Source organism: Podarcis bocagei (genome assembly GCF_964188305.1).
Source record: "Podarcis bocagei genome assembly, chromosome: 3".
NCBI lineage: Eukaryota > Metazoa > Chordata > Lepidosauria > Squamata > Lacertidae > Podarcis > Podarcis bocagei.
The window spans coordinates 66,200,639-66,322,472 of record NC_138127.1 but is presented as its reverse complement, the minus strand read 5'-3'; the positions used below and the strand labels follow the sequence as shown (position 1 = coordinate 66,322,472).

General features: G+C 42.5%; 4 protein-coding genes and 2 long non-coding RNA genes across 13 annotated transcripts; 2 read left to right on the top strand and 4 right to left on the bottom strand.

Moving 5' to 3' along the window:
* Positions 1-1,985: 1,985 nt before the first annotated feature.
* COX20 (cytochrome c oxidase assembly factor COX20) lies at positions 1,986-7,135 on the bottom strand. The gene is made up of 4 exons (XM_081188161.1): positions 6,980-7,135; positions 4,664-4,778; positions 3,871-3,934; positions 1,986-2,795 (listed from the first exon to the last, which is right to left on the bottom strand). The coding sequence occupies exons 1-4, from the start codon at positions 7,013-7,015 to the stop codon at positions 2,660-2,662; spliced, it is 351 nt and encodes a 116-aa protein (XP_081044287.1). The 5' UTR covers positions 7,016-7,135; the 3' UTR covers positions 1,986-2,659.
* Positions 7,136-7,176: 41 nt separating this feature from the next.
* Positions 7,177-15,055, top strand: LOC308583818. Of its 7 annotated transcripts, none has more exons than XR_014006418.1 (4): positions 7,177-7,267; positions 12,184-12,266; positions 12,808-12,900; positions 14,957-15,055. It is a non-coding gene; the product is annotated as an uncharacterized lncRNA (long non-coding RNA). The 7 variants fall into 7 exon arrangements; XR_014006420.1 differs by lacking the exon at positions 7,177-7,267 and adding an exon at positions 7,361-7,892; XR_014006417.1 differs by lacking the exon at positions 12,808-12,900.
* Positions 10,628-12,184, bottom strand: LOC308583819. Its single transcript, XR_014006424.1, has 2 exons — positions 11,484-12,184; positions 10,628-11,407 (listed from the first exon to the last, which is right to left on the bottom strand). It is a non-coding gene; the product is annotated as an uncharacterized lncRNA (long non-coding RNA).
* Positions 13,134-25,210, bottom strand: DESI2 (desumoylating isopeptidase 2). The gene is made up of 5 exons (XM_081188155.1): positions 25,062-25,210; positions 18,809-18,881; positions 18,209-18,302; positions 17,411-17,552; positions 13,134-16,644 (listed from the first exon to the last, which is right to left on the bottom strand). The coding sequence occupies exons 1-5, from the start codon at positions 25,098-25,100 to the stop codon at positions 16,411-16,413; spliced, it is 582 nt and encodes a 193-aa protein (XP_081044281.1). The 5' UTR covers positions 25,101-25,210; the 3' UTR covers positions 13,134-16,410.
* A 5,002-nt stretch (positions 25,211-30,212) lies between these two features.
* CATSPERE (catsper channel auxiliary subunit epsilon) lies at positions 30,213-84,606 on the bottom strand. Its single transcript, XM_081188163.1, has 22 exons — positions 84,290-84,606; positions 80,225-80,273; positions 79,737-79,810; positions 76,009-76,081; positions 74,055-74,137; positions 73,775-73,799; positions 72,236-72,313; positions 71,537-71,652; positions 69,201-69,690; positions 67,078-67,567; positions 61,450-61,889; positions 60,349-60,407; positions 49,547-49,622; positions 46,532-46,584; positions 44,898-44,942; positions 41,656-41,692; positions 40,952-41,031; positions 40,561-40,660; positions 35,677-35,775; positions 34,786-34,946; positions 33,261-33,314; positions 30,213-30,787 (listed from the first exon to the last, which is right to left on the bottom strand). The coding sequence occupies exons 1-22, from the start codon at positions 84,370-84,372 to the stop codon at positions 30,601-30,603; spliced, it is 2,952 nt and encodes a 983-aa protein (XP_081044289.1). The 5' UTR covers positions 84,373-84,606; the 3' UTR covers positions 30,213-30,600.
* Positions 84,607-84,646: 40 nt separating this feature from the next.
* Positions 84,647-120,167, top strand: ADSS2 (adenylosuccinate synthase 2). 2 transcript variants are annotated; one of them, XM_081188132.1, is made up of 13 exons: positions 84,648-85,008; positions 102,102-102,204; positions 106,837-106,905; positions 107,635-107,685; positions 109,809-109,875; positions 112,616-112,723; positions 112,938-113,019; positions 114,741-114,867; positions 115,175-115,329; positions 116,247-116,371; positions 116,860-116,957; positions 118,394-118,543; positions 119,571-120,167. In XM_081188132.1, the coding sequence occupies exons 1-13, from the start codon at positions 84,835-84,837 to the stop codon at positions 119,621-119,623; spliced, it is 1,362 nt and encodes a 453-aa protein (XP_081044258.1). In that variant the 5' UTR covers positions 84,648-84,834; the 3' UTR covers positions 119,624-120,167. The 2 variants fall into 2 exon arrangements, with proteins under 2 accessions (XP_081044259.1, XP_081044258.1); XM_081188133.1 differs by lacking the exon at positions 112,616-112,723 and having other exon boundaries at positions 84,647-85,008.
* The last annotated feature ends 1,667 nt before the right edge of the window (positions 120,168-121,834 follow it).

Sequence of the window (121,834 nt, the reverse complement as noted above, 5' to 3'; positions counted from 1 at the left end):
TGGGTAGGAAAGGGGTTGGAATCCCAGTTGAATTTGATGAGTAAACTGGTGGGGAGTGTGTGCCTTGAGTGTCTTTCTACACTTCAGGAGTGCATATAGGGTTTGAGTTTATGTGGGAAGATTTATTGGGGTTTTCAGCTAGATCTGTTCGGGAGTAAGTGTGGAATCCGAATCTCATTTACCTGGAAGTAAAATCACCAGTCTAGAGTATGCATTTTGGAACAGTCATAGAATTGGTAGCTTATTGCCAGACTAATGTTTCTGAACCCTTGTTAGTTCCATCCATATAGTGCGCCACTAATGTGCTTTCAGGGAATATAAAATGTGCAGTGGTAACCTTTAAGGCTTTCAGAAAGTTTCAGAAGTTAGTTTTGTAGAAGTGTCACTAAGGTAAGGTATTGCATGTCCTCTGCCTCATTAAAATACAGCTAAGCCAGTGTAATGACTTGGACTTGCATCTGTACTTGGGGACTGCTGGTCTAAATGGCTCTTGCCATGTAATATTTTTACTTTCACCATTCCTAAGATGTTAAGATTTTAGTGTCTGGCTAGAAGAAACTAGTGCACGGCTCTATACAGATAGTACTGTTAACCAAACATGGAAAGATTGTAACTTGCACAGATGAGTCTAATTCTAGGAAAAATAGTGTAAAAGCAAACCATGTGCAGAATGAATGCCTCCATGCTTTCAAATGCACTCCTAGAGTCATGACTTAGTTGTAACTTCGGTTAGAAGTCCACCCCCCCCAAGGTTCACTAAGCCAATATGCTATGACTGAAGAGTCCAGCAATATAGTAACTAAATTTTTTAAAGCAATTAATAAAAAATAATAGTGTTGTACATTGGTTCTTGAATGTGTTGGTACTCGTACATTTTGGCTCCCAAACACTGAAAGCCTGCTAGTGTTAATGGTTTTCAAACATTTTTCGGAAGCCAAACTTCCAACATGGCTTCTGCTTGAGCACAGGAGGCTCCTGCAGCCAATCTGAAGCTGCACCTTGGTTTTCAGATGTTTCAGAAGTCGAACGGACTTCTGGAATGGATTACATTTGAGAACCAAAGTATGACTGTAGTTCATGGTTCCATGGGCCAAACATAATTACCACTTGCAGGAATATTGTATTGGGTAATAAAATTTGTATACCACCCTTCACCCAAAAATCACAGGGCAGTTCACAGCATAAAAATACAAAACGAAAATGGGCCATGGAAAAGAGTGTGTGCTTTTTGCTTGCATTAAAACATCCTATGTTGATGTAGAGATCGCTCTTCTGCATTAGGTCTACGCAGCGCCTCTGGTTAGACTTGTAAGCATATCAAGTTCACTTTCAATTGTTATGCATGCTGTTATCTGTATAACTGTTTTGTGAAAGCCTTATTAGCAATGGCACAGGGTTCTGTAAACCAGACTTTAGGCAGTAAGTTAGCACTAGATACTCATTCATCCAGCTAGGAAAGCCCATCAGAACAAATATCTTTCTGGTTCTGCATTTTCATTCAGGAGCAAAGTACTACAACATCTTACTACATCACCATTACAGTAGCAAGGGATATAAAATGATCGCTTGGATTTATTTACAATCATTTCTACTGAACTTTATTCTTTTTTAAAAGTTCACTTAATGAATATGAAACTCAACCTATACAAGTAATTACCCAGATCACTTGTTGAACTGCTAAAACAGGATACATTTACAAACTCTTAAAGCATAATGGGCTTTGGAAGCTAGGCCTAGATGACAATCCATACAAATAATTTTGCTGCAGGGATTCTCAAAAGCAACAGAGGCAAACAACTTTTTACAACCCCCCCCCCGAAGAGTAGACCTCTACAGCACAAAGAATGGTTAACAGTAAAAACATCGCACAATGCTCTCTTAAGTATATTCCTACTCGCCCACCTAGCTCTTAAATTTATTTTGATTAATTCTACACAATATTGCAAAGAGCACTTGCAATGCTAAACAGAAATACAGGGGCCAAATGTAATTAAGGATGCTTTTATTATTGTACAAGCAGCATACAAAACTGGTAAGCGGTCAAAGGTATGGAAAACAGTACCCACTATTCTCAAACAGTAGACCGAACAGAATTGTTTGCTATTATAATTACCATATATACAATTGGGTAAAGGCTTTGTAAAAGGACAAGGTTTTTTTTTTACATGATTTCAGTGCAGAACACAGTGCAGAACTTTTTCTCTGGAGTAGAAAGAGGGTAATGAGTACTTTCCTAGAATGATTCCCTTCTTTAGCTTAATTTAACGCAAACAGTATTCTAATGAAAGAACATGATGCAAGTGATATATTTTATTGAGGAAAAAGATGCTTGTATGCAACTTTAGATTAGTTGTAACATTATTGAGCAACCTTGCAAACTCAAATTGCTTCCAGCTCAACACTAGTTTAAGACATTCTGAAGAAGTTACAAGCATCACGGTTACCTTGTGCTGCTCTAGAATCCTGGGTTAAACATCAAGTGCCCCTTCCCTAAGGAAAGTAAATCAGATTACATATGCTTCACCCTTGATTTGAAAGTGAGAATAAATGAAAAATACAATTTGGAGCTTCAGGGCAGTCAACTGAACTGTTTCCTAATGCTCGGCAAATGAGCCATGGCTCGTATTGTGCTTAGAAATGTTCACAACCAAGTGCTGTTTCAAGAACGGCTTTCTTCACTTTTCTTTTTCTCTGGATCAAACTGGGTGCTTTCATACAAAATTTTCTTTCTCATCCCTTCTTGAACCATTCGTTGCTGAATCTTTAGTTTTGCATTACTGTATCTACAATAGACCCTCAATAAAGAAAAGGCAACAAATAATGAATGATCCCCATCCTATTTTAAATAAGAATTCCCAGTATTTATTCAGATGGTATAGTATTGAACCAGCCTGTACTTTGAAGAAGAGAGAAATGCTTTACACAACTTTATCTTAAGTAACTGTATTCTGCAAACAAAAATATGGAATAGATGTGCACATAGGGAAAAGTTAAAAAAAGCTTTGTACAAAGGGAACAGGCTTCTGCCTGCACAATAGGACTTCACTTTCCTCACATCCTCTCAATCCACTATATGCACCTTCATTATGCACATTTAGACAACAGGCGAACAAATTCCTCTTCAACCAGGCCTTTGGCTGATGAACATCTTATACCCTTTTAAAAGTGCTGATGCGAGGGAGATTTATTGGTGGTTGGTCTTTTTACTCATTATTATTTGGGGTTTTTAAAAAACTTTTTATGTTGTGAACCACCCTAAGATCTGTGGATGAAGGGCAGTATACAAATTTAATAAAATAACAATGCCCACAAAATCTGCTTGGGAGAGAAGGCACTTGGGGGAGATATGTAGAGTCTGCAGAAAGTAGATGAAGGCAATAATTCCATTGCAGAAACAAGTCCACTCATGCAACATTGGAGTCTGCCATCTCTCAGCTGCATCAGTGAAGATACTGGATGTGAATTTGGATTGTTATACTATACCACCATATTATTTAAAGACCCCTCCCAAGCAATGGACAGCTGGAGTAGGGTGCAGAAGGTGCAAATAAGTCATATTTCCAGGAATATCCTGGTACACTAGTGTGATTACATGTGCTGAGTTGTAGGCAGGGGTGCCAACTTGAGTAAAATATTGGGTGGGCTCAGGTAAGCCCCATGCTGCATAATTATTCATAAGGCATGGCACACATCATTTGAATTGCAATGCCCATCAACTTTAGGGGACCTGGTTCCCTCAACTATTTTAGGGGGTGCGCAAAGGGACATAGGTTCCTAGGAGTTGGCTCCTAGGGTTGTAGGAAGAATCCACCCAAAGCCTATCCGCTCACATCTTCAACACAAGTCTGAGAATTTCAGAAACATACATACCAACATCCTAATGTTGTCAGGATAAAACCTCCCACTCCAAAGTCACAGGATCGTCTCACTCTGCCTAGGCAGAAAAGAAGTTTGTTCGTTTGTAAGTTATGTAGACAACAAAACAATTGGACAAGAAGAAAAGGAACTAACAGAAAAACAACGTAGGAAATATATTTTAGAAGTATTTAGCCAACTATTTCTGAAGATATAGTTGGCTTTGCATAATCTTTATGATACCATGGTTGCACAAACCAATGAGACAACACATAAAACAGAATGAACTACAGAAAATTTTGGGTAATTTGACATATGTACTAACCTCATAAAATTTGACAAAAGGTGAATAAAGGAGGAAGTGCAGCCTGTTGAACAAGACAAAGACTAGATTCTAGAACTACTGGCTGCAAAAGAAAGGAACCCTCTTATAAATCGGTATTGTTATAATGAGGCTATTATTGTTTACCTTTACCTTTAATTGAAACTAATAAAAACTATTATTAAAAAAAGAGAAAGGAACCCTCTTAATTATTCTCAGCTGCTGAGGTATGCTTATGAATACCCCAAGAACTTTAAAGAGCAATTGGTATGCAATGTTTTGGAGACTGATTGTGCTGTATGTACATCTTTGCTGGGAAGGGTTTTTAGAGAGGAAGCAAGCAACACTTTATGTCAGCTGTTGCGCTGTATTAATTGCTGCATGGAGCAAAGTATTACCAGAAGAGAGAATGGAAACAAAGAGAGAATGGAAACAAAGACAATATTACATATAAAAAGAAATATCTGCAGATTTACTTTTACTTACTAGTTGCCAAAAAGTGTCCAAGACCCAAAGTTAGACCACCCAATGAGCCATAGAGCACTGATTCTCGAGCGCAAGGGACATTTCTGACGTCAAGTATTCCCAGTAGCTTAAAAGACTTGAAAGAAATGAAATATATCACATTAAACAATGCATTGGTTATGTACAGAACCTTCTGAAGTGCTGCATTTAGTACAGTAGATGATTCCTGACCCTTTAATAGTGATGTAGAGCAAAAAGAAAAAAACATGTAGTTTTCCCACTGGGCCAAAAGGACAAGAAAAGGACACAACCATTGAAACTAATTTATCTTACAACATTATTCTCCAGTAGCTTTTTAAAGGGGTGGGGTGAAGTTGTTGAAAAGTTATTCTGTTATTCTCATTGTCATTCTCATACCAATGGACAAAGCATGCATCAAATCACCTTGATCTTTTGCAGCTACCATCCACCTGAAGGCAAAATCATTCCCAAAGTGGTATATAAACGGCTATGCTTGATTTTTGTATATATTTTTTTACATTGATATCCCGCCTCTCTCTCTTCATGGTGGCCTCATATACCTTCAGACCATACCTTGGGATACTTGAGTTTGGATAGTGCAGCATGTCCATATTGATCTTGCTGAATTTCTCAGGATTTGACGCACTGATCAGTGACAGTTACAGATAGGTAGCCGTGTTGGTCTGCCATAGTCAAAATAAAAAAATTCCTTCCAGTAGCACCTTAAAGACCAACCAAGTTAGTTCTTGGTATGAGCTTTCGTGTGCATGCACACTTCTTCAGACACACTTCTTCAGGTATCTGAAGAAGTGTGCATGCACACGAAAGCTCATACCAGGAACTAACTTAGTTGGTCTTTAAGGTGCTACTGGAAGGAATTTTTTTATTTTGATCAGTGACACTGAGCCATCCTTCTGAGTTGGAAGGCTCCACATTGCAGTGGTTCCTATCTTTCCTGGAGTTTTGACAGGAGTGAGTGCATGCTGATTCTATTGAATTCTCAACACGATATGATGCAGTGGAAGAAAATCCTATACAAATTTCCACTTTGCATCACCATTTTTAAAAAAATACAAGAGTGCTCTAAATTTGGCATTTTTATTTTACCTGCATTTAGTAAGGGATACGTAACCGGAGGCGAACATAAGTAGAGGTACCACTGCATGGGGGGGGGGCGGGGGAAGAAGTTAATGCTGCAATCCTACAACCAGTTGAAGGCCCGCTGGGGGGGGGCGGCAATAGGAAACTGTGAGCGCTGTTGTACAGCTGGAGAGAAGTTTCCAGGTGAAACAACAATAAGCTGTTGAGGCCCCTTGGAAAATGGAAAGCGCAGAGGTCTCACAAGCAGTGCAGGTCTAAACAAGGCATTTTGGGGTTGTATTGGGAGAGTCGTGGATCTGAAGCTTCCATAAAGACTGCTTTGCCCACCTCCACCCAACATGCTCACAAAATTGGTCTGAACCATTACAATGGGAGGAAAAATTCTTTCCCCCACCTTCCTCTACTCTGGCTGCAGCAAGCTGGCAGGTCTATAGATGCATCTGCTCTAAAGGAAAATATTTTCTTCCAATAGCAAAGGTTCCATTTATAGAACAATCCTATACACGTCTACACAGAAGTAAACCCACTGAGCGCAATGAGGCTTCCTTCCATGTAAGTGTGCATTGGATTGCAGCTAGAAAAGCCTCCACTTGTCTGCCCAAACATTCAGGGTCAGGGCATAAAACAATGGATCAAAATTTCTTTGGAGCTACGGTTGTCATGTCTTCAGTATACCCCTCTGGTTTCCTCGAAGATGAAGGCAGGATTATAAACCATTTTAAATGATTAGTATTTTTGAAAAGAAAAGAAATGCCAGGGATTGCGACAAAGGAACCTGAGTAAACAAAACGAGTATTATGGTCCACTTATGTCCGTGCGACGCGTTATGTGGACTCAGAAATATATCGGGCATTAAGTGGTTTGAAGCGAGGCTCGGTTTCCTAGGGAAGGAACGGTCTATCTGGACGCGACGGTTGAATAGAGCTTCCACGCTCAGAGGCCGTGTACCAGCTGGAAGGGGAGGGCCAACAGAAAAAAAGGCTACCCGGCTACCGGGAGTCCGCTGCTGGGGAGGCAACACTTGGCTCCACGAGCCCTGCGAGCCTCGTCACGTCGAGGCGGTTCGCGCGCTGCTCTGACGGCACAGAAGCCGCTCCCGTTAGAGAAGCCGCAGCCCCTTCCTCCGTCCACACAGCCAACGAACACTAGGGAGGCCATAAGCAGCCACCGCGGAGCTCGCCGGCGGCGCCTTGCCTCCGCTCCCAGCTCATTTACCTTCTCCGCGTCCCCGACCTTTTCCTCGCCCGCCATAACAACCCCGCTTGCCAGGCTCCTCCCGGCCGACCAACCGCCGCAGCTAAACCACAGAGCCCTAAAGCCTGAGTTGCGCAGAGAGGCCTCTCGCGCAGACGAAGGCGGCCGCTCTACCCATCCGTCTCTGCCGTCCGCCCGGGTTTTTTCCTCCCTCCCCCTCCTTTCCCCTGTATGGCCCCTCCTCTATCTCTATGGTGCTCGGAGAGAGAGAGGGCCGGCGCCATTTTAGGTCTGGAGAGGAGATTTCGAGTAAGGAATCCTTTGTTCAGTGAGATGGGTCACGGAGCAGCGCGCGCGCCTGCGCGGGAGCGCGCCGCTTCCCTCCGCTCTCAGCCTCCCCCACCTCCCAACCAGCAGCCTCGCGCGCGCGCTCCCGCGTCCTGCTCCCGCCACGAACGTCGTCGCGTCAGGGTGTTTGATGGCGCCTAATGGCGGGCGGGGCGGGGGGGAGGAGCGCCTCAGGATAAACCAGCAGCAATTAAAGACTAACGAGGGCGGTTGGCGGGCCAGCCACGTTCATGGTGGCAAGGCTGCCGCAAGTGTTTCATAATAAGGCTGGCCAGAAAATTGCGGGGCGTTCTAGCAAGTAAGACGGCTGCTTCTTCTGGAAGAAATCTTCATGTTATATGGACTTTTATTATCGTCTGCGGAAAGGCGGGCATGTGAATTCGAAAAGTTCCGAAACGAAAGCGCGAAACATGGGCGTGATGTGGTGACGAGGGGTGGACTAGGATGACCCAGCTGTAAAGGCCTCGTAGGGATTTCTCTCAGCCTCCCCTCCCTCGCAGTTGTAAATGACAACCCCCGAAGAGCCCAAGTCTGGATGACTCCCTAAAGCAAACCATGGCTTAGCAGCAGCAGAACCACCACCAAGGTCAGAGCAAAGCGCCTCTGATCTTCTATAGCACAGTAACACTTATGACATACGTCCAGGCCCAGGGCCGGATTTAGGTTTGATGAGGCCCATAGCTACTGAAGGTAATGGGACCCTTTATATGTCCAGCTGTCAACAGCAAATTGTCGCTTTTTTGTGTTGAATATATGCTATGTGGTAAATTCTGGACCTTTGTCGTTTAGTTGTGTCCGACTCTTCGTGACCCCATGGACCAGAGCACGCCAGGCACTCACTCCTGTCTTCCACTGCCTCCCGCAGTTTGGTCAAACTCATGCTGGTAGCTTCAAGAACACTGTCCAACCATCTCATCCTCTGTTGTCCCCTTCTGCTTGTGCCCTCCATCTTTCCCAACTTCAAAGTCTTTTCCAGGGAGTCTTCTCATGAGGTGGCCAAAGTATTGGAGCCTCAGCTTCAGGATCTGTCCTCAGGGCTCATTTCCTTAAGAATGGATAGGTTTGATCTTCTTGCAGTCCATGGGACTCTCAAGAGTCTCCTCCAACGCCATAATTCAAAAGCATCAATTCTTCGGCGATCAGCCTTCTTTATGGTCCAGCTCTCACTTCCATACATCACTACTGGGAAAACCATAGCTTTAACTATTCGGACCTTTGTTGGCAAGGTGATGGACCTAATAGGTATTATGGACCTAATAGGTATCTAAAGCCATTTGTACATAACAAAATATGTATTTGATCAAAGTTTTTTCCCCTTTAAATTTTTTGGGAGCCTCCAAGAGAGTGGGGCCCTAAGCTACAGCTTGTTTAGCTTATATAAATCCGTCACTGTCCTGGACTCTATAAAACACATCAGTTACCCACATCTGCCTCCAGACATAAGTGAAAAACACACAGAATCCTTGTGAGACCACAACTACAGAGAAACACAGCAGGCGGTGGTGGTTTTTTTTTACTAGCAAGGCAACAAAATTACTTCACTGCAGGAGATTGGACTGGATGACTCTTGAGGATCCCTTCCAACTCTACCATGTTGTAATTCTATGGAGTACGAGGTAAAAAAAGCCAAGAGGATATAAGCTGAGTAGCGTTATCTATTGGCTAGAGAGAAGCTACCCTTCAATTTAGGAAGGCTCCTAGGGCTGAAGGCAGATGGAAAAAGCCGTTGCCTGTTGGCCAGCACAAAGCCTCTTTCCCTGCACTTTGTGGTCACTTGGGAGTGCTGCAAAGGGATATAATTGATTCTTGCTGTGTTTTGTATTTAAAAACTGCATAGGTTAGTGACTGATGAAAAGGAATCTACAGTGTCAAAATCCAATATGCACAAAAATTATCCCAATAGTTAAAATAGTTTTAATTCTTTGTATTTGCGAATGGAAATAGTTCTACTTAAGAATTATGATGGATTTTTTTTTCTAGGCTTACATCCCCCCCCCCCCGCCTTTCGCCACAGGAAACAAATCCTAAGGCTCATTTCAGTAATCAAAATACAAGTTATGTTAGACACAGAAGTGTAACCAAAAAATAAATACATTTTTCCTTTGATCATCATACATTGATGATTTTTTTCTTAGCAGTTATATAAGATATATTAAACATACTATTAGGCTTTTTACAAGAAAATGTAAAGAGGTTATTTTATTGTATCATACTTCCTATTTTGAATAATTTGGAAAAGCAAGGTAAATTTGTTTACGTGAGTGTGACTGACAGCTGACAGAAAATCAAGGGAATGAGGAGAGAAGGAGTTTACAGTGACTTCCTCACTTTGCTGGTACAGCACTGCCCAGAGATTTAGGGGGAAAGCGCATATTTACAGGGGACTGCCTAAGTTATTTGACTGAAAAGATTTCTGACATTGGTAAGATACAGATTTCAAGTACATACTGTACCCGCAATGAATGAAAAGTTAGTTCCATATGCCATCTGGTGGTTGTCTGTGAAGATGCTGTAGCTTAAAAAAAAATGTAGATCGTCTCTTCATTTTACTCAGGGTGCATCCTGATGACATAATTTTAGAGGTGAGCCTGCTGTGGACCCACATTCATCTACTTTGGGTGGAAGTCTGGTCTTTTTATCTACACTGAACTGAGAGGAAGCTTGTTTTTCCTGTTTGCAGGAATACTGCTTAGTTATTCTTTGACACCTGCAATGTTTCAAATCTCTGTTTTAAATAATTTCAAAGTTCCAAACAATTATGTAATCATGGTTTGCAACAATGGTTGGATAATATTTGGACACATAGTGACTTAAAGTTTAAAAAGGTAAAAATGTGCATTTGTTGTTGTTGTTATATTTGTACCCCGTCCATCTGACTGGGTTGCCCCAGCTATTCTGGGTGGCAAGCATACACGTCAGTGGTGGCTGGTACCCATTGGGACAGGTGGGGTGGATGTCAGAGAAGCCAACAGGAGGTGGAAAGAGCCAATGACAGGCAGTGTCAACTAATGCTTGTAAAGCTGCCCTTCCTCAGGGCAACACTGAGTCTAAATAGAAGGTTTACATGTGGTAGGAATGTTTTAACTATAATGGAAGCTGGCAAATGACGTACTACGAAACTGTAAATGTAACAGGAGGCTGAGTGACTGCTCCTGCAGTCTCTGAACTATCTCCCTCTTCTGATGGCAGTGCCATCCAAGCTGACAGCTTCTCAGGAAGGCAGGAATATGTGAATGGAGCCCCCCAAGTGATTGTGCTACTCAAACCAGCAGCACTGGTCACACTTCAGGCAGCATAGATGCTGGATGCAGAGCTTTCCCCCCACAAACAGCCTTTTGTGTTGGTGGCAAAGCTGACTTCTATGCAAATACCTGTTACGTGATCAGTCTTGATAGTATTTTCAAAGGATATGCTTCCTGTTACTTTGCTGAACTAAATAAGCTCCCACGCTTTTGTGCACTAATCACGTGTTTCATAGCATTTCTCTCAAACTTATTTTAAAGCCAGCCCAGATCATCATCACTTACCCAGTAAATAGGTCCTGTACATTAATAACATTGAAAAGCTGGACAGTTTGTTCTTTTCAATGGGTTTTTAATTTTTTTAGGCATAGAAGTGGGGGGGGGAGAAGAGTAAGGAAAATTCATATAACCTATGTTGTGTCACAGGAAACATCAAATAAATCTAGTGGAATCAGTTCCTGATCTTCATCTATTTCTTCTTTATGTTGGGTTCCCCAGGTGCTCAGCCTCTTAAACAGTCTCCGCAAAGCAGCAAGTTTCCCATTGCTCCAATCTTTCTTGTCTTTTTTATTTTCAAACCTGTTTTTCAATTCCTTGTACTGCTTAAGTTGTTGGTTTTTTCTAAAAAATAGCTTAAAGTACCTGTAGTTATCACTGCTGATGTACCCTTTAGTCTCTGCTTTTGGTTTTTGCATTTTTGGGTTGATGTTTAGCAAAGCCATGAATCTGTCATTCAGTTTCTTGACATTTTCTCTTAGCTGAGGTAGTTTTTCTGACAGTTCTAGCACACTCATATTAATAAATTCCATTATTCTTCAGAAGGCCTTTCTGCTTGATGTTGGTGTTTTCCTTTCAAAGTCTACGGACAGGAAAATCTTATTAATTGTAGATTAAGTCAAAACTTTAATCATTAGGCATCTATGTTTTTTACTAACCTCATAACACTGTTTTGTCTTGTAAACTGAATAGATTTCCATGGATCAGGACAATATATATCTGGCAGTGAAATGCAACTATTTATCCAAGAATTATTTGTATTCTGTTTCTATGAAAGCTGATGACATCACTATTGCTTTAGTGACTTCACAGTAAATGAAAGGCCAGTTCAGAGGTGCTAAAATGTGCTGTGCATGTACCCTCTGCTGCAGGAGACAAGTAACTGTTCCATCTGGTTCAAAAGTTGGTAGTTCCATTCTGTGGTTGAGATCAGACGTTAGGATGACAAAAGGCAACTGGAATATGCAATGCCTTGTTCACTTGAGAGGCAAGGACCCTCACCCATTTCAGATGATCTGGCTTCATCTGCCACTTCCCCCCCTACCATCACATCTTCCTGGCATCTGATGCATCATATAGCTGCCTCTCTATTTAAAGGCAGGGGTTGATTTATTTCTATTCCCATCCTCCTTTTCTGTGTATGAACTGGAGGATCTTTTTATGCCCTCTATTTTACCATGTTCTGCTCTTTTCTAATCATCTTGCTCCTTTCACTCTCTCCAACTGTCACTTATAACTTTCACTCCCCACCCCCCTACAGTTTCTCTTGCATTCTGCATCCTGTTCTCCAAATTTCTACTCTTGTTCTCATTTTTCTCTTGGTTCCTTCTGACTTGCTTTTTGCTTTTAACCTTTCAGGAAAGGAGCAGGAAAGGTCCATCCTTTTTGCCAGAGACCTGCCACTGTATCTTGGAGTTGTATGTTGGACTAGATTCCTTTTGGTATGTTGCATATGGGTCTGTTGTGTTTCAATTGGGAGTTGATAGTTGCCCAATACCATCATGAAAATGTCGTGTCTCTCCCTCCATCTCAAAGTACAGTGGTACCTCGGGTTACGTACGCTTCAGGTTACAGACTCCGCTAACCCAGAAATAGTACCTTGGGTTAAGAACTTTGCTTCAGGATGAGAACAGAAATCAGGCGGTGACAGTGCGGCAGCAGCGGAAAGCCCCATTAGCTAAAGTGGTGCTTCAGGTTAAGAACAGTTTCAGGTTAAGAACGGACCTCTGGAACAAATTAAGTATGTAACCTGAGGTACCACTGTAGAATGCTGAAGAGGCCAGGTGCTTTTGATGAATGTCAGTACTGTACCAGGATGCAATAATTTTTTGGCTTTTCTAGTATTTTCCCACAAAAACATCTTATAGCAAGTTGTTTGTCCAAGAAATTCTTGTTCTTTCCTTTTTTTATTTGATATCTAGATAAGAATAAATTTTGTGAACCTTCTGATAAATGTTATGTTTCTCTTTTTTTGTACATTAGCCATCCTTGTACCCCACATCAGTTCCCATTGCTCTCTTGTCTCTTTTGAAATAGTTTAATTTGAAACTCTCCAGTGATCACCCCTTCATTATGGTATGGCACTGAATATGGATTGTTTTTGAAAGACCTTATAGTTTATATAGTTATGTATTGCTTCTGTTTAATAAAAACCCATTAAAAAGAATATTGTCATGTGGAAAGACTTTGTTCACTCTTGCATGTTAATACTTTTAACCCAAAATATAAAAATAGATTTAATAATGCAATAGTATATAAAGAAGACCAATTGAAATCTAATTAAATTGACAAGAACAGAACACATGTGATTTGTTCTATAAAAAACTTCTCTTTAATAAATGGATGGATTCAAGTTTATAATAGTTTGACATGTCAAAGTAACAAAAGTCAAATTCTCTGACTATTTCATACAAATACTATGCATTACAGTAAACTTATCTTAAGTTACAAAGTGTCAGTGAAAATTCAGTATCTAACTGTCTAAAAGTGAAATTTTTCTTATCAATTGTGATTACAATTCTATTGCATGTTGGAAACCCACTGCATTGTTATAATCAAACCATTATACAGTTTACTGATGCAAACTGACAAAATGTAGCATTTTATTTTTGGCTTCCTGAATAAAGGGTGACATTTTAATAAAAATGGCTTTAGTAAGACAGAACACCAAACAACAGTAATCTATCTTAAAGAAAAATAATCAAGTATTAGGAATTTGACAGATCAGAGAACCCTGAATGTATTTCTACTACCCGTTTGTTTTTGTTGGAAAACCCCCACAGATATCCAGTATTCTCTTAGCTGAGAATAGTGTTATAGTTTTTAAATGCACACTTTGGCCACTGGCAGACAGTGTACTCCCTGCTGAGTAGTAATGCTGGTGAAAGGTAACTTGAACTATTGCTTTGAGAACAGCCTTTGGCAGGGTTGTTTGTTTTAAAGAATCAAGTGGAGACCGAGCATAGCACATGTGGTAAGATATAAGACTACCACCACTTCGTAAGATGTACCAAATTCAAGGTTCAAATGGTAAGTTTGTTCATGGGGCTATGATCATTACTAAATGGCTTAACAGGGAACTCGTATTCAAAATGAACCACCAAATTATTTATTAAAAAATGACTGTACTTACTGTGTCATGTATATCTTTGCATTGCTTGCATGCTATCAATGTGTATGAAAGTATGTGTGTATCATATACAGTGCTGTGAATATGAGCAGAACAAGGCCAATTTTTTTGATAAAAATTTGATGGAGATTAATCTAGTTCCTAATGTTTGTCCAAACAACTATGACAAGCTACAGAATTACCAAAATCCAGCAATCCTATGTAGGCACAACTGCTTCATAAGTCCTCACAAGGGCCTCGACATAGGTGATAATTCCTTAAGTGTCAATAAATATGTTCACCAAATTGCCCCTTCCACTGAAATAAGTTGGGAGGTTTTCAAATAGAGGAATGCTGTGTGCATTTCAGCACACAGACGGCTCTGGATCAGAGCTCATCTTGTTAACATTTGAGCTTCATTAACAGCTTCAGATCCAAGATGGAAAATTCCATTTCCACTTCACCTGCAGTTCAAAGAAATCCTCTCATCTATCCCATTGTCATTCTACTAAGAAATGCTTTATATAATTTGGCAATCGTGAGTAGATTGTCAATCATAAGGGTACAATTCTCAGAATCCTAATCAAAAAGTATAAATTAAAGAACAAAGAGTAGGGTTAAACATGTGGCATCAAAAAAATCTAGCAGTTTAAGCAGATTGTGCTGGCTACTGACAAAACAAGAATGGTTAAAATGCAATCATAATGGCACTGTTAAAGATAATTTAGTTTCTTACTAAAAAAGGTTGGTTAAAATATGGAACATGCTCATTATTTCACATTTTTGAGAATTATTATTGTTTGACTTTTAACAGGATAATGTTGCATACCTGAGTATTGTTTACAACAAAGTCTCCCTCAAATGAGTGTATGTAAAAACTTGAAGTGGTTAGAAAAATATCTAATGCCCTTTTAATTGGAAACAATAGCATTTTTATACCTTCAGTGGGATTGTATTTGTAAAATAATATGCCAGAACATAATGTAAATTTATGAACAAATTAACTAGCCCTCTTTTCTTCAGGTTGTCCAATATGTGCAGCAACAAAATACCTCCCAATTTAGCTGACTGTGTCATCTACTCTGAAGTTTATTCAACAAACCCAGCAATGTAATACCACAAGTAAGAGTTATTTACATATTCTTCACCAGACCTTTGTTTATACATAATTTCCAGTTGGCCTCTTCCCAGTTAAATGCAAGATCCTTAAGGCAGCATGTATAATAAAAATCTAAAACCTATTCCAATTTGCTATTAATTCTACTGTATCCTTCTTCCTGAAGAAGACATGTTAACATTGGGGAAAGATACCAAATAGAATGAATTCCTCTGTTATCTTGATGAATGCAATTTGTCTTTGATAGTTGCTATTAGACTAACATAGTTAAGAAAACTATGTCACTAAAAGAAACATCTGGGTAACTCACCTATAGCTGTCATTGGTTCTGTTGTGAACACAGAAGCTGGAGAAAACCTTTGCATTCCCTGTAATTGTTGAATGTTGCTGATGGAAAACTAAACAAAGCACTTTCCATTTCTCTTCATGTTTCTATTAAGAGACTCTTCTCTTAAGCAGCAGCTTACATTTGGTTAAGTTAGCTGCAAAACTCACACTGCTAAAGTGAGTTCAGTCATGAACCAAATGTTATGTTATCTAATGTTAATGTCTAATTGCATGATTCATCTGTATTCCTCCTATAGTTCTAGGTAATATGAAACAGCACTGTTATTTGATCTTAATGGGGGGAAACTGTTGATGATCAGAATGATATTTTGCATCTCTAAGTCAGACAAAAACATGAGGCAAAAAGGAGGTTGAAATCTGACACCAGAGAGAACACACTCAGCTTTGTAGTAAAATATTAATTCACTCAGCATGAGTGGATAAAAACTGACAGAGAAGTCACAGTTTTAGGAACAGATATTCTCAGATACATACTAAGGTAACCTCCTTGGTTACTAGGACAGATTTCTTTGTATTGACAATTATGTACCCTGTTTACACATAGTATTCATCATTCCCTGCTTCATTATCAGCAACAGTTGGAAGTGAAATATTTTGGCCTGCCCAATTCCAAGGTAGCAACAAACAAAGCTGCTCATTCATCCACTGAGGCTGATGAAGTCATGCAGGCCTAATTGAGCGGATTAAAATTTATCTTTCAATGGCAGGTGTCCCTGTGGGACTTGTAAACAGCAGCACACAATACTGTAAACAGTTTAACTTCTGCTCAGTTAGTCCAGGCTTGCTGATTAGATGAAAATCAAGACAGCAGCTCCACCATAAGTCCTTCCATTTCCCCCATAAACATTTTCCCCACTACACATAAAATCCTGAGTGGAACACCATCATCTTGAGCTGGAGAATCAATTGCATACCAAAGACATTAAAATGGCCACTCTCTGAAGTTCTGTAATAATGTCAGTTACTGACAAGGCTTCCAAAGGCTTCAGTGTAATGGAACTTTGGACTAAACCTATATTTTAGCATGATGTCCAGTTCTTGCCCCTGATGCTGACTTTGGCAAGGAAGCTGAGGCTGCTGCATCTTCTGCTTCTTCCAGTTCTTCCTGAAGCTCTTGGCTTACACTTGACTGAAGAGCTGCAGGTGTAAGCCATTCTTTTGGTAGGCAACTTTGGAGAAAGGGGATACAGGAACTGAAATAGGCAAGGCGATTCACCCAACGAGGAATTTCTTTTCCACAGAGAATCTATATGAAATGCCACAAGTTATCCAGTGCTTTTTAAAGTACATGTCAGTTTCTATACTTGAAATACAGATCACTGAATTGAAATGCCTGTCAATTATAGTACAGTGAATATGAACCCTTCCTGATGTTACCTGTGAGACAGGCAAAACGAATACTAAATCTAATTCTGAGACAACACAGTCCATTCTGAAAATAACAGTATGCTGGGCATCAAAAACTGAACATATTTTTGAATGACCTTTTTTACCCCAACAGTGCAATCCTAGCCATGCCATTTCAGAAGTTCTATTTCAGTTCAATGGGGCTAACTCCCAGGTAAGATAAAGAGTAAGTGTATGACAAATAATTTAGTGACTCATTAATGCTGTTTCAAAAGTTCAAATTATCAAATGAAAATTACAATTATCAGTTTTCTGTATGAGTCATTTATATGTAAGGTATAGCTTTATAAAATGCAGTTTTGTACATTCTTTCCAGTTATATGAATGTAAACAACTGGGGGGAAAGTTAAGGTTTCCAATTGCTTTTGAGAAAGAATGGCTGATTACTCTTACAAGGTCACTCTTTTTCATAACTTGGCCAGCTGGGTTAAAAACCCACAGAGCTTCCTCTCTGGAGGTGGCAGTGAAAAGTGTTGCTGCTACCATTTTATTTCCAGCAAGTCCTTGATGGAAAACACATTAATATTACATATGTAACCTATGTAGCCTACAAGTACTAAAGTGTTTATAAAAGTAATGGCCCAGGCTGAACAAATAATACTTGCCTCTGAAAAAGCTGAAGAAAAGTGATTGCAGTTTTTGTGCATTAAGTGATAGGCATTTCCTTTAAAGTCTTTTCCAAGTTCTTCTATAATTTTTTCTATATCCTCCTCCATGAAGTCAGTACTTCCAAGAACAACAGCTTCTCTAAAATAAAAGAGGGTGGAGGCAGTTGCAGAGAGAGAAAGTTGTTGCAAATCAGACTGGATATGTTTTTATTCCCTGTTTGCTCTTGACAGCATGCACACACCTCCAAAAATTATCGTGTTAAAAATAGAACTTCACTGCTTTTGTCCTCTGGTTGTTTTTGAACTTCATGCCACAAGGCCTCACTACTTTTACACTACCACTTCCTTGCTCTTATCCAAGAGATCTATCTGTAAATCCAGATTTGTGTACATACAAATGTATAATCAATCATTTATTATGCAGTCACAGGCCTGTTAAAATTATTTAGTGCTTTATACTGTATATCACTTTTTTATTACTATAAATATCATCTTTTCCTCCATGGAGCTCAAGGTGGTGTACATGCTCCTCATTCAACAACCCTGTGAGGTAGGTTAGGCTGAGAGATGGTGACTGGCCCAAAGTGAGGATTTGAATTCCAATCTCCCAGGCCATAGTTCAACACTCTAATCATTACATTAAGTTCCATATCTCATATTAAGAGGCAGTGGGTAGATACATTTGGTTGCTCAAAATATACTATTCAAAATTAGCAGGTTGTAGTCAACAGACGTCTGAATCTAAATCACCCAAACATATTTTGGGTTACACCAATAAATGAAAGAACTTCTTACTTGAATTTAAATGTTTCTCCCAAGTCAGATGCATTTCCTGGAGAAATTTCAAATATTCCAGAAAAAGGGTATGGATGTCCACCATAAGCAAATTCTGAAATACAAAATCAGGATTTTATGCACAACTCATTGTAAGTAGGACTTTCACTTCTGGTGATATTATAGACATGCTTTGATCAGCTGTAGGTTAAAACTGAAGTACTGCTACAAAGTAGTTTATATGTACAAATGTCAGTGCTTTATACATTTATATAAAAGTTTACGTTACATTTGGAGAACACTGATTTAAATTCCCATAACAATTACGCTGAGGCCAGTATATGCAGAAACCATGGGAGAGGCATGATCTGATCATTGGCCATGCTGCCTGAGGCTGATGGAAGTTTGAGTTCAACAACATCTGCAGAGCCACAGGTTCCCCAATAATGATCTACACCATGAATAAACAGTCAGAATATTTGTTGCAGAAATAAGATGGTGAAATGTAGGGAGGGAGACACTGCTATTTTCCTCCCTCCCTCCCACCCACCCACGCACTACATGTCCTATGTACATTAGCTGCTTCTTTGCACCAATGTGAGATTAAAGCATGATACATACCTCTGCCATATATCTCTATTCCTGAATGGAATACTCCAATTCCGAGAGAGGAAGTGTATTCATTCATCCAGTACTAAAAAGGAAAATGGGAAACTTAACTGATTGTGATTACGGTTTTCTAATTCACGAGGTCAGCCCTGTACATGGAAAGAGGGGAGAGAATTTTTGCAGATTCCTCTTGCAGCCTCTTTTATTCGCTTAATATGTCCTCTGGAGAGCTGGAGCAGAATTAAAGATGCTGCATGAGGCTACAGTGGTGAGGCTGAATTGGCAAAAAATACCTCCCCTGGCCCTTTAATGAGTGGGAGCCTCAATAGGACCACAGCTCTGAACTGAAAGAACCTTCAGGGTACAAAAGGGCAGCACTGGATTGCATTTGGCAGAAAACTATTATTTTTATTATATTTATATCCCATTTTCCTTCACAGAACCCAAGTTACTGAATATGTGATTTCCAAGCAGCCTCCCATCAAGGCACTGATAAGACCTGGACCTACTTAGGTTCAGCAAGGTGATGGCTTCATGTACCACTGGAAATATCAGCTAATAGCAGAGCTGGACCATTAAATACTAAGTTCATTTCTGGTTCAGCTCAGTAGCAATGCTTAGCTGTTTGATTAAACCTTTACGTCTTCAAGTGTTTGTCTCTTTATTAACATTGCTACACAAAACACAGGCGACTGGACAGACAAAAACAGGGAGGGGATCCTGTCTCGGCAGTACTGTATGGTGCACAAGGTGTCAAAACTGTGTTAAGAAGCCTCTCCTTAAAAATACCTGTGACTGATAAATAACGCTGACATAATGCATGTGTTTGTTTGCAAGGTTACAGAAACTGCACATACTGAACAATAAAACAATAATAAGTACAACTGTAATCCATTCTGAAAAACCCATGGAATTTGTGTTCCACTGAATCTGCAGCCAATCTACTAGAAGAATTACAAGAACTTCACTGAGAGGGGATTAGTTCCCCACTGCCCTGGCACGGTGATTACAAATAATTACCTTCTGTACCTGAATCGAAAGCTTAGTCATGTTGAAGGTATGGACCAAAACAGTCCCTGAAAATATGTCTTTAAATGTATGAAGATTGCAAAACTGAGTATCATGCAGCAAATATAAAGTACAAATGAGACTAGAAGAAACTCAGCAGCATGGGAAATGCAGGGGCAGCAGGGAATTGTGAATAGAAATGTACCCCACAGCTCTTGCCCAGAGTCCAGACCTTCTGCAAATGCCACCACCTTTGCATTATAGTCCTGTTAGGTCTAGTAGTTCCCTCAGACTATCCTACAAACAAGGAAAATTACGTCCTCTGCCATGGACTTAATTTGTAAAAGGGAACTACCGGTATTTGTGGTAATAAAGTGCTTACAGAAAAAATGGTCACCAGGGTGGGATCATGGCAGATGTCTGGCCCCACTGCTTCTTTTGGAAGACTTGAAATTAAGACCACATTAAGAGAAGTCATATAATGTGTGGCGAAAGGGGATACAGGAATTGAAATAGGCAAGGCAATTCACCCAACGAGGAATTTCTTTTCCACAGAGAATTTATATGGGACTGGATGCTTCTAAACTTCTCACAGCAATGCCAGAAGCAAGTGCACAAACCTGACACTCACATGAAACTGCCTATAATGCTAAACCACAATTTTATGTTTGAAAAAGGTCTAAATAGGCAATCAGATTAAATTTTCTCGGTTGCATTTTTGGTGGGTTCTGTTTGCACTGCAACTGTCCCCCCAACCACTAGATCAGGAAACTTCACTGATTGTCTTGGAAATGGTACAGAGTGCCTGCTGAAATAAGTTGGGTATATCCTTTTAAATAGTTTTTTGGATGTGCCCTCTTGGTTAGCTACTCTTCATTTCTGAAAAATATGTGATTTTTATCAGTGGTATTAGTTTAAATCCAGGTACACTTGAGTTGGATAGAAAATAAATTTTAAAAAAGGTTGAACTAGGGATAGAAAAAAACTGATATGTTTTGAGCATATTAGACACAAGAGATTGCATTAGGTGATCTTTGAAAACCTTCCCAAACCAGTCATACTACAAACTGAAAAATAAACAAGTTAGTAGACGTGTGCCTTTTTTTGTTTGCTACAAAGAAATACAACCTCACTCTAGCTTTCTAAGTCTCCCCATAATCAGTCAATATGTCACAGCTGTACCCAAAGGTAATTTACTTGGGAGGTTCTGCTGATCCAGGATACACTGTTCAAAGTTAGGGAATACATTAGGTGTTAGTTTACACTCTGGGGACTTTCACATATTGGGACTTTTACAGAGTCTTTATGCAGTCTTTATGTAATAGCTTTAGGATTCTCAGTTCGCATATACATTTAATTACTTACAGGTTAACAAAAAATAGTGGATAGTAATTTGCCAACAACAAGGGATCAGAGCACTTCTGGCTTTTGTCTCCCAAATGCCATGCACTGAAAGTTATACCTCACACAATGAATTTCACAAAACACATCTCGGTCCACCATCTAGCTAGGCTAGTTCCTTTCTGGGGCTAACCCACAAGGCTGCACTATTACCTAATTGTAGATTATTGTCAAGATTACTAATTAGTCAGAATAGCCACTTTGGAAAGATTGGGACACGAAGAGAACTTAGATGTCCATTGCATCTAATTTCTTGTGAACTAGGCAAAAGTTGCATTATAGAAGGCAATTAAATCACTTTATAATCATACAAACAGCCCTCCAGGAAAGGAGGAAGAAAAATGGATGGAATTAAGCAAAATACAACAGGAAATGGATTACAAGAGCAGCAAGGTTTTCTTGCTTCTGGGAAATAATTCCCATTGTTTTTGAACACGCAAACAAAAAAATGTGCATTCCGTAACATGGAAGCAACCATGGCAGTGAATTTGTTCACTCTGATAGCATGCTCAGGGAAGTAGACAGCTTCCGGAAGAATGCACAAGAATCCAATATATACACCACTACTACATTTGGGTCACAATCACTCTGAAGAATGTAAAAATAATAGATTTGCAAGGCTCCCACAGGAAGATGGCTTTTTTTATCCACCCTCTTGCATTTCAAGTCTGGTGCAACAAGGGTGTATCCATGTGTGTCATGCAGAAGACAACACAGTACCAGGTAGAGGGATGGAACAGGAGAGAGAAGCTGAACTCGGCAGCAGTTTAAGAAGGTAAAGAGGAAATATTCTGGTAGCAATACACAAAACTAAAATAGTGGGGGAGGGGGAGGTAAAAAGCAATGGGATCAGGGGTGCCAACTTGAATAAAATATTTGGGGGGTGGGCAGTTAAGCCATGCCCTATACACTCAATCATATGTCGCAGTGCATGCACACCATTTGAATGGCAATGCCCATCAACTTGAGTGGCCCTAGCCCCCTCAAATATTTTAGGAGGGGGCAAAGTCTTCTCAGCCTCCTACAAATGAGATTAAGCAAAGGGAGGGGAAATTTTATTTATTAATTACAACATTTCACTTCTAAAAGGAATGCAGGGGTTCCTTCTTTTCATCCTCAAAAGAGGATAAGTTAGTTCCGTAGTCACCAATGTGATGCCCATGGGCATCATGGCACCCTGAGATACTTCTCCAGCTGCTGCCAAGACTCCCTGTCCCAATTTTTTGTTTTTAAAAAATCAAAGTTTGGGGCTTCTTTTTTGGTTGCAGGGGCTGCTTGAATGAGTGCAAATAATATGCAAATAAAACATGTCTGTTTTATTTGTTTTGGCACGGGTGTTTAGGTGTTCTAGCTATTTTTATTCTGTGAATTTGTGTGTGTGTGTGTGTGTGTGTTGTGCCCATAACAGTTTCTTAGATTTGCATATGTTCCCTTAGGCCCAAAAACGTTGGTGACGCCTGGGATAGCTGGAGAGATAGCAAACTTTCATGACGTAAATCAGACCCCAAGGCCCACCTGACCCTTCATTTTGTTTTGTCCTTGGGAAGCCCACAAACAAGGACGTGAGCACAAGGACACTCCTCGCTTGTGATCCCCAGCAACTGATATTTAGAGTTGCACTCCCTCCAACCCTGGAGGTAAAAAAAGCCATCATGACTAGCAGTCTTAATCTCCATGAATGGCCTGGGTTATAGCCTGCACTGGGAGAAGGAAAAGCGGAGAGCAAACCAGACAAACCACCCTACCCCACCGCTTCTTCTCTTTGCCACTACTACCAAGTGGCCATTTTATTTTTCTCTGGTTGCCTCCACTAAATAGACCTTTAACCTTATGAATTTTAAGTAGCTCAACATTTTCCTAATATTGGTAGGAGTGACATGGAACTTAAGCATGTGGTGAGTAGCAAGACCTCAAACTGATTTCCCCCCTACAGCAACTATGCTTAAGGATTTAGTAATACAAGTTGAACAGTTTTCATTAAAACTAAGGGTGGAATTCAACGTTACACTATTAAGATTGCTCCATCAATACAAGCCTCATTGTGCTAGCAGGACTCGTTGTGCTGCCTCCTGCTAGCACAAGTTGAATCCAGCCCTAACTTTACAATATAAGTAACTACATATCAGAGCTAACAAACAAACAGCAGGGACAAATGCTCCCAGCCCTTTGTGTTCTGGATTGCTTCCCTATCCAAGCCACTACTTATCAACTTGCACCCTCTGTTCAGCTTCTGAGTCTCATTTGGTCTCCTCCTGGCTTCTGCTGCAGTGCCCTTCTGTGCACTTTAGCACTTTCTCAGTGTTCCAGCTCACTTTAAATGTTCCAGCCCTTTAAGTTTCTGATGCCACAATTTTCTTCTACTTTCAACTAACTACCCTGTTTTCTAGCTATTTTACTTCAGCTCATGGGTGTAGCCAGGGTTTTTGTTAGGGGTCACAGGACTTTGCTTGGGAGGAACAGGACTTTTTGGGGGGGTGAACTGATGTGATTGGTCAGTTAGTTAAGTATTTCTACTGTTTTACTTGATGGGGCAACCCATGTTTCAGCTGCTTGTTAGCCAAGGTATAAAACATTAGGACCAGGTGAATAGCATGTCAATAGACTGTGCACCTATTATCCAATGCCATTCTGGCTAAACTAATTTATTTGAACTTAAACAATAGGGAAAATTTACTCTTTGAGCTGTAGAAATTTGCAGCTAATAAAAACATTCACTCATTCAAAAAACTTTGACAACAACATCAAAGTTGTCCTATCTGTATTTTTTCAAGTTATTTTTAAAAATACACTTATATATTATTTCAAGAAGCTCAAGGGGGTATACATATTTCTCTGCATCCCTCTTTTATCTCCACAACACGTGAGGTAGTTTAGGCAGAGAGATAGTGAACAACTGCCTTCATGGCTGGGTAAGCATTTGAACCTAGGTCTCCTCACTTCTGTTCTGACAGTCAATTCACTCAATTCACACTGGCTTTCTGCAATTCTTAAGAAGCTGTTGTGCAATGCTGAAGAAGTCAGATAACTAGATAGGAATGGTGTGTGTCATTTATGAGCTGGCAAAGTAAAAGATTGCAACACTTTAGCCAAAAGCAACAGGGAATTAAATATCTCCAATGTTTTCCCCACATGATAAACCAGTACAGTACAGTACTATAATTTAGACTTTAAGGCCACCTGACTACACGAGTGCTAACCTGTTTGAAAAGATATTATGTTTCTACTTGTGTCCCGGTCTTGTCATTTGATCTTTTAAGTAGTCCCCCCCCCCCCGCAACCAGCTTAGGTTGTTTGTACATGCAAAAATGGTGGTGTAAGGCTTTAGTCCTCAAGGCAATTCAGAAGAGTGTAAGAAACTTGAGGATTGTGTTCTGGTCAACTCTGATAGATCCTTATTAAAACACTATCGTTCTTTCTTTGTATGCATGGCATTACAAAGATCAACTCAAAGTACCAAAGATGGAGATGGGCACGAATCCAACACCCAAGGAGAGGCAACTGAAAATCCACACACCTGTTGCGATAACTTTGTAGCCCTTAATAATTCCCTCGCTTCCAAATTGTTATTGTACCTTTCCAGGGCAAGAAGGGGATAATGAAAGGAGCATCTAAACCAGCATCCTGCTGTTGCAGCAATGTATTGGGGGGGGGGGAACATGTGAGCGCCGCGGAGCCGCAGAAGGATACTCCTGTGGCGTTTGGGAAAGGAAGGAGCTATGGAGGCTGAGCAGCAGCAGCAGCCCAGGGCGAAAGATGAGAAAGAGAGCCCGGGAAATGTGAGAGAGTTGAACCTGGCGGGGAGTTTCGGGGACAAACGCAGGCAGGCCCCCGACGGCCGGCTCCGTCGCCCACTCACCATGTCGTAGACGTTGAGGATCACCAGCTGGTTCGCCATGCTCCCCTCGCGCGACTCCAGGCGGGGGTCCCTCTCAGGCCTCGGGCGGCGGCCTTGGGGCGCTCTCGGGAGGCCCCCCGGGCGGCCGCCGCCTCCTTGTCCGGCCTCTGGCTGAGGGGCGCGACGGAGCCGCCGGCAGCATGGAGCCGCCTCCGCTGAATGAAAGAGGGGAGCCGGGGCCGCGTCCCCACGAAGCCTCCTCGCCCCGCGCTCGGCAGACGCGAGCCGAGAGCCGCCACCGGCACCCGGGTGGGGCCCAGCGCAGCTCCGCCTCTCTTGTTTGTCTCCGGGCTGCTGCCGCCGCCGCCCGCCCCTACGGGCCACGGGGGACGCGCGAAAGTGACCTTCCCTGAGGAGCGGCTGTTGCGCCGCCCGCGCGCCCCTTCCTCCCCCCTCGGCCAACGGGTTTCGCGAAGGAGCCCTTCCAGCTTGCCCACATCTTCAGCGCCGGGGAGGTGAGGCGCCCAAACTACAACCCCCAGCATGCAGCGCGGCGGGAGGAGGCATGTTTCCCGGCAGGCCAAAGGGAAGAAGCGGGAGCCCTTTCCCCAGTTCTGCCTTCTTCTGGCAGCTGGAATGCGCGAGGGTTCCTCGACCAACGGCCTTCCGAATGTCCGCGCGAAAGTTCGCCTCGTGTGACCCGAGGCGGGGGCAGCTGACTGAGCGCCCTCGCTGCCGCTAGGGAGACGGGTGCGGTGCCCGGTGCGCATGTGAAGGAGCCCCCGCTGCCGCCGCCCTCAGCTGACTGAGGGGCTCAGAAGCCCTTCTGTGGCGGGGGAGCTGCCCCAAGATGAGAGGCTAGCCAGCCAGCTCAGAGCAGGGCGCACGCAGGATTCGAGCCTTTTTGCTTCTTTGTGGGCTTGTGCGCCCGCTGGAATAGGGAGGAGGAGGAGGAGAGGGGGCTCAGGAGCGGGCGTGTACAGCGCCCGATCCTATCTGGAAGCCCCTTTGCAGTGCTTCTGCTAGGAAGGGAGGCAAGCGGGAGAAGAGGAGGGCAACTAGCTGGCGGCAGCAGCAGCAAGGCGACAAGGGAAGGAACTGCCCGAAAGAGCCCAACGGTACAATCCCAACCGTGCTTACTCAGAATTAAGTTACTCTTGAATCTGGTGGGTCTTACTCCCGTGTCAGCGGGGGTTCAAGTGGCCCGCCCCACTTCCTCCCCTTCAGACACACCCTGCAAACCCACTTGCACTCTAGCTATTCCTCTTCCCCTCGCCTCGCAAGCGGCGCTTAACATCATCAATCGCTGGCCTCCTCTCCTTCATGTGCAAAAGGAGGTTCTTTTTAGAACAAATCAGAGACTCCTGTTATGTGCAACCTGGGGAAACTCGGTTTAAGCAAAGGAATTGGCAAACCAGGCTATCAAACGACAGTTCCAAGTTTGTACGTTGGAGAGAACTGTGATTTCTTCCAAAGTGAAAGCAGCAGCTCTTTCTTCTCATCTACAAAGAACAGAAGTAGGGAAAGCACACGACGCTGACAGTTGCTATGCCTAATTCATAGTCAGTTTCACCATAATGAGATTATAATTTGAACAGGACTATAAATTCATTACAGTAGCAGTGTTTTAAACCTATGAACAAATAGATGGTGATCACCACATCCGTGTTATCTGCATAAGGATGCAATTAACATTTCAGGTGTGAAATATGGCTGCTTCCTGTCTGTTACTTTTTCATTCTTTATCTGGGCACAAGCTGTAATCACCATGAGAAAGGTCTGCTGTCCCCTGGCACAACACTCCCCTGACATTGGGAAGACCCAATTGCTTAGTCCCCTAGTACCATCCTTTGCTCCCATACTGCCCAGCAGCAGTTTGTCAGTGCTGCCCAATTAATGTCCCCAAATTACTACAGTGGTGCCCCGCAAGACGAATGCCTCGCAAGACGAAAAACTCGCTAGACGAAAGAGTTTCCCGTTTTGGAGGTGCTTCGCAAAACAAATTTCCTATGGGCTTGCTTCGCAAGACGACAATGCCTTGCGAGTTCCTGCTGGTTTTTCCCCCTCCCCCCTTTTTCTAAGCCGCTAAGCCGCTTATCAGCTGATCCGATCAGCAGATAAGCCGCTAAAAGCCGCTAATAGCGCTAATCCGCTAACCCTTCAATGGGCTTGCTTCGCAAGACGAAAAAACCGCTAGACGAAGAGAATCACAGAACGGATTCTTTTCGTCTTGCGAGGCACCACTGTATTTAGCAACCAACACTGCCTCGTGATCTCTCTGTATCAACCAATGGCAGCGCAGAAACAGAGCACCTGATTGCTGTACTGTACTTGAGTGGGGCTGCTCACTCCCACAGGTTGAAGTGAGAATATATTTCCCAGGATGACTCACAGCCATTTCACAGCACTTTGGAAAACATAATTCCTTCTATATATATGAGCTCATTATATGCAAATAAAGGGATGGGGCCATAAGAATCATAAGTAAACCTTGGAGCGGCCCTTTGGTGCCCTGTCTCCTTTCCTGTTTTGTACATAGCATTTGGGAGCCAAAGAAAAGACAGTCTAGTTTCAAAATCAAGGTCGAAAGACCAATGAGCTGTACAAGAATGCTGCATTTCTCACACTTTTTTTCATTTTTGGTAAATCACTTTCAATGGATTGTTGCACTGATCATTATTAGGTTCCCTTTCAGCTCCCAATTCCATTCAGCCCCGGTGTTCTAATATGGAGTTTTGATATACTGTATACACATATGACGAAATAACTTTATTTTTTCCGCAGCAGAGTTTGAATGGTGTAGGAAATGAATTTGTTTTATATTGATTTGAAGCTTGCAATGTGCTATTTTCAGATGTTTTTTTAAAAAAAAAACAGATATCAAATTTGATTCAGAAGAATGTCAAAAGTGGTGGGGGAGTTTGTTTAGTGGTGGTGAATTCTTGTTTAGGATACAGTATATCTTTCTGAGCATTTTAATGTAAGGAACAACAAACTGTGTTCTTAAAAAAATATTAAACTAGGGAGAAATGGTTGCCCTCCAGATGCTGTTGCATCACAGCTCCCATAATCCCTAACCATTGGTCATGTTAGTTGGGGACCACAGCTCAATGATAGAGCATATATTTTGTGTGGAGAAGGTCCCAGGTTCAATCCACAGCATTTCAAGGCATGGCTGGGAGAGACCCCTGCTTGAAATCCTGCAGAACAGCTGCCAGTCAGTGTAGACAGTACTAAGCTGGTTGGACCAATGATCTGACTTGGTATAAGGCACCTTTCTATGGAGCTGTCAGGAGTTCAGTAACACTTGGGGGGACACAAATGTGAAATGGTCCATCCTCATGTTAAACCACATTTTGCCGTATCCAGTGTTTATTGAATGATGTATCAAGGACCAATGGGGAACTTCAGTGTCACAGCTTGCCCAGTGACTCTTCCTCCCCCTGCCCCTTATTGTGCCATTGACTTCTGATTGGACTGAAACCCATACCAACAGCTCCCCATATGCTAGGTAAAGGTGGCTGGGAGACAAAGAAGTTTATAATGAGCACATATATATAAGGGAAGGGAAATGTGGTGTCCCTCATCTGGGGGCAGGGGAAAGATGCTGAAAGAAATGAGAGAGTGATACAGGGCTATTTTTTTTTTAAAGAATAACAATAAAGTGGTAATAGAAAAGTTGTTATAGAGGGAAGAAGTCAATGCTAAAGGAACAGGGAGGAGGGTTGAAGCAAACAGGCAGCTTGGAGAAGAATAAGGCACAAGTATGACAAGGGATAAAAATACTTGGGGAAACATGAAAGAGAGGAGGAAATATAAAGCAAAATCTTTCTCTACTCCAAATAAGCAAATTTCTGGCTAAAATGGAGAGGCTGAATTTCAACAGCCTTCACAGCCAATGTATGCTCTTAGCATGAATGAAACTGAGCTATGGAACTCCTTGTCATAAGAAAATCTCTGAAGCAAAAAACTTGAGAAATTTCAAAGAGGGATTAGGTATCAGTAGAAAAATGATGCCAGTAATTGTTAACTGATTACGCCAAAGTCTGCCTCCCTCTGCTACAATTTTGTGACTGGTGGGTCTCAGTACAGTGATACCTCGGGTTACATACGCTTCAGGTTACATACCCTTCAGGTTACAAACTCCGCCAACCCAGAAATATTACCTCGGGTTAAGAACAATTCTGGGCCTCATCAATAGGGTTAAGAGCAATTCTGGGCCTCATCAATAGGAGTATAGCATCTAGATCAAGGGAAGTAATAGTGCCACTGTATTCTGCTCTGGTCAGACCTCACCTGGAGTACTGTGTCCAGTTCTGGGCACCACAATTCAAGAAGGACACTGACAAACTGGAACGTGTCCAGAGGAGGGCAACCAAAATGGTCAAAGGCCTGGAAACGATGCCTTATGAGGAACGGCTAAGGGAGCTGGGCATGTTTAGCCTGGAGAAGAGGAGGTTAAGGGGTGATATGATAGCCATGTTCAAATATATAAAAGGATGTCACATAGAGGAGGGAGAAAGGTTGTTTTCTGTTGCTCCAGAGAAGCGGACACGGAGCAATGGAGCCAAACTACAAGAAAGAAGCTTCCACCTAAACATTAGGAAGAACTTCCTGGCAGTAAGAGCTGTTCGACAGTGGAATTTGCTGCCAAGGAGTGTGGTGGAGTCTCCTACTTTGGAGGTCTTTAAGCAGAGGCTTGACAACCATATGTCAGGAGTGCTCTGATGGTGTTTCCTGCTTGGCAGGGGGTTGGACTCGATGGCCCTTGTGGTCTCTTCCAACTCTATGATTCTATGATTCTATGATTCTATGATTCTAACTTTGCTTCAGGATGAGAACAGAAATTGTGCTCCGGCGGCACAGCAGCAGCAGGAAGCACCATTAGCTAAAGTGGTGCTTCAGGTTAAGAACGGACCTCCAGAACGAATTAAGTACTTAACCCGAGGTACCACTGTAATTTTAAGCTATATCAAATTGGAATGGAAGGTAGAGAGTTTGAGAACACGTTTATTGCTTGCTATAAATATTTGTTCACAGACTTTTGTCCTAACACCCAAGCCTGTCACTTATCTACCACCATTATGAATAGTACTATGAACAGTGCTAAGGATTACTGAACATTCACTTACTGTGAAAAACTCTATAAATTGAAAGTGGAGACACTATATGTTCTTTCCATTGTCTGTTTATTTTGTAGCACAATAGAATCTTCAATAAAACAAAATTTTAAAAAAAACAACCAGTGCTAATGATTCAGTTCTTGAGTATCCAGAGGTCATTGTTAACATCTCAGAACCATTCCTGAATAAATATTTTATTTTATTGTTAGAAAATTATTGCACAGAAGGAATGGACCAATTTGGGATAGGGATTTTGAAAAATATAAGATGATCAGCTTTTGAGGGTTTTAGAGAATGTTAGAAAATTGTGTTTAAAAGTATACTTAGTTTGAAACATTACAACATTTGTTTAAAACATTACAGCATTTGTTAAAAACATTACAGTATTGTATGTTCATATACAGTTTAATAAGTACAAGTAATAATTTGTAATTGGGTTACTCATATTTCTTTGCTTCATCTGAAGAAACTGCTGAAATCATCTCTGAATTAAATGACACCACTGGGTCCACAAAATGGAGTGCCCGAAATAATTTCACATACCGATAGTAGCTGAAGGCAAGGACTCCCAAAAAGAAAACAACTATCAGACAAGCCCAACCGGCAATCTTAAGCATGTTTAGGCTAAAATACAAACAAAATGGAACATAAGTGTTTGTGTGTTCATTCAATGAGCAGCTGGATGATGATGATGATAATAATAATAATAATAATAATAATAATAATAATAATCTGGGTGGCTTCCAACAAAATATTAAAAAAATAGAATGCTTTATTGTCACAAGCTCCACTGAATGGAAGGTAATTATTTGTTTAGCTTCCAATACATGTAGAATGTTATTGGAACACCTACACAGAGCTGGGGTGTTATAGCAGCTTGTGCCCCTCTCACCTAAACGTGACACTGCTGTGGCACTCAGCACGCATGCCATATTCAACCCTTCTTCAAGGGGGAAATCGGAACCCATTCCAGGCACTGCTCCAGTGAACCAAACCAACCTGGCACAGCATGGCTAATCTATCCCACAGATTAGCAACTGTGGGTGGGTGGGACTAGGGAGATAGGCAAGAAGGGGTATATATCCCATTATTAAATATCCCAATAATTTATCTCCTAGTCGTTTTCCTTCCAGGGGGAAATATGCAGCTGGCACAAAGACATATAAGAGTAAGCTGCTGTCTGCATCCCCACCAAGGCCATCATGTGCAGCTGGCACAAAGACATATAAGAGTAAGCTGCTGTCTGCATCCCCACCAAGGCCACCATAGCTACAACCACCACTGCAGAAGTCAGAGCAGTGACTCCAATCAAAACCGCAGCAGCAACTGTTGGATTGACATACATGTAATTTTCTCCCCACAAGACTCCGTAGAATGGAACTGAAGAGATTGAAATGCCAGTAATGGAAGCAGGGATTCTGCTACCTGAGTGTTCCTGTTTAGCTCCACCTCAAAAGAACCCATGTCACTCTTATTATGCTCCAAAGGCTGCATTCTGCTGCTGAACAAGACAACTGCCTCTACCATCTGCCTGCATGTCCAATGGGATCTCAAAGCACCTATGTGCACCTGCTGGGATTGTATTATGGCTCCACCTTGTCCTCTGGGCAGAGCCCTAGGTGTCAAGAAACATTTGCCCTGCTTTCAAACAAACTGGCTCAATGATTGCTATTGTTGTTAATTCATGTGTATATCCTGCCTTTCAACCAGTCTGAGGTCCATAGAGATAAAAATGGCAAACACGCTTTGTATTCTGTACAAAGTATTGCTGTGTTCTTTTAAAAGAAAAACCTTGCACTCAAAATGGTGAATTCTGGTAAGGATACAGGAATAAATTCCCTTATCGCAGGTATTAGAAATAATTCCTCTCCCATCCAAATTAATGCTCTATTATTAAAGTTTGCCAAGGATGATGGTAGAAGTTGCAGACTTATTTTGGATTCTTTTGTAAGCTAAATAAGGAAAGTTAGCTGGGGAACAGAGAGATCAGATAGAAGTAGATGCAAAATAAGTAAGAAATCACATTTTTTTCTGAGTCTGTAGTAAGCATATTTCTAGTTGCAGGTGTGAGAGAAAAAAGAATGCTTTAGGGAAGGAAAAAATAAATAAATTCTTGATACCTTTTGAAAGACTTACTAGATTTACAGTGTTGAAGGCTTTTGTGTACAAGAGCCCACATAATCAAACTAATGATGCGCATCTTTAGGTTGCAGATAGAGTAGAAAAATATATAATCAGTAAAGCAAAAATGCAAGTGTGTGATGATTCTATGCAAAGTGAAAGTGCAAATTCAAAACAGCTGTAAGTGGTGATAAATTTGGGTATAAGTGCTAAGAAGATGGCATTGTTGCTAATTCCTGCTGTTTTAAATGATTGCCTACTTACATTAAGCTTTGCATAGAAATATAATTCATTTGCATTTTGTGGCCTTTCAACTCCACCACCTCCATCCCACATTCCCTATGTAGAAACACACATCTGTCATTGGAGGATTCACTTTATGTATCTTTATGTAACTGACAAAAGCTTTTACCACAATATGTCTTAGTCTTCAAGGTGTCACTTTCTGTTGTTTTTAGTAGGGTGGGTATTTTAACACATGGCTGGCATATTGAGAAACATAATTTGCTTGCTTGTTTGAATTTTCAGTGTATTTGTAGTAAAAGTGTGTCATTAATAGCTACTTCTTAGTATCAATACATTAAATGTAGCATGGTCTGTGTGGCTTTTATATGCATAAGGGATCACTTTTTGAGAGCATCTCCACATCAAACATCTAGGGTTGGACCTGAAGATGAAATTGTACATTTTCATAAAACTCCCATAGCTTATGATCTAATTTTCAGAGTCAATTTTTTACACACAGAGAATGTTAACATTCATATTATCAATCTTCCATTGAACTAGAAAAAAATCTGCAAGCCTCTAGGCTTTTTAAGAATGTAGAAAGTAAATACATCTTCCCAGATTTCAGAACATGGAGTTTTTTCAACGGATTTTTACTAATCTTTGTATCAGGATTTTTACCAAACTTTTGTGCAGGAAAAGGAACTAATGCTTGATCTCATGCCAACAAATCAAGGGTACTAATGCCTACCTTTCAATGATGCCATGTGTCCGAACTGCAAAATAAGCTTCATAAGGACAAAAGCTGGAATAAAAAATGAGAGACTAAATATTATTTTTCATAACTGTAAACTACAACAGTCTTATAATGAGAGTGAAACCATCTTATAATTAGAGGGGAACCCCGAAAGGGTCAAATTTTAGACGATTACTGCTTTAGAAAAATCAAGTGTAAGATTCATGACAGTGATGATACTGTGAGAGGAGTGGTGACAGATACATTTGGGCCCTTCAGAGACGGGGCTACTGATACTAGTAGTCCTTGATAGCCTTAACCAACATGAACAGGACGATTCTCCTTCCATATCAGCATGTGTTCTCTGCATGAGTATAAGAAAAAGGGCATGCTACCACAGCCCACACCCCCCAGCACCCTCATTTGTGAGATTGGTTATGTAACTGTTTTTCCATATGTACATATGTACAATCTCATTTGTGAGATTGGTTATGTAACTGATTTCCATATGTACATAAGAAGCTGTAATTGCTGTTGTTTGTACAGAGATTAAATTAGATGAACACACACACTGCATGGGTGTGTGTGAGGTTATTCTACTCTAAGAAAATATTGTGTGTAAAAGAAAGCAGAACTGATAACAAACTATACTTGCAGATTGACTGATTTTGTCTTCCTCCTTGGATACCATCAGTTTAGCCCATGTGCAGAGGCGATATGCCAGGACCCTCCCATAACACAAAATGAGTGAGATTCTGAGTTCTGTGTATCTTATTTTATTTAAATTGTTTTACTGTATTTGTCATCCAATAACTAAAGTTTTCTGGGTGATATTCAGCACACTGAACTGAAAATCTGCTATGTTATTGTGTTCCTAAGTAACAGTTAGATGTCATCTCTGCTATTGACCTGTTGTATAATGTACACCATATATGACACTCAATATTAGTTCTATATACTCAAAGAAGACCCATTGAAACTATTTAACTACCGGTATTTAATTGAAACTATTGGACTATTTAAGTAACTTAAGACCACTGATTTCAATGGATCTACTTTGAATACGAGTTCAGTATCGTCCCAAACACTTAGGAATTAACTTAATTACAAATTTATAAACATGTTCCATTCAGGTATAATTATATTCAACAAAAGAGGTTTAAAGACTGTCTCAAGGCAAATCTAAAAAAATGTAGTATAAACACCAACAAATGGGAAACACTGGCCTGCGAGCGCTCCAACTGGAGAACAGCCTTTACCAAATGTGTCATGGGCTTTGAAGACACTCGAACTCAGGATGCAAGGGGAAAGGTGTTAAGAGGAAGGCACACTTGGCAAATCCACACCGTGATCAACTCCTGCCCGGAAACCAATGTCCCCACTGTGGAAGGACGTGTGGATCCAAGATTGGCCTCCACAGTCACGGACTCATTGTTAAAACCGTGTTTATGGAAGACAATCTTACTTGGCAACGAGTGATCACCAAAGAAGAAGAAAGAAGATATTTAACCATACAGCTGCTAATTATGTTAAAGCTAACCTGTAGTTTGGATCCATTATCTTCAATCTGAACAAGAATATGCCAGCATAGTCCTGAGGCCAAATGATAGAGTTGATGCCAGAATGGTTCATGAGTTCATATTGATTATCTAGTGTTCCTAGAAGTCCAGCACCACCACTCATAAAACAGGATACGTAATTCTGGGTGGGGAAATGTAATTAATTTACCATAAGACAAACATCCATAATACGTGAGGAATATGGTAAGTACAAATAATATACCTGCTTTATGTCCTAAAGTGTTTCCATAATAAATAAGTAGCTGATTCCATAGTTGTTGGGTTGGAAAAAATAATTAGGTACAGCTTAAGACACTATAGTTTTCAAAGTATTGGCAAATCATGCAATTCAGAACATCAGCAAAGCTGGTGGGTAGGAGGCAGACCAAAGATGGAAGATCCAAAATATCTAAAGCTCTGCTTGGGACACACAAACAGGGTGGATAGAAGGGTGGAAGTCCCTTTCTGGCCATTTTTGAGAGGGTGGGGTAACATTACAATTTCCCACCTATTGTTTCCATGGGGTATATTTTGTTCTGTTTGGCGTGTGTAAGAAGAAGGGGACTCATGCCCCCTTTTTACCTCTACTGATATCTGTAAGATAAGGGCTACATATGTTTCTACAGGGCTGATAGGTGCCTTACAAGGTCAGATTTCCTGTTTCAAGGTACGGCACCACCTGCTGCCTTTGGAGAAGGAGATCCAAAACATCATATAGCTCTAGAGATGCACTGCCAGTGATTGTGCCCTAAGTATTATTGCATTGCCTCTTGAATATTAATTTGTGTGTCCTGATCAATATTCATAGGCAAAATACCATGAGAGCTTCAGAATTCATATTATTAATTTCCTTATTATATACATTTTCTTACATGTCTCCCCCAATAGCGATCTATAGTATATGCAGTAATGCTTTCTAGATCCTGAGGAACCATTGAAGACATATTTTGTGCTTTGCTCAAACAGCGTACCTGTTCAAAGAATATAAATGCACAAAGTAAAACAGAAATCACATGCACAGTCTCACCCAAAGTCTCAGCTGTACAGCATATTTAAATTTTATCAATCTCTTAAGCCTGATATAGATACTAATGAAACTGGAAAATATAAAAGTTTAAAGCATTGTAACACAAATACAACCCTTCATAGATTTCAGTCCATCCTGTTTTGCCTCCTGACACCTTGTCAACCTTACTGGGATCTCAGGTAAGGTCATGTCCAGCATTCGGAAGCCTTATATGGTCTCGTGGAGGCTCTCACAAGAGCTTGCCAGAAGCCACCACCGCATCTACTTGCTTCTCTGGTAGTGTGTGCGCGTGGACACACAGATGTATTCCTTGCATTCCACTGCCTGTTTGGACTTATGTCTGCCGGATCCAATGGACACTGCCTCCAAAACCTTTGGGCAGCAATTAAGGCACTGGCCCAGGCTAGGAATCTGTGGTGGACTTTGTGGCCCTTAAAAATTCTGACGATTCTGATATTTCTTCCCATGGTAATTGTAAAAATGTAGTGTTGATAAGGTGTCTGGTCTAGAGGTTAGAAGGGTCCATTAGAGTGTGCCGACTTCATAGATCCTTAGAATTCTCGTATTTGGTGTTTTCTCAAATTTGGACAGAGCAGATGTAAATATTACATACGTTAAATGCAATAGCACATACGTTTTGGCCCTCAGTTTAGCATTTATACTCACTACAGATAACTTTTAAGGAGGAAGTGAAGTCAGGAAGCAGGAGGATAACTCGTGAGTGGCAGCTATTTTCACATACTAATTGGAACGAACAAACCAATTTCTGGGCAGGCAGCTTATAGTTTATATCTGTTGGGGTGTACACAGCTGTTCTGTTATTAAAAACCAGGTATTGAATAAATTGTGTGTAGTTCACCATGCTACACAAAAAGGAATTTAATACATTTGGCAGGTTCAGTTGGTTAGAGCATGGTGCTGATAATGCCAAGGTTGCAGGTTCAATCCCCATATGGAACAGCTGCCTATTCCTGCATTGCAGGGGGTTGGACTAGATGATCCTCAGGGTCCCTTCCAACTCTGCAATTCTATGATTCAATTATTTCAGTATTTGTGCCTTGCTTATTAAACATGTTGCTTCTAAAGTTTTGAAGAATTTGCTTTTAAATCAATTTAGCACTGTCAAGAGGGACGCGGGTGGCGCTGTGGGTTAAACCACAGAGCCTAGGACTTGCCGATCAGAAGGTCGGTTGTTTGAATCCCCGCAACGGGGTGAGCTCCCGTTCCTCGGTCCCTGCTCCTGCCAACCTAGCAGTTCGAAAGCACGTCAAAGTGCAAGTAGATAAATAGGTACCACTCCGGAGGGAAGGTAAACGGCGTTTCCGTGCGCTGCTCTGGTTCGCCAGAAGCGGCTTAGTCATGCTGGCCACATGACCCGGAAGCTGTACACCGGCTCCCTCGGCCAATAAAGCGCTGCAACCCCAGCAGTGGCGTAGCGTGGGTTGTCAGCACCCGGGGCAAGGCAAGTAATTTGCGCCCCCTAACCCGTGGATTTTAGCACTCGAGTGCGAGCGCGCCCTCGGATTTTTCCGGTAACACTTGACTTTATAGAATCATAGAATCGTAGAGTCGGAAGGGACCCGATGGTCATCTAGTCCAACCCCCTGTGGTGATGATGATGATACATTTATTATTTATTTATACCCCACCCTCCCCAGCTCAGGGCGGCTAACACCAGTAAAATTACAATAGAAACATAATGGGGGGAGGGACCAATTTAAAATACAGGTTAGAATGCAATTTGAAAAGCAGCCTCATTTTAAAAGTAGCCCACAAATCAAAACTGTAAGGGGAGGGAAGACATAAGGGTCCCACTGAGTCCAAACCAAAGGCCAGGTGGAACAGCTCTGTCTTGCAGGCCCTGAGGAAAGATGCAGGACCACGCAGCTGTCCCGTGCGGGGATCGAACCTGCAACCTTGACATCCCTATTTCCATAGGGTTCGGGTTTCCGAGTGGCTAGGGAAACCAAGCTGGATGGGGAGGGGAAGCCACAAACATGAGTCTGACCAAACTGCGGGAAGCAGTGGAAGACAGGAGTGCTCTGGTCCAGGGGGTCACGAAGAGTCAGACACGACTAAATGACTAAACAACAACAACAACAATAATAATAATGTATGAAGTTACATTGAAAGACCTACATTGGCTCCCTGTACGTTTCTGAGCACAATTCAAAGTGTTGGTGTTGACCTTTAAAGCCCTAAACGGCCTCGGCCCAGTAGACCTGAAGGAGTGTCTCCACCCCCATCATTCTGCCCGGACACTGAGGTCCAGCGCCGAGGGCCTTCTGGCGGTTCCCTCCCTGCAAGAAGTGAGGTTACAGGGAAGCAGGCAGAGGGCCTTCTCAGTAGTGGCACCTGCCCTGTGGAACGCCCTCCCACCAGATGTCAAAGAGAAGAACAACTACCAGACTTTTAGAAGACATCCGAAGGCAGCCCTGTTTAGGGAAGCTTTTAATGTTTGACGTATTAATATTTTTTTGGAAGCCGCCCAGAGTGGCTGGGGAAGCCCAGCCAGATGGGCAGGGTATAAATAATTTATTTTTATTTTTATTAGACACCCCCCAAGCCAAGGAGATAAGTAACTCTACAACTTCAGAAGTCATCTGAAGGGAAGTTTTTTTAAATGTTTCATGTTTTATTATATTTTTATCCAAGGTGACTGGGGCAGCCCAGTCATATGGGAAGGGTATAAATAATAAAATTATTACTATTATTATTATTATGGAATAGGGCGTCTCAATTTTCTTTGATGAAATGTTGCAAGGTATTCCGATTAATGCTTTTTATAGGATATTGGACACTGTGCGAGTTTATGGCTGCCAAGTATTGGCCTGAAAGTAAGCGCAGCCGGTGTCAGGGAACTGCTGGAGGATGGAGCTTGCAAGTGTTAGAATGCAAAACGCGGACAGGTTCAGGCACGCAAGAAGGTGGGGGAAAGGGGAGCCCGGATGGCTCAGTTTAAGAGCACGGCGCTGATAAGGCCAAGGTTGCAGGTTCGATCCCTTGTAGGGGGGCAGCGGCGTATTACTGCATTGCAGCGGGTGGGACTAGATGACCCTCGGCTCCCTTCCAGCTCGACAGACTCTATGAAAGGGCATGGAGCGCGGAAGTTGCATTGCAAGTAGTATGCGGGGGGGGGGCGTGCAAGGGTTGCAGAGAGAGAGAGGGGGGGAGGGAGGGGGAACTGGCCCTCCGCTGGACAACTGACCCGGCCGGGCTCTGTTTCCCAGGGAAGCAGGAAGTTGCAATCCAAAGTTGCAGAAGCGCCCTGCTCCTTCTTCCGCGGAGGGAAACGCTCCTGCGGAGGCGAGAGGCAGCGAGGAGGCGAGGCTTTTGTGAGGTAGGGAGAGGAAAGACGGGGGAGGGAACCCAAGGAGGATTTGCACGAGAGGGAATGAAGGGGAAACGCGCCTCCCACGCGGAGCACTTTTCCCCGGGAAATGCACGGGGTGGGGTCGTGGCTGATCCGTGCTGCGCACTCGCGTCGTGCGGCCCAAAGTGCTGCAGGATCTCCAATGCAAGACCCCCTTTTAAAACCTCCCCCTCCCCCAGCTCTGGAAAAAAAGGGGGAAGGGGATGGCGTCAGGGTGCGGAGGCTGCCCGTGCCCGGCCAGGCGTCGGTGGCGGCGTCAGTGAGTGGAGCGCAGCCGCAGTGGCGGCGGGGGGGGGGGCGCGGGCGCGCCAAGGCGCAAGGCTGGCGGTGGCGGCGGGGAGCCCAGCGGAGGAAGGAACTTGTCCCTTCCCTCTGGACTCGTGCCCCCCGCAGATGTTGCGCCCGGTGCGGCTGGCACCCCTGGCACCCCCCACGCTACGCCACTGAACCCCAGAGTCGGCCACAACTGGACTTAATGGTCAGGGGTCCCTTTACCTTTACTTTAGCACTGTCAAGAGCTGTGTAAAAGACTGATTCAAACAACATCCATTAAAAAACCCTATTGTAAACAAAAATTCATATTTATTAAAAGGATTTATATACCACTTACTATTTCAAAGAGGTTACCGTATTTTTCGCTCTATAGGACATACTTTCCCCCTCCAAAAATGAAGGGGAAATGTGTGTGCGTCCTATGGAGTGAATGCAGGCTTTCGATGAAGCCTGGAGAGCGAGAGGGGTCGTTGCGCACCGGTGCCCTCTCGCTCCCCGGGCTTCAGGCAGCTATCCGCAAACCTTCGGAGCGTTCCCCCAGCCTGCAAGCTCCTGGAGTGGCGGCTAGGCTGCGCAACCTTGCCTCCGCTCCCGGACCTGAAATTTTTTTTCTTTATTTTCCCCCTAAAAACTAGGTGCGCCCTATGGTCCGGTGCGCCCTATGGAGCAAAAAATATGGCATATCACTAAAATAAAAACACAACCTCAAACCAGTTAAACGGCAATATAAAAGCATTCAAAAGTGAATAAAGCAGAAATTTGTAAGATTCAAACATGTAAAAAAGGTTCAATCTTAGATGTCGGGGAAAGCCTGGGCAAAAATATGTCTTCACAATACATCTATCTGAAGCAACTGGTGGTTGCTGTTTCATGAATGGCAGATGGAAGGGCATTTCACAGTTGAGGAGCAACAGCAGAAAATGCTGATTTTGAAGTCATTGCCCCAAGACATTTTATGGGGTGTGTGGTGCCATGAGAATTCCCCCCCCCCAGTTGATCTAAATGATCTTAAGGTCTAAAATTGGGCAGGTGGTCTCTTATTCTTGATTAACCTGAAAGATTAGTGTACAAATGTCTGCTCACCTGTTTTACTGTTGTGTTATAATGGTAGTCATTCCTGCCATTCATCTCCCACAAGATATAATTTGCCTCAACAGTCCCAATCATGTTTTCACGCTCATATCTAGAAAGAACAGAAATACAGTGTCACGTCTCTGTAAAGGACAAAAAAAACCCAAAAACAACAACAACAAAAACCATACTAAGGGTATACACTACTGTAGGCCAGAGTTCTTGCCAATAAGGCAATTTTTAAAAATATGGAACTGGTGGGGAATTGTGGTAATGAAGATAATAGCTGCATTATCACTCTTTTATCTTTCATCTGATTGGGATGTTCAAAGAAAGGGCTTAACGAATAAATATATATAAATACATATTTTCCATGGGTCTATAGTGTTTAAAAGCTGCTTACAAGAGAACAGTAGGACGAAATGGACGTGCGTAATGGACCTCTATTGGGCAACCAAATAGTGCCAAATTGTACTCTTGCTCCTAGGAGAAAAGTAGGTTAACATAAATCTCTCCCTGCCTTCTGTTTGCATCAATAATATACTTAACATATTTATTTATTCACTTTATTAGTTGCTTGGCACTTAAGGAGTCTCCAAGTGACTTACAAAACTTAAAAGCATAAAGCACGGCAGAGAATTAGAAAGAAGTACATTGTATTACAATAAAAGCTATGCAAACACCACAAAACAGCAGAAAAACCTTCAACAGAAAAACGCCATTACAGTTGTACCTTGGTTTTCAAATGCCTTCGTACTCGGACGTTTTGGCTCCCAAACGCTGCAAACCTGGAAGTGACTGTTCCAGTTCGCAAACTATTTTTGGAAGCCGAATGTCCGACGGGGCTTCCGCGGCTTCTGATTGGCTGCAGGAGCTTCCTGCAGCCAATCAGAAGCTACACTTTGGTTTCCAAATGTTTTGGAAGTCAAACGGACTTCCGGAACAGATTCCATTCAACTTCCAAGGTCTGACTGTAATAGCAAAACCATAATAATCTCTCAAATGCTTTGTAGGTATGTTTTTACCTCGTGCCAAAAGCAGGACCTGGTTAGGGAAAGTGTTCCACTAGTGGGAGCTATAACTGAAAATTAAGTGTGTAGTTCTTACCCAGTCTTCTCCCTGTGTTTTGACCCATCGATATTTCCTAATGTGAGGAAAAAATAAAGTTTTTCAATGGTAAGGACAATGTTTTATTTATTTATCTATTTATCTATTTATTTATTTATTTATTTATTAATTATTATTATTATTATTATTATTATTATTATTATACCCCCACCCATCTGTCTGGGTTTACCCAGACACTCTGGGTGGCCCATAGCATATTTTAGAACATAATAAAACATCAAACATTAAAATCTTCCTGATACAGGGCTGCCTTCAGATGTCTTCTGAAAGTCAAATAGTGTTTTATTTCCTTGACATCTGAAGGGAGGATGTTCCACAGGGAGGGTGCCACTGCTGAGAAAGCCCTCTGCCTGGTTCTCTGTATCCTTGCTTCTTGCAGTGAGGGAACCAGCAGAAGACCCTTGGAGGAGGACCTCAGTGTCTGGGCTGAACAACGAGGGAAGGAAATGCTCCTTCAGGTATACTGGGCCAAGGCTTCAAAGATCAGCACCAACACTTGGAATTGTGCTCGGAAGAGTGCTGGGAGCCAATGAAGATCCTTTAGGACTGGTGCTATATGGTCCCGGTGGCCACTCCCAATCACCAGTCTAGCTGCCACATTCTGGATTAATTGTAGTTTCCGGGTCACCTTCAAAGCATAGCAGCAGTCCAAGCAGGAGATAAGCAGAGCATGTACCTCTCTGGTGAGACAGTGTGCAGGCAGGTAGAGTCTCAGCCAGCGTATCAGGTGGAGCTGGTAGACAGCTGCCATGGACATAGAATTGACCTGCAACCCCATGGACAGCTGTGAGTTCAAAATGACTCCCAGGCTGCGCACCTGGTCCTTCAGGGGTACAGTTACCCCATTCAGGACCAGGGAGTCCTTCACACCTGCCCACCTCCTGTCCCCCAAAACAGTACGTCCATCTTGTCAGGATTCAACTTTAATCCGTTAGCCGCCATATATCCTCCAACCGCTTCCAGACACGCACACAGGACCTTAACTGCCTTCACTGGTTCAGATTTGAAGGAGAGGTCAAGCTGGGTACCATCCGCATACTGATGAACACCCAGCCCAAACCCCCTGATAATCTTTCCCAGCAGCTTAATATAGAAGTTATTGCCCATAGTGTGTGATTACGTCTCACACTTTAAATTTTAGAGTCACAACTGCTCCACCATTTTCCTCCTCATTTTTCACTACTAAATAGCTATGCACTCCATTGCAATTCCTGAATACTCAGTCCTCAAAAGGAAGAAGTGAAACGAGAAAATCAGGAGTAAAAATTTAGCAGATTGAGGATGAGAAGGTAAATGGAGCCACTTTCGCTTACTTGACAAACCAGCAACTTCCAGCTCCTTCTCTCCTTGTTCCCCCTGCTCAATTTCAGCTGCTCATCATAAAGTGTTTTGTAACTAAGGACTACTATTTCTGCTTTTGCTTCCCCAGACTCCTTTATCCCAATTCCTTTCCCTTTTGTGTCATGGCCTTTAGATTATAAACCCAAGAGCAGGGTATTTTATGACTGCTCTTTGTAAACCACCCTGGAAACCTTTTTTCACTGGAGAATAATAAAAAAAATCCAACAAACAAACAAACAAACAAGCTATGGAACATGGCTGAGAACAGGCATCCTATAAAATAAAATAGAATTCGTTTTTTAAAGTGCTTTTTCTCTATTGTTTATCATTAAACTTGTAAAATGTTTTCCCTGATAATGACTACCATACCCCCCAACATTTCTCTGTTGAAAATAGGGATGTCCCATTCCATAATGACAATTTTACTATTTATATCCCACACATCTTCTTGGGTTGCCCCAACACCCTGGGAAGCTTCCAACATATAAAAAGAATAATAAAACATTAAACATAAAAAACTTCCCTATACAGGATTGCCTTCAGACAGCTCGGGGGTTGGATAAGTCCATACCCTCCAAAATTTATCCAATGAAAATAGGGACATCCTAAGGAAAAATGGGACATTCTGGGATCAAATCAGATACTGGGATGGCTTCTCTAAATTAGGGATGTCCCTGGAAAATAGGGACACGTGGGGGGTCTGGACTACTTCAACTAGCAAGGCAGAAAATGGCCAGCATGGGTTTTGGCCTGATGCAGAAATGTTTCTATATTTCACAAGACTTTATATTTCACAAGAAGATCTATCCCACTGTTTCTTGAGTTGTCCTATTTACAGTGACTTAAGACACACATAAAATAGCTTCTTCCCAAAACTTGTTTTACACAACTCAATTCAAAACTGAAATCTTAACATTCAACAGTAAAAAGAAAAGAACTGGAAAGATGTCTTTATTTGCCCTTGCAGTGGAACATGTACAGTAAAAGTGGAGTGTTTTAATGAATAATTGTATAAGTCTTGACAACAGATACAGGTATATTGATTCATGGTTCTTGTCATATCTGCCTATGATATACCTATTCAGCTACTGTATTTAAAGTTTTGTTTTCTATTGATGTATTAGTTTTGTTACAGCTTATGCCCCCCCAAAGGGACGTGGGACACTGAGGGTTAAACCACAGAGCCTAGGACTTGCCGAGCAGAAGGTCGGTGGTTCGAATCCCCGCGATGGGGTGAGCTCCCGTTGCTTGGTCCCTGCTCCTGCCAACCTAGCAGTTCGAAAGCACGTCAAAGTGCAAATAGATAAATAGGTACCGCTCCAGCAGGAAGGTAAACGGTGTTTCCATGTGCTGCTCTGGTTTGCCAGAAGCGGCTTAGTCATGCTGGCCACATGACCCGGAAGTTGTACACCGGCTCCCTCGGCCAATAAAGCGAGATGAGCACTGCAACCCCAGAGTTGGCCACGACTGGACCTAATGGTCAGGGGTCCCTTTACCTTTACCTTATGGCCAATAAAATAACATATTTACCTTATTTACACTTTCCATACAGCAAAAGGATATGGTGGAGTATAAATTTAGCAAAAGACTTAGTAGCAAGCTCACTATTGTGTTTTGGGACAGACTAAATGGGTTTGCCAGCAAAGTTAAAATACTGCCTGATTGGATGATCTTTTGGAGGGAGGAATTTTGTATCTGGATTCACTATCTCAGTCTCAGAGATAACCAGCACTATCAGAGTTGGCAGCTCTGATGTATGACAGCATTAAAAAAACAAAAAATTGATGCCTGTACTCTACCACCTACAGAACACTTAAATAAACTGGAATAGCAGTCGAAAACAATTTATTTCCATCCATATTTTATATGAAGTTTCTTACGCGGGTATTTTGAATGTAAAAGTTTGATTGCTACAATTTTTGGGTCTGTGGACACAAAAAAAGAGAAATACAATTATATAAAGATATTTATGATTAAAAGATAAGTTTGAAAATATAGCACAGAATTTATTATGGTCTTTCAACATTTTATATATTATTAATATTCTTATTATTTCATTTATATATAGCTGAATGCCAAAATAGGATTCTAAAGGTTTATGAGGTATAAAACAAATTACACAAACATTAAAATATAAACATCCATAATTAGAATACACAATAAAACAATCAAATTAAAATAACACAGCAATTTAAACAAAGGACTCTGGTCAAGAGTTCAAGAGAATGCCTACATAGACAGAAGCATCTTCTAAAGCTGGAGGAATATCAGTACAAATGCAGTTTCTTGCATTTCAGTAAGGAGTGTACAGTTGGCTTGCAACTTACACAGAGGTAACATTCCAAGGGTTTGTATGCAAAGGCAGGAAGACCCCTGAAACTGCCACCACATGACTATCCCTATCTTACTGGCAGTGGCGGAGGAAGAGGGGTGCGGGGTGTGTGGTCCGCCCCAAGTTTCGTCACTGAGGGTGTGTGTATGACAAAATGAATTGTTGTAAAAAAATTGGGCTCACAAAACTTTTTAGGAGTGACGTGGTGGCTTAGACACCTGCAGGTTCCAACCTGCCTCAAACGGCAGCATGGGACTTGCGTCTGCCTACTGCCTCTCCCTCAGCCACCCTACAGCTGAGGGGGAGGTGGAGGAGAGGCTCCAAGCATTGGAAAGGCTCACCCCGCACCCATGGGTGCAGATCGCCCTGCCCCTGACTGCAGGACACGCCCCCACACCAGGCACTGCTTACTGGGCTCTGGGAAGCATGTGGGAGACCTCTGGAAGGCTGTGGGAGCCTCCAATGAAATCTTGCAGGGCTGTCCAAAATCTTGGGAGCCTCCCACTGCCTTCCAAAGGCCTTGCGTGACTTTCCCAGACCCCAATAAGCAAGGTGAAGGGCTTAAAAACTGTCCCTGCAGCAGGAAAATCCGGCTCAAAAGGCCTAGGATTAATATGAAGGAACTTTAAGTTATCTGAATTTGCTAAAAGTTAGTATTACTTCACAGCAGGCATAATTAATAGATCTCACTGCTACAAGCTGTGGTGAGGTGACAGTGACTGGCTTAGATGACTCTTAAATACAAGACAAGACAAGTTTATGAAAGATAAGTCAATCAACAGCTATGAGCTGAGAGAGCTAACTTGAACCCCCAAGTTTGGAAGCATGGTGCCACTGAACAGCCTTCTCAGAGGGAATACTATTGCTTTCATGCCTCACTTTGGATTTCTGGGAGCAGGATGCTGCAGTTAGATAGACCTTGTTGGTCCTGGTACATAAGTGTTCCTTGCGTTCACAGACAGGTTAATTTATCTCACTCATCTGCCCCCAAAACAGGGTTTCGGAGGTGGCTAAAACTCATAGTGAACCGCAATTAATAAACAAGATAAGAACAGTTATACAATACAGTCAACGTCAAAGAAAACCCTACAGAACCCAATTTGACTATAGTATCTACAATTATTATTTTTTTTGCAATGTAGAACATGGAGGAAGAAGGGAAAAAATAGCATTGTTACTTGCTTTTCAATAACCAGGTCTCGAAATACAGGACAACCAACATTTATGTGCGCTACCTGAAAAGAAGCACATTCTAGTAAGCTGACAGTTTCTGCCATCACACACAATGGCCAAAATATCAGTGGGGGAAAATAATTTCTGTTCAAACTCACACCACTGTAATGGCACTCTGGGGGGGAGAGGGGAGAGAGACAGCACAGATCTAGGTTTAAAAGCTGACATTTGAAAGCCAATTTTTGTGATTTACATGCATGAAGTACAGTATTAAAATATATGTAACAAATAAAATAATGCATTTTTAATGTGCATTCCAATGCACAACATGGCTAGAGAAGTCCCACTGATCACATACTTAACTACTGTCATTAATCTGATTTGAATTGATTTTATAATGAAATGATTTTGGAATGTTGTATCATTTTAATGTTGTTAGCCGCTCTGAGCCCAGCTTCAGCTGGGGAGGGTGGGATATAAATAAAATTTTATTACTACTTATTATTATTATTATCTCCTAAAGAAATCAATGTACAACTTTGGCTAAATTGTGCCTCATTTGGAGGTGTCAAGCAGTTCACTTTCCCAGAAACTACTAACTCTTGGTAGAAAGCAAATTCATAAAATATGGTACTCTGGCTGCAACCCTTAGTATAATTACTTTGGATTAAGTCTCACTGATCACTTCATTTCCAAGTATATGGGGTTAGGCTTGTCTTTAATTTTTCTAACTTTTATTGCAGTTAATGGACCTAAATTAGTTATAGCTATTCATTTCAATGGGTCTACACTGAGTTAAAGTTAAATATAAGACTGAGCCTGGAAAACTGAAACATCTTAAACCTACAATAGCAGGCTATAACGAAGCCTCAAGTGGTGGTTCCCACAGCGCAGCAACCCGGCAAAGGGGGTGCAGTAAGGAAAACCACCGTCACCTCTCCGCTGGGAAGCGCTGAGCAAAGGCGAGTCCCTAGGCAACGAGGCCGATTTGATCGGCACAAGGCATGCAAGCTCCACCCTCCAGTCGTTCTTAGACTCCTTATTGGGTGAGCAACGCAGCCAAGCAACACAGTTGGAACCTCCCTCCTCCCTGGCCGGCAGGGAGGGAGGGAGGGAGGGAGGGAGAGAAGCTGCTTCCTTTGAAATCCAGGAAATTTAAGGGACATCATCAGTAAGGGACAGCAGCAGGACACAGCACTGGGATAAGGGACTTTCCCACCAAATAAGGGACGGTTGACAGTTATGCTTCTTATCTTTTATATTTTTTGATTGTTACATTATGTTATGAATGTATATATGTATGTTATGCTATGTTATTCTGAAGCCTTTGGGCAAAAGGCTGTATAAAAATGTTTCAACAAACAAACAAGCAAACAAACAAACAAACAAACACATTCGTTGATGAGAGTCCTCCTCAACCCTTTATCATATGACGGCAATATTTTTAGACTGACAGTAATTCCAGATGGGCAGTTTATTGAGCATTCGTCTTGATTTTTTTTGCACATAATTTGTTTATAAATGACACTGCCATTTAGTAGTTGGTATCTTGTGTAATTTTTCATCACTTATCTTACCATCAAAAGTCAGAAAGGGGAAAGTTAACAAAAATTGCACTGGTGAGTATATGCTAACAACCACTAGATGGCAATGTCATATATTGTCACAACCACAAAAAGTGTGAACAAATCAGGATAAACTCAATAAGCTCAATAAACAGCTACCTGAAAACAGTGAGTATTTTGATTGTTTTGTTGGACAATCTCTGAAAGTCACAGCAACATCTTGATTTTATTGGACTTCTCAGGGGCTTTTGTACCTGATATCGTTGAAGTATCAGATATTATCAGATATTATACTGCTGGTGACTATCCAAGGCAAACACTTGAGATGGTTTTAATTTTACCTCTCAATATGTACCCAGATAGTGGAGACAGAACTGTGTCTTGTGAGGCTCTTTTTATTTGGTAATGTTTGTCATTTAATATTTATGCAAAACTGTTGGGAGAGAGAATGTGGAATTTAAGAGTTTGATATGATTAATATCATGACATTGCCTAACTTTCTGCTTCATTCTTTCTCTTTATCATCCATTAACCAGAGCATCCTTGGTCCTGAACTCGTTGGTGTCTGAAGGCTACAGTCTGTTGGATAAGGAGAATAAGACTAAAACTGAACCTGGATAAAATGGAACTGATGTTGATAGAGGATCCAAGGAGGCTGGAGCCCTTGCCACTGACTGAGGCATTTCCCTTGATAGAGTATGTATGCAGCCAAATGCTGCTTAGAGTACAGCTGCTCCTGACGATCCAGGTTGTGGCCAGGAGTTTTTTCTATCTAATCTAACCTCTGTCCTGCCGCCCAATATGAATGGCAAAACTGTATACTGAAAAATGGGGACCAGGCGGTCAGCAACCTCTATCAGCTATTATTGTGGTAGCTTTCTAAAACCTCTGGATTCAGGAAGGGCCGCTTCAAGAGGGGCCACACCACCCTGGCTCCTGTCGAGTTCGGCAAGAGCTGGGGCACCATGACGGCAGAAGTAGGGGGGGGGGGGAACGACAGCAATTCCCATTTAAACCTAGGCAGCAAAGCAGGATAGGCTGCCCAGGGGGTGGGGAATAACAAGAATATTTAACAAAATGTGTGGAATGAACATGTGTTCTGTTCAATCAGCCATCCTGTACCTCACAGTATTTTATTCCATCCCTCCTCTCGCTGGGAATGTCTGTAATCCTCCTACACACTTCAAGCAGCAGTATGCGGCTCTGTCCTTATTGGGGTTTTTTTGGGGGGGGGTTCCCCTTAGGATTTCCCCTCTAATGTTGTTTTTTACCCTTCTGCACACCACGTGGTCCTCCAAGCCAACTTTATCTTCAGACATTAAAGATCTCTATCAGGTATTTTTTAAAAAAATGAAAGTTTTTGCAACAGTGTATTTGTTAGTGCTTAAGGTACTATGGTATTCAGTTGTTTTCATCCTTTTTTAAAAAGAAAGATTAGCATCTCATGCTAAAAACTTACCTTGTTGGGAGTCATACATGTTCTTCCAGTGAGGGAAGGTTCCACTTCAATTGTCATAATACCCGTTGAACTAATTCTACAAGGAAGTATCAGCCATAAAACAGGTATATTTAAGACACTTAAAATTAATCATTTATATAATACTTATGTGTTGCTTTCACAACTGATATTTATTTCATTATCTGTTCCCAAAATTCAAATCCACAAACTTAAGTTTTTAAGAGTTCCATCTTATACTTGAGATTCTGGCTGGGGGATTCAGGGTCTGGTGGAAGCACCTCAATACTTTCAGAATTTAACATATATTGCTGGCATGACCGATGTCCTAGTGGAACTCCCACAATCTGCCAACAGAGAACTCTGTCAGTAGAACTGTTCCACAAGCAAAGATACACTGGCAAAGCAGCCAAAACAGGATAGAGATGATGAAAATGAGAGTGGAAGCATGGCTGCCCACTGCAACATGGTGCACGGACACGGCTGGGGGTATGCTAAGGGCCCCCACAAATCTGGTGATGGTGTTTGCTGTCAGTGCAGCCACTTGTATTTATCATTCATTTGACCTTTGAACTAAAAACCCCTTTGCATGAGAATTGTTGTTTCTACATATTGATTTCCTATCTGAAATAATGACCTCAAGCTTTTATAGTAACATCCCAAAAGGGATCCAGTGCTAAGCAACAGGATGAGGGATATCAAGATTTTTAGATCCCATGCCAGGTTTGTACCCAACTTGGGAATCTGTGTGTCAAATTTTGGTTCTTTGTGGGTAAAACTTGGTTCATTTAAGAACTTCAGACTTATGGGTGAGGCCTTCAAGCAAGAGATAGCAGTTTCTGACCCTTAGCTAGCAGGCCCAAGATATACTGCATCTGGTTATTTTGTACCAGTATCCCAAGGACATAAATTGTCATTTACTAATTAAAGTTACATTTTTCCACTGTGCTGTCATAGGGCTCTATCATCCAACCTAGGTTCTGGAAATTTGCAGCTAAGTAGCCTTGTGATTGGCTGAGAAGTGGGATAACAGGCAAAAATATATAAAAGCAATCTACCTTGTAGTCTTCCTTGCCCCAAACTAGCCCCTCTGCTAGCCTCCTGTTTATGCCCATCTTGTATTCTGAGTTTTGGTTGTTGAACTGACTTGTCAAGCCACATCTCTTTGCAAAGTCAGAGCGTGATGATGAAGTATCTTAGCTTAGGCTGTCCGATTTTTTGTTTTTTTTAATGTATTTTCCATTATATTTCTAATTTCTTAATTGACCTCCTAAAATATTTTCTTCCTATTTAGTAACAGGGTTCTTACCACGGTATCATTTTATTATTCTTAAACATATAGGTTCTGCATTTTACTGTGGTTATTTGGAAAACTGCCTTGGTGTAAACCAGTGCCTTAGATCTCTTTGATCATACTTAGCTACCATACAAATGGTTGTTTTTGCTGGAGGCTTCAGACAGCAAAGCATGGTGACTTAGCTCTTGCTCCCTGGAACCTCACAGGGATCCCACAGAGCTACAGGTGTCTCCTGGGCCTGAAGGAAAGGACTCTTAACAGGAATGGTGGCAGCATACAATTTGGGGGATTTGGTTGGACACTGAACCCTATAATCTTTACGTAGTGGCATCAGCTGGACATTAACTATTCAGAGATGTGTACCCTAGCTGAGATACAATTAATTTGGAATTTCTTGAACGTTGTCTGAGCAATATGTTTGGGGTAAATCATTATAGACAAAAGTAAGTGGACAAAAGTTTTTTTTTTAAATACAATCTATGTTTATGTGGCGAGGACAACACCATTCATTGAGTACCTTTTTCCTTTTCTTGTTTGTACACCGGAGAAACTGATCAGTAACCTGATGTGTCTAAGATTGCCCACAGCTTCCTCAAATATTAGATTTCCAAAGTTGGAAATGCAAATAGTTTTAGGCTTTGGATCTTATGCTAGAGCCTAGTTTGCCCAAATAGAAATGGTTTTAAATTGGTGTCCTGGAGAAATACTTTTAAATTACGTATGGTGCCAAGGAAAAACAAAATTCTGCCTTAATAAGTTACATAATTCCAGTATGCAATTTCCCCAGAGTTTTCACATTGTAAACTATGGCTTGGATCCAAAGAATGTGAAACTAGTTCTTGGAGACTAGGCAGACTTTATATCAGCTCCCCGTGCCATGTGGCAGATTGTGTTTCAAACTGAGACAAATTTTAAAAAACAGGCTGTGATGTGTCGCGGAAGAAGCAAGCTGTTCAAAGGGTTTAGTTTTATTAAAAATAAATAAATCTTGCATTAGTGCAAGCCTCTTGCTTTAGGGTGCATGCATACAGGCAAATGTACTAATCTTCACAAAAAGGAAAGAGAATAGTCAAACTCAAATTTATGGGCAGATACTAGAAAAGATTATAAAGAAATCAATCTGTAAGCATCTTGATAACAATTGCAGTGATTAATAGAAGCCAACATAAATCTGTCAAGAATAAATCCTGCCAGACTAATAAACTCATTTTTAAAAATTAGGTTACTAGATTATGGATTTTGGAAATGCTGTGATTTTTATTTCTCTTACTTTCAGAAAAGAATTTGACAAAGGTCTACATATTATTTTGTTTACTAAACTGGTTAAGTGTGGACAAGTGCTCATCAATTATTCCTCATCAACCCAGAGAGAGACTTTGAATGTGCTGCTGCAGGGCTCTAGTCTGGGCCTGGTTTTCTTCAACATTTTCATGTAGATGAAAGGGAGGAGTGAATCATGAAATTTGCCAATGGCACAAAAATCAGAATTGCTACCTAACATCTCAGAATGACCTTGATAGAATGGAAAACTGGGTCAAAAATAGCAAAATGAAACTCAAGAGACATATGCAAATATCTGCATTTTTGCAATACATTTTAAAATTTTCAGGTGAAGGATGTCAGGAAACATGGCTTGGCAGTAGTACAAAGTTATTGGGATTGTAATAAACCATAAGCTGAATGTGAGTCAGCAAAGTGATCCAGCTGTGAGGGGGCTAATGTGATTTTAGGCTGCTTCAATCAAATCATAATGTCCCAGTAATGAGAAGTGGTAGTTCCTCTTTATTCTATACTAGTTAGACCTCACATGAGAGTATTGTGTCCAGTTCTGCACACAACACTTTAAGAGTGATATGGTTTGCTGGGTGAGATGGGAGGCTGTATGCCTGAGCCCTTTCCTAATTCCTGGATCCAGCACAGATTCAATTCCTGAAATAGCCAGGCTAGCTTCCTGGTGGGGTAGTGTCCCTCTAAGTATGAACCATTAAGGCAACAAAGGAAGTGGCTCTGTGCCAGATGACAAATAGATGAGCCCCCTTACTTCAACTCGCTGGTAGTTAGAAAGACAAAAGCCAGAGTCAAAGGTCTGAGTTATGTGAGCTAGAAGCTAGAAGCAAGGCTGCAGGCTGGGCAGCTGGGAGAAGGAGCCATGCCTGATTTCTGCTTGAATCCAAGGCTGTGGCTATGGGGGAAGCAACACCTTCTTGAGCTCAAGTTATATATATGTGTAAATAAACCATATATCATAAAGATACCACAGTCTCCAGTGTCCCTCATTGCAAAGGAAACTGAATCCTGGGTAAGCCTGGAATCTTACACTGCTTGGAGATTAGGGTGGCAATAATATAGACAAATGAGAATGGGGTGATGAAGATGTTAGGTAGTATAGAAAACAAGTCCTATGAGAGAAGGTTGAAGGAACTGGGTATATTTAGCATGCAGAACAGAAAACTGAGAAGGACCTGATAGCACCCTTCAAATACTGGAAGAGCTGTCACCTAGAATATGACAAACACTTCCCTGCTGCTGTAGAAGATAGGACTAGATCTAATGGGCTTAGCTTACTGAAGGGTAGATTGTTGCAAAGACAGAACTAGCTTTAGCCACTAAGGAACAGGAATATAAAAATATGTGAATGCATGGTGATAATTTTGAAAGAGAAGAAAACCAAGTAATTGCACAGAATTTGGGACCAGCTGCTGAAAATATGAGGTTGTCTGAGGAGTAGGGAGAGTTGTAATGAACATTTACAATGCCAGTTGTTGGACATGAAATAGAAAAAGCAGATTTGCAAGGACCTGTGAAAGTTCTGACACAGCAACTTAAAAAAGCAACAGGTTGCTAATAGAAATTTGGAGGGGTGTTGAAGGAACAGCTCCATGCTCAGAAGCCAATTTGTTGAATTGTTGGAGCTTATTTGGATAATGATGATGATATGTGGGAAGAAGAGTGGAAACAAAAGTGTGATAGTAAGGATATTCATTCACATATTTTTGTTGAATGGTTTCTTTAAATGTAAAGGTTCAGCACTGTTCCACTCCATGTGTATGTCTTTAAGGGGCCAGAGCAAGGGCCAGAGCAAAATAACGAGACCCAGCTTTACAGCTGTGAAACATAGCAGGTGCTGCTGAGTTGTACTGATTAAACTGTGTCAGCAATTGGGTAGAGTATATAAGGAGCAGCACCTAGCTCTCCCATTACCATGGGGGCTGGGTTGGTGGTTGGGTCATGTTTGTTGATGTATTTAGTGTAATGTTTGTATTTAGTGTAAATGGAGTTTTTGTTTTTCTTATTAAAACCTTGTTTAAGTTATTTTTGAGTCCCTTTTTAATGCATGGTCTCCCCAGAAAGCTCTCTGCAGCGCTACCATACTGCAAATAGCCAACAATTTTAACAGTACAGGGTGTGTTGACAATAAAAGATTACAGGGGAGATAGAATAAACAGCAACAGAGAAATTGTAATGGGCTTGCTGGTGAAAATAGATAAATAGATAGATATGCTGGACTGTGGGGGAAATTTGCTAGAAGGGGAAGTGGATTAGATATTAGGGGTCAAGGCTGGCATCTGTTATTGAAAGCTGGGTGTCAGATAAAACATCTTGATGGAGTTCCATTATATAAAAAAAGACTGATAAATTGTTTCTAGAGTACTTCACTGTTGTAAAGAATCTGCTGTTTTCACAGCCAGCACACACCGGGTTGACATCTTCATTGAACTATTTATCATGATCTCAATGCCTCATTCCTGATCAGTCACCTCCAGTTCCAGACCCCATGAGCATATATGTGAAATTCACTGAGTTTGGAGAGATGCTTTCAGAGCTCTCTGCAAGCTCTTTTTGTTTTCATGACTCAGAACAGTTTTGTATCATCATCAGTCTTAGCCACCCTACCACCTCACTGCTTAGTTCTAACTTTAGTTCACTTATGAACAAGTTAAAAAGCACAGGTGCCAGTACTAATCCTTGGGGGACTCTACTTCTTTCCATTCAGAGAATGGTTGCTCTTCCTCTATTATGTACTGAGCCACAGCAAGGCTCTTGGTTTCAGTCTGCAACTCAGAATAGAAAAATGTCTGTGCATTAACCGCCAGCACAAGATCTTTGGTTTGGATTGGAACATTGTGGTTCTATGCTAGGGATCATTGGGAAAGGAATTAAAAATAAAGCTGCCAGTATCAAAATGGCATTATATGAATCTATATTGTGAAAGCATTTATGTTACTGTGTACAGTTCTGGTTGCTTCTTGGTGAGCAACTCCCCTTTGAAGAAAGGTTACAACGTTTGGGACTTCTTAGTTTAGAGAAGACGCAAGTTAGAGGTGACACGATGGAAGTTTTTAAAATGATGCATGGCACGGTAAAGTGGATAGGGAAAAGTTTTTCTTCCTCTCCATTACACTACAACTTGTGGGCATCCACTGAAGCTGAATGTTGGAAGATTCAGGAGGGATAAAATAAAGTACAGCGGTACCTCAGGTTACATACGCTTAAGGTTACAGACTCCGCTAACCCAGAAATATTACCTTGGGTAAAGTACTTTGCTTCAGGATGAGAACAGAAATCGTGCTCCGGCGGTGCGGCAGCAGCGGGAGGCCCCATTAGCTAAAGTGGTGCTTCAGGTTAAAAACGGTTTCAGGTTAAGTACGGACCTCCAGAACGAATTAAGTACTTAACCTGAGGTACCATCGGCTGGGTGAGGACTGCAGGGCCTGCTCCCTTCCAGGGCCTTCTCCAACTGGCCCAGGGGGGCGTGGCCCAGGCCCTTTCTCCCAGCTATAAAGGGACTCCGGCAAGGAAGCCTCGGACCATCGGCTGGGTGAGGACTGCAGGGTCTGCTCCCTTCCAGGGCCTTCTCCAACTGGCCCAGGGGGGCGTGGCCCAGGCCCTTTCTCCCAGCTATCAAGGGACTCCTGCTGCAGGGAAGCCTCGGACCATCGGCTGGGTGAGGACTGCAGGGCCTGCTCCCTTCCAGGGCCTTCTCCAACTGGCCCAGGGGGCGTGGCCCAGGCCCTTTCTCCCAGCTATAAAGGGACTCCTGCTGCAGGGAAGCCTCGGACCATCGGCTGGGTGAGGACTGCAGGGTCTGCTCCCTTCCAGGGCCTTCTCCAACTGGCCCATGGGGGCGTGGCCCAGGCCCTTTCTCCCAGCTATAAAGGGACTCCTGCTGCAGGGAAGCCTCGGACCATCGGCTGGGTGAGGACTGCAGGGCCTGCTCCCTTCCAGGGCCTTTTCCAACTGGCCCAGGGGGCGTGGCCCAGGCCCTTATTTGGATCAAACTTTTGGGGAAGCTGGGAAGTGTTCTGCAATTGCTTCCCTGTTCCAATGTGTTTTAAAATGTCCTCAAGCAGTCGGCAATTTAAATTTGTTTTTCTTTTTTTCCTTTTTTCTCTTGTTGGGGGTGGGTGGGTGTAATGGATATTTGGTTGGGGATTAATTTTAGTATAATTGTTCTGTTTTTGTTTTCTGTTGTTTTATTGGTTCTGTATAGTTTGTGTTTTGTTTTTAAGGGGCGGGATCAGGGCTGCCTGGGAGTGAGGCCCCAGCCAACACGATGGCTGGGACAAGTTCCACAGGGGGGGAAGCACTGGGACATCCGATCTCGGTGATCATGGGCAGGAGGCGGAGTTACGCTAAGACCAGACCATGTCATTACCGAGGAGGCAGGTTTAGTCGTTGTTTGAAGACTATCCCTGCCTCCGGGTCTGGCCTTGACCAGATGGATACTGGAATCAACAGGGGAAACCCACATAACCTGAAGGTGTTGCTGTGTAATGCCAGGTCAATGATGAATAAAACCACTGCCATCCACGACCTGATTGTGGATGGAGGATTTGACCTGGCTTGTGTGACAGAGACCTGGTTGAATGAGGCAGATGGGCCTGTCCTTGCTGCCGCTTGCCCACCAGGTTTCTCTTACGCACAGCAACCCAGGTCATGTGGGCGGGGAGGGGGGGTTGCAGTGATTTTTAGGAAGTCATTAGTTTGCATCAGGCGTCCTACTGGGAAGACCCAGTTTTCTGAGTGCATGTTCTGGAAGTTGGGCAATAGGGGCAGTACAGGATTCCTTTTGGTGTACCGACCTCCCCGCTGCACCAAGGATTCCCTGTCCGAGCTGCTTCAGGTCGTGGCGGATGTTCTCCTGGAGACACCTAGTTTGGTTGTCCTAGGGGATTTTAACATCCACGCCGACACGACCTTACAAGGGGCCGCTCGGGACTTCGTGGAAAGCATGGCCTCCATGGGGCTGTCCCTGAATAAGTTGGGCCCAACTCATAGTCATGGACATGCCTTAGACCTGGTATTCACCTCTAGTGACGTGGGTGATCTGACACTAAGTAAAAGTGAAACCAAAGAAGTGCCATGGTCAGATCACTTCCTGGTGCAACTGGACTTCTCCGCGACCCTTCCCCTCTGCAGGGAGGTGGGACCAATTCGGATGGTCTGCCCCCGCCACTTAATGGATCCAAATGGTTTCCAGAGAGTGGTAGGGGATGCTTTATCCCATGTTGATGGCCTTTCAGCTGATTCCCTGGTGGCCCGCTGGAATGCGGAGTTAACCAGGGCTATCGACTGTCTGGCTCCGAAGCGCCCTCTCCGATTGCATGGAGCCCGGACAGCCCCGTGGTTTTCTTCGGAGCTGAGGGCGATGAAACAATCGCTGAGACGGCTAGAGCGTCGGTGGCAGAAAACTCACTCCGAATCTGACCGGACACAGGTTAAAGCTCAACGTCGAGCCTACCAAGTGGCGATAGCGACGGCGAAGAAGACTTTCTTCACCGCCTCTATTGCATCTGCAGAAAATAGTAGCAGGAGACTCTTTCAGGTGGTCCGCAATTTAACGGAACCACCTTTACCACCGGGGCCTTGTAAAGACCCCAAGATCTCCTGCAACGATTTTGCAAAGTTTTTTGCAGATAAAATCACTCATATTCGGAAGGAGCTAGACACCACCGTGGGAGCAGGGCCGGGGCAGGAGAGTGCTAGAGCCCTGTCTGGTCAAGTTGCATGGAATCAATTTCAATCCGTTACCCCCGAGGATGTGGACAGGCTGCTTGGACGCGTGAAACCAACCACCTGTCTCCTTGATCCTTGCCCATCCTGGCTAATAAAAGCAAGCCGGGAAGGGCTGGGCGATGGGCTCTGCGGGGTGGTGAATGCTTCCCTCTGTGAGGGAACATTCCCAGATCCGCTGAAAGAGGCGGTCATTAAACCGCTTCTTAAAAAACCATCTTTAGACCCGGCCAGTATGGCCAACTATCGCCCAGTCTCAAATCTTCCATTCTTGGGCAAGGTGATTGAGCGTGTGGTTGCTGAACAACTCCAGACACGCCTGGAGGATGCGGACCATTTGGATCCCTTCCAATCAGGGTTCAGGCCTCATCATGGGACTGAAACTGCCTTGGTCGCACTGGTTGATGATCTCCGGCGAGCTAGGGACAAAGGTGAGAGTTGTTTCCTAGTTCTGCTGGATCTCTCAGCGGCCTTTGATACAATCGACCATAACATCCTTCTGAACCGTCTAGAGGGGTTGGGAGCTGGGGGCACTGTTATACAGTGGTTTCGCTCCTTCCTCCTGGGCCGTGTTCAGAAAGTGGTGGTGGGGGATGAGTGTTCAGACCCTTGGGCCCTCACTTGTGGGGTGCCTCAGGGTTCCGTCCTCTCCCCCATGCTTTTTAACATCTATATGAAGCCGCTGGGAGAGATCATCAGGGGGTTTGGACTGGGTGTCCATCAATATGCAGATGATACCCAGCTCTACCTTTCTTTCAAATCAGAACCAGTGAAGGCGGTGAAGGTCCTGTGTGAGTGCCTGGAGGCGGTTGGAGGATGGATGGCGGCTAATGGATTGAGGTTGAATCCTGACAAGACAGAAGTACTGTTTTTGGGGGACAGGGGGCGGGCTGGTGTGGAGGACTCCCTGGTCCTGAATAGGGTAACTGTGCCCCTGAAGGACCAGGTGCGTAGCCTGGGAGTCATTTTGGACTCACAGCTGTCCATAACACCGGTCTTGAAAGACCTACATTGGCTCCCAGTACGTTTCCGAGCACAATTCAAAGTGCTGGTGTTGACCTTTAAAGCCCTAAACGGCTTCGGCCCAGTATACCTGAAGGAGCGTCTCCACCCCCATCGTTCTGCCCGGACACTGAGGTCCAGCGCCGAGGGCCTTCTGGCGGTTCCCTCATTACGAGAAGCGAAGCTACAGGGAACCAGGCAGAGGGCCTTTTCGGTGGTGGCGCCCGCCCTGTGGAATGCCCTCCCATTGGATGTCAAGGTGATGGACAGGGAAGCTTTTAATGTATGATATTTTAGTGTTTTTTGGTTTCTGTGGAAGCCGCCCAGAGTGGCTGGGGAAACCCAGCCAGATGGGCGGGGTACAAATAATAAATTATTATTATTATTATTATTATTATTATTATTATTATTATTATTATACCACTGTACTTCTTCACACACCACATAGTTAATTTATGGAACTTGCTTTCATAGGAAGCAGTCATGGCCACCAGCTTGGATGGCTTTATAAGATGATTAGACGAGCTCATGGAAGAGAGGGCTATTGATGGCTATTGGCCATGATGGCTATGCTTTGCCTCTACCGTCAGAGGCAGCAGAACACCAGTTGCTGAAAAGCCACAGGTAGGTAGCGTGCTCTTATGCTTGAATCCTGCTTACTGGTTTCCCATAGGCACTTGTCTGGCCATTGTGACAACAGGATGGTGGATTAGATGGGCTGTTGGCCTGATCCAGCAGGTTCTTCTTATGGTCATGTTCTGAGCAGATGAAAGGGAGGCCTAAACTCCAGTAGCCCCCTGTCAGAATTGGACTATAATAGTAGCATTACAACCACATCATATTTAAAGTCCTTGTGGACAACAGGGGGGTTAGTTAGGAATTGAGCTGCAAAGGACACCTTAGGATTCAGCTGCTGAATGTACTTTACTCAGAGAATAGCTTGTGAATATTACTGTGGTTAACCAAACACCTTTAAATGAATTTGTGGGAACTGCTACTTATATGGCTGGCACAATAATAAATTTCACTGGGAGGCTGGGTCTGTAACCCATATTGATATTTTGATATGTGTCATTTTGAACCATCCACTGTTGAAACAGATACAATGAAAAAAGATATTGTGCTTGATTTACCTCATTTGAGAGTATTGACTGATGATTTGAAAATGCAAGGTGTAGTTAAACAATGCCAAAGCTCTCATCATAGTAAAAAAGAGAGATCTTAAAGAAAAATGGTGGTCCATCTCAGAAGGGGACTTGGACTAAACCCATGGCCTCACTTGTAAAACCAAGAATAGATAGGATCCCCAAATTAACAGCTCCCAGAAGGCTTCCCAAGATGGAACGTGGTCTTTGGAATTAAAAAGAAGTTCCCCAGCCCTGAGCTAGTTCCAATAAGCCTTCAGTGTGCTTATGCTATTGACTCTTCTGAAATGTAAATGTAACCAACAAATTGTTAAGCATTTTCATATTTTAACTATCATTATACTTACATTACATCTTCATAATCTCCCTCGGTTGAATAATCATGGTCATGATAAAGTGTTACAGTCTTTAAGATATAATAAACAACAATAATGAATAGTTAGTCTTAAAATACCATATATTTAAGGGCTGCAGGCAAGTAACATTACTCATTATATCATAATAAAACAGGATAGGTGAATGTAAAGGTACCCCTGCCCGTACGGGCCAGTCTTGTCAGACTCTAGGGTTGTGCGCTCATCTCACTCTAGAGGCCGGGAGCCGGCGCCGTCCGCAGACACCTCCGGGTCACATGGCCAGTGTGACATCGCTGCTCTGGTGAGCCAGCACCAGCGCAGCACACGGAACGCCGTTTACCTTCCCGCTATAAAGCGGTACCTATTTATCTACTTGCACTTAAGGGTGCTTTCGAACTGCTAGGTGGGCAGGATAAAACAGGATACTAAAAGTTAAAAAAACTTCAAATTATATAAAATATAAAATCCACTTTATCCTAGACATTTGAATCCCTGTAATGTAAGTAAGGTTATATGGAATATTACATCTTTTAGAATATTCATGTGCAACTTTGTATGTATTTAGTGAATCATAGAACTTGATTATATTAGTTCTTATTTAGTTAGTTATTTAAAATATTACAGTGGTACCTCGGTTTAAGAACAGTCCAGTTTAAGAACGATTTGGTTTACAAACTCAGCAAAACCAGAAATAGTATCTTGGTTTGAGAACTTTACCTCGGTCTAAGAATGGAATACGAATGGTGGAAGGCTACCGGTGGCAGGAGGCCTCATTAGGGAAAGCACGCCTCGGTTTAAGAAGAGTTTTGGTTTAAGAACAGACTTCTGGAATGGATTAAGTTCGTAAACTGAGGTACCACTGTATTATAATAGCCCCTTTCTGAGCTATCACGACTGAGGAAATCATTGCAGCCATATCTATAGGCTTCAAGTAGAAGTGTGAGTTCATAAATCTGGTTCATCCATGGAATTCCCACTGAATTAGAAACATGCTAGTAGTCTTGCATGTGTCTGTAGCCAGTAACATGTCTGAACCAGACAGCCTGACCCAAGAAAGAAACACACAGGAAGAAAAATGCAAGATTCACCTACCTGATTCTTAGTACAAATTCCACGTGCTATTTCATATTGAATAGAGTTATTTTGCTTCAGCAAGTGTGGCCTGTAGATTGTAACTTCTGTGGACAATCCCACATTTTCCAGAAAGACAATCTGGGCCCAAAAGGTCATATTTGTTCCCATATCCAGATAGTAAGTATCTGCTTCCATATTGTGCTGAAATGATATATATGGACAGACCTCTCCTAAAGGATTTGTGGCACTAAGTACTTCAGTTTTCAGTGGATAAGCCTTGTAATATATATGAGTACCATTGTTTATGAGCAAATAGAAGTCACCATGCCCATTCACATATATGGCAAAGTCTCTGGCTTCAGTTTCCCAAGCACTGAGCTTTAGAACATCTTTCATATTAAACTTTAAGAAAAACATGTCATTGTTTTTCATTTTAATCACAGTGTTTCCAGCACTGCCTATAAAAAGGAGAGAGAAAAATAGATAGAGCTTAATATAACATCGGTTTATGTATATAATTATATTACTATTATCAATAAAAGTACAATTCTTTCTTATCTTTTCAGTAACAATGGTTGATTGTTTTAACAAACATTTGTCCTTAGTACAAATTTGCCTTGAATTGTGGCAAAAATTATCTATAGAAAATATATGCTTGTGATTCCGAACATTCATTATTTCTTAAAATTATTTGTATAGTGTCTTTCATTTCCAAGGTGATTTCTGGGGCACATTGTTTTAAATTAAAATTGGGAACACACATTATTCTTCCTTTCAGAAGGCCACATTTTCTTCTCTCATATCCAACAACAATGTGCAAACATCATCTTCAACTGTAGGATGACCAATTAATGCTACTTCCTGGCAGCCACCCTTCCAGCATGCAGCCAAACTAGGGTTCAGGGATACAGTGGTGCCTCGCAAGACGAAATTAATTCGTTCCGTGAGTTTTTTTGTCTTGCGATTTTTTCGTCTTGCGAAGCACGGTTTCCCATAGGAATGCATTGAAAATCAATTAATGCGTTCCTATAGTCAAAAAAACTCCAAACAAAGCCAAATTTGGTAAAAAAAGAGTTTATTAAGTGCTCTTTAAATTCACACATACTGTAAAGAGCATTTCAAAAATTGAAGGAACAATAATTTAAGTTTCTAAACATGACAGAAAAGCATTTAAAAATTAACAAAGTGTACTGTACTGTACATACATTTTCTAAGACTCTGGGGGACGACTCGAAGAAGGTTCCTCTTCCACTCTTTGCTTCTTGCTGAAGAACCTGTCCATGGTCTGCTGCTTCATCCGCCTTTTCAGCACCTCCCTGAAAGACGACATGACCCTCGTATCAAAAGTGTTCGCAAGGTCACGTGTCAGGTTCTTGTCAGGGTGGTGCCGCTGTGCAAAAGCCTGCACATCTTTCCACTTATGGCAAATGTCCCTCAGTTCTTTGGAGGACAGCCGTTCCTCAGTTGCTTCCTCCTCTTCCAGCGAGGCCTGCTCCTGCGCAACCTCTGCCTGCAGTTTGACCAGCTCCTGGGTGGTCAGGTCGTGGTCGTGCTCCTCCACCAGCTCGCTGATGTCCTCCTCTGTGACCTCCAGGCCCATGGTCCTCCCCAAGGAAACAATGTCCTGCACCACTGTTGACTCTGGTGCATCAGAGTCACTTGGTGCCACACTGCCCGGCCACAGGCTGCGCCAAGCGCAATTCAAATTTCTCTGGCTGATCCCGTCCAAGGCCGTGGTGATCATCTTCAAGCAGGTGACGATGTTGAAGTGGTCCTTCCAGAATTCCCGCAGGGTGATGTTGGTGCAATCAGTCACCTTGAAGCATCGCCTGAAAAGCTCCTTGGTGTAGAGTTTTTTGAAATTGGCGATGAGCTGCTGATCCATCGGCTGGAGCAGTGGCGTGGTGTTAGGCGGCAGGAACATGATGTTGATGAAGCTGAACTCCTCCAACAAGTCCTCCTCAAGGCCTTTAGGATGAGCAGGAGCATTGTCCATCAGAAGCAAAGCCTTCAGTGGCAGGTCGTTGTCCAGCAGGTACTGTTTGACAGCAGGGCCAAAAGCAAGATTGACCCAGTCCACAAACAGCACACATGTGACCCAAGCCTTACTGTTGGATCGCCACATGACACTCAGCTGCTCCTTGTCGACCTTGTGTTTCTTGAAGGCCCGTGGGTTCTCCGAGTGGTACACCAGCAGGGGCTTGATCTTCAGGTCGCTGCTTGCGTTGGCACAGAAGAGCAGGGTCAGACGGTCCTTCATGGGCTTGTGGCCAGGCAACTTGGCCTCCTCCTGAGTGATGAAAGTCCTTTTGGGCATCCTCTTCCAAAACAGCCCGGTCTCGTCGCAGTTGAAGACCTGCTGTGGAACGTAGCCCTCCGTTGTCACAACCTCCAGGAACTCCGCTGCAAAGTCTTCAGCCGCAGGAACATCAGAACTGGCAGCCTCTCCATGCCTGACCACGCTGTGGATTCCAGATCTCGTCTTGAACCGGTCAAACCAGCCTCTGCTTGCCTTGAAGACTTCTGGCTCGCCTGAGGATCCTGGCTGTTGCCGGACGAGGTCTGCGTGCAAGGCCTTGGCCTTCTCACAAATGACGGCCTCAGTCACTGTGTACCCTGCACGCTGCTTCTCTTCTAACCAGATGAGCAGCAACTTCTCCACCTCCTCCAGAACAGCTGGGCGGTTCTTCACGATCCTGGTGACTCCCTTGGCTGCATCAGTCGCAAGGATCTTCTCCCTCATCTTCAGGATGGTCCCAATGGTCGATGGATTCCTCCCGTACTCCCTGGCGAGGTCTGTCACACGCATTCCACCGTCGTGCTTCCGGATGATCTCCTCCTTCATTTCCAGCGTAACCTTCTCCTTCTTCCTCTCGCCGGCCTCTGCAGCAGCAGTCTTCTTGGGCCCCATGGCAGCACAGCTCCTACCTTCGCAACCCCCCCCCCCAAAAAAAATCAGTGCTTCACATCCAAAAAAATCAAAAGCACCAAACCTCCCAGAAAACACACAAGCTTCCAGATTCTTGCAAACCCCTCCTCAACAATTCCCTGACCCCCCCAGCCACCCACCACACAGAAATCCAAATCCAGAAATCTTTTTTTTTAACAACAGCAGAGTGTCCCAATGGTCACAAAAAATCATAAAAATGCAGAAAAAAGCACACAAGCTTCCAGATTCTTGCAAACCCCTCCCCAACACCAAGTCCTTGAATTCCAAACACCCCAACCCAAAATCCCCCCAAAAAGTTTTAAAAGTTTAACTTACCAAATGGCTGCAAAAGAAGTTTTGGAAAAGCTTCAAAAATCACCAAAGTCTTCAAAAACCTCAAAAAAGGCTACCACACCGCGTGCTATGAGTTGCTCCTCGAAGTCAAGTTGCAACTGCACCTCTTCAAGCAATGCACCCTGGGTATTAACGGTTTTAAGAAAAAGGAAACAAACTTGCAAGACATTTTCGTCTTGCGAAGCAAGCCCATAGGGAAAATCGTCTTGCGAAGCAACTCAAAAAACCAAAAACCCTTTCGTCTTGCGAGTTTTTCGTCTGGCGAGGCATTCGTCTTGCGAGGTACCACTGTAAATGTGAGTCTCCTGTAACTGAGCTATATTGCAGCCTCTGTCAGAGAAACCTGGGGTATTGTTATTCCCTTACTTAGGATAATGTCATTACATACATCTGGTAGCTAAATTTTGCAAGGCACTCATCACCACACCTTATATTTATTTCAGGTATACAAACTCCTGAAAACATACTAGTGACCCTGGCAGAATTTTGGAAAGAATTGAGGTACACAGTCCAGAAGCTGGTATATGAAGTTAAGTTAGCTAGGATCACTCCTCCTGTATAAAATGCTAGGTGGTGTCAGGACTGGTTGTTGTCCTCTTCTGATCACCACACAAATGCTTCTTGTTCTTTTATAAATTTTTATTATGTATTAACAAACTTTTAAACGGTCCTTATCTTTAACTATTCTTCCTCAGAGTCACTTATTTCAGATACCTTCTGAGCTCTGCTTCTCCGTGACCAGCCACCCTCAAAATGGCGAAGGCGCCCTTCCCTTAGCTTTCCCGCTCTTTTTTCCAACCTCCTGCTAGAGCTGGTTTGTATCTCCCCTCCTACAAATCTGAGCTAGAACTTAACCCTTGCCTTTCCTGGGAACATTCTGTCCCTCCCTGTTGTTCCTGTTGCTCTCTTCTGATAGATACCGCTCCGGCGGGAAGGTAAACGGCGTTCCGTGCGCTGCTCTGGTTCGCCAGAAGCGGCTTAGTCATGCTGGCCACATGATCCAGAAGCTGTACGCCGGCTCCCTCGGTCAATAAAGCAAGATGAGCGCCACAACCCGAGAGTCGGCCGCGACTGGACCTAATGGTCAGGGGTCCCTTTACCTTAACTAGTATTTAAGACTGTTCTACAGTAAAGCTTTGAAACTCCTTCTTGTGGTGGAGAAAATCCAGTTCTACATGAGATAAAGATCAGGAAATCTGCTGAAGAACTCTAACTCCAAGTTGCAAGGGTGCTTTGAGCAGGGTTTGGATGCAGCAGTTGAGTATCCACCCCAACACAGCTTTTTACTACTCCTATTCCTACTCCTACTATTATTATTATGCCAGGTAGATCAGTGGCAGCTGTGGCTTCCACCCACCAGGTGAACCACTGGTGAACAGATGGAGGTATACTGACTTAAGCTCCCCTCCTCTGAGGGCCCCCCAATTGCACTGTATTCAGAATCTTGTTTATAGCTTTAATAGCCATAATCTCTGATACATAAAAGGAATACACTACGGGAAGAGCCCCAGTGGTCTGCCACTGATACATATAGTAAATTGAATGGATTTTATTAAGCTTTTCCAAGCCATTATTGGCTTAATTCATATAACTACTCACACATTAGAACTTTGTTTACAATAGACTCAAAAAGGTCCTAAGTATCAGCCCCTAAGGATTGAACAGGATGTATCCAACTGCCATAGCTGTGCAATTCTCCTAGGAAGTTTTTTACTATAACAACACCTGCATATTTAGGGACATACAGATTCCCCCCCCCCATTTACACATGTTCAATTCACACATGTGCATACGTGGAATACCTGGAAACCCAGATATTGGGGGGGGGGGAGAACTGATGAGCTTCAGCAAAGCCCCACTGAGCCTCTGACACCCCCTTTGGGCTTTGGGGAGGGTCTCCTCATGAGCTGGAGGTGCAGCGGGGCTTTGCTGAAGCTCATCAGTTCCCACGCATCAGCTGTTAGCTGGAAAGCCTAGCTGTGCTTCAGGGCAGCAGGGCTTGGTTGACCAGCTAAACTGATGTGCGGGAAAGAAGTTTCCTTGTGCATCCGCTGTGCAAGACCCACTGTCTCTTTGGCTCCTGGGAGCTGGAGGGGCAGCAGGTCTTCATCGACAGGCTCAGCAGACGTGGGAAAACTTCTCCCCTGCGAGTCAGAGGGGCTTTGTTGAGTTGACAGGCAACTCGCAATTTCACAGACATGCGCAGGGGTTCAGAACACAACCCCTGTGTAAATGGGGAGTTACCTGTTGTACTTTCAAACACTATGCATTTATGGCTTAGGTTACACACTATAATTGCCAAAATCAACTAAAATAACAACAATTTCCATTAGTAATTTATATCAAAATATACTATACTTAACCAATAACAACTTGATGAATAACTGTTCCTAATGCTGTTGCTGATAATTCCGTGCCTGTCTCAGCGTCTTTAATATATCCGGTGAATTTGCTTCCTTTGTAAGAATAAATAATCTTGTCACTGTACCACAGCAGCATAGATGATGATGCTCCAAACACAACTTCTATGTTCAGAGGGTCACTTGTAGGTGCAGGCAGGGAAAGATCTCTCAAGAACCAGTGGCCCTCGTCTTCATTAAATCCTGCCACATATAATTGTGTGGAGGTTTTGCATCCAGTACAAGCCAGTAAGACTGAAATTTCAGAAGGGACTGAATCATAGCAAGCACTTATTACAGCTAAAGTAACGTGGTCTTTGAATCCTGTCAGACTCTTTAAGACATCTACTTCCATGACTAGAGCAAACATATCAGTTATATTTCTTGATGGGTACATGAGGAATATTTCTGTTTTTGTCCATAGGACTGCTTCACTTAAATCTGATTCCAGCACCTTGGGTGTCGGATGAGATAGAGAGAGAAGCGGTGGGAGAGATAAATAATAAAATTCAGACACTGTAGGTATTGCTTAAAGCTCTGTCTTAAATTTATCATAAACAATATCAAAACATTCATTGAAAAGTACCATATTTTTCCGTCTATAAAATGCCCCCATGTACAAGATCCTCCTCCCTATTTTGGGGGACTCAATTTTAAGCAAATGAGGGGAGATGGCCCAAAGTTGTTGAGCTTCTCCCCGCCCCCCCCAGCTGCAGGCAGGAAACACTCCCTAGTTCGTTTCCCGCATGCAGTGGCATCAGGGGAAGTTGCGCTCCCGTTGGCCAACCGGTTGGTGGGAGCACAACTTCCCCCGATGTCGCTGCACGCGGGAAACGATCTAGGAAGTGTTTCCCGCACGCAGCCGCATTGGGGGAAGCTGTGCTCCCGCCAACCAGCTGGCTGGCAGCACACAGCCCGCATGCAGCTGCGGGCAGGAAACACTCCCCAGATCATTTCCCGCTCGCTGCAGCATCGGGGGAAGTTGCAGTCCCTCCAACCGGCTGGCTGGCGGGCACGCTGCTTCTCCCTCACCATGCCACTACCTGTGTATTGGATGACCCCAGTTTTTGGACATAATTTTTGAGTCAAAAAACCTCCTCTAACACACGAAAAAATACGGTAAAAACAGTTTGAGATATAACAGATTTGCACTTAAACACTGAGTGCATGGAGCTGCATGCAGATAAGAGTCAGTCCCAATATAAATAGTATTTCCTCCACCCCAACTGTTATTTGCCATATTAGGAAATGTATGCCTATACACGTACATTTTTCCTATTTGCCAAAATATAAGGAAATCTGATCTGATCACAGATCTCCGTTTGCTCCTTTGAGGTAGGGGTTTAGAATCTTCCTTTCACTTTATTCTACTAGCCTTAAACATTGCACCTGTTAAAAATTCTTCTGGATATTGTTTTTTTGGCAGAACCTGACTACAACTGGTTCTACGTTATAGAAAAGTTGCATTTTGGATGCTTCTTGCATCACCATGAGAATGGTGTGTGTGCTTGATGAGGATGGCCATTTGTAGGGTAGTAGGGTGATGCTGTACAAACTTGGCAAGTGGTAGGCATATAAAAAATCCCATAATGAGGAGTTTGCTCAAAAATCCTGAAGGAGAGGAAACCTTTTGAAACTGCAGGGAAAACGTTGCACATAAACTGTCCAAGTCATTTCCCTAAAGCTGTTTGGCCTGTCTCAGCTATGTGCCTCAGCTCTTGGTCAGGAGGAGGAAGGTCATACTTGAATGGCTTCAGTGGACTGCTGCCATTTGGCTCCTGGTCACATTATTCCCCTTTTCTTGACATTCATTATGTTCAGTTGCTGTTGAATGCTATTTTGTGGCTGCTAACCTACTAACCAAACAGACTGAGTCTGGGAACTGAAGGAAAGCCCTTCCCCTTGCAGCCAGTGCTTTCTGAGTGTGCTACCTGTCAACCAAGAGGATATGCTTTACAGTGCTAAACTACCGCATCCCAGAAGCACTGGGCAGCAACAGGCTGCAATGTTTTTTAAGTTGTGGTGGTATGAATAAAAAATAAGTCCACATGAACCCTCTAAAATATAAAATATTTTGAATAACTCACTTGAACTGGATAGTTCCTTAGACACCAGATTCTTTCTTTTATCCCAAGAATTCCGCTTTCTGGAAGTTTATGTTGTTTTCCAACTCTGAACATCTTGTCATTGTTTACAAAATAAGCAGAACTGTCTATTAAAAATACAATGTGTACCTGTACTATGGCTACATCATTTACTTTCTGAGCTACAGCTGGATCTAATACAGTGGAGGGAAATGTGATTCTTTTTGTATGTCTGAACTCATCATGTGTTAGGAAAGCTCCATAATTTGTCACCACAACTGCTTTAGTTGTATGACATGCAGACCAAGTTATCATGAGCTGACTACCAGCTGGAGTCGAGATAGAGACATCATGTACGTTGACTGGAGGAATTTCTGATTTTGCCATGATAAAAGGAGTCCGGGCAACAAAACAACCCTGAAAAGTAACTGGTTTTCCAATGATTACTCCAATGATGTAATTTGAAATGCTAGGCACGTCAATCTCCCAGTATCTAAAATTAGAAAAAAGTATCATATGATTACACTTTATTACCCTAAATCCAAGCATGTTAAATGGAAATTTCTATTAGGATCTATGTAACATAATTCCACGCTATCTTATAGGATTGCAGTGCATGTCACCGATAGAAAAGCAGCAGTTCAAAAATTTGTATTATCAATGCATGTAGAATACAGCTATTGTGAAACTATTCATATGCACCAAGCTGCAAACATTGACAGATGATATACTAGAATTTGGAAGGAGACTCCATTTCTTGAGCTATCTCATTTGCTCAAAAATCTGTGTATTGAGCGAATGACATAACTAATGCAGATGGCAGGCAGAATCTGAAACTCCACTCATAAAATAATAATAAATAGTTCTGTACGCAACAACGAGTTCTTTAGAAATGCTGAAAATAGTCTCAGCAAGCTCAAAACTAGGAATGAAAGAACTGTCAATTTTAGTTCTTTCAAATTCTCATTCTTCCAGTCTTAGGTTCTCCATATTTCTGCAGCAATTTGTGAATTTTCTTTTTCAAAATCATCATGAAAATTCATGGCATTTTAGTTTTAACTTCTCCTACTAAACACATTTTTGTGTGCAGTTTTGACTAATACACACATTGTTGCAATTTATCCTAATACAATGCATTTTTGTATTTCATTTTCATAACTATATTCATTTTTATGTCCACTTTCTCCTAATATATGCATTTTGTAAACACTGTTTTATTGGAGATCTGCATACCAAATTTCAAAAACTGTACAGTAAGTGTGAATTTTGAAGGGTGGCTGTGTTTCAGTTCACATATTGTTTTGTCCCACACCATAAGAGGTGTCATATAATCGTGGGTGGCTCATGCAGGGTTTATATCTGGCCTGTGTTTTGCTTATTGATAATTGGGCTCATCTCAAGAGCAGTCCACCTGGCTGTGAAGGCATGGCTGCTGTCTGAATAGGGTTGGAAATGGTGCCTAAGAAACCGCTCCATAGCACACACCCCTTTTTACTGTTACACCAGGAGGATCAGCAGTGCATGTGAGTTCTGCCCACTAAGCTGCTTGCTGGTGGAAGATGGACTTCTCTCACCTTGGCTTCCCCTTCTTTGGGGGACTAGGGGGTTGTGCTAAATTCTTACCTTCCTCCAGCCTGGTGGAGTCAGAGTTTGAATTGCAATTTATATATATATTTACATATACCTCTTTAAAAAAGATTTTTGAAAGTGCTTATAAGATTAAGACCATCATCAGAGCTAGCCCTGTGAAAAGGGTAGGAGATACCCCCCTCATTCTGTGTCTCACCCCCACCCATTTGAAAAGAAAAGAAAAGAAAAGAAGAAAGAAAGAAAGAAAGAAAGAAAGAAAGAAAGAAAGAAAGAAAAAGAAAGAAAGAAAGAAAGGTTGGTGCCTAGGAAAGAGACATAAACTGACCCCGCCCCAAAGTGGAACTCCGGAAAGATGATGCTCTCACTGCAACCCACAGTGGGGATCTGAGGGCGTGAACTTCCCCAAACTTATACTGCCTATAACATTAGTTATTGGTATGAGCTTTCGTGTGCATGCACACTTCTTCAGGAGAAGCATGCACACGAAAGCTCATATCAATAACAACTTAGTTGATCTCTAAGGTGCTATTGGAAGGAATTTTGTTATTTTGTTTAGATTACAGCAGACCAACATGGCTACCTACCTGTAACTATAATGTTAGTGCCTCACATCAAATATAACTGATCTGTTGAAAAAATGCTATGAACGGAAAACTGAGACACTGTATGTACTTTTGTAATTCAAGAAAATATTTAATTAAAACGATTGTTTAAAAAGACAAATTCAGAAAAATGTAAATGAGCAATACCCGTCATCTGAATATTCTGAGTCTTCCGATTCTCTGCTGTCTTCACTGAGGTGAAACATCTTAACTGAAGGTGATTGTCCCAAATTCAAGAACTGTCTGGAAAGTGTCTTAGAATGCTGTTTAGAAAATGGAATGAGTTGCATATTTTCAAAATTTGCTTATATATATTTATAGTCTTATCTGTTTTCATATCTAAAATGCTATCTTTGAAATAGGTACTTCCCAGGACCAGGCTCAAACCTGAAGTATTAATATTAAATAAATATGATATTGACATTCCTTTCAGATAATAATTCTACATGTCAACAATCAATCAATTGGGTTGGAAGTGACTGGGATAGCTATCTTGGACCAGAGGAAATTTTAGCTTCAGTGACCTGCTAGTGAAAGCAATTTGTGACCTTAATACTTTAATAAACTGGGCAAACAAATTATACTAAAAGTTGCTTTAAATAGAAGGTATGATTATTTATTTATCTAAAATATTTCTATACCATCCTTTGGCAGAGCTTCCAGGACAGTTTATGAAAAAATGAAAAAATACAACCAATACATAAACAACGTATTTTAAAGTTTAATTAATACAATTATATACTGGTGCAATTATTTATTTGAATATATAGCCCTTTGTTTCCATAGGAATATGGATACTTCATTACTTCCCATTTCAAGTTAGTTTATGAAGGGAGGATAACATACTTCTGGTGGTCCTTTCGCAGTATGGCTCATTTCTTTACTATCAGCATTTTCTGGGTCATAAATCCATACAACCAGAGTCTGGCAAATAAAAAATGAAAAATTTTGCAAATTTTGATGAATTTGAACAATACTGTTTCTTCCTGTGAATTATAGCCATTTTGTGTTATAGAACTATATTAACCATGTATGTAAGCTGACTATTTAAAAGCAAATTAATAGTCCCTGTTTTAAAGTTTAAAGTTTTATAAGCATTCAGGGAAATATGATTTTCCTATAACAAAGATATCCAAGTGCAAAAGTACTGAGAGTGCATTTCATGGCTGAAAACAGGTGCAAAGAGTAACTGAGATAACATTATGTTTTTAAGAAAAAGACATCAGGTAATTCTATGGTTTAGTAAAGTCACAGAAAACAGGATGTAGTGATGAAAATCTCTATTAAAACAATATATTGCCATTTTGAGTATGGAGCCATAATTTAACCAATAGATTTGCTAGGTTTAGCATAAAAAATTAATAAAGATAGGAAATTAATCTTCATAGGTGGAAAGGTGAGAGGGTATGGAAGAAGGGCTCATCCTTTTCTGGAAGGAGCAGCATGGGGCAGTTTGCAAAGGGCTGTCTGCAAACAGGAGGAAAAAGGCATGCACAGCCACACAAAGCAGACCCTTTTGGAAGGATCAGTTGCATGCAGGATGTCTGCAGCCAATCATTCAAAAAGACACATTTCCCCCCCTCCTGATCAGGTGATGTGGGAAGAATAAACAGCTGTCTTTTCAATGGGCTTTCAGACAGACCATCCCTGCCACATTTGAGCCTCCAGAGTGGACTGTCTGAAAGCTCTTTGCAAATACCAAAAGTTTTTCAAACAGTGCTGGAAGTCCCTAAAACTGGGACTTCAAAGTTTAAGATTCAAAATGTTACATGACTCAGTCATGGCAGAAGTGTGCTAGGAATCTATTGAACAATTATGCACTGAATTGCCACCGAGCCAAAAGATAACAATTCATTAGATCAACATTACTGGGATAAATGCATTATCTTTCTAATGCATTCATATCACCAATTTATCTATAAATAAATCCATTAATTGTCACTATACATATATTCTGAACTCCAGTTCAATCCTAAATGTGTGTTTCTAAAAAACAAATTCCTTTAAAACAGAGGTGGTTAACCTTTCACCCTCCAGATATTGCTAAACTACAACTCCCATCATCGCTGAACATTGACCATGTTGGACAGAGATGGTGAAAGCTGCAGTTCACCAATATCAGGAGAATCGCAGGGTAGCCATCCCTGCATTAAAACAAATGGGTCTTGTTTCCCAAGAGTTTGATTCTAAATTTCTGAGAAGTAGTAATATCTCCTAGCTAGATGTGGGGATGTGCTGCTGATGGTTGCAAAGAACCACTAACTGGTACTGGGCATACAACAGAACTGATGGTTATGCAATTTTGCAAACATATTTGAGATTGGGGCGTGTATTTAGAATCACAACATAAAGCAATAAGACACATACATATCTCAGAGTTCTTACCACATGAGCGCTATGTAATGATGATCTACAAAGTAAAAAAACTGAATATTTAGTGAGCATAAAAAAACTTCAAAAAATGGTCAAAACAAAGATAATTTAGGAATGCTTATAGCAAATGAATGTTGTTAATTCAACTTAATACATCTGCTTAATACATCTCCATTATTGATACACATATACATTATCATGTTTAGTGTGTATAATGAGGAAATGTTCTCAAAGAAAAAATGCAACTGTATGCAATTGAATATATCATGTTGAAAAGTATGTTTCATCTTACCTTGTGAAGGAAGTATACACATACCACAAGAAACAATCTAAATCAGCATTTATAGTCAAGTAGCGTTCCCTATCCTGAAATGTCTAAAAGGGAAAGGAAAGGAAGTTAGATATTTTATTCTGTTGCAAATGAAATAATTTTGCTTTACAGTATAAGGAGTTTGAAATCCACTGGTGTCAGTAATCTTGCATTTCACATACTGTAGCATGTTACAATTCTGTTTTGTCTACAAATTTTATCTACCGTAATTAAGTCACTCATAGTCAGAGTAGACCCACAGAAATCAATGGACTTAAGATAGAAACATACAAAGCTGCTTGTCAGACCACTAACTAAGTAGCTAAGAACTGTCTACGTAAATGGTGTTTATGTAAATGGCGTTTCTGTGTGCTCTAGCTTCCATCACGGTGCTCCGTTGCACCAAAAGCTGTTTAGCCATGCTGGCCACATGACCCGGAAAGCTGTCTGCAGACAAATGCTGGCTCCCTTGGCCTGAAGCGAGATGAGCGCCGCACCCCATAGTCATCTTTGACTGGACTTAACCATCCAGGTGTCTTTTACCTTCACCGTCTACTATAACTGGTAGCAGCTCTCCAGGGTTTCAGGCAGGAATCTTTCCAGACCTGGAAATATAGAGGACTGAACCTGAAAGCAAAGTATATGCTTGATTCGCTGAGCTATGGCCCATTCCCAACTTATTTCACTGGGTCAACTTATAGTATGATTTGGTCAATTATTAATTAAATTTGTACACAATCCCAAGAAGGATACAATTGCCTTTTTTGCCTGTCCTCCAATAATACTTTTGTCTTATGTCCTATTTTGTTGTCTACATTTCTTTTTCTCTTTACAGAGAATGACAATTTTCGGCCCTGGAAGGGGGTGGAACAGGCTTATGTGTGACTGCTGATGCACGTAGTGACCTGAAACACAGCTCTCTGTGCAAACAGGGAGTTGCTTTACTACATCAGAAGATGCAAGGAGAAGGGTCAGTGAATGATCGTTGAGGACTACGGTATACCCTTAAGATAACAGAACATGTGGCCTGGTATCTGTTCTGCCATCAAATCTCATAATGTGTTCTAACACTGGCTGTTAAGTCGCTGTATGAGCTTAATCAAATTTCCCCCCTCTCTAAGATGAAAAACCACCAGTGATCTATCTTTCTATCTGAATAACAAAGCAATTAATGGACTGAGTCAGTTCCAAATGGAAGAGTATAATACTTGAGTGGTATAAGTAAGTGCTATATGCCAAGAACATTTGATCAAGTCCTAGAGGTACATCTCTAAGACATCAACTAAGAACTTGTTATCCCTTTAGTTGATAGTTTCCTTTGATGGTCTTGAGTATTTCTTATGTTGTCCTATTATTTTATTTTTGCCTTTTTTACTGTAATTCAAATCTCAGATGTTTAAGATGAGCAGAAAACATTTAAATACATTTTAAAAAACCTTTTCAATATCCAGAATATACTCTCTTTACGTGCTTGCTCAAAAGTTAAGTTCCAACTTATGTTTGAATAAGATGGAAGTAAATTGTTGGTTCTGGGTCACAATTACTTTTTGAAGATACATATTAAAAGTGGATTATATAACATATATATACGCCACCACTCATTTCACCCTACTACTTGAGCAAGAAAAACTGTAGGTTAATTTTGAATAGGGAGCTACTACTAGCTAATCACTGTTACAGACGCTTCAGGTTACAGACTCCACTAACCCAGGAATAGTACCTCGGGTTAAGAACTTTGCTTCAGGATGAGAACAGAAATCGTGCTCTGGCGGTGCAGCAGCAGCAGCAGGAAGCCCCATTAGCTAAAGTGGTACCTCAGGTTAAGAACAGTTTCAGGTTAAGAACGGACCTCCGGAACAAATTAAGTTCTTAACCCGAGGTACCACTGTACCACAGTAGTAATTCAGGAACTAAACAGAAACTATTCACAACTTACCAGAGACCCCCGAATCTTTGGTTTAACCATATGAGTTCCAGCAACTGGACAATTCAATTCTGCGGTACGTGAACTAGCATAATAAAAAATAAGTAACATGTCTAGTGTGAAGTTGCTTAGCACTGACAATATATTATAGCCCTAAATATATGTATTAGTTATAGAAAAATATATTGATCCATTCAATTGTAATTTGGTCCTCTTATGTTTTATGCATTTTATAATCAACAGCTTTAGCATCATATTTCCATATTTGCATTGATAAACCTCCACTCAGATAATTCCTAGCATTTTAATATTACAAAGTAACAGAGTAATGCTGCAAATTGCAAATATCCCTCTAAACAGGGGTGCTGGGTATAGGGGGCAGAAGGGGCTTCAGACCCTCAATATTTTGGGGCAGGGGGATCAGCCCCCCTCAATACTGAGGGGGCGCCACCCCCACCACCGGGTGAGTGCTCATCACCTGTATATTGTGGGGGCTGACATGCTCTGTGTGCCCCCGCCCAGGAGCTGGACGGGGACAGGGACGAGCGAAGGCAAAGTTCATCCTCCTGCCCCCCAGCCTCTGCCCAGCAGCCCAGGAGGCTGGGACCAGTGAGGCACCACTGCCTCTAAGCCAAGGAAGATGGGGAAATAAAAGCATGATTATTCATTCATTAAACTATATCTACCATGCATTGATCCACATTCTGTAGACCCTGAACAGTATGACAAGCTCCCTGGTACTAAGCAAACTTGGACAGTGCTGCTAACCTTCAAAAGTTCCATCATACCCAGTATGCAGCTCAGAATGAAGAGGCTTATTGCTTCCCTTTCTATAGGCCCAATTAGAATGCTCTTAGATGAAGGAAGAAAATCATTATCTACATGGATGACACACCGCAGCTCGGGGGGGGGGGAGGAATAAACAGAAAAGATACTCAAGAAGCCCCCAGACTATAACCAATACAGGAAATCAGAGCAAAGTCCAGCAGATGGGACCTCAGTTAAACTGCCAAAGGGAATTGATGGATATTGCAACACCCCTTAAAAGGTTTGGAACTGGCAATATTAATTTGACCAATAATAAATATAATAACTCCGATGAGACCCTGGACATATTTTCCTTTAAAAATAAAATTGACAACCCCACACTTAGAATGGGACCAAGATATTGATTATTCCACCAATCAGTCATGTCTCAGTAATGATCAACCTGGTCTGCCTACCACAGGAAACACCTGCATCTGCCAAATCCGATTCTATAAGAGACGTTCCCAGTACTTTTGACTCATTTTTTCCACTCAGATTTCTAACTCTGACCTATTAGCAGGCCTGACACAAAATCCTGTCACCGAGTGAATGATTCAGATCAGATCCCAGCTTCACAAAGCGGTGCAGGGTTGGCTGGGATCGGAAGATGCGTGGCTATTGCATGCCCTGCCATGTCCTCACCATCAGGGAGTTGAGCCCTTTCCACACATTCTTTTTAGGATCAGGAAAAGAAACAGTGGGAACAACTAAGCCCTTGTATGTCATTCGAGAATGGAGGCAACTATCCGTTGTTGGACCCATAACCTAGGTTTAAGGTGCCATTTATTTATGAATATTTATTGAATTTTATAACAAATAAAGATACAGATCTCAATCATCATGTTATATACCATTGTTCTCCCTCCCTCCTCTGGATTTCCCTCAACTCCCCCCTGCTGAGTTATTTAGCTTTATTTATTGTATCCTGCTTTTCTTATATAAAAGTTCCCTTATCATTTCTCTAAAATATCTGTTACTGAAATAAAGTTGTGAACGTTTATTCAAACCCTGCCAGTGAATCCAGTCCATTTTGTTGTTTCTGCAAATAGACTGTAAATGGTTCCCAGACTCTTTTGAAGTCCTTTTTGTCCTCTTGTAGTTTGTGTTAGCTTAGCCAATTCTGCACAGTTCATCAATTTTTCTTGCCATTGTTCCTTTGATGGTATTTCTTCCAATATTGTCCAATCAAGATTCTTGCCACTGTTGTAGCATACATAAATAGTATCCATTTTTCTTTTGGCAGTTCTTGGTTTGAGATACCCAACAAAAAGGCTTCAGGGTGCTTAATAAAGTTCATTTTTTTCAATTCATTATATATCATTTCCCAGTATTTTTTAATACATTTGCATTTCCACCATATATGATAAAATGTTCCTTCCTTTTCCTTACATCTCCAGCATCTGTTATTTTCTTTCCTAAACATCTTTGCCATTTTCACTAGGAGAATGGAAGCAGCTACCTATGTTCAGTTCCTTTCCAACCCTCAATGGCTCTCCAAGAGACTTCCATTGGCCACTCCTGAGTGGCACCACTGGCAGTCAGGAGATGGAGATCCCAGGGTGTTTGATCTCAACTGGGAGAAAGCCTAATTGGAGCCTCCTGAAAAAGCCTTCTTTCCATCTGCAAGTCACTGTGGAAGAACCATAACACCAATAACCTCCTGCAAAAGGACTTTTCTTCATCACAGACCTAGTCTAACCTTTATCACACAGCTGTGACGCAACAGGGTAGAAATAATAAACTCGTGCTAGGAGCCTCTATGACAATAGTCTATTATCCAAACCATGATTATTTAAAGGACAATTTGTGTGAACGTATCAACATTTTAACATTCCTCTCCATGTTTCAACGTGGCAGTTTGTCTTCTGTGTGTAAAGGTAAAGGTAAAGGGACCCCTGACCATTAGGTCCAGTCGTGGGTGACTCTGGGGTTGCGGCGTTCATCTCACTTTATTGGCAGAGGGAGCTGGCATACAGTTTCCAGGTCATGTGGCCAGCATGACTAAGCCACTTCTGGCGAACCAGAGCAGTGCACGGAACCCCCGTTTACCTTCCCGCTGGAGCGGTACCTATTTATCTACTTGCACTTTGACGTGCTTTCGAACTGCTAGGTTGGTAGGAGCAGGGACTGAGCAATGGGCGCTCACCCCGTTGCGGGGATTCGAACTGACAACTTTCTGATCAGCAAGCCCTAGGTGACAAATCTTTTTAAAATCAATAATCCACCTGCTCTATGGGTCCAGAAAAATTATCTGTTCTCCTTGTTAACAAAAAAACATGGATTTCAGTAGTAGCAAATTCCATTTTCTTCTTTCCTTCTCCACACTCCCATATTTTCCCCCCCGCATATCCCTCTCAGACTGCCTCTGACAGAATGTTTTCTAACCATGTGTAACCCTAGGCTGTTTGCAGAAGGGGCTAATAAGAAGATCATTGAATTTTTCACTGCCCAAGTCCAATAACTTTTCAAAGGGGGATATTGTTGTCCTGTAACCACCATAAAGTGGGGAAACCTTTTCACTGAGTAAGCAAGCTTAGTAGGACTAGTCTGATCCCTAAAGGGACTGTATTGCCTGAAGAAGGGAGTGTGAGATTAGGGGCCTGAATCTATACTGTGGGTGAAAGCCCAATAAAGTTGGAGTTAGAATCATAGAATGTAGAGTTGGAAGGGACCACAAGGCTCATCTAATCCAACCCCCTGGAATGCAGCAATATTTTGCCTAATGTGGGGCTTGAACCCATAACCCTGAGATCAACAGTCTCATGCTCTACCAACTGAGCTAATCCCAGCGTAGACAATATAGCATGTATTGTCTTCAACTGGGGCTCATGTTTGAGCATACTCCCCATGGAGCACATAGAACACAAGGCATTCACTATTCCACTCCCCCAGAACAGCCCCACATCTGTGTTACACATTTTTGCATTCCTTACCTTTTATCATCAATAGTACATAATACGGAAAATTCCCATTCAACAAATGAAGGCCCTTCATACACTAAATGTATCTAGACAAAGAAAAGATAACTTGGAATCACTCAAGCCCAAAGCTGCCAAAATGACTTTAATCAAATATTGGGAATCCTGGCACAAATTATTGTGTTGGATTTCTGCATGAATTGGAATTCAGCAGTGAATTCTCCAGCCTACTTTTGTAAATTTTTGAAAGCTATGACAGTGGAATGACCAAATTCTGGGATGTTCCTTGTTACTAGGGATGGGTCATGGTTTCCCACTGCCCCCACCAGACCTCCCTGCCCCTCATAAGGGAGAAAACTGGGGCAGGCAAAAGTCACTTGACTTTCGGGGTGGGAATGAGTAAAGTTACAGTAACAAGGTGGTTCAAGGTTTGACCCAGTTCTACTTGCCAAATTAGATCTTAGCCTATGTATGGACAGTAGTCTTAAACATGAAGTACTTACACCAGTTCTTGCAGTAAATAGAATATAATGCCCTACTGAAGTTTCATATCTGAAAAGACAGTAAAAAACAAGGTGCTCATTAACAAAGGCAAAACTCTTCATAGTTTTTCGATGTTAATGAGCACACGCACACCTCTATACTATACATGCAGTTTGTGATTTAAATATCTTGGCTTCTTTGAGGAACCCTGGTTTGATCAATTACTGCTAGATATTCATTGCTTCCTTAAAGAATTACTGTATCCAGCTGTCTGCTTTATCTGTTGGTATCTGTTGGATTTTTTTGCCTCTTTCCCCTGCTCAGGTATGAATTGAATAAACCAAGAGAAGCAGAAAATATTTGAAGGTCTCTCTGCTGATCTCACAGGATAAAGCAGTCCCAGGGATGTCCTGGGAGGACATCCCAGAGACCACTGATCCTTCTCTGAGGGTAAAGTGAGAGGTCTGTTGTGAGAGTTCCCACACTGCTGTCATGGAAAATTCTAGTCCTTGCCTTCCAACACTACAAGCTCCAGTGTTTGTAGACGCAAAGAGGGTGCATGCTGAGGGTAGTCTGGTGATGGCATGTTGCCAATGAATGGATCCATAGCATTCTCCGTCCCCTGAAATGCATCTGAAATGGGGGAAATATATGCCAGCCCTGTGTACATGCAGTTTCTCTTCCACTGGAAATAACGAGAGGGAAATTGGCTGCAAAAATAAAAACCAGAAATAGCCGGAGGAGGGAAAATTCCACTCTGTCCTCACTTCTGCCATACCAGCACAAATATGGCAGAGAACTGGATAAGATAGTTTGCCTGCTTTCAGTTCATCTCTGCCAACATGGTAACATGGTTCTGTTAATAAACCTATTCACTATAGACAAATAATGTATCTTAGTAAGGAGTCAGGTCCTAACATATCTTAGCAACAAAGATCTCCGACCCCTGCAGTGTGAGTGTGTTTGCCAGACGACCTTCCCTTCACCTAATTTGTCAGCCGCCTTCCATGTCGGAGAGTGGGCACATTGGCTGTGCTCACTTTCACTATGCCCACCACTGGCATGCAACCCTCGGAGGGGATTCCAAATGGGGCTCTCGGACTGAGAAGAGTGAGCAAACCGAAGTACAGTGGTACCTTGGGTTACATACAGTAGCGTAGCGTGGGTTGTCAGCACCCGGGGCAAGGCAAGTAATTTGCGCCCCCTAACCCGTGGATTTTAGCACTCAAGTGCGAGCGCGCCCTCGGATTTTTCCGGTAACACTTGACTTTATAGAATCATAGAATCGTAGAGTCGGAAGGGACCCGATGGTCATCTAGTCCAACCCCCTGTGGTGATGATGATGATGATGATACATTTTATTTATACCCCGCCCTCCCCAGCCAGAGCCGGGCTCAGGGCGGCTAACACCGGTAAAATTACAATAGAAACATAATGGGGGGAGGGACCAATTTAAAATACAGGTTAAAATGCAATTTGAAAAGCAGCCTCATTTTAAAAGTAGCCCACAAATCAAAACTGTAAGGGGAGGGAAGACATAAGGGTCCCACTGAGTCCAAACCAAAGGCCAGGTGGAACAGCTCTGTCTTGCAGGCCCTGAGGAAAGTTGCAGGACCACGCAGCTGTCCCGTGCGGGGATCGAACCTGCAACCTTGACATCCCTATTTCCATAGGGTTCGGGTTTCCGAGTGGCTAGGGAAACCAAGCTGGATGGGGAGGGGAAGCCACAAACATGAGTCTGACCAAACTGCGAGAAGCAGTGGAAGACAGGAGTGCCTGGCGTGCTCTGGTCCAGGGGGTCACGAAGAGTCAGACACGACTAAATGAATAAACAACAACAACAACAATAATGTATGAAGTTACATTGAAAGACCTACATTGGCTCCCTGTACGTTTCTGAGCACAATTCAAAGTGTTGGTGTTGACCTTTAAAGCCCTAAACGGCCTCGGCCCAGTAGACCTGAAGGAGTGTCTCCATCCCCATCATTCTGCCCGGACACTGAGGTCCAGCGCCGAGGGCCTTCTGGCGGTTCCCTCCCTGCAAGAAGTGAGGTTACAGGGAAGCAGGCAGAGGGCCTTCCTGGTAGTGGCACCTGCCCTGTGGAACGCCCTCCCACCAGATGTCAAAGAGAAGAACAACTACCAGACTTTTAGAAGACATCCGAAGGCAGCCCTGTTTAGGGAAGCTTTTAATGTTTGACGTATTAATATTTTTTGGGAAGCCGCCCAGAGTGGCTGGGGAAGCCCAGCCAGATGGGCAGGGTATAAATAATTTATTTTTATTTGACACCCCCCAAGCCAAGGAGATAAGTAACTCTACAACTTCACAAGTCATCTGAAGGGAAGTTTTTTTAAATGTTTCATGTTTTATTATATTTTTATCCAAGGTGACTGGGGCAGCCCAGTCAGATGGGAAGGGTATAAATAATAAAATTATTACTATTATGGAATAGGGCGTCTCAATTTTCTTTGATGAAATGTTGCAAGGTATTCCGATTAATGCTTTTTATAGGATATTGGACACGGTGCGAGTTTATGGCTGCCAAGTATTGGCCTGAAAGGAAGCGCAGCCGGCGTCAGAGAACTGCTGGAGGATGGAGCTTGCAAGTGTTAGAATGCAAAACGCGGACAGGTTCAGGCACGCAAGAAGGTGGGGGAAAGGGGAGCCCGGATGGCTCAGTTTAAGAGCACGGCGCTGATAAGGCCAAGGTTGCAGGTTCGATCCCTTGTAGGGGGCAGCGGCGTATTACTGCATTGCAGCGGGTGGGACTAGATCACCCTCGGCTCCCTTCCAGCTCGACAGATTCTATGAAAGCACATGGAGCGCGGAAGTTGCATTGCAAGTAGTACGCGGGGGGGGGGGGCGCAAGGGTTGCAGAGAGAGAGAGAGAGAGAGAGGGAGAGAGAGAGGGAGGGAGGGGGGAACTGGCCCTCCGCTGGACAACTGACCCGGCCGGGCTCTGTTTCCCAGGGAAGCAGCAAGAAGTTGCAATCCAAAGTTGCAGAAGCGCCCTGCTCCTTCTTCCGCGGAGGGAAACGCTCCTGCGGAGGCGAGAGGCAGCGAGGAGGCGACGAGGTGAGGCTTTTGTGAGGTAGGGAGAGGAAAGACGGGGGAGGGAACCCAAGGAGGATTTGCACGAGAGGGAATGAAGGGGAAATGCGCCTCCCCCGCGGAGCACTTTTCCCCGGGAAATGCACGGGGTGGGGTCGTGGCTGATCCGTGCTGCGCGCTCGCGTCATGCGGCCCAAAGTGCTGCAGGATCGCCAATGCAAGACCCCCTTTTAAAACCTCCCCCTCCCCCAGCTCTGGAAAAAAAGGGGGAAGGGAAGGGAAGGGAAGGAGGAAGGGTATGGCGTCAGGGTGCGGAGGCTGCCCGTGCCCGGCCAGGCGTCGGTGGCGGCGTCAGCGCTGCTGCAGCGGCTGCTCCTCCTGCAAGCAGTGAGTGGAGCGCAGCCGCAGCGGCGGCGGGGGGGGGCGCCAAGGCGCAAGGCTGGCGGTGGCGGTGGGGAGCCCGTCGGAGGAAGGAACTTGTCCCTTCCCTCTGGACTCGCGCCCCCCGCAGATGTTGCGCCCGGTGCGGCTGGCACCCCTGGCACCCCCCACGCTACGCCACTGGTTACATACGCTTCAGGTTACATATGCTTCAGGTTACATATGCTTCAGGTTACATATGCTTCAGGTTACAGACTCCGCTAACCCATAAATATTACCTCAGGTTAAGAACTTTGCTTCAGGATGAGAACAGAAATCGTGCTCCGGTGGCGCGGGAGGCCCCATTAGCTAAAGTGGTGCTTCAGGTTAAGAACAGTTTCAGGTTAAGAACGGACCTCCGGAACGAATTAAGTACTTAACCCGAAGTACCACTGTAACGGCCCCTGGGTGTCCGGCTAGGGGAGTGCTCTGCCTCATATCTGTTACCTTTCTCTTCACAAGATGCAACCTGCACTCACCATGAGGGCCGCTCGCTACCCTGAGCCATGGACACCCCCACTTCCTCGTTTCCCCTCTCGCACCCTTAAACCTGCCTCTCTGACATCCCCTTCCCAACCCGTTCAGCCCCCCGGGCCATCCTTCTCTCCCGCACCTCCACACTGCCCAGCATCCCTTCAACCAGAGGCAGAGCAGCAGGGGCTTGGCCCACACAAGCGGGAACAAAAAGCGCGCCATCAGCGCTGCCAAAAGAACGGCCCCCAAACCGCCGTTAGCAACCGACGCCGCCTCGCGCTCGCTCTGCGTCTTCCAATAACAGCACGGACGGCCACAGTGGGGCGAGCGAGCAGCGCGCCGTCCCGCCAGCTGAGGCGAGATCCGGGGCGACTGCGTTTCCCAGCATGACCCGCGGCCATTTCACGGCGAGACTGCGAAGTTAGCCGCGCGACACTATGGGCAGCGTAGTTCCTTCTATATTAACATATTATGCAGATGAAGGGGCGGGCCTCCTGACACGCGCAGGAGCCGGATGCCAAAGGGAGGCCGGTAGGCGGCAGCAGGAGCTGGAGCGGGATGCGGCAACTGTGAGGGAAGGCGGGGATGAGGTAGCCGTCGCCGGCGGAGTCGGGCGCGCCGCTTCCTCCTCTGCTCCTCGCATGTGCCTTAAGAGCAATACGGAAACCTTCGCCTGCGGGAGCCATGTCTGAAAGCGGCTCCACGCCCGCCGCCGCCACCATCCCCAACGGCGGGGCCGCCTCCCGGCACCCCGGCAATAAAGTGGCCGTGGTGCTGGGGGCACAATGGGGCGACGAGGGCAAAGGGAAAGTGGTGGACCTGCTGGCGCAGGACGCGGACATCGTCTGCAGGTGCCAGGTGAGGAGCCGGGCGGGCCGAGTCACCTTGAACTCTCCCGGAGGCGCGCGCGGGGAGGCGACGGGCCTCCGAGAGAGAGAGCGGACCCCCCGCGGCTCTTCCCGCCGCCGCCGCCTCGGTTTCTATGGTAACTGCCGCGCTCAGGCCGGGCGCCGCGCTTTTTACCCGCTGCCCTGGTCTAACCAGCTGGCCGTCAGGGCGAGCCTCTCCCCTTCGTTTCCCGCATAGCCGGCTCTTCCCGCTTCCTCCATTGCTGCGACTGAGCTGGGCTGCTGCTTCCTGCGAGAGCCGCAGAGCCGCCTCCCCACCCCGGCCGACTACCCTGCTTTGTGACGGACGGCGGTGGAGAAGGACGGCAGCGACCTGTTCCTTCCCTTCCGCCCCCCCCCCCGGTGTTTCTTTTATCTCTCTCTACTCTGACGGTTACGGCCATTTCCCGCCGTCCGCTTCTTTTTCTCCTCGGACAGCCCTGCAGTGCAGCAGCGGCAGCTCTTCGCCCAGGCGAACGAAATGCAGCGGCGGAAAAGAGGCGGCTGAAGGAGCTGCTGGCAAGGCCTTGGCCAGCCCCTTCGCCAGGAGGCTGTTGTCTTCCTTGAGGCTCCATCATGAGTTCACTGGCGGGAGGAGAGGTTCATCTCAGGTGTTCCGCTCCTGTTGTGTTGCCTGCCCAAAATAAGAAACAAGCGTCCTCCTGTTTTCTTCCCCTCTGTGTGATACCTGATGTCTAAAGAAAGAGATCCTAGACCCAGGCTTCTCTCTTTTTCTCCCTCTTCTTATGGCCAATCTGGTATAGCTAATTTCTTCCAAGTGCGTGGATAATGCTGTTTAAATAATACAGGTAATGTTAAGATCCTAAATTCAATTGAAAAATCCTTATCAAAACGTCTATTATCTTTCATTAAGTGATTTTGATGGAAACGGATAATCCAAAGAACAGGTAATGGCCCCGCAGTCTCTATCAGAATTGCAACCAGGACAACCTAGGATCCAAAGTGCACCATGTGCATGCCTAAAACTCAGCTTTGCATACACAAAACATGGGTTGTTTTCATCTTACTAATGCAGCCTCTTGCACAGCCTTAGGATTCTCCAGCCTTCAGAAGGGCAGGGGAGGGCTGGAGAAAGAGCAGGAAGCTCAAGAGGTGGTGATGCAAAGTGCCCTGTTGAATCCATAGAAGTTCATACACAATTCTTTGGGTGCTTTGTTTCTAAATTGTAGTCTGTGTATTTCAGAACATGCTCAGGTTGGAAGTGCTTTCTCAGCCTTAAACAATGAAATAGGAATTCTGTGCTTAGGAGTTGAAAAAATTAAAAGACCTGCCATACCTAGACTACTTAGAAAAAACTAAGGCTGCCATGTTGTTGTTTTTAAGAATCTGATCCAACTGTTTTGCACATGACACTTCTCTTATACAGATGTAAAAAAGAAAGTACAGTATGTGCATAATCCTTTGTACATATATTTGCCACAAATACTGATGGGTTGTATTCAGTTAAGTCCTGCTTAAAAGTAGATCAACTTGATGTTAATGAACCTAAATTAGTCATGGCTGTTTACTCTGAGCAGGACTCACTTTGAATACCACCCCATATTTAGAAGCTACAAAAGTTTATCTGCTCCAAATGTAAGCACCTGTTCATATCATAGTTGGTTGTGTTGAAATTAGTAATACACTGTTATGCTCTGTCTCACTTTTCTGAGCTGTGAGAAGTTCCAGGGACATAGTGTTTATCTGGATTTCCTTCCATTTCAGCAGAGATTTATAGAATTTTGAATTATTTTACTTTTAATTACATATATACAGTGTCATATAAAATCTCCAGAGACAGGCAGTTCTCAAGAATGCTTTCTCTGCCTGAACTAATAGATCCCCAAATCTCAGTTCTGTGTCTTACTTGAAAATTATAGAGCTGTCCGTTTTGTTCCCTTTCCCAGATATGCATTCTCCTAGATTGCATTATCCCTAGCTGTAGGGTGGGTAGATGGGTGAGATAGAAAGCTACTTTGTACCAAGTCTGACCACTGATTTATCTAACTTAGTATTGTTGACACTGGCTAATACATGTATTGTAAGGTGTTTTCAGGGTTTCTGACAGAAGCCTTCCTCAGTCTAGCTTTGAAGATACCAAGGATATCTGGCATGCATACGCTATACCCAAGGGCGCTTCTCTGTTGCTGGTAGAGGTGGCAGGGCACCCAGCATGAGGCCAGCTCTGGCTCTACCACTGAACTATGTCCCTTCTTTTCAGGTGGAAATATATCACCTGACTATCCTGGGTTATTAATGTAAGTAATGTACATTCACCCTAATTTACTATAGCCTGAAAATCTGAAGGAGTGATGTCTTAGGCTGCAATCCCTTTACTCTCCAAGTGAGGAAATGGGACTACAGTAAATTGTAAATTTACTACAGTAAATATACAGTAAATTGCCTGACTATATTTATTTCCCTGTGTTTATGTACTTGTGGACCAGATCTTACAAGATCTGTTGAAGCCAATAAGAAGCTACATTAAGGCAGATGAAGCAACATTTTGAAAAGTGAGTTGCTGACCCATGCTCCTCTCTAAAAGATAATATCTTTGTGTAGTTTAACTAGGACTTAAGAGTTGGGGAGACAGGGAAGCACCAATCTTTCTGTGTGATTCTTGAGAACTACCAGTCCTAGAGTTCCTTGTGTGTTGATTGGTGGGAGAGACAAAGCACCATAATAATTTCTGACATTGATCCCAAGGACAGTGAAAGCCAGTGTTGCTGGTAAGATTAATGGGTCCCAAATATATGTGAATAAATGTCCACTTAATAAGCTACAGTTCAGTTAAATATCATTAGTATTATTAAATGTATTACTTACCCTTCACCAGCAGAGTTACAGCAATTTAAAATTCAGAATTATAAACATTTGGAACCAGTTACAGAATAGGTCCAGTACTGAAAACACACATCTTGGGTGTTAAAGGCCAGGATAAAGAGGTACATCTTCAACATTTGCTGAAAGCTGTATAAGAAACCAGATGCACCTCTGAGGGAGAGAATTCCATCACTTAAGGGCTGCCACAGAACATGCCTTTTCTCACCCGCAACTTCTGAGGGAAGAAGAACTACCAAGAAGCCCCTCTCTGCAGATCTTCACAAGGGGAAGGGAGCCTGTAGAGGAGACAGTCCTTCACATATTTGAAGTATAAGTCATTTGGAGTGTTAATCTAACATGAAAACAAACAAACTGGTAGCCCAATACAGCTGTTCTAGAACATGGATTATATGAGTTCTGAAGGTAACACAGACATTAATCTGCCTGCTGCATTTTGAACCCGTTGAAGTTTCTGAGTTTTCTTCAAAGGCAGCCCTCATAAAGATAGTCCTACATATCTTTTGCAAACTGTCGGTGACTGGCAGAAGCTGAAAAATTTCAGCAAGTCTTAACAGTTATAAAAAGCTGCACTTTTAGCTACTATGGGACAAAAACAGTTAAGATCCTGGCTTTTTATCTGTCTGGTGTGAACTTGCAAGATAAATAAGGTTTGAGAAATAACCTATGGTTTTGCAAAGAAAAATACCAGAAAAATAAAATTTTCAAGTAAATTGATTACTTGAGAAAGAAGGGAAAAGATTGAAAGGCTAATACACTTTTGTTAAGACAACCAAAAAGTGTCAAAATGGTTGGCAAACACTTCTTCATGCTGGACGTTAAGAACACAAGAAAAGCCAGAATCAGAGCAAAGGCCCATCTAGTCCAAGTATTCTGTTCTCACAGCACTCTGTTTTGCAACAACATTGGAAGGCCACAAGTCCCTACCTCTGATTTAAATAATAGTCCTATTCACAGAAATCTGAAACCTTAACAATTCTTAGAAGTGAGATTTTTAACACACACAATCTCATCCCAGTTTGTTCTATTAAAATGGTGCTTTCCAATGCCTGCTTTTGATGCAACAACTTTCAGATAAGGAGAAAGCAAATTAGATTATTTGCTGAGGTGATAACATATCGCCAGTGTTACAATACAGTACAGCATATGCTGCACGTTGTTTTCTTGTTTGCATTTAAAGGAAAATGTATAAATGTAGCTTGTAAAAATATTGTGTACTTTTGAGAATCTGGTCATAAAGTGTGTCTAAAAATCATTGTGGTGAGTCTGATTTCTACTGAAGTGCAATTAATGGCTAAACCTTGAAGTCTGTTTAACTGTTGAAGTAGGGAACAAGAACCACACATCAGTTTCTCATTGAGCAACATTCTGCGTTTTCTTACAAAGATCACATACTACCAAGTCATCGGCAGTATTACTTCATAAGCATATTTTCCCCTTATTCATCTTTACAGAACCACTGCACCTTAGACTATGATGGGTCATTAACATTAGGAACAAGTATAATACACCCTGAGTAGAGATGTGAAGGCCTGGGAAAAGTACTGGGAAAATTGCAGGGAAGCGGTAGGTTTTAAAAAAATCTGTCCCCCCCATTCACATCTCTAACCCTGAGCATCTCTTCATATTATGCTTTGCTTGTTTGCAGCCATCATTGGAAGGAAATGATAGCTGTTGCATTTGTGTATAGAATGGGCAAATTGTAATTTGGACAGAGTTGGATACCACAGAGCAGGTCCAATGGAGCACTGGTTGATCCTTCTGTACTGGATTGGTTTCAATTACTGTGGTCTGAGGATGTGGCAAGCTGATTGTAAAATATGCAACTAACCACCTGCCCCTTTCACCTTTGCCTGTCTTGGCTTCTTGGACTTAGCTGTAGGGGGTTGATTGGGTGTGTCTGAGGATTAATGCTTCCCTGGAGGAGAGAAAGTACCCGCCTTGAAGTGGTGCATTAAAAAGTGGTCTTTAAATAGACCTCCCTGCAGTCAGATGTGTTGGACAACTATCGGCCAGTAACAAATATCCCCTCTTTGAGCGTGTTGTGGCACAGCTTCAGATATGTGTGGGAGAAAGTGATTGCTTGGATCCATTCCAGTCTGGCTTCAGGCCCAGTCATAGCACTGAAACTGCCTTTGTCACCCTGGTTGATGACATTTGCAGTAGAGATGTGGGAAGTGCAACCCTTCTTGTTCTTCCTGATCTCAGTGGCCTTGATACTGTTGACCATGGTATTCTTCTGGAGCTTCTCAGGCAGGTCGGAGTTGAGGGCATTGTTCTTCAGTAGCTCTGCTCTTACCTCCAGGAACAGTTTCAAAAAGAGTTGTTCTGTGGTGTCCTGCAGGGTTTCATCTTGTCCCCCATGCCCTTGAAGAAACATCAACTGGTCCAAAATGCAAATGCCAAATCACTTGTTGGGGTTCCATTTATAACACATATACCGTATTTTTTGCACCATAACACTCACTTTTTTCCTCCTAAAAAGTAAGGGGAAATGTCTGTGCGTGTTATGGAGGGAATGCCTACGGGTGGCATGCCTATGGATTTTCCTCCTCTATAAACTACGTGCGTGTTATGGTCGGGTGCGTGTTATAGAGCGAAAAATACGGTATTTCCTATTTTAAAACAGCTACATTGGTTGCCTCTTCATTTTTATATGTCATTTAGGGTGCTCACACTAGTGTCTAAAGCCTTAAATGACTTAAGCCCCAAATATCTGAACAGCTGTCTCCTTCTCAACAGACACACTCTGGTGTTAAGCTCAGAACACTGGGGCCCTCTTGGTAGTTCTTCTGCCCTCAAAAGCTGAGGTTGCGGGGTACCCTGAGAAAGCATTCTCTGTGGCAGACACCCACAGAGGGGTTTGTGGCACCTTCATTATACAGCTTTCATCATGAGCTTAACCTGATATTTGACTTTCTGTCTGTCTCTGTATATCTATCTACTGTATCTATCTGTCTATCTATCTATCTATCTATCTATCTATCTATCTATCTATCTATCTGGACCCATTCTAGTTGTGACTGTAATTTCTGTTAAACTGTATTTAATGTATTTTGCATAGTTGCATCCTGCCCTGGGACCTTCTGGTGAAGGTTAGGTGGCTATGGTGTTGTTGCTGCTGCTGCTTCAAGAGTGGGCCCATATATTGTGTAGGATCCAAAGCTGTGCAAGTGGGAGCCTCCTGAGGCAACACACCTTTCCCCTCCCTCCCTCCCTCCCTCCCTTCCTTCCTTCCTTCCTTCCTTCCTTCCTATGTATCCCCTGAAAAACATATCTGAAGGGCCAATAAATTCTAAACAGTGGGGGCTACGTTATGATAGGGAATTACCAAAAGTCAGGTGGACACAATTTATGCAAACACTTGCCTATGTTGTTCATATAATGTAGAGGGGAGGGAAGTGGACAAAAATTATCAGGTGCCAAAGACTTAGTGAATCATGAGTAAGCATGCTTTATTTCTTATAATTCTGCAGAGGTGTAGTGCTTCTTATCACTTCATCTACATGTTTAAATATTCTTTTTAATGGTTGTGTGCTTTTAGTTAAGGATCTTGCATGTTTTTAATGCCTTTTATTGCTCACAAAAACAATAGCATAGATGGTTTGGTAGTTCAAAGTATGCTGAATGCTGGTCATAGTTTTCATTGGTAAAGTAGTGCACCATTTGCTTATAACTTCCTCATTTTTTAATTTAGAGAATTTTTAATCTACAGCATTTTACAAATCTCTAAAAAAGATTGACATCCTTGGTATAAATCTGCTGTAAGAGTAATGATAGATTGGTTTTTTAAAACAATTACCTCTGTATAACTGATAGCAATCTCTTTGCTGAGTTCACATTGTTAGATAATGGCTTGGTTTGATAAGCAGCAGTGATCCATGATGAGTGAGTGATTAAGTGATACCTTGAAACTTTTGTTAAGCTGTGACATCATCAAAGGAACTGGCTTTGAAGTCCAGTTGCTTTCAAATTAGCAAATGAGCATGGGAAACTGAGGTTTCTTTTTAAAATAAATTCTTTTTTTTAAAAAAAGGATGTTAATTTGATTTGAAGCATGCCTCCAACAGTGTGCAGAACTGGTGCATGGTTTTTTGCTGCACTGAGCCAATGTGGTTATATGTTCTTAAGTGGAATCAGTTGCCATCTTCATGCACCATTTTAACTTTCTCAGATTGTTAAATTGTGAGCCTCAACTATAGTTTCCATTGGTGTTGCTTTTTTGGGGAAATTACCTTAATTTGCATAGAAAAATTATCAAACTTGTGAAAAGTAATTTTCATTTTTCAATGGGAAATGGTCTGATGCCCTAGTGTGATCTAATTTATCATGCTTATTTTCCTTGTATCTAATAAACAAAAGTAACAATTTCAAAACTGCCAGGCTTGCCTAATTTTTATGTGCAATTAAGATCCATTCATTTTTGCTAATGAACTTAGGAAAAGCTCAATGGAATTATTTCCACTCGTCATCACTGGTAGCATTATGTAGTTCTTTGGGGAGTGAAACAGAACCAAAAGCTTGCATTAATCCATTTGCTAATCACATTCTCCTAGTATGAGCTATGTGGCTCAGGGTTCTTTCAAAACTGATACAAATATCACAGATTTGGAGGGATCAGACTTTCCACTGCTCAGCTGGATAGGATATCACTATCTTTTGTTTAAAAATAGAAATGATTTTAATTCTAAACACTTTTGTGTAAACAAACAAACTTGTTTTCTTAGGTAGCTTAATTCTAGGTATCCTAAGGGCTTCTATTGTGTAGATTTTTTCTTTCTTTTCTTTCTTTTTTTCTTTTAAGAGTCCCAGTGATTACATCTGCAGTTTTAAAATAAGCCTGTCTTTCTAGCTGTCAGATTATTTGATCATATATAATTGCAAACAACAGTGTAGTGGTAAATTAACAGGCTTTCTTGCAGTAAAGTGTTAATTTGTTAAAATATTATCTCATTTTTCCTTTGACATATGTTTACTCAACTAGTCAACATGCATAGCAGTTAAGATACTTTAGGATTATCAGCTTGTGGTCAGGGATTGCATTCATGTCTGAAACATGATCTGAGCAATTGGCAATTCTTTTTAAAAAAATATTATTCATTCCACAACTGCAGTCTATTTTGTGTATAAAACTTCACTGTTTTCTGCAAATGGTGTGATGGAATACTTGTGATAGGGGATATATTGAACCCCACGGTATCTAGACTTTTGCTTCTTCTGGTGCCTCCTTCATCTGCCAACAGAGGCTATGAGGGGCGTTAGCAGCAGCCCAGTGAAGAAGTGGCAGCTTTGGGGGATGTAACATCTAGTTGACTCAGCAGGTTTCAGAAGTGAGTGGAAGTTGGAACATGGAAGAGATGGGGAAACATACCGTATTTTTCGCCCCATAAGACGCACTTTTTCCCCTCCAAAAATGAAGGGGAAATCGGGGTGCGTCTTATGGGGCGAATGCCTGCAATCCTCGCGCGCCCGGCAGGAGGTCCCACCGGGTGCGCAAGGCTTAGGGCGGCAGCCTGTCGCCCGAAGCACGGGGAGCCCTCCGGAGGGCTCTCCCTGCTTCGGGCGAATGCCTGCAAGCCTCGCGCACCCGGCAGGAGGTCCCGCCCGGTGCGCGAGGCTTGGGGCGGCAGCCTGTCGCCCGAAGCACGGGGAGCCCTCCGGAGGGCTCTCCCTGCTTCGGGCGAGTGTCTGCAAGCCTCGCGCACCCGGCAGGAGGTCCCGCCCGGTGCGCGAGGCTTGGGGAGGCAGCCCGTCGCCCGAAGCACGGGGAGCCCTCCGGAGGGCTCTCCCTGCTTCGGGCGAGTGTCTGCAAGCCTCGCGCACCCGGCAGGAGGTCCCGCCCGGTGCGCGAGGCTTGGGGCGGCAGCCCGTTGCCCGAAGCACGGGGAGCCCTCCGGAGGGCTCTCCCTGCTTCGGGCGAATGCCTGCAAGCCTCGCGCGCCCGGCAGGAGGTCCCGCCCGGTGCGCGAGGCTTGGGGCGGCAGCCCGTCGCCCGAAGCACGGGGAGCCCTCCGGAGGGCTCTCCCTGCTTCGGGCGAGTGTCTGCAAGCCTCGCGCACCCGGCAGGAGGTCCCGCCCGGTGCGCGAGGCTTGGGGCGGCAGCTCGTCGCCCGAAGCACGGGGAGCCCTCCGGAGGGCTCTCCCTGCTTCGGGCGAGTGTCTGCAAGCCTCGCGCGCCCGGCAGGAGGTCCCGCCCGGTGCGCGAGGCTTGGGGCGGCAGCCCGTCGCCCGAAGCACGGGGAGCCCTCCGGAGGGCTCTCCCTGCTTCGGGCGAGTGTCTGCAAGCCTCGCGCACCCGGCAGGAGGTCCCGCCCGGTGCGCGAGGCTTGGGGCGGCAGCCCGTCGCCCGAAGCACGGGGAGCCCTCCGGAGGGCTCTCCCTGCTTCGGGCGAGTGTCTGCAAGCTTCGCGCACCCGGCAGGAGGTCCCGCCCGGTGCGCGAGGCTTGGGGCGGCAGCCCGTCGCCCGAAGCACGGGGAGCCCTCCGGAGGGCTCTCCCTGCTTCGGGCGAGTGTCTGCAAGCCTCGCGCACCCGGCAGGAGGTCCCGCCCGGTGCGCGAGGCTTGGGGCGGCAGCCTGTCGCCCGAAGCACGGGGAGCCCTCCGGAGGGCTCTCCCTGCTTCGGGCGAGTGTCTGCAAGCCTCGCGCACCCGGCAGGAGGTCCCGCCCGGTGCGCGAGGCTTGGGGAGGCAGCCCGTCGCCCGAAGCACGGGGAGCCCTCCGGAGGGCTCTCCCTGCTTCGGGCGAGTGTCTGCAAGCCTCGCGCACCCGGCAGGAGGTCCCGCCCGGTGCGCGAGGCTTGGGGCGGCAGCCCGTCGCCCGAAGCACGGGGAGCCCTCCGGAGGGCTCTCCCTGCTTCGGGCGAGTGTCTGCAAGCCTCGCGCACCCGGCAGGAGGTCCCGCCTGGTGCGCGAGGCTTGGGGCGGCAGCCTGTCGCCCGAAGCACGGGGAGCCCTCCGGAGGGCTCTCCCTGCTTCGGGCGAGTGTCTGCAAGCCTCGCGCACCCGGCAGGAGGTCCCGCCCGGTGCGTGAGGCTTGGGGAGGCAGCCTGTCGCCCGAAGCACGGGGAGCCCTCCGGAGGGCTCTCCCTGCTTCGGGCGAGTGTCTGCAAGCCTCGCGCACCCGGCAGGAGGTCCCGCCCGGTGCGCGAGGCTTGGGGAGGCAGCCTGTCGCCCGAAGCACGGGGAGCCCTCCGGAGGGCTCTCCCTGCTTCGGGCGAGTGTCTGCAAGCCTCGCGCACCCGGCAGGAGGTCCCACCGGGTGCGCGAGGCTTAGGGCGGCAGCGGACTGCTTGCGCGCACCTAGAAGCTTGGGGCGCGCTGAGCTCAGCACGCCCCAAGCTCCTGGTGTAGCGCAGCGATCCGCTAGCCCTGGGAGAGCCCCGCGGCTATCCCAAGGATAGCGGACTGCTTGCGCGCACGCAGAAGCTTGGGGCGCGCTGAGCTCAGCACGCCCCAAGCTCCTGGTGTAGCGCAGCGATCCGCTAGCCCTGGGAGAGCCCCGCGGCTATCCCAAGGATAGCGGACTGCTTGCGCGCACGCAGAAGCTTGGGGCGCGCTGACCTCAGCTCGTCCCAAGCTTCTGGATTAGCGCAGGGGTCCGCTAGCCCTGGGAGAGGCGCCCAGCTCTCCCACGCTAGCGGAGACCTTGCCTGCACGCAGAAGCTTGGGGCGCGCTGAGCTCCGCACGCCCCAAGCTCCTGGTGTAGCGCAGCGCACCTGGGGGGGAAATAAAAAAATTTTCCTTTATTTCCCCCCCAAAAAACTAGGTGCGTCTTATGGGCCGGTGCGTCTTATGGGGCGAAAAATACGGTATTTACATATTTGACCAATCTTAGTAACTCTTATCTATTTCATAGTGTTTTAATTATTTTTTAATGTTATGGTGCCTTAAGAGGTCATGGCATAAGCACTACAAGTAAAATAAATAAATAAATTACTAATCATTCTGTGATAGGATTTAGAATTTGGCTGCTTGGGAAAATCTGGATTTCAAGCTTGTTCTGAATTCTAATCCTGTTCCATTTCATGGAAAATACTGTTAACCTTTTCAGCAGAAATTTACTAAGAGTGTACAGTGGTGCCCCGCAAGACAAACGCCTCGCAAGACGGAAAACTCACTAGACGAAAGGGTTTTCCGTTTTTTGAGCTGCTTCGCAAGACGAATTTCCCTATGGGCTTGCTTCGCAAGACGAAAAACGAAAACGTCTTGCAAGTTTGTTTCCTTTTTCTTAACACCGTTAATACAGTTGCGACTTGACTTCGAGGAGCAACTCATAGAACACGGTGTGGTAGCCTTTTTTGAGGTTTTTGAAGACTTTGGTGATTTTTGAAGCTTTTCCAAAACTTCTTTTAAACTTTTAAAACTTTTTTGGGGGGTTTTGGATTTTGGGTTGGGGTGTTTGGAATTCAAGGACTTGGTGTTGGGGAGGGGTTTGCAAGAATCTGGAAGCTTGTGTGTTTTTTTCTGCATTTTTATGATTTTCTGTGACCATTGGGCCACTCTGCTGTTTTTTTAAAAAAATTCCGGATTTGAATTTCTGTGTGGTGGGTGGCTGGGGGAACAGTTGAGGAGGGGGTTCTTCAGCAAGAAGCAAAGAGTGGAAGAGGAACCTTCTTCGAGTTGTCCCCCAGAGTCTTAGAAAATGTACTGTACACTTTGTTGATTTTTAAATGTTTTTCTGTCATGTTTAGAAACTTAATTTATTGTTCCTTCAGTTTTTGAAATGCTCTTTACAGTATGTGTGACTTTAAAGAGCACTTAATAAACTCTTGTTGTACCAAATTTGGCTTTATTTGGACTTTTTTTGACCATAGGAATGCATTAATTGAATTTCAATGCATTCCTATGGGATTTCGTGCTTCGCAAGACGAAAAATTCGCTAGACGAAAAAACTCGCGGAACGAATTAATTTCGTCTTGCGAGGCACCACTGTAGTTGCAGTCCACAGGCTTGGTTAAGATTTCACATGTGTCCTTTCAGCTGTAGCCCTCAGGACACTTGATACACAGGATATCCATAGTAAGCGTAGCTAATGTGATTTATAGATATGCATAGTTGAAGTTGCGATGCAGCTCATACTAGAATAGTTATAGTGCTCCTCTGGATTTGATACATGTTATGCAGCCTGTCATTTCTACTCCTCTTCTAACTACTTACTATATTAGTCTGCTTATATGGGAATGTAGAGACCTGGGGACTGAAAGGATTTTAGAATGTTGTCTAAGAGTCTGCTAGTTTTGATGCTGTGTGATTGTTTTCCATATGGCTATCATAATTATTTGTCTGGTAGCATAGTTTGAGCAGCGGTTGGTGGGTGACATTGGTGGCAGACTTGTCTTTCCCCTTCCTCTCCTCTACTGTGTGCCCCCCCAAAATCTGCTTGGAGTGTTAGCAGATTTTGGGGACACATGTGGAACTGCATGGAGGAGGAGAAGAAAGAAGTGTCATTGTACAGGTGGATGTCAATTGTGCAATCTAAGTGGAGATTTCATTCTCTTTAATTTAACAATGCAGGCCTGGCATGCATTGTTAAATTAAAACTGAAAGTAGTGTTTTATCTAAGTGTAGCTCATTGGCCCAGTTTGCATGCCACATTAAACCATAGTTAAAATAAGCTATGATTTAATGTGAAGAATCAGTGTGCTTCTGCCCATTGCTGAAATTTCAGGCACCTGTGTCAGGGAGGAAAGTACCCACAGTCTTGTTTGCTTGGGGAAACCCACATTCACATGTGACAACAAGACAGACTCAGAGTTGTTTCCTCCCTGACATGGAAGCAGTTGGAACGGAGGAGCAGGGACGAACTTTGATCTTTCAAATTTTAGTGGCGCCCTCTGCAAGGCCAAAATTTGGCACCCCATGCATCTCACCTTCTGTTCTGCTCAATTCACTATGTTGTAGTTGCAATGCTTTGCAGCGGCCACTATGCTCGGTGGCCAGTGTGGCGGAATTGGTCACACTGCCCTAAATCCGCCTCGGGGAGAAGGAATAAAAATTCCATGATTTCAGCAGCATGCACTAGCTTATTTTAATGCTGCTCTGAGCCCCAAGAAGGAAGGGCAGGATAAAAATTCATTAAACAAATAACTATTAATAGGAAGTACAAGCATGTTGGCTTGCAAAATTCTTGAGGGAAATCCATATTCCAAACAACCACTTTAGAGGAGTAGAGAGGTTCTGCTTCCATTTGCTCGCACATGGTAATTGAGGCAGGGATTTTGGCCCCATGCAACTGCTCAGAGAAAGCAATTTCTGAATGAATTTGTTTCTGTAATTTATACCTCTTTTTCTAACAAGTACTTTCAGGGCAGCACAACATAGTATCTGCGAAACACTGCTGTGACAGAAGCAAGTGCACAGAGGCCAACACTTATTTAAGCTAGTATTTGGAGTGGGGAAGGCAGGCAGATTCCCTTCCCCAAATGCAAGATTTTTTAAGAGATCCTTGTTTCCCAGGAACCCATTCTGGCTTTCTTCTTGCTGCATGTGCCCAGTGTGGTTCGATGCCGGAGACCCACTTTACTAAAGGGAGAGTAATACTGGAGACTGATTCCCCACCCCTCTACCCCAGAAGTTGAATGTATGAAATGCCTGCACAGTTTCAAGTAGCTCACAACTATTCATCAGCAAGAGAAACTGGCATATTAGGTTACTGCTAGGAAAGAAGTTCAAGTAAGGACATGAGCTTTGTAGCTCTTTTGGATAAGCAGCTCTAGAGAGACTTGAGAAACATTTCTTATTCTTGAATGTAAGAAATAGAACATTTCTTATTTGTATAAAATGTTTTCAATTTTAAAAGATACTATGGGATCAAATGATAGCATTACCTCTTCAGATCAATGTTATTTAAACTTGGAATCCAAAGTTAGTCTTTCTGAGATGCCTGAAAATAACATTGATATTGATTTATAGGCACTGATATAAGGGTTTCCTGATCTCTGATTTCCTTAAGAAAGGGATGCTTGTTGAATTCCCTCCCCACAGAAGTCTGGTTGTTACTTTCATTTACGGTTGTTGTTGTTGTTGTTGTTGTTGTTGTTGTTGTTGTTGTTGTTGTTGTTAATTAGATTTCTATGCTGCCCTTCAGCCAAGGGTCGCAGGGCTGTTTACAATATGGTTTTCATTGTATGCTGCAGATGTACCTCTTTACTCTGCTGTTTGAAATTTGAGATCATTTCTATGTCCAGCATTAGAAACTCAGATATATAAGCTGGGCACCAAATAGCTCCTTAAACCAAGGTTACAGTTGCCAAAATGGAGTGTCTCGTTGCCATTTTGGGGCAAGACGGCATCATGTCTTACAAGAACAGCATAGGCAGGAGAGCTGCATGATGAGCTTTGGATGCTGTTCTTATCATTTAGTCCTTATGGTTGCAGAGATAACATGGTTGCAGAGATAACATACCAACGCACTTAGGCCAAATACAGTTTTCTAATTTTGAATCATATGTTTTGCAGAAGGCTTTGCTCTGTATACATTTCTTAAACTTCAGAGTTCTTCCAGATCAAATAAAACCTAAATTGTTTTAAAGGTAACAGAACTTATTAGAAGTCAGATTTCACTATACAGTGGTACCTCGGGTTACATACACTTCAGGTTACAGACTACGCTAAGCCAGAAATAGTACCTCGGGTTAAGAACTTTGCTTCAGGATGAGAACAAAAATCATGCGGCGGCAGCGGGAGGCCCCATTAGCTAAAGTGGTGCTTCAGGTTAAGAACAGTTTCAGGTTAAGAACGGACCTCCGTGTGGTGTGCATCCTGGGAGTGCGGTTGCGATGGCACCCTTTCCCCAAATGGTACCCGGTGCATATGCCAGTGGAAGTATTACTGCACGAACAGAAACCCTTGCATGAGTGTGACAACTTCAATGGATACAACTCATTGAAATTTATGTACTATTCTTTTGACTTTATTTAAGAATATGAGGATGGGATTATAAAAGTTTATAGAGAACACCATCCTTCTTTTCTGAACTCATGTATAGAACCGCTTTCTAATTCTCATGAGGTGATTAAAAAGGTGATTCTAAATTGCTAGATGTATGAAAAAGATAAGATAGGCAAGGCAAATGAATTAATGGTTTAGTCTGCCAATGAAATGCTTTATGAATCTCTTGAACATTTAAGACATGGCAGAAATGGCATGCTAGACCTCTATAAATATTGGCACTGTGGACTACTGCAAGGTAAATCTTGTCAGAAAAAATATGCCCAGTATGCTCACATAACTGGAATGCTGTGTTTGCATATTTTACTAGCTATTCAACCACGAAAGTCACTGAACATTCTGTGTGTTTCTTACACAGCACAGTTAAACTGGCCTAATTTTTTAAAAAAGCATTGTCCTCTTTTGTTAATTAGATAATAGAGTACAATCCTAAACTCTGAGTGAGTTTAGGATTGTACTGTATTATCTAATTAACAAAAGAGGACTATGTGCTCTAGCATTCCATTGAACACAATGAATTTCCTTCTAAACAAGAATGCTTGTGACTATTTCCTTCTAAACAAGAATGCTTGTGACTATTGTTCTGTGCTCACTTACCTGTGAATACACCCCATTGAAAGCACCAGGACTTAGGAAGCACACATAGGGTTGTCCAATTATTTGCTACAAATTATTAGTATTTCTGTGTTAAAATAATCATCCTTGTACTGGTTTACCTATGCATTAGAATAGGTTACAAAATGGTAACGCTTGGTTGCTTTTTACTGGAATTACCAATTCAGTAATGACTCCTTTGAAGACTTCAGCTACCACCTGTAAAATCTCTGCAGCCCCCTCCTTCATGAGGTGGCGATAGTGCTTGTGCTTTTTCTTTGAAAAATACATAATGCTGAAAGAAGTGGTGAAGAGTGACACACTTTCCTACTTAAGCACCAAGTGTGCCTCAGATCAACAAAACAGTGGAAGAGGAAGTAGGGAAAGTGTTGTTCTTCATTTTGTCTTTCATCTCTGTATGGTTTTTAAACCTCAGAACAACACTTGAGCAAATGAACCGAAAACTGGGAGAAAGGATAACTATCCGGATGGGAGACTGCAAAAGGAAAGTAGAATTGCTGGCAGGAAGTTGGGTGACACAGGAGTTGGGGAAGAGAGGCTGGAGTAAGAGAGAGGAAAGGAGAAAGTAGAATATGAAAACCAGCGTGCACTTTCTTTGGCACATGCATGCACACACAGGTTGGAGCCAGTAAAATGGATCTTCCTGAAAATGTGACATTTGTCTCTTGGTTGACTGAACAAAAAAATAAGAAACCTAGCATTTGCCAGTGCTGCCGTGCCACAAAACATGGATCCAAGGCGTGGGTTCTCATATTTTTTACAAGGAATATCTTCCAAAATCAAACATCACACTACAGAAGTAAGTTGTGAGTTTTCTTTGTGGCAGTTTTGTCAATTCAAGTGGATTCATTTTACCGTATTTTTCGCTCTATAAGACGCACCAGACCACAAGACGCACCTAGTTTTTGGAGGAGGAAAACAAGGAAAAATATATTCTGAATCTCAGAAGCCAGAACAGCAAGAGGGATCGCTGCACAGTGAAAGCAGCAATCCCTCCTGCTGTTCTGGCTTCTGGGATAGCTGCGCAGCCTGCATTCGCTCTATAAGACGCACACACATTTCCCCTTACTTTTTAGGAGGGAAAAAGTGAGTCTTATAGAGCAAAAAATACGGTAATTTTCTTGGTGCTTTGAGTTTTTGGGTTGTTTTTTTTACAATCAAGCAGTGTATAAATTTTATGAGGTATAAATATATTAAAATTATAGTTAGCATAACACACTGGTTCTGAACCAGTGTTTCAACTACGACAGTTTATTAAAATATGAATGCTTTAGGAGTAATGAGGTCTTTCATTGGTCAAAACAACTGACTTCACATGACACACAGTGAAGCTTAGTTTTTGCATTTATTTCTTTAGAAACAGTTTTTGCATTGTGAATTTGATTGAAAAGCTGTGGGTGTATTTGTAAATGAAAATACATCTTGGAAGCAAGTTTAAATCAGTGACCAATCAACTGTCAATACATTCAAGACTGTTAGTAACAGGTTTGAGATTTGTTGTTTATGTTACCAAGTTAAGCAAAAAGTAGCTTGATTTGTTTTTCTTCCAAGTAACAGACGGGAACAACATGTATGAAAGGGTTGTTGGTTCTAATGTGAGCTTTTAGTAACTATTTTAAGAAAAAATGAAGAATAATACATCCTATCTTACCTGCAGGGAGGCAACAATGCTGGGCATACTGTCGTAGTAGATTCTGTGGAATATGATTTCCATCTCTTACCCAGTGGTATCATCAATCCAAAAGTTACGGCTTTTATTGGTAAGTAGTATTTTTCAGAATATACTTTACCTCTACAGTTTGAAGTCTTTTTTTTTTTTTTTGGTAATTGTTATTTTATAGAAATTTTTTCAAATATAAAGCAGTAAGTGATACATAAAGATGAAAAAACAAAACACACAACTGTGTAAAGGGGAAAAACCACATATGAATATATATAAAAATACCCTAACCCATACATTCTTTTATAAATTTGATATTATTATCTTAATACTAATGTAAATATTAATATTAATAGCCTACTACATTTTGTATAAATTTGTTCCAAATATTCTGGTATTTATCCAAGCAGAGTCTGTAAGCAGTCCGTTCATAGGTTGCAAGTCTTATCATATTATCAATCCACTGATTAAAGGAGATCATGTCTTTATTCTTCCAGTTCTTCAATATCAGCCTCTTGGCTACCATTAGAATGCGTAAAATCCATTTTTTTGTCCAGTTGTTAACCTCTATATCAGGGGTTGTCAACCTGGTCCCTACCGCCCAATAGTGAGCATTTTAGGATTCTAGGTGGGCGGTAGGGGTTCTACGGCACAGGCTGAATCCTCCTTCCATTGAGCACTGGTGGGCAGTAAGGAAATTTTGCTGTCAAGAAAGATGCTATAAAAAGGTTGACTATCCCTGGACTAGATTATCAGACTAAACTCTTCTGGATGTGACCCTGCCCTTCCAAGTAAGCAGGGGTGCCAGCTTGAATAAAATACTGGGAAGAGGGCAAGGGTGTCAACTTTGGATGGCAGCCCTCTCAAATATTTTATGGGGGGGGGGCGAAGGAACCTTGTCCCCTAGTAGTTGGCTCCTATGCAAGTAAGTACCACATCTTCAACCTTGTCTCTACTGGGAGCTTTGAGCCAAATTAGGTCATGACAATATATGCCTGTCTACTTAGGTAAAGATGGAAACATTAAATGTAGCTGTTTTGCAGTGCACTCTATTATCAAGAACCATACACTATTAAATATCTAGGCATCCTAATGCCAAAAGATATAACACAGTTAGTTACACTTAATGTAAATAAATTAATAAAAGAGGTTTATTCAGATATTAATAGATGGGAGTCATTGAACCCTACTCTTTGGGGAGGGTGAATGCTCTCAAAATGAATATTATTCCCAGATTAATTTATATTTTGAGAGGACTTCCAGTTTTTATATCAGGATCATATTTCCAAAAGATAAACTCCCAGTTTAGGAAATACCTTTGGGGCTCTATAACACCGACGGTTTGAATCTGCACAATGGTGGTGAGCTCTTGTTGCTCTGTCACAGCTTCTGCCAACCTAACAGTCTGAAAGCACATCAGTGCAAGTAGATAAATAGGTACCGTTGCAGTGGGAAGGTAAATGGTGTTTCCATGTGCTCTGGCACTCATCATGGTGTCCTATTGTGCCAGAAGCAGTTTAGTCATGCTGGTCACATGACCCGGAAAGCTGTCTGTGAACAAACACCAGCTTCCTACTTCCGGGTTGACGCGATCTGGAAATGGCGGATTCCCTCCGAGCTGCGGAGGGAATCGGCTCTACCGAGGACGGGTCTTTGCCGCGCCGGCGACGCGGGGACCCTTAAAAACCGCAGGCGCGGATGCCTGCGGACTGAAGACTCGGCGGGTGCCTTAAGCGCCCCCCCTGATCCACGAAGAGCCTTTTTAAAGGCTGCGGAGAGGATACGGGGGTGGCGTGGCACTGAGAGTCGATCGCTACCTCGGTGGAGCGAAGCCGCGAGCCATGACCAGAGAGCGCTGACTTTCTTCCTTGAAAATTTGGACTGAAAGAATCACCCGTGAGTAAGAGGGATTGGGACTTTAAAAAATTTACCCTGAATTGGAGACGACCGGGGGGTGTGCTAAAAGGAAGTCCGCACCCCCCCCTTGCAGACGATCTAAGCAACGACATAAGAGCTAAGCTGGAGAGCCTACCCTTGGTGGGGTGAGTTAAAAAGGACACTAACTTTCAAGATTTAGCTAAAGGAAATTTTGGGCTGGAGAGTGGAGTTTTGGAAGCTTTCTTTTTGTTTTAAACAACCCCCCCTCCCGGGCTCGGGAACGTCCTGCCTTTGTGCCTGTGCAAGAGCTGCGGAGTTTGACAGCTGTCAAAGCTGTCAAACGGGTGGTTTAAAGTGGAAAAATCGTTATCTAAGATCCCTCTGGACTAAGACGAGTTATAATTGAGCCAAAATTGTTGGAAACAAAGTAATAATAATTAGTTAAAGGACTGTTGGAGAAAAGACTTAATAAGTAACCAGATTCCCCCTAGGGGGAATTCTGTGAAACTACAATGGATACAATGGCTGTGGAAGGAAAGTTACTAGTGGAAATCGAAAGAATGTTTCAATTGGTGGGAATCTTACAAGAGCAGAGCTTGGCCATGAATAAACAACTTGTGACTATGACCTTGGGAACAGGCAACTCTGCTCTCTGTATTGAGGACTTGAATGAGAAAGAATCCACAGCTGAATGGGAAACAATATCTACAGAGGTGGAAGAGACTAAACAACAAGAAAAAGAAGAAGTAACCTTGGGAAGTAACAACCAAAAGCTGACATCTGTGGAACATAAGCAAGGAGACGCTGGGAACTTATCTACCACAAGTCTGCGAAAGACACAGAAGAAGAAGGAGAAGGTCCCGGGACAATATGGAATACAGGAACTTAAAATAAAGAAATATGATTGGGGCCTCCGTTTGGACTTTGATTCTGAAGATATAGGCTTTGTGGAAATTTTTCAGCAGTTACTTTCAAATCTCCTTGTGGGAAGAGAATACACTTTGATGGTGAAAGAACTTTTTCCAGACTCGACGACTGACATAAAGGACTACCAACAAGACAGGCGGAGAGGGACTGAAAGAGACTTGAAAGCCTCGGACGTGAGGAACCCAGGCTGAGAATCTCGAATTTGGATTTCTATTGGGAAGGGACAAAAACCGGGGATGGGAGGGAGGGAAGAGGAGATTCTTAAAAACTCTTAAGACTTTTAGGTTTGGTTAATACGACTCTTAATTAAGACAAAATGAAAATCGATGGAAGAGAACTTAAGTCCAACTTAGGAAAATCAATTTTTATTATAAAAGAGGTAATAAGATGAATAAGATGGTTAAGAGGAGAAACACCAACTTGCTGATACAACCTTGGGAACTGGGATGCACGAGGGGGGGTGGGGGGAAGTCAGGGAACAAGGTTATGAAATGGGGATTTGCTGATTTTATACATGTTTTTGTCTTGTGTTTTTTCTTTGTGTGTGTTTTGTGTTTATAAAAGCAGAAAACCAAATAATTTTTTTTTAAAAAAAAAACAACAAAAAAAACACCAGCTTCCTTGGCCTGAAAAGTGAGATGAGCGCTGCACCCCATAGTTGCATTTGACTGAACTTATCCATCCAGGGGTCCTTTTTACCTTTAGTGGAAAGCACTAATGCTTTTATAGGGTGGCGCACATGACTCTAATCTACACCAGCCCTCTGTGCTCCTTTTCCCACATCCCCGTCCTACTACCCAAATATTGGGTGCTTTCAGTGCCTTATACATGTGATTACAGTGGTACCTCGGGTTAAGAACTTAATTCGTTCCAGAGGTCCGTTCTTAACCTGAAACGATTCTTAACCTGAGGCGTGCTTTTGCTAATGGGGTCTCCTGCTGCCGCTGCACTGCCGGCACGTGATTTCCGCTCTTATCCTGGGGCAAAGTTCTTAACCTGGAGCAACCACTTCCTGGTTAGCGGAGTTTGTAACCCAAAGCATTTGTAACCCAAAACGTCTGTAACCTGAGGTACCACTGTACAAAGTCACCATTGGATTGAAGCCCTAGACCAGGGGTCAGCAAACTTTTTCAGCAAGGGGCCGGTCCACTGTCCCTCAGACCTTGTGGGGGGGCCGGACTATATTTTGTAAAAATAAAATAAATGAATGAATTCCTATGCCCCACAAATAACTCAGAGATGCAGTTTAAATAAAAGGACAAATTCTACTCATGTAAAAACACGCTGATTCCTGGACCGTCCGCGGGCCAGATTTAGAAGGCGATTGGGCCGGATCCAGCCCCCGGGCTTTAGTTTGCCTACCAATGCCCTAGACTTTAACTGAAAAGTAAGTAATATAAGATATATTTTAGTATTTACCGTATTTTTGCCCTATAGGACGCACTATTTCCCCTCCAAAAATGAAGGGGAAATGTGTGTGTGTCCTATGGGGCGAATGCAGGCTTTCGCTGAAGCTTGGAGAGCGAGAGGGGTCGGTGAGCACCGACCCCTCTCTCTCTCCAGGCTTCAGGAAGCTATCCGTAAGCCTGGGGAGCCCGCGGGAGTTCCCGCAGGGCTCCCTAGGCTGCAGATAGCAGCCTGCTTGCCCGGAGCGCGGGGTGCACTGAAGCAGAGCGCCCCGTGCTTCAGGAAGCTATCTGCAGCCTAGGGAGCCCTGGGGGAGTTCCCGCGGCTGGGGGGAGGGAATAATTTTTTTTTCTTTATCCCCCCCCCAAAAAAACTAAGTGCATCCTATGGGCCGGTACGTCCTATAGGGCGAAAAATATGGTAAATGCTTTTCCTTTTTGCAAAGTCAAAACTGGGGTTTTTGAGACTTTTAACCTTCTTGTATTCCTCATTGATCACTCCCTTTTCGTGCTTTCTCCAGGAAATGGTGTGGTAATTCACTTGCCAGGATTGTTTGAAGAAGCAGAGAAAAATGTTAAAAAAGGAAAAGGTAAGAACAGCTTTCTAAGGTATCGTAGGGAGATGGGGAGGATTCTCTCGCATTGGTATATAGCAGAACTTGGTAATTACCAATGTGTTTTTGCTCCTGAGTTGCTTGATGGTATCCACTTGGTGCATTGAGGGAAAAAGTAACCAATTCTCAAAGATTTATTTCTTTTGTTCAGAATCCCCCCCCCCATTTATTTCTATTTAGCACTTAAAGTAAGTGGTATATGGCATACAACACTTTAAAATACAAATACACGCTGTATATAATTTTAAAATTTTCAGTGGCCAAGAATGTTGGATTAGTGTTCAGAATATTTAAATGTACCACTTTTTTTTAAAGCCACATGATGAAATAGAATTTAAATGGAAGAAGTAATATTAAATAAATATCTAGTGTTTCTATTGCGAGTTAGAGTGTTCATAAGCCAGTGTTTTATATAGATCCATTTTCAAGATATTGTATGTTTGAGACAAATAGCAATGACTGAAATTTGTTTGGTTTTTCCAAGATACATTGAGTTAGTTTTGTGATATTTTCTAAACTGTCTCTTCACTCAACTGATCACATTAGGCTGTAATCCTTTGCACACTTACTTGGGAGTAAGTACCACCAAAGGCAGTGGAATTTTCTTCTCTTTAAAAATGCATAGAATTTTGTTGTTGGCCATTAAAAGTAACTGATTTCTAAATGTGTTTCCCCCCATAATATTTCTTTTGTTGCTTTTCAAAGGATTGGAAGGTTGGGAAAAAAGATTAATTATATCTGACAGAGCTCATATTGGTAAGTAAAAAATATTGAAATATATTAAATGATTCAAAGTATTTTTTAATCTCTAGCTCTGATTTGTTTTTTCATTTGTAAATATCTAGCAGTAATATAGGTTAGAATACAAAGGACTGTGGGGGAATGTTCCATGCACATAGTGGGGCCTTTTGTTGTGCCCACTTCAAATGTAACCCCCCCCCCTTACATTATTCAACAGCAGCTATTGAAAGAGAACAGCCTCCCAACATAGTAGACAGGGTTCTAAAGCTAGCTTTCTGGTATCAAATACTGCATTGGCTATCAAAGTGGAAATCAAACTCTTAAACAAGAGGTGTTTTTTATCTAAACTGGTAATTGTTTTATAGTAAATGTGTTCTTCCACAAATGAATGTTTATGTCAAGATGAATGGTTGGAGGATCATCTTATTTATTGCCTTATGTATAAATAAATGTGCAGTTCGAAAGCACGCCAAAGTGCAAGTAGATAAATAGGTACCGCTCCAGCGGGAAGGTAAACGGCGTTTCCATGCGCTGCTCTGGTTCGCCAGAAAGCGGCTTAGTCATGCTGGCCACATGACCCGGAAGCTGTACGCCGACTCCCTCGGCCAATAAAGCGAGATGAGCGCTACAACCCCAGAGTTGTCCTCGACTGGACCTAATGGTCAGGGGTCCCTTTACCTTTACCTTTATGTCTTCTATACTGCATACTAATGCAATTTATACCAGGGGAGACCAAATGGCAACATGAGCAACATCTAGCCTAAAGCGTGTCTTTATTCGTCTACCTTTTTGGTGTCCCATCAAACAAGAAATGCAAGGGAGGAAGTACCTTGGCTTTCTCTTCTGCCATTAAAATGATTTCTACTGCAAGCATCAAAGGTCTAGCAAACTCATAACAGATGAAGATGGCGGACATTTCCCCAATCTATCCAGCTAAGCTGATCAGGAGACAAGAAAACATTGTGCTGCCCTTGGATTGTCCCCTCCTTTGCTGCAAAACACCAATGAATAGCATGGTTCTTAAGTAGTTTCTCAGGAACAATTCCCCCCCTCCTTGCCTTAAAACACTTGCAACTGCTGTTGTATCACAGAGATTAACCAATTTAAACAAAGATTGTTAAGCAGTGTAATAAAGTTACCTAATATTGATAAGAAGCAGGGTATGTTAAAACCAGCCTTTTCACTTTAATGTTCGAAATGTGTTTCCACTTCAGATAATTGTGTGTTTATGGCCCCTTTCAACACATGCGGCCATTGACAAAGCAAGTCCACCCTTTTGGTGTATTTCTTTGTTGCCTTTGTCAGTCTTAGAATATCGTTGCTGATTAGTGTAAAGGTAAAGGTACCCCTGCCCGTAGGGGCCAGTCGTGTCCGACTCTAGGGTTGTGCGCCCATCTCACTTAAGAGGCCGGGGGCCAGTGCTGTCCGGAGACACTTCCGGGTCACGTGGCCAGTGTGACGAAGCTGCTCTGGCAAGCCAGCACCAGCGCAGCACACGGAAACGCCGTTTACCTTCCCGCTATAAAGCGGTACCTATTTATCTACTTGCACTTAGGGGTGCTTTCGAACTGCTAGGTGGGCAGGAGCTGGGACCGAAAGACGGGAGCTCACCCCGCCGCGGGGATTCGAACCGCCGACCATACGATTGGCAAGTCCTAGGCACTGAGGTTTTACCCACAGCGCCACCCACGTCCCTGATGATTAGTGCAAACCCCCCAGTTATTGGGATAACAAGATGCATTCTATGTATTCTATTCAGCATCTATAACTTCTGCAATATAAGAGAATTTTAAGATGCGTGGAATGTCAGTAGCCCTGGAGAAATGCAAATGTTTTTGAACAGAAAAGGTTTGACTGGCATCTCTTGAGTTGTAGCATACTGTAGTGCTTTGTTTGCATACTTTTGTTTGCCTTGACTTTTGTCTTCACAAATTCAAGTGCTTTTTCTAAAATATTATTTTACTAAACAGCTGTATTTTCTCCAGGTGCTTGTTACTTAAAGTTTATATATCTAGAGCAAATGATGATTTCCAAAATACTTTGGCATACATTAATGAGAAATAATAGCTTACTTTAGTTTGGTACTTAATGCAGGTATTAATACAACAGAGTTCATTTTGTACCCTTCAAATTCCTAGTATTTGACTTCCATCAAGCTGCTGATGGCATCCAGGAACAACAAAGACAAGAGCAAGCAGGAAAGAAGTATGTTATGTGTTGTCAAATGTCTTAATTGTAAATACTGGAAGAAATTTTGAGTGACAGGGAGGGCCTTTCAGCCAGTACACTTCCAGAATCTATTCAATAAGGGTGCATTGCAATAAGATTCTTTCCTAATGTTTTTGCAAGGAAATCTGGGACACCTGTACATTCCCACTTATTTGTATGTACTTTAAGATATGTGATTCAAGGATTCAAAATTAGTTAGTTTATTTTCAACCTCAAGGGCGCAACAAAATTCTCTTCAACTTTAGAATACACTTAAGACATAAGTTTTTGCACAACAGTTTTGTTCTTAAATTGTAAGCCTCAATACCTTTGCAGTTCACTTGGATATATTTTTTGCAGAGCATATATTAAATTCCAAGTAGCATACCCGTAAAACTGTTGCTCTTTATCACTGATGTGAATCTTGTTCTTCAGCAGGAATGGGAAATGTATCTGAATCTCTGGGATCATGTTACAGCATAATGAGTACAGAATATTTTGGGTGTCTTCCAGAGATTCAAGGCTCTTAAGCTCTCTTACCTAATGTGCGTAATGGTGATGTCATGTGATAAGGTTATGATGAATGAATTAAGGTCAGAACTAGGAAATACTAGTGTGTGTGCTTTTTATTTTTCTACCCCACACTGATCCATTGAAATGATAGTGGTATGATATTGAATGATTGGGAAACCTTCACACCCTCTGTGAAATTTGAAAAGTCATATCTGGGTTTTAGCACATTTAATTCCTTTGTACATTCAGAATTAGATTGGTCATGGACAAAAGAGGAAATATTATTGGTCAGGATCCTGTCAACCTGTCCTGGGGTGGGACTTGTTTATTTGCATGTTATTTCGTTGGATTATGTATCCTTCCTCAATCATGGTGACGGTGCTTAATCTGTAGATCTAAGGGTACCCCTCTCTTCTTTATATATTCCTAGGCACTAGTACAACATAAAGATGTTGATTTCATTTCCATCCATGCAGTTAGTATTTTTTAAATTGCACAGCTGATTGTTTTTAAAAAGGCAAGAATCAAACTTGACATATTTCCTTTTGCAAATATGGATGGAGTGGGGAAGTACTGAACTATTAATCATGTCTTCTTAAAATAAATCAAAATAATACAAACCTGACTCAAGAGTTCTGTGGTTGTTGATACTTAGGAATAGTATAACAAATGGACTCTAGAAGTCTAGGTTGTTGCCCTACTTTGACAGGGAATGGATCTGCTGCATTAATGATAGTAGCTCTTTTAAGGAAATTTTTCTCCTTTTGTGAAAAAGTTGGTTGTGCAGTTAACATTTTCCATTTTCCAGAACTTGGCCTGTCTGTATTGTAAATTTGCATATCTGAAGTTTTGCTAGTATCACAGAATGTGATATAGACAAAACAAAATCTGACTGGGTCATTGTATGAGACTCATAACAGGCTGTGTTTACATTCTTCTCCACTCCCTTTTTCATCTGTGATTTGTTTACTCTTAACATTGCAAATCTCAACCTGTCCTACTTCTTGATTGATGCCATTGGCTTGTTTTGCAAACAATACCTAACCATTGTTGATTAAACCTTAACTTAGTGTTGTGTGAACCTCCCCAATAGCTTAGCTATGGTTTGTTCACTGCCATCAAATCATGATCTGTAATCATGGTTTATTGATGGCTTATGAACCTTGATTTAAATTATGGCTTGCTATTACATATGAACCCAGAATCCTTCTTAACAATGGTGTATTTGCTCATCCCACCCCAGATTTTCACCAGACTACTAAAGGCTTTTGGCAAAAGCAGCTGGAAAACAAAACAAAAATTTGGGAAACATTCCATGGTTTGTTTGATCATCTGTGGGACAACTTGTAGTTTGTTAAACCAATTGTTGGAGTTGTCTTAAGACCTCTTGCTATGACAGAAGGACTAATTAGCCTTGGTTCAGGCAACACAGTTCTAAGACAGACTTTACAGTTAGGCATCCAAGATCCTTGATTCATAATTTGACCAGGAATAGGTTTCCTCAATTCTATGGGCTTTTTAATGGAAGATTGGCACAGAGCAGTTTTATAGCCTTTGGGTGGAGATAGGCAAATGGTTTATCATGTGCAGTAGCCATGCTGAGAAGAAAAGTATAGTGCAGGTCATATAACAGGAAATAATGAGCTCCTTACTCCATATAACTGTGGTCTAAAAGCATAAACTATTCTGACCACATTGAATGATAGTGTTGTTTTTGTTTAGTCTCAGTTCTCAGCAGTGTTCCACCACGTTTGAGATATACCCTGTATGTTGCTTTACTTTTAAGTAAGCTCTTCACTCTTAGCATGCTAAGATTCACACCACTACAGTCTCTGTTACGAAAATTCATTGAGATTTGCAAAGAAGAAATGCATATGAAATACATATAAACAATGTGATAATATGTTCGTTCATCCTTTAAGGTAAATACTAAATAATGTTTAGACTGTAGCTTTTAAAGTATTTTGTATATCAGTATTACAAGTAACACTTCTGAGGATGTTTTGCACTACCTGCCAGCATTCTGTTTCTTCTTAATCTTCTCTTCTCCTGGGTGCCCACTGGGGGAAATGTTTGACCTCAGTGAATGATAATTTTAAACTACCAAGTATGTACAACATACTTCCAGAGTAATTTTATTTTTAGAAACTTAACAACAACCTAGTTGAATTGATAGTCACAGATTGTGTAGTATGTGTATGTTTTTTATTTTTGTGTTTTAAAGCTTGGGAACTACAAAAAAGGGAATTGGTCCAGTGTATTCTTCTAAAGCAGCTCGAAGTGGGCTCAGAATGTGTGATCTAGTTTCTGACTTCAATGAATTTTCAGAAAGGTAACCACTTCTCTAGAGTAATGTAAATATTTCAAATAAATTTATTACTAGGGCTTGTATATTCTGATTTTCATATTCTAAAAAATCCCTTACTGGATCTCTCATTTGTGAGTCTCTTTTTGTTTTCACATATGTTAAGTTAAAATCTTTATCAAGGTTTTTTTTAAAAAAACTGTTGCAAGCATAATTTATTTGTACTTATTTTACTTTTTAGATTCAAAGTGTTGGCCAACCAGTACAAGTCTGTTTACCCTACCTTAGAGATAGACATTGAAGGAGAATTGAAAAGACTGAAGGTAAACTGTAGAGGAGTTGTGAATTATTTGCCATAATACACACACACACACACACACACACACACACACAGATGGATTTATCTTTGTATGTTTCTTCTGATAAAAAGATAAAGAAACACTGCTTCTGACACACAAGCAGCAGTCAGTTAACTTATTGCTTTAACTAGCAAATTGCCTGCATTTGGGTTATCATAAGTCAGAAACAAATGGCCCAGTAGCTTTATCACAGTGGTCAGTTATTTACTGAATTACTGTTTGCTGAATCTTACATTTCATGTAGAAAAGGAATCCTGTGGTCTTTTTATCTTTTAGAAGCTCATATTCTACACTGATGTGACAATTCTTCTGAGAGCTAGTGTATAGCTTGGTAAAGGTTTGTGCCCTACATCAGAAAATCATTGGTTAAAGCCTTTTTTGGATACAGTCATTCCTGGTATTGGGAAAATATATGGATCAAAACACATTTTCTCTCTCTTATAGTATTGGAACTCAGGGTCACCCAGTGAACCTTGACATGACCCCAACCCTGAACGTCACAGTAACCTATGCCTGTTCAGCAATACAGACAATTCATAAGGCAGAAGCTGATTGAGATGTAATGGAGTGCTAAACTTCATGCCAGAGGACTAGACCTGTAAAGCTTTCTGCTCTTCAAAAAGTAGGCAGAACTTAGGGATAGTCTGGCCCAAGGGAAATGGACAAAAGGCATCCTGTAATCATATTCAATTGTTAGTTTCCCTGACAGAGGTAGAATCACATGAGCAAAAACAGGGCAGGTGTGCTACCTGTTACCTTTGTTGCCCCATCATGCCTTCCTTTGCTATTCTCCAGTCATTGCAGTAGGGAGGCTGCCATACTTATGCAGCCTCCCTGTGAGATTTAGAATTCTGCTTATGCAGGGCTCTCAAGTTCGCAAGGGGCCTACTAGGTTCAGCAGGTGCCCCGCTGCAGATGTCTGCACTCCAGCGTGTGGGGGGTAATAGTAGTGACCAACACAGTGAAGTGACTAGCACATTCATTTCTACTCTTCCTCTTACTGCATGAGAGGTACACTGACTGAAATGGATTTGTAACAGTGTTGCTTGGAACTATCCAAGGTCATGCAACTTCTGCCTTTATCAGGTGTCTTCCTCTGGAGCATCCACCTTGCTCTACTGACTCTCATTCACACACAACATGAAAAGGTAGTTCTTCATGCAGTGCATAGCTCAGTTGAGGATTATGCTGTCGCAAGATGTGGCAGTGACAGTGGTAGACAAATTTTGTGGAGCATAGGTCTACCAATGCTATTAGCTGTGGTAGCTAAATGGACACTCAAAATTCACAAATAGTGTATCCCTAAATAGTGCTTGCAGGGGGGACAAAGAGGGGAAGACTTTTTCTTCCTGCTCTCTTTGTGAGCTTTCTGCAGATATTTGGCAAGTGTTAGAAACAACATAGTGGATTAGTTGTTAGACTCTTGGTCTGATCCAGCAGGACTCTTAATAATTTTAACTTGAGAAAGAACGAATGAATGACATATAAATGCTCTGTTCTTATGCACATTCTCATTGACACAAAGAATAGCCTATAGTTGACATGGCTAACAAATAGCAAATGACACTTTTATTTTATTACAAGACTAGAATAATTATTTGCCTGCCTGTTTGGTACAGTGTCTACAGTGTGTTTTGAAGATTGTAGTTTACTACATTCTAATCTCTAGGACATGTTTGTCTTAGGGTTACACTGAAAGGCTCAAACCAATGGTGAGAGATGGTGTATACTTTATGTATGAAGCTTTACACGGCCCACCAAAGAAAATTTTAGTAGAGGGTGCAAATGCAGCACTACTGGACATTGATTTTGGTATGTATAAAGTCTTTTTTATCATAGTCACAATGTGTGAGGTACTTGTTACATGTGTATTTGAAGGACTGTGCAGAATACAGCTGTTTAAGACTGGTTGCATTATAGTCGTTCTTATACACTGAATGTTCATTGTACATCTTGGAATTGGAACTATACCACTATTTTTAAGGATGTGTTGTCATTTTAAATAACAACCAGTGTTACTTGCTATTCAATTACCTTTCAGTAGAAAGATGCAATATTTTACATAATTGTGCTACTGTTAGTTCATTCCTATCTTCTCTTCCTTGCCCTTCTGAAACAGGAACTTATCCTTTCGTGACCTCATCAAATTGTACCGTGGGAGGTGTTTGCACTGGCTTGGGTATGCCACCACAGAACGTTGGTGAAGTATATGGAGTTGTGAAAGCATACACAACTAGAGTTGGAATTGGTGCCTTTCCCACAGAACAAGACAATGTAAGTATAGCATTAACATTAATGTGAGTTATTGGAACAAAGTAAATGAATGTACAATTCTCAGAAATATTATTTAACACAGTGGTCTTCCAACCCTTTCCCAACACCTGGGACCCACCTTTAATCCAATATGCATTTGGGGACCCATATCCTTTTTTTTTTAACCATATGTTTGTATGGTGGTAGTGCTTTTGTTACGACCCACCTCAGAACAGGTTGTGACCCTGTAGTGGCTCCTGACCCATCAGTTGAAGACCAATGATTTAAGGTATGCATGGCTGTACTCTCCCAGGCATCAGATTCTGTATACCACATACTTTAAAGTGCTGCTGCTTTCTGTCTGAAATGTAAGTTTCTCAGTCCACAGATCTGCTGCCTGGGTGTTTATATGTGCTTTTAAAAAGTTTTTAACTACTGCTTATTCCTCAGTCCTGCAGAGCCTATATTTCTGTCGGAGAGCAAGCTGAATTCTGTTCTTGCTCATGAATCAGCAGCAGAATTGTTAACTAAGTTCCAGTTGCAGAATCTTTATTACTAGTGACGATGCACGTGAACCAGTTTGCCTTTTTGATTCCAAGCTGAATTAACAGGACTAGCAATTTAAGATTGCCAAGGATTTCAGAGCTTCACAAACAATAACTGAGCTACAACACTCCTTTGAGGTAGCAGGTAGGCATTATACAATGGAATCAACATGGAGTGTTGAGAAAATGGCCTGCTCAATGGTATTTTCACATTGATACCTGGCATTAAAGGTGGCTCCTGTACTTGTATCTTCATCCTTGTTAAAAGTTTTGTGCACTATGTGGGGTTGGAAATGTAAAGTATATTTTGTTTTCTGTTGTCAGTAAATTGTGTTTACATAGAAATGAACAATATTACTCCAGTGTATAACATGACTATATTCTGTTTCTTAGAAAATTGGAGAATTACTGCAGACACGTGGGAAAGAGGTTGGTGTGACCACAGGTCGGAAAAGAAGATGTGGCTGGCTAGATCTTGTGTTGCTTAGATACGCTCACATGATCAATGGATTTACTGCGTGAGTAGTTTGTAGTGTAGCAAGTGCACTGTAATAGAGTATAATACTTTGTAGAAACAATACGAAGTAATGGGAATGAAACTAACACCCTTTAAGTAAAGAACAATGTTTTGAAGACTCACTGTGGAAGACAAAATGGTTTTTAAGTCACAGTACTGATGTAAGACTTGCCAGCTGCCATGCTAATAACTATGATACTCCTTCTGGAAGAAAGTTATCTGATGTTAAATGTTCGTAGTCTCTCTTTGGCTTTTATTCTGGAATTCCAGGGTTTTCCCAGGTTACTTTTTTTTAGTCTATAATTTTAAAGCAAGATGTAAAGGTAGGCTGTCACATATACATGGGTAAGCGTGGCTTCAAAGACTAAGCAACCATGTAAGCCCTAGTGATTTATATCTTTCTTTAAAAATAAACAAATTTACTTCCTAAGATTATAGTTTATATTTGTCTATACCTAACTAACACATCAATATTTTATTTTAAAACAGATTGGCTCTTACCAAATTGGATATTTTGGATGTATTTCCAGAAATTAAAGTTGGTGTTGCTTACAGAATAAATGATAAAATCATACCTCATTTTCCAGGTGAGTGCGTATGATCATGTGTGTGTCCATACTATAACTTTTCCAGTGGTATATTTAATGCTAGATGTATCCCCTCACTATGGTGTAGGTTCACTACTGTTGTTTTTTATTGTTGCTTCTGTTGTAATTTATTCATCAGCTGATATAAAAGCCACAAGGCAAATTGCAGTATGTAAAATTTGATTCGTACAAAATTACGTGAAATATTAAAACATAGTAAATAATACTTAAAATAACAGAACCATAAAATTCTAGAGTTGGAAGGGACCTTGAGGGTTATCTAGTCCAAACCCCTGCAGTGCAGGAGTCCTTTGCCCAATGTGGGGCTGGAACCCATGAAACTGAGATCAAGTGTCTCATGCTGTACCAACTGATCATACATTACTCCTCAGAATAGTCAGAGTGGAATTCAACATTGCACTCTTTCAGTCGTTCTGTCTGTGCAAGCATGGCAAATTGCCAAATAGAATAATCCTCTTTCTCTCTCCCCCCTCCCCTCTTCTGTGGGATGTTCTGACACACACACCCCGAGCCATTTTTGGGGAGTGCGGAGGAGAAACCATGTTGGACAAGCTGAAATCATGGTACAAGGCTTCCACTGATGGGAGCTTGTTAGATGAATCCCCAAAACTCCACTGACCCCAAACAAAATGAGCATGATAACCATAAAATTAACTAATGAAAAAAATGCTCTAACAAGAGCACCTGAGGTATTAGCAATTAAATGTCCAGGAGAATACTTTGCCTAGTTCCTAAAATATGTTAATATAAGTACTAAGGGAGGCTCTTTGGGAAGAGCACTCTATAGTTAGTTGCCCTTAATTTCCCCATAGCAGAGTGGGGAACATCTGACCTCCAAGCTTAGATTTTGACTGCCAAACCTCTTTATTTGGCTCCTGAGGCTATTCTCCAAAAAAACCCCCCACAAACCCACCGGACCTACACCTGACATCTTATGTGGTATCGGGTGTTAAGACAGAGATACAGCTGCATTGCCTACTTGTACAGCTGATACCTGGATAAAGCAGGATTGAAATTTTGCGTGAGGAGTTCAGCCCTGCTGAACTCCATGGGAGTTTTCCTTCCCATGGACCAACTTTGACAGGTTCACCAACCTGTCATGCGTGGTGGAGGAGATTAAGATCTGGCCTCTGGACCCAAAAGGTTCGTCATCCCTGCTTTATAGGGAATCTGTCATTTCCCTCACAGTAGTTAACTTCCTTTCCCTATATTTCACCTATGCAAAGGATTTTGGGATGGCTGTTAAGTTGGTTACTGAGCTGTTTTGCACAGCCATTCTTTTGCTTCTTCATCTTTTATTCCTTTGGGTGACTTGAGGTTGTAAAATTTGCTTATCTGAATGATTAAACAAGTCTGATATTATTGTCAACGGTAAGACTATCTGTTACACTGCTGCTTTTTTTTTTTTAATAAAGCAAACCAAGAAGTCTTAAATAAAGTAGAGGTTCAGTATGAGACCCTCCCAGGATGGAACACAGACATATCAAATGCAAGGACTTTTGATGAACTGCCTGTAAATGCACAAAACTATGTTCGATTTATAGAAATGGAACTAGGAATTCCTGGTAAGCAAAGCAGTTTTAAAAAAATGTTTTCAGGGATCTATTAGAAGCAGAAGTACTTCTAAGGAAATGCTTTGTCATTGAGAGTATTACTCATCACTATGTTTGTAACTGCCGGTTTGTAGACTTGGGTCTGTAACGCGAAACATCATAATTGGTAAAGTTGCTCTGAGGGTCTGTATACTGCTTCATAGTAATTCATAATTTGTGTAGGTAGCTATTTCTAGAACTAGTCATTCCTGAGAGTCACACTCAGTGAAAGAGATAAATCAAGGAATCTGAAGTCTTGGCTTTCAAGCTAGTGACTAACATGGATAACATTTCTGTTTCATTGTAAACCTGTTCACTTGTTTCCAGATCACTTCATGGTCTTGAGTCCTGAAAATGAAATTGTTTTAACTTGAGACATTAATTTAAATAGATTTGGAAGAGCCTTTCGAATCACCTTGAGTAACTAGAGAATAAAATTCTGTAATTGCTGTTGTTCTCTAATCAAAGTAGTATTTTCTAGTTGTATGTGTTAGATTACGCTCCTAGCTTTGCTTAGTTTTTACTTGTGATATTTCTGATATTTTGTATTCTGCATTCTGGTTAGATGTCATTGTTAAAACTGAAAAAATAGAAATAATATTAAAAAGGGAATGTTTTAGTGAAATATACCGAGATTTTGTGCATTGTATTTGGGGGGGGGGGAGAAATGCCAATTACTGATTTGAGTGAAATCAGTAACCAATTCTGTAATGCTTTTCAAAATTGCTTGAAAAGCTTTGGCCTTAGGGGGACAGAACTACTGACATCAGGTAAATAACATTAAAGAGCAAGATATCATACAGTTAGCTTTAAGTAGCTGCATGACTATTGAGAAACAATTATTTTGGCAAGTCTTTGAAAGTATCCGTAGAATACAGTTCTGTATGCACTTACCTTGGGAGTAAGACTCTTTTGAGTAGACAGGTGTAGGATTTGCACTAGTATCCTAAGTCATCTGTTCCTTCAGAGTGTCATGCAAAATATATTTTTCTTTCTGCAGTTAAATGGATTGGAGTAGGAAAATCCAGGGAGTCGATGATTCAGCTCTTCTAAAGATACTAGATAAATGGAAGAAAAGAAAGCACACTCCACAAAGAGACTGTCAATTCTTATATCTATTATTCTTAACCTAAGCAGCAATGATTTTTGGAAGTTGGACATTATATTTAAGAGCTAAAGATGGTCTGGACAAATAATTGTTACTGCTGTAAAAGACTTTGGCAACTATCAGTATCACTTCACAAATTCCAGGGCATTTGTCACTATTGCCACCATTTGTCAAGGTGCCACCAGATTTTTTTCTCCTTCAGATGTTTGTCCCAACACTACCTTTCTAAATCAAAGGTTGTACATTACTTTCATGACCATATGTCTTTATTGTCTCTGCTTTTGGTGGTGTTACTTCCTGAAATTTTAGATGCTTAAAATAATTAATGCAGTTTTGCACAGAGTTTTACATCCTCATTTGTACTCCTAAAGCTGTTGTTACCTGTATGGCTGCTGTAGTAATGTGTGATTAAAGAGAGGGATGATTTTATAATGATGAAGAAAACTCTTTTTTGTTACAGGTTTTTATTAAAACTATTATGAAATGATAGTTTGGAAGGGATGTTTAATATGTAAACAGTGCAACAACTTAAATTATAAAGTAAGATACAGAAAACATATTGTAGGTCTATTATACTCACTACTGAAAGGAGTTCATTAATACATTTTTAGCTGTTATGATACTTCTGCGTTTCAGCTTTTATTCCTTCTGCCCTTCCATCAGTTCATTAGCCTAGTGTCAAATCCATCAAATTTCAAATATTTAGAGGATTATCGGAAACTGGATGCATAGTCGGGTCCTTGAATGTAGACACAGGAGCTACTGGCAGTCCTGTTAGGGACACATTGGGCTACCTAGGTAAATAAATACTGAAGCCAATACTTTACTGTAAATAGATTTTTTAAAAATCATCTTGGCAAATACCCTAAGATAACAGGATGTACAAATCATGTTTGTTGCTTTGTGTTTTGTGGCTTTTGTTTTGTTTTTGCAGAAGCCTTTTCTTTTGATTCCATTGCATGCCTGCTATGTCAGTCATTTTATCCCACAGTTATCGGTGTTATAGATGCGTAAGTATTTTCAATCCCTATTATATGCCGTAACATTCTCAGCATCATTCATCAGCTTTATAAGGTGAACAATGGTGGCTTTCTAACTTTTATGCTGAAATTCTTCCATAGCTTTCTTCTTTTCATTGATATTTTAAGAGTTACTGTAAGAGAGGTAAGCCGAAACAGTACACAGAACTAAATTTTTAGGGACTCCCCTCATCTGATTTGTGGGGGCAAATTTAGAAATCCAGATAGCAATGCGGAAATTACAAATCTCTGGAAATCCCATTGACTTGAATTGTGAAACCAAAATGGCTGTAACTGTGTTTTCTCACAGTCTTACCTGTTTTTCTGAGACTGTTTCGAGCAACAGTTCAGCAACAGATCAATACAAATCTGTTTGGGACAACCCAGCCCTCTCTGTAGGGATTTGTAGCTGCTTCAGCCTGATCTGGATAGGGCACAAATCAGCCTGAATTGGTCCAATCCAATTCCGAATTCAGCCAGATCTGGTGTATAACTCTGCTAAATATGTGAACTGCATTTACGTTTTTATTAACTGGCATTTTGTATGAGATAACAGTTGCTAGTTGGTGCTGACATACTAGCACTTAATTACAACGCCCGCCTCCCGCCTTTAAAGGAATTTTATTTTGAAATCATACAGACAACAAAAATACAATGCAACCAGATCACTAAAGGGAAAGGAAACTGATGACAGGCTTTAGTGTAGCTTCACTAAGCTTGTGGGACAGTAAAAGTCAAATAGCCTAAGGAGAATCTCATTAACTATTGAATGAGTTTGAATGTGTACGCTGAATCATAATCAGGACAAATATGATTGGAAGCTTGGGCTTCCATATAGCAGGTAAACAAACCATGGTGCCATGATAGCTTTTAAAAAACTGAATATTTTTTATGCGCTTGCTGAGTATGTTTGTACATAAGCATGGTCTTCACATCCACTGTTGCTTGTGAGGTACATTGTGCTATACACCACTTTGCAGGTGTGTACAATTGGTTAAGAAGACCTTTATGCAGAAATCCAGGGGTAGGTAATCCAAAATAAGCATTTTCTGTTAAGAAAAGAGAGTGGGATGGATTGAGAGCTGCGTAAGTAGCAGTCCACTCACACAACAGGTCTTCTTGTCTTCCCTCCTCACT

Excerpts from the sequence above, each read along its gene's own strand:
- COX20 (XM_081188161.1), bottom strand. The coding sequence starts at position 7,015 with ATGGCGGGCGAGGAAAAGGTCGGGGACGCGGAGAAG. Across the intron at positions 4,779-6,979 it reads AGGTCGGGGACGCGGAGAAG|TCTTTTAAGCTACTGGGAAT; the intron begins GTAAATGAGCTG and ends ATTTCTTTCAAG. Across the intron at positions 3,935-4,663 it reads TGGACACTTTTTGGCAACTA|GCAGAGTGAGACGATCCTGT; the intron begins GTAAGTAAAAGT and ends TTTTCTGCCTAG.
- ADSS2 (XM_081188132.1), top strand. The coding sequence starts at position 84,835 with ATGTCTGAAAGCGGCTCCACGCCCGCCGCCGCCACCATCCCCAACGGC. Across the intron at positions 112,724-112,937 it reads TTCAATGAATTTTCAGAAAG|ATTCAAAGTGTTGGCCAACC; the intron begins GTAACCACTTCT and ends TTTACTTTTTAG. Across the intron at positions 116,372-116,859 it reads ATGATCAATGGATTTACTGC|ATTGGCTCTTACCAAATTGG; the intron begins GTGAGTAGTTTG and ends ATTTTAAAACAG.
- CATSPERE (XM_081188163.1), bottom strand. The coding sequence starts at position 84,372 with ATGGCGCGCTTTTTGTTCCCGCTTGTGTGGGCCAAGCCCCTGCTGCTC. Across the intron at positions 76,082-79,736 it reads TGTACTATTGATGATAAAAG|TTCACGTACCGCAGAATTGA; the intron begins GTAAGGAATGCA and ends TTATTATGCTAG. Across the intron at positions 30,788-33,260 it reads ACACATGGCATCATTGAAAG|CCTAAACATGCTTAAGATTG; the intron begins GTAGGCATTAGT and ends TTTGTATTTTAG.
- DESI2 (XM_081188155.1), bottom strand. The coding sequence starts at position 25,100 with ATGGCGAACCAGCTGGTGATCCTCAACGTCTACGACATG. Across the intron at positions 18,882-25,061 it reads TCCTCAACGTCTACGACATG|TACTGGATGAATGAATACAC; the intron begins GTGAGTGGGCGA and ends TTTCCTTTTTAG. Across the intron at positions 17,553-18,208 it reads GGAGAAACATTTAAATTCAA|AGAAGCTGTTGTTCTTGGAA; the intron begins GTAAGAAGTTCT and ends CTTTTATTTTAG.